The 144,179-nt window shown below is 41.9% G+C and overlaps 3 protein-coding genes across 4 annotated transcripts in view; 1 reads left to right on the top strand and 2 right to left on the bottom strand.

The window, feature by feature from the left end:
* The window catches only part of CIB2 (calcium and integrin binding family member 2), a 118,711-nt gene extending 93,252 nt beyond the window's left edge, over window positions 1-25,459 (bottom strand). Inside the window, exon 1 of the mRNA XM_032763080.2 lies at window positions 25,082-25,459. Within this exon, the coding sequence (XP_032618971.1) occupies window positions 25,082-25,132 (51 nt within the window). The 5' untranslated portion in view covers window positions 25,133-25,459. The remainder of the gene's footprint in view (window positions 1-25,081) is intronic.
* A 19,856-nt stretch (window positions 25,460-45,315) lies between these two features.
* Window positions 45,316-67,363, top strand: IDH3A (isocitrate dehydrogenase (NAD(+)) 3 catalytic subunit alpha). Of its 2 annotated transcripts, none has more exons than XM_032763102.2 (11): window positions 45,316-45,420; window positions 48,895-48,933; window positions 51,117-51,200; window positions 54,493-54,607; window positions 56,535-56,722; window positions 56,992-57,125; window positions 58,703-58,805; window positions 58,884-58,948; window positions 61,950-62,034; window positions 62,707-62,859; window positions 65,658-67,363. In XM_032763102.2, exons 1-11 carry the CDS (start codon window positions 45,394-45,396, stop codon window positions 65,739-65,741), a joined length of 1,077 nt encoding a protein of 358 aa, XP_032618993.1. In that variant the 5' UTR covers window positions 45,316-45,393; the 3' UTR covers window positions 65,742-67,363. The 2 variants fall into 2 exon arrangements, with proteins under 2 accessions (XP_032618993.1, XP_032618992.1); XM_032763101.2 differs by having other exon boundaries at window positions 48,895-48,957.
* Window positions 67,364-68,372: 1,009 nt separating this feature from the next.
* On the bottom strand, window positions 68,373-142,485 carry ACSBG1 (acyl-CoA synthetase bubblegum family member 1). Its single transcript, XM_075069062.1, is given in 14 exon segments — window positions 68,373-69,676; window positions 73,828-74,074; window positions 75,613-75,752; window positions 81,487-81,704; window positions 84,221-84,454; window positions 88,324-88,505; window positions 93,675-93,824; window positions 96,907-96,987; window positions 100,550-100,670; window positions 102,211-102,299; window positions 104,506-104,723; window positions 122,219-122,301; window positions 127,081-127,173; window positions 142,238-142,485. Coding segments are annotated over 14 exon segments (2,079 nt in total). The 5' UTR covers window positions 142,384-142,485; the 3' UTR covers window positions 68,373-69,599.
* Between the last annotated feature and the right edge of the window lie 1,694 nt (window positions 142,486-144,179).

The following is a 144,179-nucleotide window of genomic DNA, read 5'->3' as shown; positions in this document are numbered from 1 at the left end:
AATTTGTTCAGTTCATGATTTTTAGTGTCTAGCAAAGTTGTGAATTTAAGCTTCCAGGCTCATTCTTTGAAGGTGTACAGGTTTCCTTTGAGGATGAGGACTGAAAGGTCAGATATAGAGTGATCACTTTGTGAAAAGTGTTCACCCACAAGTGATAAGATATATTTTTGTCTTTTATCATTTTTCTTTGTAAATTCATTCAAGAGTGATTGTCTTGTTTCACCCACATAGTTGTTGTTGGGGCATTTAGTGCATTGGAAGAAGTACACCACGTTGTTAGCTGTTTGGCTGCATGTGTTCCCTCTGTGTGCCATCCCGGTTCTGTGCAAGTAGCTGGCACAGCGGACCTTGAGCAAACTGCCCAATGACCACAAGATTTGCTAAGGTATGAAGGCACTTGGTCAGGTTTATTGTCAATGAAGCACAGTCCTAGCTCCCCAGATCAATGCCTTCAGTTAGACTAGCACATGTATGCCTGTGACAATGGATACAGTTTAGTGAATGGCTGGACTTTCCATTCCCCCATCTGCTGGCCAAAGACACTCCCTCTGTGATACCTCTTTATACACCAATACGAACAAGTTAAGTATTGCCCCTCTGACAGGGCTAGGTGCCACCCTCTGATGGGGCTAGGTGCCACCATCCTTCTGGAATGTGTTTGTGTGTATTCTTGTGCCTAGCACTACTTAGGAATGTGTGTTTCTGCAATATCAGCCCTGTTCTTGCCATGTCCTGTGAGCATGCCCTGCCTCTAGTCACAGACTGACTTTGCTTTATATTAGCAAAGCTTTGACCACTATTTTAGCTCAGGCCTCATACTAGGCCTCTGATACAAGGGCTTCTGTTTCAGGCCCTCTTCCTACTACACACCACATTTTGTGATAGGCATGGGTAGACTCATGGATCTTGAAAGGTGTGGTGTAGGGGGTATTGTATCATCATAGCAGTGGAGATATGGCTACAGGTTTTGCATCTGGCACCAGATTCTGACAGAAGAACAGTTTCAGTTTGTGGGTCCTGGTCTATGGGGAGTTTGCTTCTAGAGATGAGCCTGGAGAGGTTGGGGGAATTATTTGAAGACCAGAAGAGGGGGTTCAGGAAAGATATCTTTTAGGATGTGGTCCCCATCAAGTATGGGTTGTAATTGTTTGATGATATCCCATATAGGTTCCAGGTGACAACAAGAGGTGTGTAATTGGAGGGGGATTTATTTTTGTATTGAAGAAGGTTCTCTCAGGGTATTTGCATGGCCCGTTCTATGATGCGGTGACCTACTTCTCTGATGGAGTATCCTTGTTGGGTGAAGGTGTTTTTAAGTGAATTAAGGTGTATATTCCAGATCTTCTCATCGAGCATATTTTGTGGTACTTGAGTGCCTTGCTGTAGAGAACAGATTTCTTGGTGTGTTTGGGGTGGTTACTGGATCTGTGAAGGAAGGTGTGGTGATCCGTGGGTTTCTTATATATAGTTGTCTGTAGGGTTCCATTACTGAAGCTGATTGTGGAGTCCAGGAAGTTAATGCTAATGTGAGAATGTTCTAGAGAAATTTTAATGGACGGGTGGTGGTTGTTGAAGTTATGGTGGAAATGTATGAAGGAGTTTAGGTTGTCTGTCTAGAGGATGAAAATGCCATCAGTGTAACCATCAGGAATTAAGGCCTGCAGCAGGACTAGTCTCGAGGCAACCTCATCAGTACAGCTGCCATTAGTACAGATGGCAGCAGCAGTTTGATTAGCCACACGCCTTGATTGGATGCTGAGGCCAGCAGGGTGGCTCTTAAACCAGCAAGAGCAGCAGCTTGCTATCTTCTCAACACTTATGCCCACCACTGTACCTGCTTCTGTGCTACCCTGCTCCTGCCTTGCACCTAGTCTTGCCTTGGTCCTGTCCCTACTGTGAGCCCTTCCTTGCCTAATACCTTCCTTGCTCCACTTGCTGACCTCAGGTTTTGACTCCTGGCTCCTGACTCCAGACTCTGGCTTTGCCCAGTTGCAAAGTATAGATAAGATTAAAACTACCCCAAAGTTTAGATATGTTGATAGCTGCAGTTTTGGTTTGTTCCATCGTAGAAACTTCCTGAATGTTTGCATCCTCTTTATATAGGCACTTTACATAACACACTGTCTATAAACTTATTTCAGGACTGCATGTTCAAATATCAGCCCAATGTCTAAAAAGTGTTTTGCATTTGAGAAGATTGGCTGATCCCACCTGGCATATAGTAAATAATTTTATTGAATTTTGTAGTGGCTGGAACTCTGGCAATTTAATTCCAATTTAATTAAGACTTTTGGCCGGGATAAACGTGGAGGTGAATCATCTAATTTTCATCTGGCAATTTCATTCATACAGAAAATTATATAACGAGAAAGAATAAGTAGTAAACTAGCACATTATATTACCTCCTTCATAGTGGAGGGTGAATGGGGCTGGGAGAGACACGGGTTTAGTAGTCTATGTATTAGATTGGCAGTACCCAGCCTCCCTCAAAGTTGAAGTTCAAATCGCAATAGAATCACCCCATCTTTCCAAGAGATAGAATATTTACTACCATGTACATTACTGCACTTGGGTCTTTCTGATCAGACCCTTACCAGCCATGCACCTGTCTGTGCTGCATGGGTATTGAAGCTCTGATGGCATTTTTCATAAAAGCAGGGGCCAGATCCTCAACTGGTCTAAATGCCCATAATAAACCAAGTTATAACAATTTGCACAAACTGAAAATTTGCCCTGAAGAGTTTATTCCCCATGACCCCAGCCAAAATATTCCCTTCCTTTTTGATCCCTACTGCTATACAGATGGCTGAACTACCTTCATCCCACTAGAAGTGCTCTGTGTGTGTGAAAGTTTCTGGAACCAAGCTCCTGCTCTCCAAGTAGGAAATGCACAATGTTGCATGCTTTAGCCACTGAGAGGATGTCTCCTCCTTTTATGTAGGCCTAACGTTCAATTCAAACTGTCCCAATGCCCTTAAAAATAAAAGTTAATTAGATGTCTGCTGAAGGGTCATTGATGTCCTTAGAAGTCCTGCAACCAAAGGTGCACATTATCTACTAATGCACCTTCACCATTAAAATTTCTTTTTTCTGTATATCTGACTGGAGCAGTGAATATAATGAGCTTCTTTTGGTCATAAACCAACCAAATTCCAATTAACTTTTCAGAAGTCTCCTTCCTCCATACCCCATCACCTTTACCCTGAACCTAGGCCTAAACGTCCAGAGTCTGAGTTTGTTCAAATATGCTCAATCTGAAATTTGTTCCAAGTAGTGTATTGTGTTGCCTTAATTAGCAAGAGTGAAGTGCTGGCCTTTCAGCATAGGCAATCAATTAAGTTTAACCCTAATTTGGATGACTTTTGAAAGAGGTTTTTTTTTCGGGGGGTGGCGGGGGGAATAAGAGAAAAGGGGGAGGGGTTCTCTTCCATTCTCATGGGAGGATTAATAACCATCTTGTGCTTTCAGGGATAAATTCCAGCCACCCCTTCCTGGGTGCACAAGGTTGGGACAAGGTCGCAGGAGGAAGTTGAATTTCAGCAGAGCAATAGTCCTGGGGTCAGAGCAGTGCCTTTTCCTGCCCCTATGAAAAATCTCTCTAGATTTAGCCAAAATCTAAGCCACAGAAAATCATCATTTGTGCATATGCACAAGTTTGTGGTACAATTTGATCTCCTACTAGGCTGTATTGTACATGTTCTCAGACCTTAATGAGCATCCCACAGCCCTTCAAAGTGAACACTGAATTCTAAATGCTAAGAACACTGGCAAAAGGGTGCCTGCTCCTACTTTCCTCACCAAAATGCCCTTTGGCCTAGGAAAAAGTGCATAGACTGACAGCCAGGCAGCCAGGAGCTCCAATCCCACTATACAACCCTTACTATTGGGCAGGGCTTCATTTCCCTATGCCAGAGGTTCTCAAACTGTGGTCCACAGACCACCAGTGGTCCATGAGCTCCATTCAGGTGGTCCACGGATAGTTCCCTCTAAGGTGTGCAGGCAGGCATGGCTTCACTAATTAGATACCTGAACCCTGGAGAAGATACATATGTAAGGTGAAGTGGTGGTCGGGGCGGGGAGTAGTGTGGTGAGAAGAAAGAGTGGGGAGCATTTGGCATGTGCAGGGCTGCAGCGGCCAGAGAAAGAGGTGACTTTCCCCAGCTCCAGTATTGCAGCTGCCAGGGAGAGATGGCCCTCATTCCCAGCCCCAGCTCGGGGACTGCTGTGGCGGGGGAGAGACCCCCTGTGACAATGCAGTTCTGGCGGGACCCAACTGAGAATGCCAATTCAGGACCAATTGCTTAAACAGGGCAGTTACAGCCCGAGGCTGGGGTTTTCCATCTCTAAGGCAAACCAAACCAGCCAGCCAAAGAGGACTTCGGTCTCACTCTACTGGCTAACCACAAGTCACACAAGCAATTCCCTTAGACACGCCAGTTTCCCATCATCACCTACACCCACAATAAAGGAAAGGTTCTCTCGATCCCAAAAAAATCAAGCCCCAGACCCAGGTCAATATACAAATTAGATCTTACCCACAAATCACACTGTTGCCAATCCTTCAGAATCTAAAATCTAAAGGTTTATTCACAAAAGGAAAAAGATTTAGATGGAGAGCTAGAATTGGTTAGATGGAATCAACTACATACAATAATGGCAAAGTTCTTGGTTCAGGCTTGTAGCAGTGATAGAATAGAATAAATTGCAGGTTCAAATCAAGTCTCTGGAGTACACCCACAGCTGGGATGGGTCATTCAGCCCTTTGTTCAGAGTTTCAGTCTGTAGCAAAGTCCCTCCAGAGGTAAGAAGCAGGATTGACGACATGATGGAGATGAGGCATCAGCCTTTTATAGTCTTTTCCAGGTGTAAGAACACTTCTTTGTTCTTACTGTGGAAAATTACAGCAAAATGGAGTCTGGAGTCACATGGGCAAGTCCCTGCATACTTTGCTGAGTTACAAGGTGTATCTGCCTTCTCTCAATGGGTCAATTGTGTAGCTGATGGTCCTTAATAGGCCATCATGCAGGCTAGGCAAAACTAACACCCACTTGTCTGGGATGTTTCCCAGAAGCATAGCATAAGTTTGAAATACAGACAATATAGAGCCAATATTCATAACTTGAACTACAAAATGATACATACACATAGACAGCATAATCATAACCAGCAACCCATAACCTGGTCTTAGACACCTTATATGACCCCTTTACATAAGATTTGGTGTCACTACAAGACCTTGGTTGCAACCATGTTCTATATGGTCCCATCTTATATCAATGTCACCCCACCCCCAACCCTCCTTCCCAGTCCCAGCTCGGTGGCTCCCAAGGCAGGGTAAAGGGTCACATCCCTCACATTAGGAAAGTAAGGCTACTGATATTAAAATATGAGTTGTGTGCTTTTATTTGTAGGACAAAAAAAGTTAAAGGTTTTTTTTTTAAATTATAGTGCTTTTATCCAAAGCGTTTGTACCATTAGCTAACTATATTGTAAAGCAACATTTAGAAAGATTATTAATTTGTCTGCTGAGACCCTCAGCAATTTTCAAGTGGTCCGTGAAAAAAAAGTTTGAGAACCACTGCACAATGAGGGAACCAAGTATCATTTTCACGATTTTATAGATTAGCTATGGCAAAGCCAGGATTAGAAACAAGATCTCCAATATAAGACACCAAACTCTCATTCATTAAGCCAGTGATTCTCAACCAGGGGTATGAGTACCCCCAGGGGTACGCACAAGTCTTCCAGGGGATACATCACCTCATCTAGATATTTGCCTTGTTTTACAACAGGTTACAGAAAAAGCACTAGTGAAGTCAGTACAAACTAAAATTTCATATATCCAATGACTTGTTTATACTGCTCTATAGACTACACATTGAAATCCAAGTACAATATTTACATTCCAATTGATTTTATAATTATATCATAAAAATGAGAAAGTAAGCCATTTTTTAGTAATAGTGTGGCTGTGACACTTTTCCATTTTTATACCTGATTTTGTAAACAAATAGTTTAAGTGAGCTGAAACTTAGGTGTATGCAAGACAAACCAGACTCCTGAATGAGGTACAGTGGGTCTGGAAAGGTTGTGAGCCACTGCATTAAGCCACACCGCTTCTCACAAAGAATACGCCAAATCTATAGGCTTGGATATGCTTTCAGTAAAATTGGGCTACTTTGGCATACTTACCTTATGATACCTACAGATTAAAAAAAAAATACCCAAGAGTCATAACTTTAGTCCCTTGCTCTAAATGCTGGAAAATACTTTTCTTGTGGAACTATAAATAGAACTCAGGAGTTCTAAATTTCAGTCCCCTGGTCTCATCATTATAACATACTCCCCTCCTAGAGCAAGACAGAAAACCCAGGAATTCTGACACCCAGAGTTCTATTAATGTCTAATAAATAAATGCACTTGGCAGAATTTTGGGGGCTTTTTAAAAAAGGAAAAATGTTAAAACAGACTAAAAAATTGCTTCATTTACTGTCCAAGCTCAGTATTGAGCACTTTATCCAGCTCCCTTTCAAACTAAAGGAACAGTTCCAACTATCTTTAATGATGCAGGATAAAGCCCTGGCTAAAGCTGGGGTTCTGTGGCAAAAATAGTATGTGTACAAGAGGGCTGAATTATGGTTGCATGGATAACCATAATTTAGTATTTCCTAACTTTTGAGTGCTTCACTTTGCATTCTTAATGTTCTCAGTGAAAGGGCTGGTCTACACTTTTGGCACCAGTTTTGCTGAATTGTTTTTGAACAGATTTTGTTAATAAACTCTATAGATCAGACCTAAATGTTTATAATTTAATACATATTTACACCTAGCAAAGTGGGTATATGATGTCACCATTCTAATCTGGTAGCAGCTGGCCCTCGGTTTGCATAGGAGCACTATGAACAACTATGCCAGGGCCAGTGGAGAAACAGGCCCATTAAACCTCCCCTTAAAGTGAATAGGGACACTTCCATTGACTTCAGTGGGAGCAGGGTTGAGACTTGACTCCAATCCAAGCTGGAAAATAGGATAGTTCAAAAACTTGGACATAAATTCTTGGTTCTAGCATTAAAAGAAGTTTGAAATAATGAAGATTTCTGTCTAGACACCAAGAATAAAACTAATACAGATAAGTGTTCAATATATATCTTAGCTGTTTACAGCACAAGTACAGTTAGCAGATTCACACAAGACCTTTGGCTGATGTGCAGTTTCAAAGCTTGAACTGCATATATAGGGTTTAATCCTGCTATCAGTGAGTGTAGACTAGCGCCTTCTTGCTCACTGTACAAATTAGCCGGAGACCTCTTATTTTGCAACCCAGTGTGCTTTTATTTCCCTGTGTTGATTCCTACCACCATCTATATACAAGTCAACTGCAGTTCGGTAGCCAGCCAGGGGACAGCTAGTGCCTGTTGCTAGCCAGGAGCAACAGTTCCTTACCCTGCTCTTTCTCTCCCCACCTTCACTTCCTTACTGTCAGCCTATAGGCCTTCCTCTCAGCAGGCTCACAGGTGATTGCTCCATACCCTGCCAACTCCAATCAGTTCCCCTGTATGGGAGCTGCACTAGCAGGTTCTGAGCTAATGGGCTGGTTCAGTGCCTCTTAGCCCAGCACCCTGTTACACATCCTCCCTCTTAAGAACAGCACCCCCAGGGCCACCTTTGGCCCCTCAACCCTTCCACCATTCCCCCAAAGGAGGCTCTTTTGGGGAGACCTCCCCACTGGGTTGCTCCCAGCCAGTGGCCAAGATGGTTTTTCCATCCCTCCCCCACAGAAGGAGCATTTCTCCAGGAGTGGTGCGCCCCCCCCGCAATCTCTGCCTCCACCCACAGGTCATCACACCAATTGCAGGGTGGAAGGCCCCTTATCTCCATCTCCCCCTGTGCATCTGGCTGGGATTCAGGGTTTCTTTCAACTTCTAGCACTATCTCCTGCACCTCAGTTTCCCCCAGCTCTCCTTGCGGTTCAGGCTCCTCTCACCAGGGCAGGGCTTTCTGCACCTCAGTTTCCCCCATTTGTCCCAGTACATCTGGGGTTTCTTCCAAAGACAGCAGGGCCAGGGGGTGTTCCCCCACACCCCTTTCTTCTCCAGGTCCATCATCCCCTGCTGTCCTTTCTCTAGCCCCTTGTGTCAGGGCAGACCACACTGCCTACATTCTCCACTATGTGTAGACGAGCGGGCTCACCCCTGCAGCACCTCCTGCTAGTGACTTCCAGGAGTTAGCTCTGGAGCACCTTCTGCAGGCCAGTGATCAGCCTGTCCTCTGGCCCCCATGTCCCTTCCTGGACCCCAGTGCCCCTTTAACTGGGGTGCTGCCCCCAGTACAATCTGGGTCTTCCCTCCCTGTCAAACCCTCAACCCACTATCCCCACTTTGCCTCAGTTTTGGCTACCGCCCAGTCTCCATCTAGCCCCCATTCACTTGGGCAGACTGCAGTATCAGCCACTCGTCAAAATGAAAGGGGTCTGGACTAGCTGCCTTTACCCATCCTCAGGCTGCCCCTCTGCAAGCCCAATACCTAGGTGGGCCTAGAACTAGGCCCTGCAGCCTGGGGAGTTGCTGGCTTAGGGCTTCCCAGCTCTACCTCACTCTAAGTCCCCTGGGTGAGCTCCCTAACAGCCAAGCCTGTCTCCCTCTCCAATCAGAGAGAGGGCTCTCTCTTCCTTCTTACAAGGCCCTGTTGCTCAGTTTTGGGCGTGGCTCCAGCTGGAGCCACTTCCCCCAGTCATCTATTGGGTTTCCAGGAAGTGGGCGGGCAAAGCTAAAGGATCCTCCCCCAGCCTAAGGGGAGGACCCACAGGACCACAGAAGCCCACTGATTACTGGGGACAACTAATACAAGAACAGGGACGGGAGTGTGGTCAGAGGGTCATAAGAAGGGAGCCTGACGGGGACACCGAGCAGAGAACCCTGGACAGCGCCCACTGCTCCTCGAAGGCGTCAAGGGAGCCAGTGGACGCCGCCCAGAGGAATTCCGCCCGGATACGTGAACGGACCATGGACCGGAAACAAGCCCCACTTCCCCCAGTCAGCCAGGGTTTTACCATGCCCAGCCCCAGCGCTATGCAAGGCTTTTCCAACCCCTTCCAGGTTGGAGTGGGTAGTCACCCCACTACAGTGAGGTAAATGAAAGTTTTGCCATTAACTTTAATGTGACCACAAGCAGATTTACTGGGCCCGATACTCTAGTACCCTTTTTGTACTTATTTACAGTGCTCTCATGCAAAGTGAGTGTAAAACATCACCAAGTGAGAATGGCACAGTTTTACCTCCACTTTACACAGGTTTAAATATCTACATAAGTGACAAGGCAGTGGTGAAGCAGGGCCAGAGTCTCTCTAGATTTGCCAGAGCTAGCAGAGGCCTTAATGAACTCTCGTTGTGCCATGCTCTGTATACAGATTTTTAGGGACTATTCATGAGCTATCCAGCACACTATATGGCCAGAGAAGTGCCCTTCACAGGATACATCTTGCGCGTTTTAGGACAGAGCCTTGAATCTCTATGATAAAGAGCCATTAGTCCAGCTTTACAGAAGTTTTCCAAGGAGTCATGAAACAGACAATTTGAAGGGAAAGCAAAAAGGCCAAGCTAAGGAACAGACATGCTTTTAGGGTACTTTCAACACAAGGGTCTCCCTTACTGACACTCTTTCTGGAGTTAAGGTGTCTTGACAGGTCATGAGCTATTCACTGAGAGAACAAGAGTCTGCACATTACCTCCATATGGTCCACAAGTGCACTCCTTTAACTTTTGTAATTAGGCCTTGTAAATTGTAGATCTTTCCAGCATAGCTTCTCAGAGCATGTGACTAGGTGAAATTAAATGTAAATGCCTCCTGCTAGCAGACCTGGTCACCTTTTGGGCCGAGTCTTTGCAGAGTGGGGTCCTCCCTCTCTCATGCAGGCGAGCCGTGCTCGCCTTATTGCTGAGGAGGGGGAACCTCCGCGACCTATGGAATTGGCGTCCTGTCTCACTCCTCAGCACGGACTACAAAATCGCTAGCTTCTGGCATTTTTTCCTCCAGTCCTTAAATTAACAGCATTTTGTTTAAATGCAGCTATAATCTGGATTAGGGTGCTACTGTGTGGATACAGATGTTAACTGAGAATCCTGAGAGATGGAAGACTCTATGCTCAGGAGAGGAACAGGGAGCAGGTGAGCTGAACTGGTCAAGTTTGTAAGGGCCCTATGATATAAAGGATAAGGCACTGAGTTAGCAAATCAGGTTTGGCTCTGCTACTGACTGGGTATGTGACCTTGGGCAAGTCATTCAGCCTTGCTTAGAATATGAGATTAATTGTCTCTACCCAACTTTAGAAAGTGCTTTGATAGACACACAATACACTATAGAGGCTGCTATATGTGTTAATATAATAAGGGGAGAGAAGGGGCTTTTTGTGTCCATGAATGTGCCACAGCTGGTGGATGAGGATTTATGCTAACACAGTGATAGACCTTAGGGGTACTGAGATGCAATGATCCACTGGCGTGATTGCAGATAGTTTCTCTCCCAGTCCAGGAAGTCAGGGGTAGTCAACAGGCAGACTGCAGGCCAAATCCGGACCACCAGAAGCTTTTGAACAGACCAAGAAATCTTTTTACTTATTATTATAATTTTTTAATATTATTTTCTCTGGAGTCTGGACCTTGAACAAGAAATTTGGACTTTGATAAAAAATAATTGATTACCCTTGCTGTAAGACCTTGTTGTAAACTATTATTTGCATCTTTGCAAATTTTCAATAGCATTAACAGTTAGGGAGATAGATAATTGTGCTGCAAATGCTGATACTTACTTTTACAAAAATATCAAATGTACATTCAGAGCATAGCAATAATAGATGGCCCCACAGTACATAGGATGCAATTCCCTCAATGGAATCTGCTGGTGTCGCCAGCCACAGAAGGGCAGCCTGCAGTTTATGAATGGCAGCAGCGGAGCCCACTGAGTGACTTACAACCAATCATTCAGCAAAGAGTCCTGTGGCACCTTATAGACTAACAGAAGTTTTGGAGCATGAGCTTTCGTGGGTGAATATCCACTTCATCGGATGCATGTAGTCTATATGCATCCGACAAAATGGGTATTCACTCACAAAAGCTCATTCTCCAAAACTTCTGTTAGTCTATAAGGTGCCACAGGACTCTTTGCTGCTTTTACAGATCCAGACTAACAAACACAGCTACCTCTCTGATACCAACCAATCATTCACTAATTTTGGGGGCAAATATTTTCATGTTGGGCTATGGAAAGCAAGACGGGGACGCAGGAAGACTGACAAAGGAATTCAAAGATGATGATGCTCTGAGACTAAAGCTTCAGGTTTGTGAGGTTATCGCAATGCACATTTATCACATCAATTATTTAAGGGTAAATAAACCTGTAAGACTACAAGTGTATAATTCTGCTCTTTATATTGCACATGCTTCATAGAGAGTATATTTATTATGAATAGGGGTGCCAATTTTCTAATGGCACAAAACAGAACACCCTAGCCCTGCCCCTTCTCCAAGGCCCCGCCCCCTTCCCCACCATTTCCCAGAAGCCCTACCCCCTACTCACTACATTCCCCCTCCTTTGGTGGCTCGCTCTCCCCCACCCTCACTGGACTAGGGCACAGGCTTGGGGTGTGGGAGGGAGCTCCAGGCTAGAAGGTGGGGCCAAGGAATTTGGAGTGTGAGAGAGGGCTGCATGTTGAGGCAGGGGGCTGGAGTGCAGGAGGGGGTGAGGGATCTGGGATGGGACGGGGAATGAGGGTTCAGGGTGTGGGAGGGGGTTCTAGGCTGGGGCAGGGAGGTTGGGTGCAGGGAGGGTGAGGGCTCTGGGCTGGGGGTAAAGGTTCTGGGCTGGGGATGAAGAATTTGGGGTGCAGGAGGGGGCTCCAGGTTTAGGGGGGCTCAGGGCTGTTACAGGGGGTTGGGGTTCAGGGGTGTGTGAGGGCTGTGGGCTGGGGGTACAGTATCTGGGGTGGGGCTGGGGATGAGGGGTTTGAGATGCAGAAAGGGGCTCCAGTTTTGGGGGGAGGCTCAGGGCTGGGGTGCAGGAGGTGAGGGCTCTGGGTTGGGGGCAGGCTCTGGATGAGGCTGGGGATGAGGGCTTTGGGGTGCAGGAGAGGGATCCAGGTTTAGGGGGGCTCAGGGATGGGGTAGGGGGTCGGGGTGCAGGAGTGGGTATGGGTTCTGGGCTGGGGGTATAGCCTCCGGAGTGGGGCCAGTGATGAGGGCTTTGGGGTGCAGGAGAGGGATCCAGGTTTAGGGGGGCTCAGGGATGGGGTAGGGGGTCGGGGTGCAGGAGTGGGTATGGGTTCTGGGCTGGGGGTATAGCCTCCGGAGTGGGGCCAGTGATGAGGGCTTTGGGGTGCAGGAGGGGGCTCTGGGTTTGGTGGGGCTCAGGGATGGGGAAGGGGCTTACCTCAGGTGGCTGCCAGTCAGCGGCACAGCGGGGTTAAGGCAGGCTGCTTGCCTGTCCTGACACGTTGCACGTGCCCCAGAAGCGGCCTGTAGGTCTGACACTAGTAAGCAGGCAAGACAGAAGGCTCCATGCACTGCTCTCACCCGCCACCAGCACCATCCCCCCAGCTCCCATTGGCCTGGGGAGTATGGAACCAGTGCTCGGGGAGGGGGCAGTGTGCGGAGCCCCTTGGCCCCCCTTCCTAGAAGCTGGACCTGCTGGCCACTTCTGGGACGCAGAGTGGTGCCAGGACAGATAGGGTCTAGCCTGCCTTAACGGTGCTGACCGGAGCTACCAGGATCCCTTAAGACCAGGTGTTCTGGTTGAAAACTGGACATCTGGTCACCCTAGTTATGAACTGGCAGCAGCTTCATTAGAGGATTCTAAGAATGATGAAATAACCAGGCAAATATTATGGTAGAAAATGTGCATGCTTTTAATTCATTAAGTGAGCTACAATTGCATTCAATGGATCAACTCCAAATGAATCGTAACTTCCACACAGTGTGGTTCTGGAGTGATTACTATCATTTAAAAGATAATATGTAGGGGAAAGATTTATTATATAGTAGTAGAAGGCAGAATGGCCTAGCAAGTAGGGATCAAGAATAGGAGTTAGGACATTCGGATTCTAGTCTTTGCTGCGCTACTTAAGCTGCTGGGACTTTGGGCAAGTCACTTTGGCTGAGATCCTCAAAGGTAGATAGGTGCCTGACTCCCATTGAAATCAATGGAAATTAAGCAACTAAATGCCTTTGAGGATCTGGGCCTCTGTCTCTGCTCTCCCACTCTCAGTGTGTCTGGTTGTTGGGGCTGACCACAAGTTACTTTGGGCTGTTGTTTCAGAATGGTTTTGGGGGGAGCTAATAGTGAACTAGCTTTGATCGGCTGGGCTGGCTTGAAGCCACTGGACTGAATAAACAAGTGAAGTGATAAGCGAGGCCAAAGACCATGAAGTGTGGGAACAGAAAACAGCAGTGTTTCCTGCCAGAGCCTGCTTGTGGGTGAATACCACCCCCCCCGCCCCCGCCCCCGCCACCTTAGAAGGAGGTGATGATTAAAAATGGCTAGGTGAATTGCTTTAGATGAACAGTCTCACCTGTGGACCCTGGCCTTGTGGGTCCCCAGGAATTCCCCACACTGGAGCAGCCCCTGCTACAAGCCCTCAAGGACAAGGCTAGAGGGTCTGGGACTGTCTGTAGCAGAAGAGGTGCAAGCATTGATGCTTGCTTGCTTGCTGGAAAGCACTTATTTAGTAACACGTGAAGGCTGGAAAGGTTATTATACTTTGGCAATAAAGCTGGTTATACTTATGCACCTGGTGTGGCTTCATTGAGTGTATCCAAGTTCCTCCCCACCCGCCCTTTGGCTCGACACTGGTTTATTTAGATTATAAACTCTCAGGAAGAGACAGTCCCTGCTCCAATGTGTTTCTATCACAATGGGACCTCAAAGTGCTACTATAATACAACTAATAATCATGTATGCAGGACCTGAAGAAGAGCTCTCTGTGTCTCAAAAGCTTCTCTCTCTCACCAGCGGAAGTTGGTCCAGTAAAAGATACTACCTCACTCACCTTGACTAATAATCATGCAAAATGGTCATATCAATCCAATTATTCCAGAAGAGGATGACAAACTGAGGCAAAAAGTAACAAGAACCTGATCCTTACCTACTGAAACCAAAGGGGAGTTTTGCCACTGATTTTAATGTGAACAGGGTCAGGCCCCTAAAAGTTAAATATATATTTTATCTAAATTCCAAAAGCAGCCTCCAGAAACAAGAAATATTTGATGCAGCAACACTTGCATCTGTTTTAACTTTTTTTAAAAAGATTTATTCCAGAGGTTTTACTTTGGAAAATTCCTAATTATTTTTCACAGTATGTCAAAATTTATATTGTACTGCCCGGAGGCAAAGAAGATTTTGCCAACACACAATCAGGGAATCACATAATGAATTAACCAGAGTCTGCCCAAAGTGAGTGCGTACAGGAGTTCTTGCCACTTTAAACATATATCATCTCCAAATAGTATCCCCATTTCCACCACTGTCCGTTAGTGATTTTTTTCATAACTATAATAATTCAGTCATTTTTCTTGGGATTCCAGTAGGTTTTTAAGATTTGATCATCAAATGTTCTACAAATGTAATCGGTTACTGTACAGATGAAAATATGTCCCTAGGACTATCGCTGAGCTGTTGTGAGATTGAAATTTATTTGATCATTCTAAATCAATATGGCCCAGGTTTGTACGATATTCAAGCACTTGAAAACCTACTTTCACATTCATGGTCCCATTGAAGTCAACTGGGTTACTCACAGGTTTAAAGTTATGTACATACTTAAGTACCTTGCTGAACTGTGGTCTGTATTTGCAAACAAATTTAAAAAACTGACCAACAAAATGCCAGCTAGGTCTATATTGATGACAGTAGCTATTAAGTGAGCATTTGATTCATCTCAGAAAAACACACACACTAAGAATGTGCAACGCAGGCTTTAACATCTAGATTACCTAAATCTGTAGCAAGATAATTTACAGTAGTAAAGCCAAAACTGCTTTTTATTCATTGGTTTTTGGTAAAGTTTTGCCTTTAAAATCTGCTGTTAGAATGTCACATAAGAACACTTAAGATCTTGATGTTGTTATTTTGAATGACCACAGCTGCAATTTGATGGACAGTAAAAGTAATTTAGTGTGGTATATGTTCATTGGCAATATGAAATGTGAAATCAGGACCTTGGTTTGCCTCCTATGAGTCTCATTGAAGTCAATGACTCTATTTACGGTGACCGGGTGTCTGGTGTTCCGGTTGAAAAGGGACCCTGGCGGCCCCAATCAGTACTGCCGACTGGGCCATTAAAAGTCAGGTCTGGCTCCTAAGCGGGGGGGCCACTGGGTGCTGGGGAGTGGTGCCTGCAGATGAGAGCAGTACACGCTGCAGAGCTTCCTCCCTTTCTCCCCCACCGAGGAGCCAGACCTGCTGGACAGTTCTGGGGCACAGCACAGAGCCAGGACAGGCAGGCAGCCTGCTTTAGCCCCACTGCACCACTGACCAGGAGCCATCCAAGGTAAGCCCAAACCCCTGCCCCAGCCCTGAACCCCCCCTCAACCCACAGCCCCATCCTGTACCTCAAATTCCTCATCCCCAGCCCCACCCTAGAGCCCACACCCCCAGCCCAGAGCCCATACCCCCTCCTGCACTCCAAATCCCTCACCTCTCTCACACTCCAACCCCCTGCATCAACCCGCAGCCCCCTCCTACATTCTAAATCCTTCCGCCCCACCCCCAAGCACCCCAAACCCCTCATCCCCAGCTCCACTCCAGAGTTAGTACCCCCAGCCAGGGCCCTCACCCCCTCCCACACCCCAACTTCCTAGCCCAGTCCCAAGCCCTCTCCCGTACCCTGAATCACTCATTTCTGGCCCCACCTCAGAGCCCTCACCCTCTCCCTCACCCCAACATCCTGCCCCAGCCCAGTTAAAGTGAGTGAGGGTAGGGAAAGAGCGAGCCACCAAAGGAGTGGGAATGTAGTGAGTGGAGGGCAGGATCTCAGGGAAGGGGTGGGGCATGGGTGGGACCTCACGGAACAGGCAGGGCTAGAGTGTTTGGTTTTGTGCTAACAGAAAGTTGGCAACCCTAGAGGCTATTCACGTGTGTAACATCAGGGCCCAAGGACCGAACTGTGATCCCCTTTCTCATGTTGGATAGTAGTTTCCATTATGGATAGTTCCACTGATTTCAACAGGACTGCTTGTGGAGTAAAGAACCACCTAATGTGAGTGATGGTAGCACTATCTAGCCCCCCATGATTAGATTTTATTTTCTTTATGTACCCTACTTATGATTGGGTTAAGCAGAGTTTTTAAAAACCATTAAATGTAACTTCCTGACCTGTTTTTACTTTATAAATGGTGTTTCTTGGTAGGCCATGAAAGTAATTTGTTTCAGATCAGTACTTCACTCATATCAATTGATCTTTTAACCCTGTAGTGATCAGTGTTTTTACAAAAGAGGGCATGTGGGATGTGAAATAGTCTGAGCTAAAAGCTAACATTAGCCAATGGCTCAGCTGTTTGTTGTTATTATTACTATTTAGCATATACAGTAAAAGTTGTTTTATCTGGCACTTCACCAGCCGGAAAGCTTGATAAACTGTCATTTCTGATCTTCACTGAGATTCCAGTTTATAGTCCAGTTGGCATAGGGCCTGCAGGCAGTTAGGGCACACGAGGGGGAGCAGGGCATGGGCTCTGGGAGGGAGATTGGGTGTGAGGGGGGCTCAGGGCAGGGGGTTGGGGCATGGGAGGGAGTGCAGGGTGCTGGATCTGGGTGCTGCTCACCTAAGACGGCTCTCCGCAAGCGGCAACCTGTTCAGGCTGCTCCTAGGTGGAGGCACAGCAAGCAGCTCTGTATGCTATCCCTGCCCCGCCCCAGGCACTAGCTCTGCAGTTTCCACTGGTTGGGAACCATGACCAATGGAAGCTGCAGGGGAGGCACCTGTGGGCAGAGACAGCGTGCAAAGCCACTTAGCTGTGCCTCCACCTAGGAGCAGCCAGGGCTGGTCGCCAATTGTGGTGAGCTGCCTGAGGTGAGTACCCCCCAGGTTCAGCACCCCACTCCCCCTGCCGTGCCCCAACTCACTGCCCCGAGCCCCCTCCCACACCCAAACTCCCCCCCAGAGCCCATGCCCCTCCCGATCCTGCGGCGCGGATGGGGCCTGCTAATGGTGGCTGCGGCGATGTTGGGGCTATGCTGAGCATGGGATGTGATGGCTGAGGAGCCAGCCCCATCACTCCTCCAGCCGCGCCTGCTGCCCCCACCCATGGCTCCTCCGGTCGTGCTACTCTCAGCACTGGCCCGGCAGGTGCCGCTTTTGGAAAACGTGCTGAGGGGAAGTGGCTGCTTCCCCTGCACCCCACTAGGTATGCTACTGGCTCCAGCGGCGATTTAAAGGGCCTGGGGCTCTGGCCACCACTGCCACTACTGCAGCAGCGGCCGGAGCCCCAAGTCCTTTTAAATCACCAGCCCGGGGGCAGCTGCTCTTTTTGCCCCCCCCCCCCACGCCACGTTGGCAGCCTGGGGGGAGCAAAAGGGGCAGCAACGATAAAGTGCTGCTGTGACGGCACTTTAAGCAGGGTCCTTATGCCGCGGCAGTGCTTTAAAGTAAGGCGGGAGGGGCTGGTACTGGTGCCACTTTTTACCAGTATGCCGTGCTGGTCCATACCACCTTACTTTCACCCCTGTCAAAAGCTAACAGTTGTTCCCTGCCATATGTGTAATGAGTTGGAAGTTGCAGCTTAGTTCTTAGCAAGCAGGAACCCACATTCAGAGGTGAAAGTAAGCCGATATGCCCCGGTATGGCGTAGCAGCAAGAGCTGGTGCACCATACCAGGTAAGATCGGCTTTCCCCGGCAGCAATTTAAAGGGCCTGGGGCTCCCAGCAGTGGCTGGAGCTCTGGGCCCTTTAAATTGCCACCAGATCCCTGCTGCCGGAGCCCTGGGGAAGCAGTGGCAGGGCTCGGGCGGTGATTTAAAGAGCCCGTGGTGCCTGCCGCAGCTACCACCCTGGGCCCTTTAAATTGTCCGCGGAGCCCTTGGGTATCGGCGGTGGGGCTCCGGTGGCTATTTAAAGGATCCAGGGCTGTAGCAGCTGCTACCGCCCCAGCCCTTAAAATAGCCACCAGAGACTCACCGCTGCCTCCCCAGGGCTACGACAGCAGGGCTCCGAGGATGATTTAAAGGATCCAGGGCTCTGGTAGCCGCTACTGCCCCAGGCCCTTTAAACCATCCCCAGAGCCTGCCAGAGCCCTGGAGTAGCGGTGGCGTGGCTCTGGTGGCAATTTAAAGGGCCAGGGGCTCGACCGCCAGTACTGCCCCAGGCCCTTTAACTTGCCGTCGGAGCACCACTGCCGCTTCCCCAGGGCTCCGGCAGCAGGGCTCTGGGGGTGATTTAAAGGGCCCGGGGTGGTAACGGCAGCCGGAGTCCCAGACCCTTTAAATCACCGCCTGTGCCACTGGCTGCCGCTGCTACCCCAGGGCTCTGGCAAAGTAGCTTGGGTGGCAATTTAAAGGGCTTGGGGCTCCCATTGCTGCTACCGTCTGGGGCCCTTTAAATCGCCACTCGAGCCCTGCTGCTGGAGCCTTGGGATAGCGGGGGCAGGGCTCTGGTGGTGATTTAAAGGGCCAGGGGCTCCCAGCTGCCGCTAGTGCAGCAGAGCCCCAGGCCCTTTAAAGCTCCACCAGAGGCCGGGGCCCCCTCCGATGATGATTTAAAGTGCCCAGGACTCCACTGTGGTGATAGCAGCTGAAGCCTTGGGCCCTTTAAATCACCCATGGGGCTCCCAGCCCTCTCTGCAGCTAGTAGCTCTGGGGGTGATTTAAAGGGCCTGGGCTCCCAGTTGCTGCTACCACAGCCCCAGCCCTGGGCCCTTTAAATCCTGATTTAAAGCACCCAGGAATTTAAAGGGCCCGCCTCTTCTGGTTGAGGCTCTGCCCCTTCTAAGGATTCCAGAGTTCCAGTAAATCCTTAAAATTACTTTCACCCCTGCCCACATCACAGTTGGAACTTGGAAGTGTCAGCTTCGAGGCCAATGACACAAGACAGAACCATCCTCCCACCGTTGCTGTGATCCCCCAAACTGAGGGCTGACACAGATTAGCTGTATTGTGAAAGGAACCTTACAATGGTGTTGCCTGAGCTTGACATGCTCAGTGCATAGACATAAGACTTTGATTGCCAGGTTGTCTATGTGGCAGCTTTCACAAGCATAATCTTGACTAAGGCTCCAGTTCAGGAAAACACTTAAATATATACTTACCTTTTGTAGTAAGAGGAGGCCCTGAGACATAAACATTGGTATCAGAGGCCTGGTATGAGGCCTAAGGCCTGAACTAAAGTAATGGTCAAGACTTTGCTAACATAAAGCAAAGTGGAGCTGTGAGCCAGAGGCAGGCCCTGCTCACAGACACTGGCAAGGGAAGGGCTGATGCAAGAAGACACGTACCTAAAAGGTACTGAACACTAGATATCAGAACATTCACATACTTGCACATTCCACACAGATAACAAGGAACAGACTGATCCATCCCAATGACAGGGGCAAAAGGGTAATATGATGGATAGAGTTGTTTTGTTCAAACCAACATGTACAAGGTGAGAGCCGGCACCTTACTACGTAGAGGGGTTGTACCTTGCTATGTAGAGGGGTTGCACCTCAGGTATGTCAGGAGTGATGCATAATTTGTTTGTACCTGTGTTTAAGAATACATCCTGGGGCGGTGTCTTTGTCCGGCCTAGGAGCAGTGGAAAGTCCTGCCACTGACTGAGCCGGGTCCATTGCCAAGAGGCACTTTCTCGTAGTATGCCTGAGTTGCTAAGAAAACCTACAGGGAACTGCCATTGTGTCGAGATCGCAATAAACCTAGCAGACGTGACTTTGCACCTTACTAGAGTCTGTGGTCGTTGGGGGTTCTCGTCGGGTCTGCTGCATCAGCTATCTGCAGAGCTGGGGCAGCACACGGGGCGAGCACACGCACGCAGCCCAGTGATACAACAAGGAGACAGCAGAGCACCACACCGGTAGCATCTGACAGTACCTATGACAACACCTTTTAGAGAGAGAGAGAAAGAGAGTGTGTGTGTGTGTGTGTGTAGTCTCCAGTGAAGACACCGGGACTCCTCACATGCTTATTTTAGGGTGTCTTTACACATACAGTTATTCTGGAATAGCTATTCTAGAATGACTCCATGTGTGGACACTCTTATTCCAGTATAAGAGTGCCCTTTTCCAAATTATCAGTGAAAGTGGAAGTGTTCTGGAATAGCTATTCTGCTTTAAATTCAAACCCTACCATATTCTGGAAGAGCTTGCGTGTGTAGACAACTGCCCACAAATGATCTGAATGAAATCATGGGGGCACCCACAAAGTCATGTTAGGTACATACTACTCAGTGAGACTACGGGTGACAAAATCTGGCCCTTAGACACAGAGAATGGGATTTTCAAAGCCACCAGGGGTTTCATTTGAATGGAAATTGAGTGTTCACTGCCCCTTAGGAAGCTTTTAAAAGCTCAATCTTAAAATACACTTTGTTAGAGAAATGTTTCTTTTCTATTGACTAATGTTTACTCTTTTCTCCTTGAGACCTTACTTCTATTTTGCATTTGTAAGTTAAAATAATTTCACCAACCTGAGCATAGGGCAATGGCAGTAGAAAGCAGAAAGCCCTGGCAGGATTCACTTTCCCATTAGTATATAGTTTTTAACAGACATGAAGTTCTGCTGGGAAACCAATCTGTGCAAAAGCCCATTTCCTTTAAATTTCCAAAGCTTTTCAATGTGCTTATGATAATTTAAAGAGCTATCAACTGGTGCACTACACTAAGGGAATAAAGGCTGGCAAATGATAGGAGAAGGTATTAGGAGATTTGTAGCTTTGTAGAATTGTGATGGTTGCCTCCATCTTTCACTAAAATAAGAGATGGGGAGGGTTTAAATATGATCAAGTCTCACTACATAGCTCTCTTACAGTTTCAGTCAAATATTCATCTTCAGACTTATAAAAACCTTTCCTTAAAACACATTATATAGTGTAATGACACAAGGATCATCTTTTGAATGATTGAACCCAAAATCTCTGGATCTAAAAGCAAGAGCTAAATGACCAACTCCTTAAGCCAATATGGTATAGCTCTATTGAAGTAACATGTATAAAAACGCAATACCTCAGTTGCCAAGGAGTCATTCAGATGCCACTGTGATGAGTGTGGTACAAATGCCTAGATCAGGGGTTGGCAACCTTTCAGAAGTGCTGTGCCGAGTCTTCATTTATTCACTCTAATTTAAGGTTTCATGTGCCAGTAATATATTTTAATATTTTTACAAGGTCTCTTTCTATAAATCTATACTATATAACCAAACTATTGTTGTATATAAAGTAAATAAGTTTTTTAAAATGTTTAAGAAGCTTCATTTAAAATTAAATTAAAATTCAGAGCTCCCCGGACTGGTGGCCAGGCCCAGGCAGTGTGAGTGCCAATGAAAATCAGCTTGCCATAGCTTGCCTACCTCCTGGCCTAGATAGATAGAGGAGGGGAAAAAGGCTACCCAATTCCAATTACCAAAAGTGCAAAAGAAGAATTGATCAAGCTGCAAGGTCCATTTTAAATGTTTTTACAACATTTAATGAGTAATGTTTTTAATCCACAATCCTGATGTTGCTGAAGTGAGTTTTCTCTTTTATAAAGACCATCTGTGAGTTACATGCACACAGGTGCATATCTAATCTATACACTCCATATACTGTAAGGAACTGGTCCTTTAGCTCAAATGGTTGAGGCTCTTCTATTTAGATCTGGAACTCCTAGGCTCAATGGATTTGGCATCCTAGCTCTCTTAGGCCCCTTTGAAATTCCCACCCACTGTTTCCAAAGAATGGGAAGTCCATATTTTAAAAAGCTGTGGGCCCAGTACTCCATGCTCCCCTTCCTCCAGCACAACAGAGACATCTTTGAAGAATTTCAGTGGTGGAAGGGGGGCAGGTGGGTCAGCAGGTCTCCAGCCTAGTCTCCACCTCCCCAAATCTACCAAGCATAGCATGTAAGTTACTGCAGCCATGGGGCCACTGCCAAGTACATGACAGAAAAACAGCATAACTTACTGCATACTCTTGGTCACATCTTGCCCCACTTATGCTGATGTAAATCTTCAGCTTCAATGGAATTACTCTGGAGTATGCAGGGAGTTATGCGGCTTCTTCCTCTTCCCTGTGGAACACTCCACATGACTCCTGTGGTTCAAGGGGAAGAGTGGGAGAACACAATGCAGTGTGGAGGAAAGAATTCTCTGTGTGGATGCCCTAGGGCTATAGTGGTTCTCTCAAATTCCATACAGATCTAGAGGATCCAAACACTGATCCCCTGAATCTGCCCTCAGAGAAGAATGGAAAGGAAGCTCTGAGGTGGGTATCATAGAAGTCCTTCTTCCACAGATGGGAATAACCAGCACAGGGAATTTGGCTTTTCGCTTGAGTAACCTGGAAGCTGCAATTACTTTACCCAAGTTGGGATATTCAAAGAAAAAGGCTTAAACTCCATCCTTAGGCTAAATCTTGTTTGCCTTACTCATGCAGGTAGCCCTGCTACCCTCAATGAGTCAAACAGGATAGGGTCTCCTGCTCCTTCACTCATGCTCCCAGCAATGTGCAATAACTGATACTCCAGAGAAGGCAAATAAGCAACAAAACACTTTGCCTACCTATCTGCACAGTATATATGAATATACATGCGCGACTCATGAGACGCCTGATGGTCTCGGACACTATCCGGTGGTCTAGAGACATTTACATCGAACACATCACCGGCCACCGCCAATACCAGGAGTGAGCCGATGTGGCTCCACGCACCCACGGGGGGGAGGGGGAAACCCTTACAACCCCCCTACCAAACCATATCCCCTGAGTCCTGAACTTACCAATCTGGATCCCACCACGTGAGGGTCACCCTGTCCCCATTACCCGGCCCGCTTACTCATACCCATGACTGTGTGTAGCCCACTCTATGAGCGATGTACCCTCACTGCCCCCCTACTATATCTTGACCCCAACCACCATATACCCCGCATTGGGGACATTACAGGCTGTGTGTACTATATGCTGAACCGTAACCAGTTGCCAGCGTCCCCCCATGCTCTGTATGTTCCCCCCGATGACCAACGACTGACACATCAAACTCTTTGTATCACCTTTCTTTAATATTTTCTAATAAACATTTAATTCCTTCCTGACCCATGAGGTGATTAGCTGATGTCCTGAAGCATGAGATTCAAGTGCCCTGTTCTTAACATGCATAAAAACAAATGTTATTACTGGTCATAAAATTATCCAGCCCTTTTAAAGATCCAGTGACTTTAATTAATTTTATGACCTCCTGCAGAAGAGAAATTCCATAGGCTAACTCAACCCATTGTGCCTAGCTACTGCAAGAGTCTGAGATAAATTTCCCGATGTTATGAAAGGTATGGGCTGCAAACTCTAGATGAAGTGTAATGAATTAAGGATGGCATTTCAGCTCTAACATTTGCCAGCTTGTGCCAAGATGTTAATGTTAATTACATTCAGGTCTTGTTTTGTTTTACTGCAGCTGGGTCTCTGCTCTGTGTTCACTTTTATTGGTAGTAGGAATACAGACATTAGGTGTTTTACAGATCTCTGATTTCCCTCTCTGAAGCATGTTGAGCATTGCTATAAACATAGCCTTGGTTAAGCTTGCTCAGGCCACAGAATATACTGCAATGACCGATGGCAGGTTGGGGTGAGATCAGCAACTAAGTGAGGTTAAATGAACCTTCCCTGCATGCTGCTTGTGATCACTATATGAACATGACAAAGCACACGTCTGTGACACTATAAAAGGGAGGAATCCAGTTAGGATATTGGATCAGTGTGTGAATGCATTTATTCTCATATTGTATTATGAAACTATCCTGTTTTCATCATGGGAGAGCTGTTTTAAGGTGAGAAGTAACAAGCAAAGTATAGAAGAGCATTGCCATTTGCCTACTTCAGTATTTGTTAAATATTAAGACATCTGAGAATGTCCCCATCTGGGGTTGTTCTAAATGAATCTAGTTTCTGAAATTATGCATTCCATTTTAAAGCCTGATCCAAAGCTCACTGAGGCTAGTGAAAAGACTATTTATTGACTTTAGATCAGATCCTGGGTCAGGAGAGAAGCTGAATGTTGCAATGTTATAAACCCTTTGTGGAAGAAAACAGAGCAGCCAGGCCTCTATACCTCTCAGGATGGTTATACAGCTCCCCCTTTTCTCTGCTTTCTCCTATTTTACATTCTGTCATCTTTTATTCTCTTGGATTTGTGCAAGATGCCAGTTAGTGTGGGCAGCTCCCCACTCTGCTTCAGGCATCTCTGCAGTGTCTGAGATGTTGTGAATGGAGATAGGGAAAGACTGTAGTGGGCAGAGAAAAATGCAACTGAGGTGACATGCTGTATTCAAAAAACTGTCATTTCTGGAGAGTGCTGCTCCCAAAATGCAGATCTCTCTCTGTCAAGGGGAGAAGGAATATCTCCACCCAGAAGTGTGAGCAAACCTAGGGCAACCATATCTAACGGATTAAAACTGAAACACCTTTCTAGCTCTTCAAAGAGCAGTGAGTGCAGTACATAGTTGTTAGGAGACATGAAACTGACCAGTATTAATTTCCTTGCCACTGAAGGAATCAGGGACCTAAAGTGCAAGTGTATCTGATACAATCTCTTCTTTAAAACATGCTCAATACAAGGATCACTCTAAAACCTCCCATTTATCACTGTGGTCACAAACTTCAATCTCTGTTTCCTGGCCTTTCATGTCTGGGATTTGATTCCCCTCCCCGGTGGAGGGGGAAGAGCTCTTTTTGCACAGGGATAGGGAACTAGATTTATATGCACGTGGAAACCCCCACTAATTGTCTAATTAACAGGTATAAGAGGTGAGGGAGAGTGACAGTAAAGGATAAACATGTCCCTACAAGCTAAGTTGGATCATACATCAAAAACCAGAGCAGCACATTCAGATCACCACCTTCTCCTTAATGCAGAATTACGAATCTTACCTGATAGGCATCTAGCTGTTCATCAGTAAATATCGTTTGCTTATTACCCATCTTAAATGAGGAATTCTTCCTTTGTGCAAATGCATCACATAAGAAGTTGCAAGAGTCCTCAGTACTGTAGGCATTTAGAGCATATACACTTCGTGATCGCGCTGAAGAAATCCCCAAGCCTGCATTGAACTGCACTTGCCTGCACCTGTCCGGCTAGCAAGAAGCAATGAAGTCGTTTCTGAGAACCTTGGCAAAGGCTGGTTTTTGATGTGCTAGGAGGGAGAAGGTTAAAATCCCAGGCAGGTGTCACCTAGAAATGGTGATGCCATCGTCCTTTCCCCTGTGTTTTCCTCGAGCACAATACAGGGCTTGTGTGGCGTGAAAACTGATGAGGAGCATCCAGTGTCGGAAGGAAACCAGCTCTCTGCTGCCCCGGTCTCTGTCTCTCCGCGGCACTCCCTCTCTGTAACTTCCCGCTGTAAGAGTAGCTCTGCACCACTAGGTGTCGCTCGATAACTTATTTATATGCCGCAGGAGGCCAGCAAGAGACGCTGGCTGGGTCGCTCCAGTCCATCAGGGACAGGACCCAAGTGTGGATTTTTATTGCCGGGAAATGCTGCCATGCGCTGGGTTCAGCTAAAAGTCAAGGGAAATACAGGAACAAGGTGTAATGAGGGGCTGCAGGCAATATGCTCAGTGTGCTAAGAATAACTGGAGGTAAAGAAAAAAAAAACCTTTTGGCCATCTTACTGTAAGTGAAATGGGCTTCTGGGCAAACTACAATTAGCTTGTCTGAGACTGCAGCTGAAAAGTGACCCCCCTGGCCACTCCAGCAGAATGGGATCCACTCTCCCCCCTTCCCCGGACACAAACTCTCTGTTAGAGACCATAATCCAGCCTGCTTCAGAACTATCTTAATAACTGAATGAAGGCTGCATACAGACAATGTGGGTGAGGCAATATTTTTTATTGGACCAACTCCCGTTGGTGAGAGGGACACGCTTGACAGTTTCTTCCTGAAGAAGAGCTCCGTGTAAGCTGGAAAGCGTGTCTCTCTCACCGACAGAAGTTAGTCCAATGAAAAATATTACATCTAATATCCTGGGATCTACACAGCTACAGGCGCACTGCATACAATAATGTATATACACAGGCAGCAATGTCTAGTGGTTAGAACAAGGCACCAGGACTGACCCTAGACCAAATGGTGCCCCCTCCATTTGTTAAACTTTTGGATACCTTACTTTTGTTGCATTTGTAGCCCATTTCATGACTTTGATGCACAATTTGCATGCATGATTTATCCCTGTCATATAAGATGATAAATTTGCACACAAATCGTGCATCAAAGTCATAAAACAAAAACAGCACTCCAACCCCAATGCCCCAAAAGCCTGGCACCTCAGGCAGTTGCAGGGCCAGATTTAGGGGCAAGTGATCGAGGCAAGGGACTAAGGGAACCAAGGTATCTGAAGTCAGATTTTCCCCCCAATTAGGGTACAAATCCCAGTCTATCCCTGGTTCAGGGTGTGACCAGTGGCACATCATCTATGCTGATAGGACATTTGGCAGGCAGGAAAGCTATCAGGGCTGCTCTAATCTATTCTGGAAGGGGACGGCATTGCAAAGTATGTTGCATCCTCTACAGTCTCTGAGTCAGGCTCAGTACAAGCACAGCACAGAGAAAATCAAGGCTTTGGTAGCTAGAAAAGAGAATGTCTCGGTCTGGTGGCCTTATGTGAAATACTGTAAATCGGTGATCACTCCCTAATGGACACTGGTTCATAGAAAAAAGGCATCACAACCACTGGCAATGATAGCAGAAGCCAAGGACTGAATTCATTATGGAGATTGAACCCTTTTCTCATCCTTGCAGATGTTCCCTCCAGATCATGGTTGAAATACACTGGTTAGGCCGGGGTGGGCAAACTTTTTGGCCCGAGGGCCACATCTGGGAATAGAAATTGTATGGTGGGCCATGAATGCTCACAAAATTGGGGTTGGAGTGTTGGAGGGAGTGAGGGCCCTAGTTGGGGGAGAGGGCTCTGAGGTGGGGCCAGAAATTAGGAGTTCAGGGCACGGGAGGAGGCTCCAGGCTGGGTGGGAGTTTTGCAGGGGGAGGAGGGGAAGGCTCTGGCTGGGGTAGGGCTGGGAATAAGAAGTTTGGGGAATAGGCAGGTGCTCTGGGCTGGGACTGAGGGGTTAGGACGGTGGGAGAGGGATCAGGGTTGGGGCAGGGAGTTGGGGTGTGGGGAGAGGCTCAGGAGTGCAGTCTCTGGGTGGTGCTTACATCAAGCAGCTCCTGGAAGCAGCAACATGTCACTTTTCCAGTGCCTACAGAGCCACGACCAGGTGGCTATGCGCGCTGCCCCAGCTGCAGGCACCACCCCCGCAGCTTCCGTTGGTGGCAGTTCCCAGCCAAAAGAAGTTGCAGGGATGGCACGTGGGGCAGAGGAAGTGTGCAGAGCGGAGCCTTCTGGCTGTCCCTACACGTATGAGCCAGAAGGGGGCTATGCCACTGCTTCTGGGAGCTGTGTGGAGTACCCCCCGACCCTGCTCCCCGGCTGAAATGCCAGAGTGAGACAAGCCCCAGATCCTGCTCCCCAGTGGGAGCTCGAGGGCTGGCTTAAAATGGCTGGTGGACTGGATCCGACCCGGAGGCCATAGTTTGCCCAGCCCTAGGTTAGGCAGTGGGGAGCAGCTTGCACAGATACTTCTTTTACTGCATTTATTTTACTGGTTAATTTAAAACCTCAGTTTCCAAGACTATTAATCCAGCACCTTTACCCAGCACTGAAATTCACTAAACTATATTTAACAGATGGCAGTGACAGCACATTGCATATCATGAGGTCTGACTTCATGGGTCCAATATTAACAATGTTCCTGACCCGGACCCCTCCTAGGGCTCTTCCCCTCCCTGTAGAGACCTATTTACCCAGGCCTGATATCTGGGCTGGGTGCTGGAAATAAGATTTGCCTGGGTATATAGCAACTGGAAACGGGAAACAATCTATAATAGTAGCATTAAAATTAAATTATCAAATCTGTAGTAAACAAGCTCTGGGAGTTCCTGAACCATATGATGTTCCAAGGCAGACAATTCAGATCATGATGAGTAGGAACGCAAGACTAGATTCACTGGAATACAGTATCAGTCTATTACGGTGCTCTAAAGGTACAAGACAGTATAACATTTTTACAAGTTAATGGTTTGAGTTTAGCAGATGGCAATGCATTTGCCAAAAGTTATTAATGAGAACCAAACAATGGTGGTAGACATCTGAATTTTAATACTGAAAACATAGCAGTCTAATGATCAAACAATATATAGTTAAGTTGTTTGAAAATATTAAAGGAAAAAGCTAAAATAACATGACCTGTTCCCTGACCTAATGTAAGTGCTGAGTTAAGTGCTGCTGAGATCTGGCATGTGATAAAGATCCACTAGAAAATCAGAGGGTTGAACCTGCTGCACCTGGCATAGGGCAAAACTGACCTTTATTGTTCTGACTGAAAATTATTTTTATTTCTTCAATGTGCAATGAGATCAAGTCCTCCTTCTGTCCCCCCGAAATCACCAGTATCAACAAGGAATGGCAAGAAAAAGATTCTAAAATACACTGTTGGGGTGGCCCAGCTTTAACCCACATCAGTAAACTGAAGATGTGGGTGTCAGCATTTCTGAAAAACAGGCCCTAAGAGACTCTAGCTACCTCAAGTTGGGCATCCAAAAATTAAGGCACTCAAATTTAGTGGATACTTCTGAAAATCTGAGTCTTAATTTAATCTGAATCTCCATACCTCAGGTTTCCCCTTCTATAATATGGGAAAAATGATACTTACCCAGCTTATAAAGATCTTTGAGAACTATGGATGAAAGTGCTAAGTATCTCCAAGTATACCTGTTAACCTCACATCTAAACTTCCTGGTTGAAGTATTAGCAAGAATAATGTCTGTTAATCAGACAGTGTTTTATGGAGGCTCGGAAGAATTTGTTAGAAGGTGCAACTTGCCAAATGATAATGTCTATTCTCCACATGGTCTCATTCAAAGGTCTGTATTATGCTCGTAAACTAGTACTAGTGGGCATTTCTCACATATATTTGGAAAAGCTGTAAAACTGGCTCTGGTTGAGAATTATATTTTGAGGATAAATAGAAACCAATATAGCCAACTCTGAGCTTCTATAACAGTTTGTGAAAGGAGTTCCAGGAGAGGAAGTAACTAGGAGGACAGCCATTTTGGATTTGATTCTGACCAACGGGGGGGAATTGGTAGCAAATCTGAAGGTGGAAGACAATTTGGGTGAAGTGATCATAAAATGTTAGATTTCATGATTCTGAGGAAGGGAAGGAGTGAGAGAAGCAGAATAAGGAAAATGGATTTCAAAAAGTCAGACTAACAAACTCAAAGAGCTGGCAGGTAAGATCCCATGGGAAGAAAATTTAAGGGAACAAGGAATTCAGGAGAGCTGGCAGTCTCTTAATAAGACAATATTAAAGGCATAACTGCAAACTATCCTGATGCGAAGGAAAAATAGGACAAATAGTAAGAGGCCGATACGGCTCCATCAGGAGCTCTTTTATAACCTGAAAGTCAAAAGGGAATCCTACAAAAAAATAGAAACAAAGACAAATTACCAAGGAAGAGTACAAAAGAATAGCACAAGAGTGTAGGAACAAAATCAGAATGGCTAAGGCACAAAATGAGTTACACCGAGCAAGGGACATAAGAGGCAGTTAAGAGGATCTTTAAATACATTAGGGGAAGAGAAAAACAAAGGAAAGTGTAGGTCCTCTACTTGGCAGGGAAAGAGAGCCAATAACTGATGACATCAAGAAAGCTGAGGTGTTTAATGCCTATGTTCTTATGTTCTTATTTTGCTTCAGCTTTTACTAACAACATTAACAGTGACTAGATACTCAACACAATGAATATCAACAACAAGGGGGAAGGAATTCAAGCCAAAATAGGGAAAGAACAGGTTAAAGACTATTTAGATAACTTAGATGTACTTGAGTTGGCAGCGCCTGATCAAATTCATCCTAGAGTACGTCCTTAATTAGCTAAAAACAATCTCAGAACCACTAGCAGTTATCTTTGAGAACTCCTGGAAGGAGGATGAGGCCCCAGAAAGCTGGAAAAGAGCAAACATAATACCTATCTTTAAAAAGGATTGGAAAGAGGACCCTCAGAATTATAGACCAGTCATCTTAACTTCAATACCTGGAAAGATACTAGGACAAATTATTAATCAATTTGTAGGCATCTGGAGTAGAATAGAGCTACAAAGAATAGCCAGTATGGATCTGTCAAGAACAAATCATGTCAAACTGACCTAATTTCCTTTCTTCACAGGGTTACTGGCCTAATGAATAGGGAGGAAGCAGTAAATGTTATATATCTTGTTTTTGACAGTCCCACATGGCATTCTCATAAGCAAACCATGGAAATGTGGTCTAGATGAAATTACTGTAAGGTGGGTGCACAACTTATTGAAAGATAATACTTAAAAAGTAGTTATCAATGGTTCAGTGTTAAACAGGGAGGATAGATCTAGTGTGGTCCTGTCCTGGCTCTAGTACTATTCAATATTTTCATTAATGACTTGGATAATGGAGTGGAGAGTAGGCGTATAAAATCTGCAGATGACACCAACCAGGAAGGGCTTTGGAGGACAGGATTAGAATTCAAAACAACATTGAGAAATTGGAGAATTGGTCTGAACTCAGCAAGATGAAATTCAATAAAGACAAGTGCAAAGTACTTCACTTAGGAAGGAAAAATCAAATGTACAACTAGAAAATGGGAAATTAATGGCTAGGTGGTGGTACTGCTGAAAATGATCTGGGGATTATAGTGGATCACAAAGGGAATATAAATCAACCATGTGATACAGCTAATTCGCGTAAGATGCGACAGACCTGGGGAATTGCAGATCAGTCAGTTTAACTTCAGTACCTGGAGAGATAATGGAGAAAATAATCAATCAATCATTTTCCAAACACTTTTAGAAGGTAATAAGGTGATAAATAACAGTCAGCATGGATTTGTCAAGAACCAATCATGTCAAACCAACTTAATAGCTTTCTCTGACAGGATAATAAGCTTTGTGGTTGGGAGAAAGCCATAGATGTGGTATGTCTTGACTTTAGTAAGGCTTTTGATACTGTCTCCTATGATCTTCTCGTAAACAAACTAGGGAAATACAGCTTAGATGGTGCTACTATAAAGTGGATGCACAACTGATTGGAAAACCATTTCCAGAGAGTAGTTATCAGTGGTTCATAGCCAAGCTGGAATGGCATATTGAGTGGGGTCCCGCAGGGATTGGTCCAGGTCTAGTTCTGTGCAATATCTTAAATGATTTAGATAATGACATAGAGAGTAAACTCATAAAGTTTGCAGATGATACCAAACTGGGGGGGGTTGTAAGTGCTTTGGAGGATAGAATTAAAATTCACCATGATCTGGACAAACTGAAGAAATTGTCTGAAGTAAACAGGAAGAAATTCAATAAGGACAAATGCAAAGTACTCCACTTAGGAAGGATCGATTGCACACATTCAAAATGGGAAATGACTGCCTAGGAAGGAGTATTGCAGAAAGGGATCTGAGAGTTATAGTGGATCACAAGCTAAATGAGAGTCAACAGTGTAACACTGTTGCAAAAAAAGTGAACATAATTCTGGAATGTAATAGCAGGAGTGTTGTAAGCAAGACACAAGGAGTAAGTCTTCCACTTTTCTCAGCTGGAATATTGTGTCCAGTTCTGGGCACCACAGTTCAGGAAAGGTGTGAACAAATTGGAGAAAGTCCAGAGAAGAGCAACAAAAATGATTAAAGATCTAAAAAACATGACCAATGAGGAAAGGTTAAAAAAACAGTATGTTTAGTTTTGAGAAAAGAAGACTGAGGGGGAACTTTATAACAGCCCTTAACATATCTGAAGACTGTTATCAAGAGGACGATCAATTGTTCTCTATGTCCACTGAAAGTAGGACAAGAAGGAATGGGCTTAATCTGCAGCAAGGGAGATTTAGGTTAGATAATAGGAAAAACGTTGTAACCAGAAGAGTAGTTAAACTCTGGAACAGGCTTCCAAGGGAGGCTGTGGAATCTCCAGCTTTGGAAGTTTTTAAAAACAGGTTGGATAAACTTTTGTCAGAAATGCTCTAGATTTACTTGGTACTGTCACATCACAAGGGCTGAACTTGGTGACTTCTTGAAATCCCTTCCTATGTTTCTGATTATATGATCAAGGGCTTTTTAGCTGGGAAAAGGAACTAGTCAAGGCTGCCTTATCTCCTCTGCTATCTACAGTAGTTTAATTATTATTTCTTGATTTTTAAATAGCACATTTTGTAATTTTCATAGTGCTCTATGGAATGACATATTAAGTATTGGTACATAAATGGATCACTTTATCCACTAAAGAAATGCATCCATCTCTAAGATGTAACATAGCAGCTTTTATACTATCAGCAACACTGACACAGCAGCTATAGAGACAGCAAATAAAGAAGACCACTGCATCTAGTTAAAGCAAAGGAATTTATGCTAGAACACAGGCAGAATGTAACAACCCAGGTTGGCATTTCTTCAGGACACTAGGTCTGAGATGCTAGTGTTACAAAAAGTGCAATGAGATCCTAAATGGCCAAGACCTTGCTTGGATGTACAATTCAGAAGACAGCAGTCATTAGCAGCAAAAGGCCCCCTTGGAGGATTTATTTTTTCTGAGGGTTTTCTGTAGCCCCATCACCATGGTAATTATGTGCTTTGGGAAACTGGTCCAATCTGGGCTCACCAAAAAGAGTGTGACCCATTGAATCAACACCATCACTTTTTGAAGTACTCTGTTCGGTTCCCATTTATATACTAAATAGCCTGAGCCTTCTTAACCGGTAAGATCTAGCAAGACAGCAACCTGAGACATGATGATTATGCCTAATTAGGGGCTTACCCCTTAAAATAAAACAATGTATCCAAGATTAATAATGGAACAAATTGACACAAATTGGAATTCCATTATGAAAAATATATATATTTGTAGCCAAGCTGATTGAGTTATTTGCTGCAATATATCCAGCAAATCCTAGCCCTTTTTGAAGAGATTTTGATTTTTACCAATTTGTTCTCATACAGATTGTGCTACTTTTGCACTGCAAGTTTAAAACCTTAATTACCAGAACTTTATGATTTCTGTGTGGGTTCGAGGTTACAAAGATATATGCTATAACTACAGTCTTTGGGTCAGTACGTACAGCAGCCAATGATGGCCATTTAAGTTGGGAACTAAGGTCCCAGTCCAGCAGATACTTATGCATATGCTTAACTTAGTATAAATTGTCTTATTGACTACAGAGGGACTATACTCACATGCTTAAAACTGAAGAATGTTTTAAAGCTATCCTAAATACATGAGATCCTGTATCACTGAAATGGATGGGAGTTTGCTATTGATTTCAGTGGCAGCAGGGTAGCTAGCATTGAGATGGCTTGTGTTAGACAGCAATCCTCAAACAAGATATGTATTTCAAGCTGTCTGCCTATGCAGAAGATCAGACTAGATTTAAAGGACCAATTCCATCCCCAGTGCAACTACAAGGAAGTAACTGGAATTACACCAGGGACAGTGTCTTTTAATCTTGTGATTACTTGGGCTGAGAGGATTGTTATAGTTAAAATAGTGGCGTCCTCATTTGCTCACTTCTTACCTGCCTTAATATTCCTGATTCCTGTTTTTAAAAGCTTAGTACAATTAGCAGCTACAGTAAACATTATCATCAGAAGAAGGAAACCACAGGAGATATTTACTGTTCCAATTCCTCCCCAGCATAGGGGCAACGTTAGTACATAGCCAAATGACTGATAAATGATCTAGGAGGCTACTGAGGACTTTGCAGCCAGAACATGGAAATAAGATGTGAGGTGTTCCATTTGTCTGTGGGTTTAAGGAGAGAAAGGGCCTAATCCTGCTCCCCTTGAGGTCAACGGGAGTGCTTGCCTTTGACTCCAGTGGGATCAGCATAAAATTATAATGGAAGTTTGAGAATCCTAGCAAAAAAACAATGACATGGATTCTCATTCTCCATTGTGCAGAATAGTGTGCATATAATCCACTGGTCAGTGTGTGTTACCTGTCCCCCTCTGTGCCCAGTGCCTCATAGAGGGTGTGTCATGTAACACACACTGACCAGTGGTTTCAGTGTAGCAGCCGTGTCAGTTTGTATCCGCAAAAAAAACAGGAGTACTTGTGGCACCTTAGAGACTTACCTATGGCATTCAAATACAGTGCACCAGAATAGGTAGCAAAAGGTCACACAGGGCTTTTTTGCCGTAGACAGGTTCCCCTTAGTGGTAGCTCTTTAGCTCAAGCTGTAGCAATTCATCCTTTTAGCTCCAGAGGTCACTGGTTGAATCCCTGATGCATCAGACAAGATAGTAGCAGGAATGTAAGTGGGAGCTTGTCCAGTATTTGAACTGCTCTGGACCTCAGGTGCTTGGGAAACGCTTCCTCAGACCCGAGTAAGTATGAAGCTCACTGGTCAATGTGGTTTAGGTATCATATCCCCTGTTGATTATTCAGAGAGGGGGAAGGGTAACACATACTGACCAGTGGATTACATATACAGAGCAGCTTCCTATTCTACACAACAGGCATATTCCTATCTGCTACTGTGCAGCACTTAATGCTTGTGTACATGTCAGGTGATACAGACCCTTTGGAGGTCATGCACTCCCATTCCAGTTTCCATAATAAAGTAAAATATTAGCTGGGATGAAAGGACTCCAAGGGAAGCTAGGCCCCAGGAGAATTCCCTGCAAACCCAAAGAAACTTGATAGAGAACACCTGAATCCCTTGGTCTACAGTGCACTGTAACAAAGGGCTTCCAAGGGGATGGCAGGCTCTAAGGAATGGGCTAACTCTCTGTATTTTTGCAGAAAGTTTTTGGAGACCTGCTAATCAAATTTCTCACTCTAGGTTGCTTTGTTTGAGAAGCCAGTCTAGAGGTATGCTTTGTTTGAGCTTATCTCAGTCTAATAAATGAGGCGTTTCAGTGGGGTATAGCAGTGTATACATGGGTGATTACTGTGCAGCAAGCTGGTGTGCTCTAGATTCACACCCTGGCTTCTGTCAACAAGAACTAAGTCAATGCCACTGGACTCACTGAGGCAGGGCCTAAAAGAATTTCAGTAAATTTTAGAAACATATCTTGACTTTCTAGGACTATTCACAATGAATAGTAAACCCCGGATATTCCCAGTGCGCTGATTTAGAAAAAGGGATATGAACTTGTCTTCTAAGGGTACAAAGAATGTGGTTCTTTAATCAAGAACACAGCTGGCAAAAGGGGTGCAATTCTATTGACTTCAGTGCAGTTGCCCCACATAAACCAGGCCTGAATTTGGTCCTTAGGTGAAGGATGTTCCAATAATTCTCTGCCTTCAAATGAAATGTGTCTTGGGGTTAATTCATGAAAGCTAGAGAAATTGTATCTCTGGGGCTTCTTTCCACAGTCTGAAGAGTCTCTTCATGTATGCAATAATAATAATGATAATAGGTAGATAATTATTTAAACAAAAGAATACACAAGCCACAGAAGCAGTGAAGTCCTATTGTATTAGCCATCTCTTCTCAAGTATCCTATTGTATAACACTGCCACCTGTTTCATCATTGCATAGTTTTCTTGCTACATTAACTGGGTAGGTTTTACAGACTTTGGCATAAGGTACAAACTTCTTATCACTCCCTCTGTTTGTATGTACCTAAGAGGGCTTTAACTGGTCATTTGGACTATTATGCAACATTTATCTCTATTTGTAATATGAGATACTACATGAAATCAACACATTTTTATGTACATATGGCTAAGGCCGTATAGTGTTATCAATACATGTCTTTCATCACACACTTTATTTCAGTTTAGTATCTTTAAAATATTTGCCAAGTAAATTGCCTTTAAACTATCTAGCAAGGTAAAGTTTATCAACTACAATCAAACTTGGAAAGTGCCATCAGCAAACATAACTGAAAAGAATGGTACATAGAATAATCAACTTACAAACATTTATACTGCAGAGCATAGAGCATTAGTCATCTGTTTTAAAAGTTTCACTCATTTATTCAGAGAGCAGAAAATATACTACTTGTCTACACATATACCGTGCATAGCAGATAACTAAAGTTAATAGCAAGTAATTAATGTTCTTTGATTGTACAGTGCCTACCACAACAGAGTCCCACACCATGATCAGTGCTCCTAGATGCTACCACAATATAATTAATACATAATAGTAAAATAATTTAAGCAAGCAGTTACAAATAACCTAGAATTTGAAAATTACTCATCCAAACTATTCATTAACACTAACAAATTTTGATGACAGTTGCAAAAGTTAGGATCTGTTTGTGATTGATTTGCAAATCCAACAAATTCTGGCAAACCTCGACGCTGTTCAGTCTTACTCAGAGTGGAGTATGATGTGTTACATTATAGTAGGTCTTTTAACAGCCTGTATCTCTTATAAGACAATACCATGCTGGGGTGCACTGGCTTGTACGTACTGGAGAGAACACACTAAGCAGTGCCTTTTGCTACACCTTTTGAAAAGGCATAGCCATTCACAATTTGAGTTAATTACATATTGCAGCATGCACCCCTGGCTAGTGGTAAAACTTAAGGTTGTTTTTCATAGTCTAAGGCCTTGTCTTCACTAGGGGAAAAATATGTTTTTTAAATTGAACTAGCTAATGTGGTAAAATCCTAGCGAGGACAAGACAGTTTGTAGTTTCCACACAAATAAGCAGGTCAACCATAGGCTCCCTCATAGTCTTTATAACTTGATCTACTACTAACTTGTCTAAACAAACCGCCAGATTTTGCCATGTGTTAGCTAATTCAAGGTAAGATCACATCTTTGTTCTTAGTGAAAATGCACTCTTCAGCTTTAACTCCTTAAAACCACGTGCATAGTATAACATGGTCCCTTCTATTACACTATATTAACATAAATGTGAAGGTTACAACAACTTTTCTGTCCTCAGTTTTCTCACAAGCTTAGTTTTATCATGCAATTTCCCCTGACAAACATATAAAACAAAGAAAGAAAAATAGGGCTTCCTTTTCATGGTAAGAGATACCATCAGATACCGTGATTGGATAATCTCATTCTCCCTCCCCTGGCAACAGAAATCAGTAGAAGTGTCAGAGGAGCAGGCAAAGTCAAATCCAGGTGCATCTAAGCTATGTTGTTAAATGTGAAAACATCAGAACCTGAGGTACAATAGGATATAGGGCCATTAGACTCACTATTCCATGAATTTCTCTCCCATCCTTCTCTTCCTTGCAGAATTAGCTCTTCCATGTAAGGTTTCATCCTGCTGACAAATTCTGTTGGGTGGCCCCACAAAAGAACAGTTTTCATTCAGAGAGACTTTTTGTATATTTATCCTGTCCCTACTTTACCACAGGAGAAACAGATCACAGACAAGTTTGATATTCTTAGACAGACTCATGACATTGGGGTGATAACATGAAATATTGCATTTCAGTTAGGGATGACTGTCCATCAACTCACTGTCCACTAGCACAATTTATAGGGCACCTAGAAGCTCTGAAATATATACAGTACAGTCTGGCAATGATTACTGGATTTAAGAACAAAATTACACTTCTCATACTATAAAGCAGGGGTTCTCAGACTTTATTGCACTGTGATTCCCTTCTGACAACAAAAATTACTACACAACCCCAGGCTGGGGGACTGAAGCCTGAGCTCACCCTAGTTCCCTCCATCCTGGTGGGAGAGGGGCAAAGCCAAAGCCCCACCGCCCTGGGTGGAAGGTCCAAAGCTGAAGCCCGAGGACTTCAGCCCCAGGCAGCATGTAACCTAAGCCCCACTACCCAGGGCTGAATCCCTTGGGCTTCTGCCTCAGGCAGCAGGACTCAGGCTTCAGCCCTGAGCCGCAGCAAGTCTCAGCCAGCCTTGGCGACCCCATTAAAATGGGGTCCCGACCCACAGTTTGAGAACTGCTGCTGTAAAGGACTCTACTAGTAAGAATGCATGAACAAGAAAATTCTGTGGAGACAAAACAAGATCTAGTGGATGCACTGAAGAAAAAGTGCTCTCTCTTTTTAAAAAGCTGAAAAGGAGCAGATGGCATTTTACTATATATTAGTGCACAGTAAGGAGAAGGAATAAAAGGAGAGATAGGAGTGAGCTTTGTCTAGTGGTTACAATAAGACTGGAGTGGAGGCAGGGACTCCCAATAGACTTCTTCTATTACAGCACTCCAATCTTACTCCAATCTATTAAACCACTCCAATCTTACTAAAGTCATACTGACTTACTGAAGTCAATGGGAGCTACTTGTATCCTGTGGCAGGAGAGAATAGGGTCCTTAGGTTCTACATTGGGGAAATTTAGTTAACTTCTTTAGGCCTTAGTTTAACTAGTTGTCTCTTCTCTGTGCTGCTATTTGCCTATTAGTAATTTGGGAATAATAATATTTATCTCCCACAAACAGCTGTTGTGGGGCTTAATTCATTAAAGTTTATGAAGTGCTTGGGAGTGTCCCAGAAGGTGCTACAGAATGGCAAAGCATTATTATTATTGTACAATTATACATCAAAGTTTGCTTGCATCTATTAAATTATATCATACAGTAGTTTAGAAATGGGGTGTGCACAATCAGAAACATCATCATCAAGGGTCTTTCAGTCTTCTAGGATCTAGGCAGCAAAGCAGACTTTTATGATTGCATCACAGAGTTGAGGAGTGATTTCCTTGGAACAAACTGAAAGAAAGGACAGTAAAATTTGTGAGCAGAAACAGAGGATAAATGAAACAAGTATCTTCCCAGCAACCATTTAAAATGAGATGCAGAGACACATTTATGCTGCAAATGGCACACAAAAAACAGGCTTTAAACACACATGATCCCAGAATACAAACTCAAAAATATGTAAAATAAATGTTAAAATATCAAGAAATGCTTCACAGAACTGAATCCTGGTTAAAGGTACAGATGGAGAATCTGAAAGAAAAAAATCTTGCACTGACATGGTCTTTTGGTTTTGAAAATCCTCGGGACATGGTCCTTATATTCCTAGCGTAAATAACTGATGAATGAGACTAGGAAAGGTATTATCATAAGCAATGCAAAAATCGTAACTTCTAAAACAAAGACATAAGATAACTGACTGAATCCACAAAAGAAACTGAAGAGAATATGCATCATCTCACTCTGCCCTATGTTGATACAGGCAATAGCTATACATGCTGCTCCCATGCTGCCATTACAATGTGCTTCAACGTTGATTGGAGAAACCATGTCTAAGGGTGAAAGGCTAATTTGAGCTCCATGACCATTCAGATACTTGATCTTTCTAATGATACTGCTACCAAAGGTTAAAATTGTGATGGCTATGTCTGAAATGTGGAGACCTTTCCATTGGCAATTGGACTGCAACCTTCAAATTCATTTCACACAGGCAGGGTGCTTACCAAACAGCCGTCACACGAGAACAAACTTTCAGTAACTACTGATCTAGACTGCATTTAAACCAGCTATCTGCAGGAGAAAGACCCTGTGCCATTACCAATCCCCTGAGCCCTGCTTAAATCAAAAAGAAAGAAGCCAAATTTCAGAAGTTTAAACCCAGAAAACTCTCCTGAATTATGTAAAAGTGTTTTACCACGGTAGCGCTTAACATACCTATATAAGGAGATCCAGGTTTCCCCACTCCCCACCAATGATACAAAAGTAATGAAACTTTATTATACTATTGGATGATTGGAAAATTGTGTGGCTGTAAGATTTCTGTGATGGTTTTCCCCTTTTTATTATTAATAATTATTTATGTAAAAACCCCTCTGTTTTCACATAACATTAGATATGGCAAACTGACATTGTGATTGAAATTTAGAAATTCACTGAAAGTAATCCGCAAAAGAATTTTATAGGAATAGTATGATGCCTCTTTACATGTACTAGGGAACAGGACAAAAAAGATCCTAATTCACCAAAATCAGGGTGTGACATTCCCCAGGATGCAATCTGAACTGCTTGTGTCCACTGAGCTCTCCAACCTGTGATGCCTTTTACACTGCTCTGCTGGTGAACAGCAACCCCTCCAGGCTCTGCTCACACACAGCCAGTAGCAAGTGAAATCACTCCCAGCTGAACACATGAATGCTATGCCCAGCCATCCATAAATTACATACAAAGTTACTCCTGCATTTCCTCAGTCCCAGCCTTGTCCCCCAGAAATGTGCGCTTTGTACTGTCCAGCACACTACTGAACAATACAAGCTCATAATAAGTCTGTCATTTCAACAAAGGAAAATGATTATACGCACCAGCTTTGTTGACCTGAATAGATTCCCAAACACTTCAACCAAAACAATATTATATTTTTATTTAGCTATTATCTAATATTTTTATTAGATAAAACAATAAAACAAGTTTATTAGACAGAGAAAGAGATTCTAGTGATTACAAGTGATAAGGCATAAAAGTTAGCATTGGTTACAAAAGAAATAAAAGGATAAACACGCAAACTAATTCCCAAATTTAACCATGGCTAATAGGTTTAAAGGCAAAAAAGGAGGTTTTTTGCACTAAAAGCTTGCAGCATCTGTACTGGCTGGAAGATCTTCAGGCAAGGACCACTCCCTAAGTTCAATGATGCTTCTTTTGTCTTTCAAGCAATCTCGCTGCCGTGAGAAGAGATGGAGGGGAAGAGGTGAGGATTACCTGCCACCTGAGTGCAAAGTCTCCCATATACATGAGGTTTGAAGCATTTTTGAGATTAAGTGTAAATTCTTTGTTATACCTTCCATCTTTCTCCTGTCCTCCCCCCTCAACTGGTGGATGACCAGTTAAACGGGTAATGGCTCTCTAACACCTTGCTGGCATGCTAGTGCATCTTTGTCTCTAAGAAAATGGTTTATCGGCATTACCCAGAATTACAACATATTTCAGTAATAATCATATAGCAAAAATCACATAATTTGACATACAGTGATGTTATACACATTTCAGCAGGATAATAATATTCAACAGATAATGAGTTTTCAAATACCACTTCACAATGCATACTTTGTACACAATATATCATAACTATATAAAAATGGTGAACATAGAGTACAGAGTGTTGTACAAGGATGTAGCCTACCAAGAAACAGCAGCTTGTGAGGAAAAATCCAAATGTACCAAATTTTTCATATGTGACCAGTTCATTGTTCTGCCAGTGGGAGGCCTTCCAATGATTTCAGTCAGACTAGGATCTGACCCACAGTCTGAATTTAAGTTAGCAGTAAGCAGCTACCATAGTGAAAAAGAATATATTATGGATTCAGAACTGAAACCACTGGCCAAATATTTATTCACAATTTTAGAAATTATCATGGATTATAAGGCCATAAGGAGCCATGATGATCTAGTCTGAGCTCCTATATAACAGAGGCCATAGAATTTCACTCAGTAATTCTTGTATTAAATATCTAGAAACATCTTGCTTCTCTCAGTATTCACACTCCTGACTGGTCTCTTTGTCTGCTCCTTCCATTCTCTACAAAGGGTTTTATTTAGTTGCTGTGTTCCATATCTGGAACTGTCACTGACCCAAACACCTTCCTTTACCTCCTTGCAATCCTTCTATAAAATTCACTTCTCTTGTAAAGCCTTCTTATGTTAATCTACTTGTTAATGTCTCCTTGTTTTGTTTCCCTCCTTCCTTGTCTTTTACAAGGTTTATAAAACACTATGTACACTTTAAGGTGCACAACAGAGACTGGGAATGGTTGGATCATTACACTAATTGAATCTATTTCCCTATATTAAGTTTTCCTCACACCTTGTATGGGTCATCTCAATTATCACTTCAAAAGTTTTTTTTTCTCCTGCTGATGATAGCTCATCTCAATTGATTAAACTCTTCCTGTTGGTATGCATACTTCCACCTTTTCATGTTCTCTGTATGTATAAATATCTCTTGTCTGTGTTCCATTCTATGCATCCGAAGAAGTGAGCTGTAGCTCACGAAAGCTCATGCTGAAATAAATTTGTTAGTTTCTAAGGTGCCACAAGTACTCCTGTTCTTTTTGCGGATACAAACTAACACGGCTATTACTCTGAAACGTATAAATGATAAATTAATGAGTGATTTAAAGTGTGCAAACAAAATAAGCTAGGCAACCTCCCACTAGGAAGATTTCAGGCTGAATCTGCTGTAGAAAATGCTTCATTGCTACAGAATGTGCTACATAGGGGGTATAAGATCCCAGGCTTCAACCTGCTTGGTGGCCATATATAGCAACTAATTTTCCAGTGCATATGGCGCTGTGTACTCTATATATTGGAGGACAGAATCAAGTCCTTACCGGGTGTCGCATACAAAAAAACTAATGGTTATGAAAAGGAAGTCGAGCTACATTGTTGTTCTCCTTATATGGATAGAAAATATTTACTATGTAAACTCTACTGCAGTTTCAATTATTTGGAACTTCTATATTGGCCTTATATGCTAAACAGATATCAGAGTAAGTAGAATGGTAGATTTTGTGCCAAGCTTTTTGTCTTTTACAGTAATTCTCATCTGGCCTAATAAAATTCACTACATTATCTTGTGCTTTGACTGCACTTAATTAAGCCTAATTCAACCATAATATTTAATGTAAAATGTAACATTGTTTTGTCCCTGGGGCCAAACACTGTCTTGTGCAAAATATCCTTTAAAAAATTACAGATAAAGTCAATGGTTGCCCAAAGCAGACTGAATTTGTTATAATCATAAGTTCCCCACCTAATAATGCCCTGAATGCAATGGTCATTAGAAGAAACTATAGCTGTCTCTCCACTGGGATTTTTTTTTCCAGGGAACCTCCTACCACTGTTGCACAGTACTGCCATCGGCATAGCTGCACCAATGCTAGCAACTGCGGGAGTGCAAGGGCAGACCAGCCGCTGGAGCTTTTACCACCATGTTGTTTAGCCTTGTTCACAGCAGATATGTTGTTCTACCCTAGAACCCCTGTTGCTGATGCCACTGCAGAACTATGTGAGCTCCCCAAGCCTGCCAACATAATAAGGCCTTCTGGCCAATTCTGCTCCCAGTAAAATGCATCATTGTAAAAAAATAAATAAATAAATAATAATAAAAAATAATTGGATGCTCACAGAAGATAATAAAATGAACATGTAAAAGCCTGTTTTGTTAGCAGGAAACTATTTGGATCCCCACTGCTGCTCTGCACCTGAGAGAAAGTAGCAACTGGCTTGCTTTCCCCATGAAGGCAGGTGAAATCATAATTATATGTTGGAAGACAGAATTCCTGTGTTTTTTCTGTTCATTCACACTCATAAATAGCCCTACTTCTTGCAGGTAACAGCAAATTTAGGACAGAACTTTAAGGCTGACTCCTTAAGCATATGTAGGATGGGATGAGGGGAAAAAAAGAATTAAAGACGCTAATATAGTCTTGCCAAGCCCAAGCATTCAAAAACCATGAATCGGGCCCCAAACGTATCATGAGATTGTAAAAAAACAACACATTTTAGGTTCTTTTTGTGTGCATTCTGGTTTTTGAGCATTTAGGATGCATTCCTATGTTTTCAGGCTTCTCTCTCAACCTTTGGGGCTAAATACATTTTAAATTAAATGAAGGCTGAAATTTTCACAGAGTCACATGACTCCAGGAGCTTGGTGCTTTGAGAAAATAACCAAATATCATGTAGTCTTGATAAAATTCCAAGCGGTGTGAACACTCTTTGATCAAGGCCTGATTGTGTTAGGCATTGTAAGAAATGTCCCCCAGCCCAAATAGCTTACAGGTGCGAAGGGACTGTGAGTTGGTTGTAGAATCTTGCCATGGGCACAGATCCTGGTCTCATCCTGGTCCTCACACCAACCCAGGGCCTCTTCAGCAGCTGTTCATGTTCCAACTGGTGGATCCCAGGCTCAGTTCTTTGCCAGGCGTCATTGTAGGGTGGTCCACGCAGGGGCTCCTAATCATTATATGTTGTCAGTACTGTACCACCCCATTTTTCCTGCTGGCTGGCAGGAAAGCTAACTCCCTACAAGCAGCTGAATCAGCCCAATACAGTGATTCCTTCAACAACAGCAAGGCAGAAGGCGGAATCCCCATGCCTACCTCCCCACTGTTGGAAAAAAACATGTCATGAGACTAATTTCACAATTTCCATGCAGTCTGTCAAATGGTTATTTAAACATAGCCTTACGCATGGATAAACCCTAGCTCAGGGCCTTTCACAGGGACCGTGTGGAAGGCTGGGCAGTGCTGCCATCCAGTATGGCCAACAACCACATTTAAAAAACCACAAGTTAGGCCCTTAAGTGTCTTAAAACTTATGAGGTTTAAAAAATACATTTGGATTGTTTTTATGCGCTGTTTTTATGTGGGACCCTGCAGGACTTGTGCTTTCAAACCTTTCTCACACCCAGGAAGGCTTGAAACTCACTTTTTTGTTGTTTTAAATGAAAGCTGAGCTTCTGCGGTAAGGAGCTGAGTCCAAGAGACAAACTCCAGCTGTTGTGAGGCTTGCACTAAGTCACAGCAAATCCCTGAGCCTGGCCCTGGTCTCTCACAGCCCATAGCAGCCCAGCAGGGCCTGGGCCCGCTCCGTGCCCGTGGCGGGGTGGGCTCACGGGGCAAAGGCTCTCTGACTGCAGCTGCACCTTGCGCGGGGCTGAGCACATCTTAACAACACTGTGCGGAGCCCCCGCGGCGGTTGCCGCTGGCTCGGGCCGCCATTCTCTGGGCCGCTGACGGTCTCCTGCCCACCCTGCGGGAACCGGCTAGTTCTGCTGCGGGAGAACAGCCTGCGCTCCCACCACTGCCTCCCGGGCCCTGCGCTCTAAGCCCCCGCCGCACTCTGGGCACCTCGTCCTGCCTGGGGAGAACTGATGCCCTGGGTCAGGCGAGACAGACCCAGCAACCCTGCCCCGAAGCGCTCTCTCTCTGCACTGTGCTGGCTGACAGGCCAGGGGCCTTAGGGGGCGGGAACACCGAACCCCCCCGCCCCTCGCTCTGCGAGAGGCGTTGGTTTGTGGGGTCTCAGGCTGCGTCACTAGCTCTACTCCGGCATCATCCATTGTCTGAGTGACAGCCTCGCTCTGGGGCGGGTGGCGTTGCGCTGGGCGGGTCAATTGGCGGTGGGTGGGCGTGTCCTCCGTGGCGGGGGCGGTGCTATTGCACGTGCAGGTTCCGGCCCCTGAGCAGCGGGAGCGAGCGGAGAGGGGCTGGGTTTGTCAGCGCAGCCGGAGAGCGGAGCAGGGGTCACCATGGCCGCCACCGCATGGATGCCCACGGTAAGCGGGTCCCCCGTGCTTGCCCTCGCCGCTAGGGGGGCCGTGATCCCGGCGAGGAGGGGAGTGACCCCGGCCCTACTGCGTCCCGATGCTCCCCTGGCTGCTGCCGGGCGCGGGGGCCTTGTCCGGATGTCGGGGGCGCGGCCCAGTGCTCGCGCTGCGCTGCTCCTCGGCCCGCTGTCCCCAAATCTCCGCGGTTGGGGGAACGGGGCCCCAGGCCTGCTAGTGCCCTTGAGTCCCTGGTGCAGGGAGCTGGGAAGCCGCAGGCCCGGCGGGTGGGAGCGGGAAACGGGCCTGGCTCGGCTTTCGCGGGGGGTGTGCGCGGTTCTGAGGGGTCAAACGCCGCGGTCCTTGGTTCAGTCCAGGCAGAGCCTGTTTAGTGCCCTTGAATCCCCTTGCCGCATCTCTGGGTGGAGGGAGCTAGGATGGTGGTGACCTTTCCACCCTGCACTGTAACTCGACAGAGGGAGCCAGACAACCGCCCCGGCTACCTACTTCCCCGCAACTGCAGATCTTTACAAGAAGACGTTGGATATTTTATTTCATAATTAGTTTAGTACTGGGAAGAACACTCTTACCTGCCTATTGAGCTGGACTTGCTTTCCTTTCGCCTCCTGATTGTATCTTACAGTACTTACTTTTGTAAAAGCCGTTTGTTCTCAAGTTAGTAATGACATTGTATTTCCCATTCTTTATCCATTACAGGCCAAGGTCCTCTTCCCTATTGTTTGTGACCATTAGCCAATGGTTTTCTGAGAGGCTGCTACACTTGGACAGTGTGGGGCTTCTGAAGCATGGCAGTGTTGTCCATGAACACACACTTGGTTCTTGCCAAGGTTAAATGTTTTTAGGGCTGCTGTACCTAGGAAAATTGCACTGTTAGTATATGGGGAATCTTCAGCTGATATTTTAGCTATCTGATTCTTGTAAATTTGCATACGTTGATGTTTGCAGGTAACAGAGCAGTAAAATCCTTATTCTTCAAACTAGCAGCAATGCAAATAGAGTTCATCTTACCTCTGATGTGCCTCATATTTTAGCAGTAAAACGGGAGATAATTAACTTTTTCTGAAGTTCAGTAATGTGCATTTTTAATGCATTTACTGCTACTTGTGTTTTTTGAATAAGCTACTAACAACTTGCTCCCATATACTCCTTTTATTTAATATTTTAACGTTAGACTAAAAATGGATTCTAGTGATAGGATCACTTTCATAATGCATTAATGTTATCTCTTTTTCATTCTGGAGTCTGGAAAAAAACAAGCTTATTAATACTTCATATTTATATTCTAACTTGGAGTCCTCTGCACTCATGTCCACCAACACTTTGTTTTTTGAAAATTGTAGTTATTCTGGAAGCTGTTCTGCAGAAACGGTTAATTGTGTTGTATAAACAAGAGTAAAATTCCTCTGATCTTCTTGAAAGATGCCCAGCCCATACTTAATAGCATCCACTTACTGAAAAGTATTGCTCACTATGTTGTGGACAGTATTTTCCAGCAAACAAACTTTTACTATCAGACCTGCATTCAACATAGCATAGGCCGGATCATTGAAAAATTCAACCTCTTTGTGTCCTGTGTTAAATTTTTACGAATTTGAACAAAAACAGTTCTAATTCATTGAAACATAATTAAGGCCATAACGGAGCAATCTGATCATCTAGTCAAAGGTCCTGTTTAACACAGGCTATAGAATTTCACTATGTGAATCCTCTGTCAAGCTCATAAGTTCCAGTAAGCGCAGGTCTGATTCCCAGTCCCCTGCTCCAACCGCTATACTACACTAGCTGTCTATAATAGAGTCCTGTCTATAATTTTCACTTGTCTCCAGAGTTATCCTTTGGTACCACAGGCAAGAACTATGCCATGAAGACACCCGGGTGTTTATGTAGCTAAACCAGTTCACCTTTTCTGTTGTGCCTGCTTCTCTCTCAAGTGTGCAGCTTGTTATGATATGCAGCACTTGCTTGCTGTTATTACATTGTACATTTCATGTTCAGTTACAGGTCAGAATGAATTACCTTTTCTACAACATTCATTACAATATCCTAGATGAGAACTACATCATTTCTAATCATTTTGCTTACACTCTGTAGTCCTTGTCATACAGTTATGTTTTTAATGCCAACTCAGCATAAGTGTCAAAGACCTATGGTGGGAGGTTACAGTAGTAAGTTTCAGGTGATATATGTCTGACTGTCTTTTATCCAGTCCTTCCAACTGATACTTATATCAGTATGACACGATGTATCTATATTTTAGTCTGCGAATATACTACTTTTTACAATAAATTAGTTCTCTTTCAAACAAAAAACGTCTCTTTAGTATACACCCTTCTTAAGAATTGTCTAAGTATCATTGCGTCAGCTACTTTACTAATAATATCGCCACATTTAAAATGGACTTGTAGTTAAAATTTCACCATATGCATGACTGCAGTCCAGGTATGAAAATGCCAAGAGGGCATTTACAGAAGTGCTTACCGTTGGCCTGACTTTGCTCCCATTGAAATCAGTGGTAAAACTTCCATGGGCTTCAGTGGTAGTAAGGCCAATGCCGAGTGCTTTTGAAAATCCTATCCCAGGTATTTAAGTGCCATCAAGGCTGCTACTAATCAAATCTTGCAGCAAAATCCTTGGTTTACATTTTCAATACTTGTAAAGACAGTGTTTTCATATTTCATGACTTGTTCTGTTTGTCACAAATTTCGCTGTAAGTTTGATTGCAGCTTTGTATCAGCTCTCCACTTGAAGGGATATCTTCAGCTTATTGTCTTACTATGTCCTTGTACTCTCCCATCTGTTATCTCTTTGGGGCAGGGATCATCTTTTTATTCTGTCTGTGCAGTGCGTAGCACAACAGGGTCTTGGTACTTAACTAGAGCTATTAGGTGCTACAGCCATACACATTAAAAAAAAATTAGTCATTATCCATGTAACTAAAATTATTGCATCTTTTGGTCCAATGTGTAATATCTAAGTGTATTCCCTTCATTTCCATGGCTTTCGTGGACTGTGCCTCTACAAATTTTTGTTCTTATAATAAACCACAATTTATTGGATACAAGGACAAACATTTAATGGAGGCTCTAAAGTTCTCTTATTTTAGATTTAGAAATCCACATAGTGTTTGTGGTGGAGTTTACTCTTTTCCTAACATTCAGTCAATATATTACAAGCTCATTGTCAAAATTCATAAAGAATGGAAGAAATATTTGTTGGTAGCAGAGTGTACGTTTAAAACTCTTGAAAATATAAGAGAAAATAATTAAAATGCAAACTGAAAGTTTTGGTCGTCTGAAGAAAATATATTTACATACTAAATGTATGACAACTAATGTTAGCAAAGACACTCCTAGTTTAAAATATGAACTGAAATAAGTGTACTATAAAATGCAAACCTGCTGCAGTGTTATAAATTAATATTGTCTTGCTTTCTGTTCACACACTAAAATATCTTTGTTTTTACAGGTGTCTCGGTTGCTAGGAGTTTTCAAAAACCAAAAACAGGTGACCAGATGTTTTAGTAGTGCTGTGAGTATAATAGTATTTTTTTTTCTTTTGAGAAGTTTCTCAATAAAAGTACTGGGCAACTTTCTGAATAAGATAGGGTTGCTATATTACCTTTCCACACATTTTTAAACATAAGCTGCAAGTACAATGGCCATATGCTCTTATGCCATGTTGGATTTCTGTTAACTAACTTTAACACCAATATCTTTTGATAGTTTCGCATTCAAAAGAATCATATATTCTTAGACTAATAATTTGAATGACCTCTTATGAAAAATGATAGCAATTGCACAGAAAATTCACATCATTTGATCACATTAATAGGATAGCGATGGCTTAGAAATCAACCTTTCTGAAACTTTTACAGAAACTTCAATGGCAATGTTGTTGAGAAGCTTCCAAGCATCTTTTTATTTTGCAAACTTGTCTATAAGCAGTAGACTTACTTGCTGTTTAGCAAACGTCTTGTAGCTTCATTCAAATCTATACCTATGAAGTCTTTAAAGAATTCTGTAAACACTTTTATACCAGTATTAATATTGACATTTAAAAACTGCTGCTTTTAGAATATCTAGAGATCTGCCCTTTTGAAGTCCCTCTGTAATGCTACATTTGAGTTTACAATGTGATTGTGTGATTTTTCTCCTGAGCTTGTTTTTGTAAGTGATTTGATTATATTTGGGTTTCTTACCCTCTGTGTGTACGTACAAAATACACATAAACATGCTCTTGAAGCCTCATTGAAAGAGGGTTTTGAAAACTGCTCTGACTGATGTATGTATCAATGCAATGCCTACTCTTTTATGGGTGGTGTGAATTTCAGGAGAGACTCTGGCTTTTAATGCTATCATTATAGATCTCCACTGTGCGTTATAAAACATCTGGGAAAAAGAGAAACCAAGAAGTTGCCCATGGCTTGTATATTAGTGAAAGAATTAAGAATGGGTGTTGCACTTCAGGCTCTATGTACACTAAAGTTGGCATTTCAGACTTAATGCAAGATCTTACATCCTTCTTTTGACTGTACTACAGCCACACATTGCTATGTAACCAGTTATATCAATGGGGGAGAAAGAAAACACAAGCATAACAGCCGAGCAGTCAGCCGAAGTGTCAGAGGGCATGGCAATTCTTGAAGGCATTCAAATAACTGTGTATCTAACATAACTGATGAGCCTTATAAATAGCAGTCCTCACATCCCCATTAGTTTGTTTCCTTTTTCTGAATCTCCACTTTCTCTTTTCTTTATAGTTAACCTCAATGACTGTTTGTTTCATTCAAAAGATATTCAGATACTCACCATTTCAATGTATATTTTGTATCTTCTGTGACCAACTGGGAAACACCTTTTGTGTTTTCACAGCTGATCCTAATCAGGACTCTTTCAGATAACATTGTATCTGGGGCTGCTTTTATTGATATTAAAAGACTCCTATGAAGGTTGGTCTGAAAACTAAATGCCTATTTCTAAGATTCAAAAAGAATGGTAAAAGTAAACCCAGAGTAGCAGTTCTTAGATCTTTAAACCAAGTTTGATTATTTGCTTCCCTAGATTAATGATGAGTCCAAGCTGTGCAGTCAGTTTCCTCTGCTTCAGGGATGATGTCAGAAAAAAAGTGCTGGGGACACTCAGCAGAAATTATGGTGGAAAAATAACTTCATTTTGCTAAAAATAAGTTCCAGAAAGGAGATCACTTAAGAGAGCTAAATAAGTGAAGCTTTTTTAAAATCAATGTTGAACTTCACAAAATTAGGAAAATAACCTTCAAACAAAATCTTCTTTAGGAATAGCTTAGCATGACTGGAGCCTGTTGTAGTGCAGGACATAACTGGACAATGCTATCTCCTGTACAAAGTGCCAGGAAGAAATAAAATACCTGTATTGTACTGGAGAGAATTGTGAATAGGAAGGCTGCTTTTCCATTAGGTTAACCACCTTTGTATTTCAGAAAGACTGAGGCACCAGGTGGATTATTTGGAACACTGTGCAAGATGTTTGTCTGGGAAACAGATTTCCTGCTTGCACTCCTCTTTAGTGCAGTGCCATCTTTTAAAGTGACTTTGGCAATTGAGTGATTGTTCTCTGTTCTAGCAACTAGCTTGATTTTCACCAAAAACACTTGTAAATGCTCTGATGAATGCAATGTTCCTTAGGTGTGCTATCTGACTTCTTGCATAGGTACAGACAGTAACTTTAATCCCAGGGGATGGCATAGGACCGGAGATTTCTGCTGCTGTTATGAAGATTTTTGATGCTGCTAAAGTAAGCAATTTATTTGCCTTGTTAATCATGTACATTACAACTTGAGGTGAGTTGAATACTACTACTTCAGCTTACCATATCATGTATAGAGATTTTACTTGTGACTCCTGTTTAAGTTTGTGGGGGTTCCACTTTGGAATTTTTCACCAAATAGTCAGGTGTCTGGGTTGCATCTCTAGTCAAAAAGAGAAAAATTACTGAAGCTTCATATATAACATAACAGAGTGGTTAGGTTGCAGTATCAAGACGGAGCCTGTACCTCTTGGGAAAGGAATAGGAAGCTCACGGCAAATACTGTGTTTTTAATTCTTAGAAATATAAGCTACAGTATTTCGTGTGAAATAATTATCTAATGAGTAAATATGCAGCTACTGATAGAAAGGTGTTTTTTTTGTCCACTTTGATTTGTGGATACAGATAAAAGAAGAGCGTATGTTAAAAAGATTGACTTGTTCTTAGCAGTGTATCTGAAATTAATCCACTATTGCTTTAAACGAGGACTGTCGATTTAATTGCAGTTAATTCACCCGATTAACTCAAAAAAATTAATCATGATTAATCGCACTGTTAATAGAATACCAACTGAAATATATTACATATTTTAGATATATTTGAAAATGTAGAAAAAATCCATTTCAGTTACACCACAGAATACAAAGTGTACAGGAATCACTTTATATTTTTATTACAAATATTTGCACTGTAAAAATAGTTTTTTCAATTCACCTCATACAAGTACTGTAGTGTAATCTCTTTATCAGGAAACTGCAACTTTCAAATGTAGGGTTTTTTTGTTTTGTTTTTTGAGTGCAGTTATTTAACAATGTAAAACTTCAGAGCGTACAAGTCCACTCAGTCCTTCTTCTTGTTCAGTCAATTGGTAAGAGAAATCAGTTTGTTTATATTTACAAGAGATAATGCTCCCACTTCTTAATTACAGTGTCACCTGAAAGTGAGAACAGGCATTCGCATGGCACTGTTGTAGCTGGCGTCGCAAGATATTTATGTGGCAGATGCGCTAAAAAATCATATACCTCTTCATGCTTCAGCCATCCTTTCAGAGGACATGCTTCCATGCTGATGAAGCTTGTTTAAAAAAAAGTGTTAATTAAATTTGTGACTGAACTCCTTGAGGGAGTATTGTATGTCTTCTGCTCTGATTTACCCACATTCTGCCATATATTTCATGTTATAGCAGTCTCGTATGACGACCCAGCACATGTTCATTTTAAGAACACTTTCACTGCAAATTTGACAAAATGCAAAGATAGCAATGTGAAACTTCTAACGATAGCTACAGCACTTGACCCAAGATTTAAGAATCCGAAGTGCCTTCCAAAATCTGAGAGGGATGAGGTGTGGCGCATGCTTTCAGAAGTCTTAAAAGAGCAAACACTCTGATGCAGAAACTACAGAACCCAAACCACCAAAAAACAAAATAAACCTTCTGCTGGTGGCATCCGACTGGTGAGGATGATGATGAACATGAGTTGGTCTACACTGCTGTGGATGGTTATCAAGCAGAACACGTCGTCAGCATGGATGTATGTCCCCTGAAATGATGGTTGAAGCATGAAGGCACGTATGAATCTTTAGTGCACATGGCATGTAAATATCTTGCGACACTAGCTACAACAGTACCATGCAAATGCCTGTTCTCACTTTCAGATGACATGGTAAACAAGAAGCAGGCAGCATTTTCTTCTGCAAATGTAAATAAACTTGTCTGAGCAAACTGGCTGAACAAGTAGTAGTACTGATTGGACTTGTAGGCGCTAAAGTTTGACATTGTTTTATTTTTGAATACAGGATTTTTTTTGTACATAATTTTACATTTAAGTTCAACTTTCATGATAAAGAGATTGCACTACAATACTTGTATTAGGTGAATTGAAAAATGATTTTTTTTACAGTGCAAATATTTGTAATAAAAAATAGTGAGCACTGTACACTTTGTATTCTGTGTTGTGATTGAAATCAATATATTTGAAAATGTAGAAAACATCTAAAAATATTTAAATGGTATTCTATTATTGTTTAACAGTGCAATATATTGAGATTAATTGCTTGACAGCCCTACTTTAAACCTATTTATCTTCTCAATATGGAAACCTAACATGTCCAAAGATTTCTCTGCATATGTACTATATCACTTACTCAGAATTTGAGAGACGATGCATATAAAATCAAAATGTACCTCTTCTGAAATAATCTTGGTAAGTTAAAATGGTTCTTTACCATTCAGGGCTTTGGAGCTGTGCTCTGGTTCTGCTCCAGCTCCAGGCAAAAACCTGCAGCTCCACATTCCAGCTCTGGTCTCTGCTCCAAAGCCCTGCCACCATTGGTACCAAAAAGGAATTTATCCTTCAAATTCTGCTTCCGACTACAAGATATCTAACAGTGGAAAAGGCTTAGATTAACTATTCTTGATTATATGGGGTATAACTTCATATTAAAGAGCTCACATGTAGTTCAGTTTTGAGAGGCAGGGAATAGACTTAAATACAACAGTGATAAGATTTTATATAACACCAGAGAGAGATCGAAAGGGAATGTCTAGTTTGGATTACTCCTGATAGGAAATCAGCTGATTCAAGATTAAAAAAGCATGTTAACATAAACTGGAAATTCTCTAATTTGTTCAGTTTCAAAGGTGGTGGTGGTTTAATGAGCATAGCATATAGTTATATTGTTCATCTATGACAGCATAATTGTATCTTTCCTTTATACTCCTTCCTTAAAAAAATAACCTGTGGTAACCTTTCATAATAGGGAGATTCCCTAGGTAAATGAAAATTAAGACAGTACTGATGAGTGGGACTGACTGGAACATTCACAGCATTCTATTTAGACATGCAGCACAGTCAGGTCTGTTCCTCTCTGTTAGGAACTTTTGATGATCTTATTTAATTACTAAGTTTAATTTTAAAAGTCTTTTTAAATTCATTTTGTATTTCTTGAAAATATCTAACATGAGAGAGATCACCATACTAAAAACACAAGCTGAAAGTGTAGCTAGCATGGTGGAAGTAGTTCTAATGATATAAGTCTGGAAAAATATTATAGTAGGCATCTCATAGTGCCTTCAGTAGTTAGTGACAGTGGGACTCTCCTTTAAAGAGTTAGCCCATGCTTGTCAGCTCAGAGAGAAATTACTTTGGGAGGTCTGAGTAAAATCCCTTCAGCATTTCTTTTTGTAAAAAATTAGATATATATAATATGCATACACACACACACACACACACTTACAAAATTCCTAATGCAGAAGATAATGTGGAACAAATGTGTTTAGGTTCCTATTCAGTGGGAAGAGAGAAATGTTACAGCTATCCAGGGACCGGGAGGAAAGTGGATGATTCCTCTAGATGCTAAAGAATCCATGGATAAAAACAAGATGGGACTGAAAGGTACTGCAGGGTTTAATGTTGAGCTATTAAAAGCAACCGTTGCTTGTACTGTGGGGAGGGTGTTCTTGGAAGTATGTGTGGCAATGTAAAAGACAAAGTACTCTACACCATAATAGAATGGTTAATTCTAGGGTACACATTGCATGATAGCAGTCATTTGAAACTTCAAAGCATGACCTATATTTCAACTTTTAGTGCAGCTTTCTCATTTAATGAGTGAACATACCTACACATTAGCCAATTCTGGCTAGGAAAATATCCTCTAAGTTTCCCTGTGTGAAACCCACCCACACCATTTCATAAATGGCATTGCATTTCAGTAAATTAACATAGCAATTGGGATGTGTTGAAGAGCTGACTCACCAATGGCATTACCCTTCATGACTGGGCATAGTGTACCAGGCTTTCTTCCTCTAGTGCTCCCTGCCAACAGCTGCTCCAACTCTAGTGGTCTGCCGCTTCTCATGACTTAATCCTCTGACCAGGTCACTTATAGTCCCCCTTCCAGAGTAACAGTCCAACAAACGAAAGTCCAGTGTCCTTACATCAGGTCTTTCTCCCCCCAACTCTGGGCCCTGAAGTCCTTACACTCATCTCAGAATTTCAGAAGTCCATATTCCCTTGTAAGGGGGCTTCACACCACCTTCCCTGGCAGGGGAACCCAGGCCCTCATGCACCTTTAGGTTCCAGCTCAGGGACTGTTTAGTGAGCAGGCAAGGTCTGTCAATTCTGACCTACCCCCTGCCACCACTCTGGGTTTCCTTCTGCCTCATCCTATCAACAGCTTCTTCCTAGGCCCTTTGGGTACCTGTATTTGGCTCAGGTGCCACAACTTTTCCATCTCCCTAAGCTACATGACCTCACAAGGTGCACCTTTTTTTTTTTTCTTTTAAGGGCCATGGCTTGGCGTCCCCCAACAAATCTCAACTGAAAAAATTAAATGCAAGCCAACTTTTGCCCTCCTCAAGCTTGACCTTTTTATTCAGTTTTCCCTGTACTCCATTCCCCAGTTAAATGCCTCCCAGGGCTCTGTTCCAGGAAATCTAGACCCTGCCCTTTTATCAGAGTTGCTCCACCATGTCTCTGTGTCCTTTGCCAGATCTTCTTAGGAGAGGATCCCAAGACCTTCTCTCCCCCAGGTCTCCTCTTCCCTCTACTGCCCTGAAGTTCTTCCCTGGACCAGCAGGCCTCTCTAAGTTCTTCCCTTTTCTTCCTGTAGCCCTCGTCTGTTCTGAGCTTCCTCTTTATAGTAACAATCCAGCTCTTTCCCATCTGGGACTCATCTTTAATTGAACCTGACCCACCCTGCAGGTGCATTAATTAAACTCTTTTTAGTTAATGCTTTTAGTCTCAGTGGGGGTATCCCCCCTCACAGGGTGACATTTTGTGAAAGCCCAAATGAAGATGCATGCCACATGTCAGTCAGAGCTCTGTGGAGGCTCAAAAGCTTGTCTGTCTCACCAACAGAAGTCTTCAGTCTTTAGTGTCAGACTTTTCATGGGTTCACTGGAGGACTATTAGAGATGGGAATATTAGTATTAACAGAACCCTGAACTGGAGCCTATATCTAAAACAGCACAAACCAGTTCCCCTGCTGCTGAAATACTTCCTAGCCAGAACATGATTCCTGTTGTTCTCATTGAGTAATACCTTACTCCCCAAGTAGTCCTATTGAATTCAGTGAGAATGCTGGTGGTGTAATTGCTACTCAGCATGAATAGAGGGGGTCACAAACTGGCTCTTAAAAAGCAGAATCACTTCACTCTTTAATGGTCTTCAGCCTTTCAGCTCCAGTCAACACAAGACCCTAACAAGGAAAGCCAGGTCTTCCATGAGACTGTGCCTAGATCTCTCTCTGATGGTTGTAGGGAATTTAAACTCTAGATTGGTGCTTTTCTATCTCACTCATTCCTGTTGTGTATTATAGGACCTTTAAAAACGCCAATAGCTGCTGGGCACCCTTCGATGAATCTGCTGCTGCGTAAAACCTTTGATCTTTATGCAAATGTTCGTCCCTGTGTTTCAATTGAAGGATACAAAACCCCTTACACAGATGTAAATATTGTCACAATTCGAGAGAACACAGAAGGAGAATACAGTGGAATTGAGCACGTGGTATGTTATTGGGAAACAGTTCATTTTCTGGCAGGGTTTTCTTTCGTCTGCGAATTGCAACCTTGTATGGCAAAATTAGGGAGGTATTTTTTTTTTTAAATTAACTTTTCTGATTCAGAATTTATTTTTTAATGTGAAATACCTTGTGTACAGTACTCTGCAGATACTTGCCCATCAGAATTATGATGCTGTTCCAAATCTTCACACTATCAACTCCTGCTTTATAAATCAGCTTAAGTTTTTACTTGTGATGACTGTCTGTTTTTCAGATTGTTGATGGTGTTGTACAGAGTATCAAACTCATCACAGAAGAAGCAAGCAAACGTATTGCTGAATTTGCTTTCGAGTATTCCAGAAACAATCATAGAAGCCATGTTACTGCAGTGCATAAAGCAAACATTATGTATGTTGACATCATAAACTAACACACTCTTACGAATGGATTTTAAAAACTATGGATTTTGAGCTTTTAAAGATGCAAAGTAACGTGTGAAATCTCCCTCAGATGTGTAACACCCATTAATGCTAGTGGGGAAAAACATAAGCAACATGGGGAAAATTGACCCAGTGTTGATGGGACTGCATTAGTTACATATTCGAATCACTGATAAGTTAGTATGCTCTTTCTCTGAGTGCTGTTACCTACTTTAATAGTAAATGTAAGAATAAAAACACTAAAAGTGAAACTTGCACATATAGGCCTGGTCTACACTTAAAAATTAATTCAACCTAGCTATGTTGCTCATGGCTGTGAAAAATTTTGCACCCTGTGCAATGTAGTTAGGCCAGCCTAACCTCCAGTAGAGGCATGGCTAAGTTCACAGAAGAATTTTTCCATTGTCTTAGCTATGGCCTCTTGGAAAGGTGGATTACCTGCAGCAATGGAAAAACCCTTTCCGTAGGAAGCATCTGGGCTACGGTGGCTCTGCTACAGTGCTGTAGCTGTGCTGATGTAGACGGTGACTTTCACCCAAGGATTTCAAAGCACTTCACAATAAGCCTCAGAACTGAGTCACAATACGTATAGAATGATATAACACTTGTTTGCCTATTTGTTGTACGCTCAGGCTTTAATTACAAAAGTGTCACTTTTTTGTTTGCTTTAGTAGTGCATACCAGAGGTGGATATTAAAGTGTTTTGACCAAAAAACACGTACTTAGTGAAAAATGTGCTTGTTGGGAGGAGGTACTTTTCCAGATCTAATTTCTGGTTTACTGTCAGTCTCACTTCTGTCTTCAGTGCAACTGACAAGTGCAGTTCAACTCACTGAGGTGTCAGTTCAGATCAGTTTTGACAACCTAGCTCTCATTCTGTATGGTAAACATTTTTGAGAAGTTTGATGTATATATTAAAACAAACCTTTGCTTCCAAACTGTCAAAGATAAGGACAAAGACTTTGCTCTGAACATATAGCAAATTGTAAGAATGTTTCTAATGCAATGAAATCAGAAAAGATAACATGTGAAGTAATTTTTTGATCTATTGCTAAATTAGACTGTTAGGGCCAGATCTTGGCTTGTGGTGACTCTGGTTTGAGTCATGACATAAAACAGCCTTATAGCTGCTTTAACCAGGCGTCTAGGAATCCCCAAGTGGCGTAAGGCTGGTGGAGCCAACTCTGTGCCATCCTTTTCATACATGCACTTGCCCTCCCACATAGGGGTAGTGTTGGGTGCAGGAGTGGGCCATGGTCAAACATGCTTCTCTCTGGCTATTTCCAGCCCCCTAGGGGGCCATTACAGGCCAGCCCAAATTAGAAACTGTCCTCATTTGCTCAACAGTTGAACCAGCTCTTGGCTGACCCTACAAACAAGGAAGTGAAAAGCCATCTTTGGGTTCCCTAGTGAGAATCTGGCCTATATTTTTCTATTTATTCCTTGTTTCCAGAGGTACATCCATACTTACCTTGATGCAGTTGTTTTTTAAAACTTGTTTACTCAGCTATGCTCTATAACATTCTTCTCTTTGTCTAATTGCAGGCGAATGTCCGATGGGCTTTTTCTGAGAAAATGCAGGGAAGCTGCAGAAAACTATAAAGATATTAAATTTAATGAAATGTACCTTGATACTGTGTGTCTGAACGTGAGTACCTAATCCATTATATCCAACTTTTTATAGTTACAATACATGACCTTAAAATTAAAACAATTTTCTTCCTAGATGGTACAGGATCCATCACAATTTGATGTGCTTGTTATGCCAAACCTGTATGGTGACATTCTGAGGTAAGCCGAAGTGAACTGGTTATAATGTAACTCTTAAAATACCATCACTTTCAAGATTACCATTCAGATTAAATGTTAGGCAGTTGGGTGTCTGTTTTCAGCATCCAGAAGGTTAAAACATAACCCTTTCAGATTCTCAGTATCCTAGAAAGAAAAGCTGCAATTGAGAACCAACACAGAATAACTTAGTATCGAGGGAGCTGTATGATGAGGCTGTGCTTTATGGCATAGGAAGGGATGGTGTTTGTCTATATATTGTGTAAATGTGATTCAGATATAAAATGGAAGGATGTGTGTGAAATGAATGTCTGTTTAAATATTCACTAAGGTTCCTTCCTTCAGTTACTGTTTTCTCAGACAACTTCATTTTTGAGGAATGTTGACACTAACATTCTGCCATCAAAACAATTAATTTGACTTGTGAAATCAACTGCCAGACCTATTTGCCATAAAACACTTACTTAATTGAATCTGAGGCTGTTCTTATCACCTAGCAAAAACTAGTGACTTTTAATCTGAATTTTTAAATGTGTGTGCATATAACTATTTAAGAATTTGGTCCTTGCTTCTCTTGTATCATCCAGGAAATCTTATAATGTTGTTTATCTTACTTTTTGAGAGTTTGACGTGAATCAAAATATCTCTCTGCAGTTCTGGGTGTTAGAATGTGTTTTTAATATATGTGATCGTAATACAAACAAATAACTGCAGTCACCTCAGAACCAGAATGGTGGCGGAGAGGCAGGGAACCCACTCCAGTCACAGCCCTCAGTGCACTCTCCTGCCCCAAAAGCCTTGGAAAAGAGAGAGGTTTACTACAGAATAGCTTACTTCCAGATGTGGGTGGAATATGTATTCACATGTGCATACACTTCAGAACTATAGATTTTCTAGACAACTGACATACAGTAAAGTGAAAAACACTGAATGTAGGATTTAAGCGCCTTACCAATCATTAGATAAGATAAATAAATGAAAATTATTTAAAGTATTTTACACGCACAGATATGTTTTTAAAATAAACTGCTAGGATTGCAGTGATTTCTCAGCCTGTTGCTATTTGAATTGCATGTGGCTTCATAGCCTTGTATTGGTTCTCTTCTAAGGGTTAAGAAATGAATCTCCTGGGTCCAGATTCACACAAGTGTTTAGGCTCCTAACTGCCATTGAAATCAGTGGAAGTCAGAAGCCTATATATCGTTGTGGTTCTTGGCCATGATGTCTTGATTGTGGGATGGCAGTTGCCTCAGGGAGAACAGAAATACCCACACAGGTGTCAGTAGCCAGATTTCTCAGAATTGGTATGAGGTGTTAACTAAGGTTCCCTCAATGGATCCTAGTACTGCTCTGGTGGTAATTTTGTTTTAGCTGTGTAGGTGTAATTAAGGAATTAATTCAATGTGTTTGTTACAGGCATTTTTGCATTTTAAATAGGTTAAATTCTTTTTGTGGCTCTTGGCGTCCCCCTGCAACGACGAAGTGGCTTTTGGCTGTTGCAGTTGAGTAAAGCTGGTGTAAATACCATTGTGAACTAATTCATTGTAGAATCCATCTTTCATGTTCTGTACAGATAGTAAGGAAAAGACCACTTAGCTCAACAAGCAGCTCTCCTTTAGGTACCTAGAAGCACACCATTTTTCCTTTCCTACGGTATTCCCTAATCACCTTCTGGTTGAACAGCATATAGAGCTCAAACTAATACTACGTGCTTCAACGGCTGGTAGTATTTTCTCTGTAGTCGCTGTTGAAAGTTTCTGCCTGATAGCTCTGCTTACTTTCCTGAGGTTTAGCTGGCATCCTAGTTTGATTCTCCTCAACATTGTTGCTTATGTTCTTTTTACTTAGTATAGATTTTACCATCAATTTGAGGTCTAATGAAAGTTCCTTAAAACGTTTTACATTTGTGCTCAGTTTTGATCAAGCAGGGTTTCTTCACAAAGGTAGGTGGCTCCACCACACTCACTTCCCTGTAAACTGGTTCTCTGCTCCTATGGCTTTTTGAAAGTGCTGTATGACATAGTGCCCAAAATGTTCTATCCTCTGAGTAGATATTGGATGACATTCCCTACCTTGAAGTGTGTAATACCTAAAGTGACAAATGAAGGATGGAGGAGGGGGATACAACATACAAGCAAAGCTAGTCCCTTTATTTTAAATTTAAAAAACTGTTATATAGACTATTCCCCACTTCCTGATCGTTTAGCACTTATTGGGTGGCTGATTTCTTGTAGGCATTGGTACAGAAGTGGATTTTGAATCGTTTTCTAAATATCAACATTTGACAATGCTGCTTTAATGTCTTCCCCTTTCAGGATTGTGTTTTATGGGCACTTGTTGGCTTAGCCCTTGCTCATATTGTTCTTGGAGGAAACCCCTCTAAAACCAGACTTTTTTGTGTTGCTTTCTTTAATTCTTTCACAGATCATATAGGCTGTTTGGTAATGAAGGAACAAAGCAATCTTGCGTCGTTTAACACCTGTTTCCTTCAGTTTTGCATAACAGTTGTTAGTAATTCAGATTTCTTGTGAGCAAAGTTCTGGCATCTTTATAGGCAGCTCTTATAAGGAATTTCTCTAATTTCTTGGGGAAAAATGTTGGATTATACATTGAAAGACTTCCAAATAATTACATAAAACCCATCAACTGATATTTCTTTGAATTTTTGAGATTTGTAATGGTATCGTGGAGGGGGGTTAAGTTTGTAGTATTTTCCACCTTGCTGTATTGTTTTGGTAAGCTCTGTCCTGGAATTTGAAGTTCCCCTGTCATTTTCCTCATTAAACTGTTTTTGTTGGTCCTGCTTGTTTTCAAACATGCCACTGTAGTATAGCTAACTTATTACGTGTCCTTTTTGCCACAGGGTTAAACAGATCAACCACTGGCTGTGTTGGCAGCCAAACTTTGTTTTATTAATATGGAATAAACTATTAAAATAATCTCTGTAACCTTGTTGGTAGGAGGTTGTACCTTTGTAATTTACATGAAGAATTTTTTCTTCCAGTGACTTGTGTGCTGGATTGATTGGGGGCCTTGGAGTAACACCAAGCGGGAACATTGGAGCTAATGGAATCGCAATCTTTGAATCTGTAAGATCTCTTTTGCAAGAGGGAATTTTATTAACTAACTTTGCCTAGAAACCTAAAACTACAGGATAATCCTGTAGCCATTACAGAAATACATTCTCTGCAAAATGTCCGACTGCTTTAATCGTGAAGCTTACTTACATTCTGAATGAAAAGAAATGTTACTTTTAAAATGATTAGTTATTTCGATTGGCTTTTAACAATCAAGGAAATAATGCAGTCAGTGCAGTGTTTTAAACCAAGATTTCAAATACAATAGTTTTACAGGAATTGTAATATATTTATTCACCTACTTTAGAAAGACTCTTGAATAATTTTTAGTTTTCAGGGACATCACCTTGTAGGATATCCATGCCCTCTGGATTTTTAGGGGAAAGACTTTTGAAGAGTACGAAGGAGTTAGGTGTCCAGTTCCCAGTGCAAGCAAATGGGAACTGGATACCTAATTCCCCTTTCTTTGTCTTTGAAACCCCCCCCCCCCCCATCTTAATCTATTATGGTTTTATATTCTGATTGGATGAATACGCTTTGTTCAGAAGAATTACATTTGAAGTAACTTACAATATTAACTCAGATTAATTTTTCAATTGTCTAAATTACTTTAGACAACAAAACAAACACTAAACACTTGATGTATCAGCTTCATAATACAGCTAATTTCATTTTTATCTGTAGGTTCATGGAACAGCACCAGACATTGCAGGAAAAGACTTAGCAAATCCAACTGCCCTTCTTCTGAGTGCTGTGATGATGCTGCGTCATATGGGACTGCATGAATATGCCACAAAAATCGAGACTGCATGTTTTGAAACAATTAAAGCTAGAAAGGTATTCTCAGGGTTTACAGACAAAGTATTGACCTTATCACTTTTCCTGTCTCTACAATAATTAATATAGAACACCAAAGCCTAAACTACAGATTTATGAGGCTGATGCAGAGGCTCACTGTCTCAGCAGGAGTGAGCACACTGCCTTGGGAAACGCTGGGGGACTTGTAGATTCAGCTGTCTGAAAAGAGCACTTGCACTCCCCAAAAAGGTGCAGTGTCTCTCCACCCTCATGTTGGGACAGACTCAGCTTATGAAGTCCTAGAACTGAGATTGGGCCTGGCCCCTGTAAGCACAACGGAGGAGTCGGCTTTAGTTGGCCCCTATGGAATCTAAATTATAAAATACAGATTCTTTCTGTGTGTATATTCGGTGCTCAAGAAGGTAAAGGAATCGATTTTTTTCCTGTCTCTGGTTGTCTCGAGTGTTGTCTGTATGTCTTATATAGGCATCATCACGCAACTTTCCCAAAGCATTTCATTAATGACCTATACCACCTTTGTTCCCATTCTGGACTCAGGTATTTTCTGAACTTCTTTCCTGCAACCTCATTGACTTGGTAGGGTTACTTAGGTGTAAATGAGGCCAGAATTTGACACACAAGCTAGATTTTGCTCAATTGTGTCCGTGGCTTGTCTTATGCAGTCAGTGCAGGGGTGGGCAAACTTTTTGGCCAGAGGGCTGCATCACGTTTCATAAATTGTATGGAGGACTGGTTAGGGGAGGGGGTTATGGCCTGGCCCCCAACTCCTATCTGCCCCCCCACCCCGGGACTCCTGCCCCATCTAACCCTTCTGTTCCCTGACGGCCCCTCTGGGACCCCTGCTGCATCCACACGTCCCTGTCCCCTGACTGCCCCCTGCCACCCCATCCAACCCCCCTTCTCCTGACTCCCCCCCCAGGACCCCTGCCCTCATTCAACCCCCTGTTCCCCCTGACCGCCCCGTCCCATCCACACACCTGACCACCACTTCACACTCCCCTGCCCTCTATCCAACCCTTCCCCCACCCGCTTCGTGCCCCCTTAGCACGCTGCCTGGAGCACCGGTGGCTGGTGGCACTACGGCGGCGCTACAGCCACACCACCTGGCTGGAGCCAGGCCATGCCACTGCTTCTGCCTCCACACAGCACAGAGCACCGGATCAGGCCTGGCTCTGCATCTGCGCTGCCCCAGGAGTTTACAGCCCCGCCCCCACAGAGCACAACTGCAGGGCGAGCTGAGGCTGTGGGGGAGGGGGAACAGGAGGGGAGGGACTGGGGGTGAGCCTGCCACGCCAGGAGCTTAGGGGCTAGGCAGGACGAGCTGGGCCATGGGCCGTAGTTTGCCTACCTCTGAGTTAGTGTCTAAGATTTGGAGACCATCAAATTGATTTTCACTTGAAACTTGAGTAAAATTTGAATTCATGTTTCCAGAAGTTGAGCCTTACCAACTCTTTTCACTGCCATCTTGGCTTTCATCTTTTTAAAATGCAGGTAGGTGGAATCTAAAGATTGTGCTTAAAAAAAAAAAGGAACATTACTTAGCCACGCTGGTGAAATTTCGTTGGTCCAGGAGCATAGGAGGATGTTTTGTAATTCCTCATAAGTGGATTTTTATGCAAATATTGAACAGGATAAAATGAAAAGATGTTTATTTTATAAGCCTATTTGTGGTGGCTGCCATACTGTACATAGGAGACACTTACAAATCCTATTTAAATTACAAGTAAATATAAAATGCTTCTGAAAAGCACGAGATCTACTGTCTGGAGTGGAAGTCCTTTATCTGTAAATCAGCAACACAGTGGTTGATAGAACAAGCATTAGTTTGCTAATGGCTCACTATGTGATGGCTATATATGCTCACAATGGAGAGAACTCAGCTTTCGCTTAGAAATTGTGCAGTGCAGTGAAAATGACAAAACCCTAAAATTATAAATTGTCCTCTCTTGTGCCTGCAGGTCCCTCCATACACACTTCTTTAGGATCTTGCTGTATATGTCCGAGACCATTAGTCTCTGTCGTGCAAATTGCCCCATTATTGTGCCTTACCAAAGGGACCAGGCAATGCCATTATCCCACATTTGCCCACCATTGTATCTAGTCAGCACCTTTTCCCATCATTTAACTTTTTGCATTCTTCCCCTTCCCAATTAAAGATCTTACTCCTTGTAAGCTGGCGTGCTTTCCCTCCAAATTCGCCTCTGAGGGAGGCCACATCTCCATGCAGTCTGGTCTGCTAGAGTACTCTCGAAAACAAGGAACAGGGGAATTAATGGTACTCAGTGGGCCCCAGCCTTCAAGCAGGGCAGGGCCACAAGCAGTCTGGGCTCTGGTTTGCAGTCAGGCAGAGCTGTAGCACCAAGCACAGTCTATGGGGCTCAGACCGAGGCGAGCACTAGACATAGTCTGTGGGCCTCAAGTGAGAACCAAGCACACTAATCATAGAACCATAGAGTTAGAAGGAATGGCAAGGGTCATCTAGTCTAACCCCCTGCCAAGGTGCAGGATTTGTTGTGTTTAAACCATCCATGACAGATGGCTGTCCAGCATAATGCTGCTGCTAAAGTCTTAACATGTGCTAACCTACTACTATGATGAAAACCTGCTGTTTGAATTTGCCTTCTGTCCATGCTGCAGTTTGCAAGCTCATTTCTGTTAAAATTGTTGTATTACAGAGAACCTCAGACAGTTAACATTGTTCCCTTGCATGCATAGTATCTCATACTCTGTTCAGAATGTAAAATTAATTTAGAAGCTGCAATAGTCAGATTACATTTTTTTTTTAATTAAAATGTCTATTTTTTTTTCTCTCTCAGGTCCTAACAAAAGATTTGGGAGGTAATGCTAAGTGTTCAGACTATACAGCAGAGATCTGTCGCAGAGTACAGGATATTGACTAAGGTTTCCTCATATCACTAATGTTGCAGTCACTCCAAATGGACACATTACAAATATATTATATAGTCATCTGCAATTCATATACATTTGGTTTGCCTATCTCAAGAGAGCAAACTTTTTAGATGGGGCCATTTTGTTAATAAATTTAGCCCAAATGGATACAAATAACTCTTGTGCCTGCTTTCAGTGGACTTTTTACAACTGGTTTGTTTTATTTATTACTTATCTCTGGTGAAATTTTTTTGTATAAGTGGATTCCTTTATTGTATCACTTGCAGTTGTTTACCATTTTACATTTCAATTAAGTGGTTTTTACTTCTCAAAAGACTTGCTGTAAATATCAAGATGACTGAATTAGCATGATTATAAAAGCACCTTTAAAGAAAGCTTAAAATCTATTTTATTGGTCTTAGAATGGAACAAAATAGGCTTTTCGGCCTTAAAATAGCACAAGATGACACTTTGTAAACAAACAGGTATGAAACCTAGGAATGTTGTATCAAAAGCAATGAAAAGACACTTTCAGGTGCTCTGAGGTTCCAAGAAAAACAAAGTTCTCTCAATGCATGAATAAAGACCTAAAACTCTACAGGTATTTAATGTTAAAATATTTTTCTATCTAAAAATCAAGACATCAAAACAGGTGTGAGAAATAATACTAGTAAAGTAAAATCATATGAAGCTATGTATCCAAATATTCTTGTAAGGTGGCTCTGAGAGGAAGACTTTTATTTATTTTATTATAGAGCTGTTCTAATGAATAGATGATAAAATTCCTTGACTTCCACTCTATAGTGTGAGGGGGAAATATAAATTTTCTGTAGCTTTGTACTACTGTTTTTCTGTTGTACTTTGTTTTGAGATGTTTAAATGTACTGATTAGTAACTTTCTCAGATTCTGAATGTAACTGACTAGATAACAAGGGATTGCTATAGAGCTTGAAACTGGGTATTATCTAGTACAGTGATCTATAATTTTGGCTCTGATTTAATATTTCTGGAACCTATAATCTATCTTCACTGTATGGATATGAGGTTTCCAGGCTTTTGCTCACTAAGCCTAGCAAAGACCATGAAGTTAAGTCCCCTTCACATCTCCATATGGTGATATCATGGCCACACATAACAGATACTGACCTAAATAGTTCCATCCCTACAACCTTTAACATACTATAAATCAAATTTCCGGGCTATGGTTCTGGTCTGTGCTCCAACTGTAGCCATCTTAATTCTATCTATAGGTCCCATGCCACTAATTAAATTTATTTCCTCATTCAGTCTGGTGGTTTCCAAAGCAAAACTGAGTGATGCAAAGTCACTTAATTTTGCCTTGCAAAATAAGCATCCCAACTTTTGTTATACCTCTGCTACCCTATGGCAGGGATAGGGACAAAGATTTTTTTATTTTTTCCCTTGTGAATTAATAACTGCTTCTAGTGATAAAGGTAATTTTTCTTCTCTTGCCTGTATCACAGGACAAACTCGAACTCTTGGGAGCAGAGGTTGAGTGTGATTTGAATGTGCATAATGTGGTTGCTGCTCCCTTGATTTATTTGTATTATGCTAATTAAGCAACTGAGTTACTGTTACGCACAAAGTGAGAAAATAAAGACTTCCCAAAGTCCTACTATTTGTTGTTTTTTATAAGTCTAGGCTGCTGACTTGTTTAATACTTTGAGTACATTACTGAAAATCACATGTTACAGCAAGTAGGTTGTAAGAAAACATGCTCACCTGCACCTCCTCTGTTCATACATCTTTTTGCAAACATCAGTTAAGGACAAACTTTTTGTAGGACTTTGAGTTGCTTCAGCTGGTGCTATCTTCTTCCATTTGATAAGGACTAGATATCAAAATCAGGCTCTTTAAGCAATTTGGTTTGGTGGGGAGGAGGAGTTGTACCACAGAGGTTTGTAAAGGTACAATATGTAAATAAGTTTTCAAACTCTTAACAAGCACGTGTTTAAAACAAACGTTGTTGTTGGGACATAGTAGCCAAACACACACACCTCAAAATCCTATTTGTAGGCATTTGTGAAGTGCTGCAAATAGATGAAAACTTCAAGATGCCTGGTATTCCAGTTAGTTTTCTGGCCTATCAGCTCAGAATTGATTGATTTAAATCACTGATTTTAATTGTTTTGCCTTAGTATTTCAGTTATTTTTCTAAAGAAAGGATGATTCTTGTTGGTAAGCATTAAAACATTGACTGATTCTCAAATAGAACCTTTTACTTTAAACTTCCTGCTTCTTTTTGCTAAGCAGGAGGATACACTAGCTGTACACTTAAGCAGTTGCATTGTTTAATCAGATTCTTAAATTTGTACTTGCAATTTGTGTCAGAATTTATTTAGATGGAAATTAAAATTCAATTAAATTCACAAATAGCATTTTAATTTTTTTATTAAACTACCTTGTGATAGGTGCAAACTTTTTTCTTGTCAAAACATATTTTGCATTTAAAATAAACTGATTTATTAAACAAAGGAAGTATCTGTAATTAATGAATTAAACTGATTGTTTCTAGTCACTATGGGCATCAAGATTTTAGTATTAGCAGAGCTCATCCTCTTACACCTAGTTTTTAGTCAGACTGGAAAAGGAAAACAAGTTTTTTGTTTTGTTTTGTCCCCCCCTCCCCCCAACTTCCAATTAGTTTCTTAACTTTGAATGAATTAGCCATTAAACTGAACTAGCTGAATAAACAGAAATGCAGAAAATATTCCCTCTACACCTGCAGAAAAGACTACTGTCAAAATCTGGTTGAGCATTTTAACAAACTAGTTCCAAGTACATTAAAAGAAATTCCCACCAATTCAATGCTTTGATTGTCTTTTAAAACTCAATAGCAAGTGTACTGCTTTGTTTTTAATTTAAATGATTAATAGATGTGTTTAGGCTTTAGAGGCTGTCAATCTCAAATTTAATTTTAAATAGTTTTTTAATAAACCATTTAATTTTTTTTTAAAAAATCATTACTTTTATCCACTCTGATTCAGGTCCCCTGCGTTGAGTGAGACAATCTTTGCCCTGGTCTTGGTTTTGATCCTGGGCTGTTATTTCTGATCATGCCCACCAACTGTCATCACTTGACTCTGGGAAATGCTAAACAAAAGTGTCTTTCAGCATGAACCAAAGATTGAAAAAATCTTCAATTTTTTTTTTTTTTTTTTTGGATGGTCAATTCAGAACCCACTTGACAAACTACAAGGCTGGAAAGAGGAATTAATAAAGCCACAATGTGTAGCATTTCTTTTGGTACAAGACTATTTAGATGCTCCTCACTGAAAACATTCTAGAACGGTTGATCTTTTAATTTCAGTTAGGGCTCAATGGCCATTGATACTATGAGGATGTAGCAGTTTCATTAAGCAGTGCCAGTTGATTAGTTACATCTACCAAATGTTTAAACTATAATCAGTTTAGCCTATTACAGAACTATAAAAACTGTAAGGAAATATCAATTAGGGTGTTGATTAGTCTTCTCTTATTCTTTTACCCAACCTATAAGAATGTGAGCTACATCTTTACCATAAACAGTTATATCCACATGAATATGTCATTAAGTTTAACTCATTTAAGACCCAAAGTAAAATATTCACAATGACAGGGCTGTAGGAATACTTATCTGTATCAAGAAATTTTATTACTTTGCAGGCAGAATTACAACTAGATCTTTATATGGATGTTTCTCTTCTAATGCCTGTTGCATAGGGTGCAAAACAAACGGTAGGAGTGCTAGCCTAGAAAAGTAAATCCTCAAATGCATTTGTTGGGAGCTGTTTCCTGCAACACAGAGTTGGTGAATTTGTTTTGCTTCTTGGGAAACTTGCAGACAATACTTGGCATGAAGTCTAGTTTTATTCTTTGTAAAATGAATTAATTTCATCTTTGTATTTTTCAAGCACAGCTGGTCGTTTTAATTTCATGGTAGGACCTAAAACAAAAAACATACCACCAAAAAACAAAAAAACCAAAGTTGATTACAAGAGAAGAGAGAAATCACAGCAAAGTTTCCTAGCTGGAGGATTAATGAGTCCTAGTACATCATTCCTCCAAAGGGACTGACTAGTAGATGTGCCTGTAGCTTCAATGGCTGATCTCTCATAGGAACTGTAGAATAGCTGGGGCAGAAACAGAAAAGTTCAGTCCAAATGACTTGTAGACAAAGCAATGTCAGGCTTCATGAGCAGAGGTAACAAAGTAGCTACTGCCCAGTTTAGTAATACTTCAAGAGGACTAATTGAGCTTTCTCCCTTTATGTCCTCAGTTAAAGAACCCTCTCTTATGGCCGGCCTACACTACTGCTTATGTCAATCTAATTTGTGTTGCTCAGGGGTCTGAAATCCCCCTGAGCGATGCAAGTTACAGCAACCTAAGTGCTGTTCGCACCAGCGCTATGTCAGCAGAGATGCTCTCCCACTGACATAGCTTCTGCCTCTTGGGGAGATGGATAATTATGTCGATGGGAGAGAACTCTCGTCGGCATAGAGCATCTTCACCAGACGCACTACAGCAGTGCAATTGCACCAATGTAGCACTGCTGGTGTAGACTTGCCCTTAGAAATGTTGTATCTACTTATTACAAGAGCCCTGGACTTGACATAACCTGCAGCCATCTGTGCACTTAGCCAACATGGGCTGGAAGTGAGGACACCACATAGCGAGAGAGACTTTGGCCTTGCTTCGGCAGATAAAAACATCTGCACAGTTGCAGTGCTACTAAAGGATAGCTGACCTTGGTCTGCGTGCCTGTCTGCAAGGTTTTTTTGCTATAGTTGCTTTGCTGATAAGAAAAAATTGAGAGTTCTTTGCTGTTGCAAGGAAACGGTCAGCATATTGGGGATTATTTTGAGTTATGCTTTGTTTTGAATTACACGTAAGAGTTTAGTTAGTGTGTGTACTTTGGAGAAGTTCTCCTGAGAAGATTTCTATAAGCTTGCAGTCCGACAGCTACCTCCCCAGCGCCTAGGAGGAAGGCTAGCCACCAGAAACCTGCTGCTGTACAGTGGATACCACCTCAGGTTTTGGGTAACTATATTTTGGAGGTGATCTAGGTTATTTCTATTTTAGGTGTGTGCTTTGTACTCAATAAAAACAAGGATTTTGGGGTGGAAGCATTTGTGTGTGTGTACCAATCATTTATCAGAGGGAGGTGCTATCCCCCCACCACTGATTTGTCTCCTGACACCACCTAGAAAACAGATTAGTTTGGGTTCAAATAACCCCAAGTAACATACAGGGTCTTCTCAAAAACTGCATCTTGCTTTGGGTGAAGTTTTGTTTTTTTTGTTAACTTTTCTCTCTAGCCCCTTCCCTCCCATCTCATGTGCTATGCATTAAAGACAAAATCATAATACTGAAAGGAGCAAGGAATGTAGTAACTCAGCATTACTGTAGTCAGGGCTCAAATGGGTGCTGGCAGATATAGGGTTACTCCATTCATGGGGCTATAGGGGATAGCTGAGTCAGAATGGGTGGAGAGAAGAAACTGAGTATGCCCTCAGCTACGCTGGTCAGGAGGGTGGAAGGACGCAGATGCAGCCATAGCAGATACTGCTATGAAAAAAGGATCCAATCTTACACGCATGGGATACATGCTAAGATTACAATTGGTGTAGATAATCATTGATATAAGTACAGAGCCTTAAAGGAGAAGCTTAATTTGAACCTGAGACAGAATGAGTCAAGAAACTATTGGAGGGATTTAAGTCAGTGGGATGAGATGTAGTGGACAGGGAAGGTAACTATAGCTACAGTGTGAATGGATTTGAATGGAAAAAAATTACTCATCAGGGCTGTAGAAGTGGATGCATTATTCCCCAAACAGCTGTCTCAACTTGCAGTAGGCCCTACTAGACGGGCCCCACAATTCATTTATGCCCAAGACACTTCATTTAAAAAAAATCAGCTTCTTGGAAAAAGTCATATCTATCTACTTTGTAAACGTGAACTCCATTCCTAGGAAGGGCATCCCATTGTTATAACACTATCTGGTTAGAGGAAGGACGACATGCTGTCTGCAGTACTAAAGAAATAGAATGTAATGGATACCACACTGCTATTTTTCTGACATCTGAGTTCAGCCACAAACTAGAATATGGAATTTTGCTGTTCTTAAATAATGTTGTGGGTGAAGGAATCAAGGCCTCAAACTTTTCATCCATCAGCACAGTTCAAATTCACTTGATCAGACTCACTCTGGTATTGGACAACTGGCACTTGACTTTGGCACTTTTGAAACTGTTACCCCTAGACAGTATCCAAGATGCTGCTCAAGGCAAAGTTTATTACCTGGAAGAAATTAACACTGACAAAAACAAGCCCCCCACATGTATATTAGCCCATCGCCTTTGACATGTTCCCTTTCTTCCTTTACTAGATGTTCTGTGTATTTGGCAACAATGTAGGCTCTGGTTGGGAGGGGGAGAGCGAGGGCATGGCAAGCTCAGGGGAAGGGGTGGAGTGGGGGGATGGCCTGGGGCAGAGCAGGGGGTTGAGTACTGAGCTCTCCCCAATACACTGGAAAGTTCGCACCTATAGCTCCAGCCCCAGAGTCGGTGCCTATGCAAGGAGCTGCATATTAAGTTACGAAGAGCCACATGCGGTTCTGGAGCCATAGGTTGCCCCCACTGTTTTAACAAACACTTCCTTTTTTAATAAATTTTAGTTTAGTTAATAAGGATTGGCTGTAAGTGTGTATTTGGGGAAGATCTGGGATATTCATTAACCTAGGAGGTAATGTGTCTGATTTTTTGGGATTGATAGAACTTTCTTATACGATTAATAAGATTTTCAGTAATCCCCATCATATTTGACTTAGGTATCTCAGTGGAGGCCGCAGGCTGGGTTACTTTAAGGCAGTGTTTCCCAAATTTCGGACGCTGCTTGTGTAGGGAGAGCCCCTGTCAGGCCAGGCCGATTTGTTTACCTGCCTCATCCGCAGGTCTGGTCGATCCCGGCTCCCACTGGCTGCGGTTCGTTGCTCCAGGCCAATGGGAGCAGCTGGAAGCGGCGCAGGCCGAGGGACCTATCGGCCGCCACTTCCAGCAGTGAACCGTGGGCCTGGAGCAGCGAACCGTGGCCAATGGGAGCGGGGATCGGCCGGACCTGCGGACGTGACAGATAAACCAACCGGCCTGGCCCGCCAGGGGCTTTCCCTACACAAGCAGTGTCCCAAGTTTGGGAAACACTGCTTTAAGGGAACTGTGTTGTTGTTTTCTGGGTAACCAGTGAGGTATTAAAGAAGCTGTTTTGTGCTGGCTTGGTAAATCTAAGTTTTGGAATATCCACCAGCTTTGGGGATTGCCTGCCCCAATCTTTGCAGTTTGCCCGAATTGTGCAACCTCAGTGTGGCTTCCCTGGGATCCCGGTCACACAATACATCTTTAAATACTTACAGGAGTCCGCATAAATATTCTGTATTTCATTAGTTAGAAGTTAAAGTTGGTGAAGCAAGAAACTAGAACATCTTTCACCAACAGATCTTTAATTATTGCTCATAATTTTCCCTTCCCACAAAAGACAGGCCCTGGCTGCCAAATGACCTTGATTTCCTGGTTAATTTTTATGCAAGGTTTACAATAAGATTTTGTGTTCTCTGATTAAACTGACTTCATTTGACCTTCTTCTAAAAAGAGAAAAAGCTGTGGACATAATTAATGATTATTAAATAGTTTGGCATATAGATTATATATTTTTTTTTGTATTTTTGGTTCTTTGGCACTAAAATTGTAGGACTTGTTGAATTTCTTAATTTAAAAAAACTGAACAAGCATAACTTACTAGTATGTTATATGAAGGTTTTTATGAAGCTCCCACATTTCACCAACCATAGTTTAAATTTCAAGTTGTAATATGAATTGATTTTATCTTGGAGTGGTTGAGATCCCTAAGATTGTATCAATATCATTATTCTGTACTCTGACAGTGTGAATTGTTATCAGATAATTGCCACTTGTTTGGGAAGAGCTATATAACTCCCAGCTCCACCATTCCTGAGAAATAGTCATCCCAAACTTACAGTACTCAACACCCCTCCTGTATTCACTAAGTATCTCAGGATAGATTAGTATGCAGAGGTCTTACCAAATTCTCCACCAGAAATGGAGAAATCTCTTTCCAGGACTGTCCATTTCTGAATATGCTGAACACTGGCAGTGGACTTCATGTTGACTCTGTTGATTCCTTCTTGAATGGCCTGGTAAACAGCCTGATCTCTGGTTGCCACAATCTCTGACACTGTAGTGGCTTTGCTGCCAATTTTCTGGCAGAATTCTCTGGCTTGCTCAGTCAGATTGTCAGTAGGATCGGACGTATCTGGATCCAGCGTACTCTACAATATAAAGTGACAGAGTTTCAGTATTAATGGCTTGCTCCTCTAGGGCACTAAGTGTCCTCAATCCCTGCTCAAATCAGCAGGATTTGAGGGCAGCTCAGAATATCAAAACTTAAGTGAAACAGTCCAAACTGCAGTCCTAAGTCTACAACATGGGATCATTTGTAGACTGTTGCTAGATAAGATATTTTGACAATGTGGCCACATAATGCGAACATGCTGGCTAATATGTGATCGTCATGTACATGACGTGATCACATTTGAAACATGTCAAAATATTTAACATAGAAAAATCTCTGTATATACTCTGAATAAGTTACCACTGTGGGTATGTCTACACTGCATTAAAAGTCCCAGCCTGGGTCACCTGACTCAGGCTTGCAGGGCTCAGGCTGCAGGGCTATGAAACTTCAGTCTAGACATCTGGGCTTGGGCTGGAGTCCAGCTTTGACACCCTGTGAGGGAGAGGGAGTTGCATGCCCTGGGCTTCAGCCCAAGCCCAAACCTATTTTTAAACCCTGCAGCCCAAGGCCTGCTGCCCAGGTCAGCTGATCTAAGCTCTCAGACTGGGTGCTGTGGGGCTTTTATCACACTGTAGACATATCCTGTGTTTTTCCAAATCAATTGCATTGTTATGTCAAGAAATGTATTCAAGACGCTATTTACAAAAATGGATTACTGAAAATTGTATAATTCTGTTTGATCTCTCGAGACAGGGCTGCTGTTTAAAATTAGAAAAAAAATTTTTTTATACTTGATGGTGGGGAGGAATCAGTGATAGAGATAATAAATGTAAAGAGTGACTAATGCTGGGACACCTGAGACAAGAAATTTTACATAATAATATACAGGGCCCTTGTTTTCATTCTGTTACTATATTTGCATTTTAACAAAGGATGATCTTTCAGCTGGGCTTGATCCTATAGCTCAGCTATTCATAATCTTGTTCCTAAATTCATTCTTAGATTTCTTCCCAAAAGGAACAAAAAGGTGGAAAATAGGGTCTGTTAGAAAGCAAACCATTCTCTGTCTTCAGCATAAATTGTAATGAGCAAACATGGCCAAAAAAGCCTCTTGTGTAAGTAGCTATGAAACTGTGTTGCCTTTTGTTTTGTATGTATTGAGACTTTAAACTTCTAAGGACTCTGCCTGTTCAGAGTGACAACAGCCAGTATGGAGAAGGCAAATGCTGTACTCTCTCATGGAGACTTCACTTCTGCTCTTTCAGGTTTTTCTTAATGAAAGTGAATTTGAATTTTAGACTGAAAGTAAGTCTTGTTTATGGAAGAATATTAGAAATGAATGTGAAGTATTTCTTCTGCTATACAGCATAAGGGCTAAATCCTGCTTGCTCACAGCAAATCTACCCATGTCAGTAAAGCCAGCACACTTAGCTCTGTAATTTGAACATTTTTCCCAATGTGGAAACCCCCGCGCTCCACACACACACACACACACACACACACACACGGTTTTATATCTCAGGAGTTTAGTGGGGTGTGATTTTGTCGAAATCAATAGTAAAAGTAGCTTACCTTTAAGGTCAGTAATATTGATAAGAACTTCTTTTGATCTCCAATCAACATAGCATTGCTAATAATGGGCAGTTCCTTTTTGACCTCATCTTCAATTGGGATTGGAGGCACATTTTCACCTCCAGCTGTAATAATTAACTCTAGGCATGAAAAGAAACTTATTAGTTGAATTCAAATAATTTCCTCACAGCTGTCTAAGTGGTGGGCCAAACCATTTATCACATTCCTGCTAATAGAAGATACCAGGAATATCAATAGCTTTTAAAGAGAACAAAACTTGTTTAGATGTGAAAATTAACCTTCCTGAAAGACAGATATATCCTTTGCAATACCTCTAGAGGGCTCTCTGGCTCTCTTTCTCTCTCTCTCTAATAAACACAAACACACACTATTGTGTATACAAAGCAAAACCCTTTATATCAGACTGCAGATAACCTAAACTCTTGATTAACACCTCGAGAGTAATAATTAATCTCCAGTTACAGATAACCTGGGATTTTCAGCAGTTAGGCTCCCTTCAGTGCTATCTGGCATTCATTCTCTTTGTGCTCTAGTGTTGGTGAGCTGCGAAAAGAAAGCCCTTTTACAACTGGCACCATAATAAAAAACAACCTTAAAACCACCAAGAGGGGGCAGGCCAACACAAGCAAGCACATGGAGAGGGATCTTCAGAAGAAGCAGATTGTACAGAACAGCCAGGGAATAACTGAGGCAGTCTAGAGTATGGCTGGATGAATAATGGATTTCTTGGTTGCAACCAATTAAATAAATAATAGTTAATAATTGTTTAGGGTCAAATGAACAACTAATTTTTTTGAAATTTTCAATGAATCAAGATGTCAAAATGAAATTCCATTCTGAACATTTCATTTCTTTCAAAATCAAAATGACTTGTTTTGTTTTTGACCATTTAAAAATGTTTTTAATTAGTTTTATTTGAAAAACAAAGGACATTTTAACATGAAGAGTCATTTCAAATTAAAAAAAAAAAAAAAGATTTAAAACAGTCTGTGACCTGGCCAGAAAGGGTTAAGTAGCTTGAAGGCTAAATGACCCGGGGTCAACCTTTAGAGACATGTTAGATAGGCTAGAATTTTGAAATGCAAACCTGTATTGTTCGAAAATTAGAGGTGATACTAATTGTATGTGTTTACTTATATCTTGTTAGATGTTAGCCATGTAAACAGACAGTTCTGTCTATCACTATAGCTAAAATGTCTCTTGAAAGTTTGTGGTAAAATGTATATGAGCTGTTTAATGGATAAATTACCTTATGTTAATCCATGTAGTTGATTATGTGATCTTTGGGAAACAGAAGGTTACATAAAAAGCCTATTGTTCACCCAGGATTGTATGGTGAAGAAGCTGCTAGAAAACGGTTTAAAAGACTCTTGGTACCTGATCCTTTCATCTCAAATCTGCTTGATGCTTTATTCAGGGGAAGCTTGAGTCATAAGACTGAGATCTCCAGTCCTTCTGGATCACCCTAAATATGAACATTGGACTATGCCTATAGACTAATTCTGAAAAAACTCTCTGCAACTACAAAGCTCACCATCTCTAATATGAATCTGATCTCAGAACTGTACTCATGTCTGTATGTATACTGATCTTTTAACTAATATTCTCTCTCTTTTATTTTTAAATAAATTTTAATTTAGTTAATAAGAATTGGCTGTAAACATGTATTTGGATAAGATCTGAAATATTTCTTAACCTGGGAGGTAATGTATCTGATCCTTTGGGATTGGTAGAACTTTCTTATATGATGAATAAGATTTTCAGTAATCTTCGTCACTTGGGTGTCTGGGTGGAGGCCTAAGGCTGAGTTGCTTTAAGGTAACTGTGTTTTGGCTTCTGGGTAACCACTAAGATATTATAGAAACTATTTGAGGCTAGTTTGGTGGATCTAAGTACTGGAATGACCACCAGCTTTGGGATTGTCTGCTCCATTCTTTACAGTTTGCCCTAAATAAGTAACCTCCATGTGGATCCCCTGGGATCCCAGTCATATAGTTTATAAAATGTTTGGATTTTTTCAGAATGTGGGGGTGCGGGAGTTTGACCAAAACAATTTGTCAAATTTGACAAAATTCACAGAATGTTTGTGTTGCAAATCTGTATTCTTCATAGAAAACAAAGTTTTGACTGAAAAATTGCACCCAGCTCTAGTCCAGAGGACCAGCTCTAGTCCAGAGCAGGGGCGGCTCCAGGCCCCAGGACGCCAAGCGTGTGCTTGGGGCGGCATGCCACAGGGAGCACTTTGCCAGTTGCTGGGAGGACGGCAGGCAGGCTTCCTTTGGCGGCATGTCTGCGGAGGGTCCTCTGGTCCCAGGGCTCCGGTGGACCTCCCGCAGGCGTGTCTGCGGAGGGTCCACTGGTCCCGCCGCTCCACCGAAGCCGCGGGACCAGCGGACCCTCCGCAGGCACACCTGCATGAGGTCCACTGGAGCCGCGGGACCAGCGACCAGCAGAGCACCCCCCAGGGCATGATGCCGTGCTTGGGGCAGCGAAATTTCTAGAGCCACCCCTGGTCCAGAGAAGGGTGGTGCCTGCCTTCAGAGTATGTCTAAAAATAATTTTAAAAATACCAAACAAGCGCAACATTCTTGTGCTATTTTGCTGATTCCTCTTGATAAGGAAGGAGCGTACATTTTTATTTGAATGTCTGTCCATTAAAGTAAAATTCTTTGACTATTACAATTCTTAATACATTGCACCATCCCGTAGAAAACTACGAGTGCTCCACTGCATTAAACTTGTGTCCTCTACCTGTACCTAAAATAAATTATGTTCTTTTAAATATATTAAGAAATAATGTACTCAGTACAGAACAGTGCAGACAAATGGACTTCTGTGTACTATTGTAACTGAAAGTCATACATTAAGGGACCTGACCACAGAAACACTTATATGTAAGTACTCAGCTTTGCTTATATACTTCCATTTAAGTCAATGGTACTATTGCTGCATGTGAAGGTAAGCAACTATAAGTATTTGCTGAATCAGTTTCTTAGTTGCCAGTAACATATTCAGTATGAACTAAATGAACGAGGAGTACTTGTCACACCTTAGAGACTAACAAATTTCTTTGAGCATAAGCTTTCATGGGCTAAACCCCACTTCATCGGATGCTTAACTAAGAGGCTTCTTGTCTGTATTTTAATTTGGTTCCTTACCAAAATCTGTGATATTGAATACAATAAGATGATAGACACTTGACTAACTGTTTCAGTGGAATTATGTTTTTCTAGTATCAGAGAGGTAGCCGTGTTAGTCTGGATCTGTAAAAGCAGCAAAGAATCCTGTGGCACCTTATAGACTAACACACGTTTTGGAGCATGAGCTTTCGTGGGTGAATACCCCCTTCATTGGATGCATGTAGTGGAATTTCCAGAGGCAGGTATATATATTATATATATATATATATATATATATACACACACATATATATATATTACCTGCCCCTGGAAATTTCCACTACATGCATCTGACGAAGTGGGTATTCACCCACGAAAGCTCATGCTCCAAAACGTGTGTTAGTCTATAAGGTGCCACAGGACTCTTTGCTGCTTTTATGTTTTTCTAGATGATCAGAATTTGCATATTGAGTAGATATTAAGTGTGGCATACAGATGAGTCTAAGAAAGAAACAGAGGAAATGAGATGGAAAACTGATGCATCTTATTTCTTACAAGAAACACTAGGTTGTCTGACTTGTGTGCTGCGTTATAGTAAAACTACCATTTGGCAGTGAGTTGTGAGGCAGGGAGAAAGTAGAATAGAGAGGAGAAAGAGGTTACCTCTGATGTTCAGTGTTTACTTTTAAACCAACTTATTACTCCTTACACATCCTCTCTGAGATATCCGGTACTTCATGGATCAGCATTTCTTTCAAACTCCCTAACCGCGATAATCTGTTGTCTTAGTGTTTTAATACTCTGTGATACAAAAATAGTTAAGCTTTATTAAGTTTTTTAAAAACTTGAATGGGGGAAAGCTTAACAAAGGCAGCACAATTCAATAGCTTTTCCCATTTGTTACTGAGCTTTTTTCAATTCAGTGGCACTTGAGGGAACTCAGGGGAAATTGTTACTCACAGGTTTGGGTCCTAACTTCACTAGTGTTCAGCAACAGCTTTGGAGACTATAGGATCTATGATATACTTTCCCTGCCCATATGTATTTTATATACAATAGCTGTCGACTAAATTCACATAAATTGGCACAGTCAATACTGCACAATTATTTTCCTGGATAATATGATGTGTGTACAGAAATATTTTATGAAGTACAATTTATATTTCTAGGATGAGAGATTACATTATGCTTTATCATATCTTAAATGTATGACTACCCTTCCACAAATCAGATGTTGATCTAAACTTTAGAGATTTCCATATCCTCCTCAACTTTTCACTCAACTTTTCTAAACCCACAAGAGTGCCTGTAATTTTATGACTGCTTCTGCACCACCCGCAATGAGGTTTCATTAAGGGGGTTGTCTTAACTAGCTGTCTCTGACATGTGACTATTCACATTTTAAGAGCCATGCTGGCTCAGAGATATCACAAAATAGCATAATTTGTCCCTCTCATCCTTGATGCATTGAAAGTCCTGTCAGAACTCATGAGAACTGAAGACACCAGCCAGGCCTGCTGAGATGGATTTCAGCAAATGGAGGAGATCTGTTTCAGGCTCAAGGAGAGATGGGGGGTGGGGGGATTTATCTGAACTTCCAACATATTTTAAATGGTTTAGACTTGGGTTTGAAGTTTGCATGGAAATTCAGGCAGTATTTATTTTATCCAAACTGGCTCACTTAGCCTTAATTTATCTTTAATTTACAGTATTTATTTATTTTTTAAATGGCACTCCCATCACTGAAGGTATAAGTGCAATGCAAACATTAAGATAATTGAACTGAGCCACTTTGTTAAAGAATAATAACGGGGGAAAGGAAAAGGCAGAGAATTAAGGGAGACCAAAATGATCACATTCAGTGCAGACTAATTATAGCATTTAATAAAGCCCACCAGGACTGACTGCACATGATAATGTTATCCTGTTACAAATTCACCAGCAAGTACAGCTACTTCCCTCATGATTCATCTTTTCTTCTGGGGTTACAGTTACTTATTACACAAGATAGTTTAGGAAGCATCTGAACTGTGAAAAAATATCACCCATCTGAGTACGTATCTTGGAAGAGAGCATCCAGGCAAACAAATTACCAAAACCTTCCCATGGCAACATTTCAAGCAAAATACTGTCACGAGACCCAACTATTCTTCTTTGTTTTAACTTATCCTTCTACCCTCAAAAATTAGAAGGGTATTGTTCAAATGGTCTGGAAATGCAGAGCTTACAGCCATCTCAGATGTCCAGCTCCCACATGGCAGTAAGAGTACAATGAGTTTTCCTGTTTCATTAGGCACCCTCTTCTAGCATGTAGCCCCATGATTCATAACTTAATACAAAACATAGTGATTGTCTAACATTATTGTCTGAATATTTTGATCAGTAAGTAAGGCGAAGGACTTAGCAAGATTCAAATCGGGATTGAACATTTACATGGATAACAAAATATCCAGAATTATTGTTAATGCTAACAAAATGAATATTGGAAGGGAGATGAAACTTCATGTTGCAATGATTACGCCAATCTCTAAGGATGAGACCTTCCTGGGAGCAGATTCTCTCATATCTACTTTTTGTGAGGTTTCCTCTGAAGCACTTGGTGCTGGAGTTGGACACACTCAGCCAGGTGGACCACAAGCCTGATCCAATAAGGCATTCCTATGTGCTTATCTGTTGTATGACTGAACAACACTGAATAGTTACTTTAAAATGTTGGGAGGAGACTGCTTTTTACCTTTAATTCTTCCAGTAACATAGAGGAAGCCGTCCTTGTCTAATCTTCCCAAGTCTCCAGAATGCAACCACCCATCATCATCAATGGCTTCTTTTGTTTTATCCTCCATATTTAAATAACCCATGAAAACATTTCTTCCCCAGAAACAAATTTCTCCATTGCCATCTGCATCCTCATTCACCAGTTTTACTTTGCAGCCAGGAACTGCTTTGCCACAGCTAGAAGGGAACAAGAAAAAAAAGATTCATACGGAATGCTAGAAAAGCCAGATAAAATATAGAGCGAACCTTTACAATAGCTCATCTCTAAGACCTTGAGAAGGTATAAACAAAGACACTCATCATTGTTAGAAAGTTATGGGCCAGAATCTCAGCTGATGTAAAGCAGCAGTGTAAGTGGAGTTCTGCACATTTACATCAGCTGAGGATTTTGCCCTGTGTTGCTACTTAAGTGGACTTTTTGTTTCTTTTGGATGATTAAAACACTTCTCTGTTTGAAATTTCACATTTGCACATTATTCCCTCCTAAATAGGCCAGCCCTTTGGTTTAATAGTTGTGCTCTGCACAGCATGCAAGAGACTGGGTTTGATTGACACCCTGGGCCAAAGTGCAGTGGAAGCAACATGCTCAGCTTCTGGCATGAAGTCTGTCTTGAGCTGGAACACAGAGCCTTGAAGATGGGGAAGTAAAGGAAAGAACAAAGAGAACCTACATCTCCCAAGTCTCTGTCCAGCACTATATCCACTAGACAACACCGCTTCTCAAGTGCAAGGCTTAATGGACACTGTATCAAGGCGAATCTAAATTTTACAGCAAAGCAACCTGGAAATACTGTAGCAGCTTTTCATACATTAAAAATAGAGCATTTTACTGAACTGCATATATATTTGATATTCAGTTCATTCTGTCTTTTCCCAATTTTCTGTTTTCAATTTGTTGCAGATTTTTGTAGTAAAAATGCATAAATATGTGGCAGAAACTGACAAGGGTGAAACTAGAAGTTTTAGCAGCTGGGTCCAGTGCAATAAGGGCTTTTGCCACCTAAGTAGATGTGGAAGGCAACTTGGGACTGTGGGATAAGAGCACATTGACATTTCTGTCAAAATGATCAGCAATGAAACAGTTAACAGTCTCAATGTTGGAATTGTGCCTCTTTAAATTAATCAGTAGGAGAGTGAGAATTAATACTCTGGAGAAACTACAGACTGCTTGATAGTTGTGTGGATATACATTAGCCAGAGATATAAATAATTACGAATGCAGACTGAGTATCAGCTCCAGATTTTTTCAGAATTTGCTGATGAACTACATTGTTGCACACAACTTGACTGCACTCATCTCTTCCTGACAGAGGCTAAAGAACATTTCTGGTTTGGAATCTGGTATCTGCTAGTAATTTATATTTCAAAAGCCTGATTCTGCATTCACTGTACACTCAAGTTCTCTTGGGCAACAAAAATGTATAGCAGTGCTGCATTTGGACTGAAACTTTCCTAAAGTCTGATATCCATATGCTAGTGAACATCATATCAGACAGAATATCCAGAATATCACCCCACATTCATTCTAATCTTTCATTTACATTTAGGATAATTGGTTGGTAAAATAAGGTTCTAGGAAGGCACCTAGTTCACTAATCACTCAGCAGCATAAATCACGCAGGCCTGAATTCCACAATCTCGCGTGAAATCTGATCAATCAGGCTTTGCATAGCTGCCCTGTTCAGGAAGTGGAGGAAAAATGCAGCCGGATCCAGGCCAGTCTCACCCTTTTCTCTGCCTATATGAGGTTCCTGGCCAACTGAACCTGGGAAGAAAGACCCAGTAGCTTCTTCCACTGTCCAGCCCAACACTCTTTTCTGTATCAACATATTCAGGGCTGGTCTGCTCACGTCCTGGGCCTGCAGCCCCTATGCAATCATTCTACTCAGGTTCCTCAAAGGTTGGGCAAGGGTTTGGAGTGAAGGACGAGTACCACCTATCAAATTTTTGTAAAGCTAGTACAGCAAACCATGTGTTAGCCTTTTAATAATGGGACTGTGTTAACTTCACAGATGTGTTATTGGGTCTCAACAGTTAAAATTACAGCAATTATAATCATACATGTAACAGAATGATTCAAATCTGCATTAATGCAGGGCTTCTGCAGCATGCAGAGCCTTCTGCCAAGGGGTGAATATCATCCATATAGGGTTAAATCTAAGCAGCTTGAAGATTAATAATCATCCACCTGATGTTACTGCTTTAAACAAGGTTTTCATATTAATATTTATATGAAAGCTAGATAAAATCAATACTGTCTTTGCAAAGTTATTACAGACAGGTAATCTCATAGTCTGGGTGCACACAGCATTCTGGTTTTTACAAAGAACTCAACAAAGCTGAATGCTGAGGAAGAATCAAGAGCCCTGGTTTAAGCCAGGAGGACACTTGCTAGCCTTATAAAGAGTGTTTCATAGGATGTGGTTTTTATTAGACTGTATTTATTTACACTGTGTATTTATTTACACTGAAATACACAGATTTTGACTCTAAAAGAGAAGACAAAGACTTGGCAAATTCACAGAATAATGTGTAACTCTGTACCATAACTTAATTACTCAGAAACTGCCATAAAAACAAGGAAGTGAAAGAGGGAGTGGGAAAGAAAAACAGTGGGAACAGGAGGGATCGTGGGCATTCTCATGTTGATGGTATTGTTTGGTTTCTGCCTGTAAAAGGTTCTGTAAAATTACCTGCAATGTCTGTAAACATATGGCCCAGACATGCAGTGCGGGCCTGTGGTCTCGCTCATCCCATACGCCTGGTACAAGGGGATGTTCAGACTCAAGAAGAAATCCAGAGTTTCTGTAGTGAGAGGAGCAGCACCAGAGAAATGCTTCTGACAGTTGGAAAATCCCAGAGCACTGCGGATTTTTGCAAGTACTAAGTAGTCTGCTAATCTTGTTTGAAAGGGCTTCAAGTCACTGCTGAGTGGAAAACACACAGAGAAAGACAGGGGAATTCAGAGGAAATGTAAATAATTTCCAAAACAAACCAACTTTGTGTTTCAATTACATGTTCATCATTTGGTTTTGGATGTCTAGGCACATTATTTCCCATTTGTATCATTTACAGGATGTCCTTCCCTGAATACTAACTCCAAATACCAGGGATGTTCCAATTTTGCAGGTTCATGAAGGACTGATGAAATGCATTGTGGAGATCACTATTTTCACTATTCCTTGATTCTTTACCATTTAAATATGTGCTAATTCCACCAAAATCTATGATCATTAAGATAACAAGAGCCTCATTGTCTGGGAAATTTGAGAAACCTATCTGGGAAACTGAAAAGTCATACAAGTAATCAGTACAGATATGCAATGCTTTTTGTAATCTCTATGGGCATGCGTACATTGCAAAGAAAAACCTGCAGCTGGCCCATGCCATTCAACTCAGGCTCGTGGGGCTCAGGCTGAGGGGCTGTTTCATTGCTGTGTTGACTCTGGCTGGAGCCTAAGTTCTGCAACCTTCCCACCCCTTAATTCTAGAGCCCGGGCCCTAGACCCGAAGTCTACACAGTAATGAAACAGTCCCACAGCTGAGCCCCATGAGCCCAAGTTGGCTGGCATGGGCCAGCTGCGAGTTTTTCTTTGCTGTGTAGACATACCCTATAGGATCTTCTCCTCTGCTGTACATAAATTCATAACCAAGTGCTATCGTGCCTCAGGCCTCTATAAAACTGTTTCTTTTTGATGGGGGAGTGGAGTGATTAATCCTCAGGGCTCTGTAGATAACATAAAAACCTAGGAACAGCCATACTGGGTCAGACTTATGCCAAAAGCAGACTCCCTCAGGGAACTGATGGGCAGGATCCGCTGGGAGGCTAATATAAGGGGGAAAGGAGTCCAGGAGAGCTGGCTGTATTTTAAAGAAGCCTTATTGAGGGTGCAGAACAAACTATCCCGATGTGCAGAAAGAATAGCAGATATGGCAGGTAAGCAGCTTAGCTTAACAGAGAAATCTTCAAAGTGTTTAAAAACAAAAAGGAAGCATAGAAGAAGTGGAAACTTGGACAGATGACTAGGGAGGAGTATAAAAATACATGCAGGGGTGTAATCAGGAAGGCCAAAGCACAATTGGATTTGCAGCTAGCAAGGGATGTGAAAGGTAACAAGAAGGGTTTCCACAAGTCTGTTAGCAACAAAGCAGGGGAGGGATAGCTCAGTGGTTTGCACATTGGCCTGCTAATCCTAAAATTGTGAGCTCAATCCTTGAGTGGGCCACTAAGGGCTCTGGGGCAAAATCAGTACTTAGTGCTGCCTAGTGAAGGCAGGGGGCTGGACTCCATGACCTCTCAGGGTCCCTGCCAGTTCTATGAGATAGGTGTATATCTCCATGTATTAATATAAGGTCAGGGAAAGTATGGGATCCTTACTGAACGGGGGAGGCAAACTAGTGACAGATGATGTGGAAAAAGCTGAAGTACTCAATGCTTTTTTTTGCCTCAGTTTTAGTTTCAGACAAGGTCAGTGCCCAGACTGCTGCACTGGGCAGCACAGTATTGGGAGGAGGTAAGCAGCCCTCAATGGTGAAAGAACAGGTTAAGGACTATTTAGAAAAGCTGGATATGCACAAGTCCATGGGGCCAGATCCAATGCATCCAATGGTGCTGAGGGAGTTGGCTGATGTCATTGCAGAGCCATTGGCCATTACCTTTGAAAACTTGTGGCGAGCGGGGGAGGTCCCAGACAATTGGAAAAAGGCAAATATAGTGCCCATCTTTGAAAAAAGGAAAAAGGAGAATCCAGGAAACTACAGACCGGTCAGCCTCACCTCAGTCCCTGGAAAAATCATGGAGCAAGTCCTCAAGGAATCCATTTTGAAGCACCTGGAGGAGAGGAAGGTGGTCAGGTAGAGTCAACATGGATTCACCAAGGCCAAGTCATGCCTGGTCAACTTGATTTGCCTTCTATGATGAGATAACTGGCTCTGTGCATATGGAGAAAGTGGTGGATGTGATATATCTTGATTTTAGCAAAGCTATTGATAAGGTCTCCCACAGTATTCTTGACAGCAAGTTAAAAAAGTATGGATTAGATTAATGGACTATAAGGTGGATAGAAAGCTGGCTAGATCGTCAGGCTCAATGGATAGTGATCAAGGGCTCAAAGTCTAGTTGGCAGCCGGTATCAAGTGGAGTGCCCCAGTGGTCTGTCCTGGGGCCAGTTTTGTTCAACATCTTCATAAATGATCTGGATGATGGGATGGATTGCACCCTCAACAAGTTTGCAGATTACGCTAAGATGGGAGGAGAGGTAGATATGCTGGAGGGTAGAGATAGGGTCCAGAGTGAACTACACTAATTGGAGGATTGGGTCAAAAGAAATCTGATGAAGTTCAACAAAGACAAGTACAGAGTTCTGCACTTAGGACAGAAGAATGCACTGCTACAGACTGGGGACCAACTTGCTAAGCAGCAGTTCTGCAGAAAAGGACCTGGGGTTTACAGTAGACGAGAAGCTGGATATGACTCAACAGTGTGCATTTGTTGTCTAGAAGGCTAATGGCATATTAGGCTGCGTAAGTAGAAGCATTGCCAGCAGATCGAGGGAAGTGATTATTCCCTTCTATTCGACACTGGTGAGGCCACATCTGGAGTATTGCATCCAGTTCTGGGCCCCCTACTACAGAAAGGATGTGGATAAATTGGAGAGAGTCCAGAGGAGGGCAATAAAAATGATTAGGGGGCTGGGGCACATGACTTATGAGGAGAGGGTGAGGGAACTGGGCTTATTTAGTCTGCAGCCGAGAACAGTGATGGGGGATTTGACAGCAACCGTCAACTACCTGAAGGGGGGGTTCCAAAGAGGATGGAGCTTGGCTGTTTTCAGTGGTGGCAGATGACAGAACAAGGAGCAATGGTCTCAAGTTGCAGTGAGGGAGGTCTAGGCTGGATATTAGGAAAAACTATTTCACTAGGAGGGTGGTGAAGCACTAGAATGGGTAACCTAGGGAGGTGGAATCTCCCATCTTTAGAGGTTTTTAAGGCCTGGCTTGACAAAGCCCTGGCTGGGATGATTTAGTTGGGGTTGGTCCTGCTTTGAGCAGGGGGTTGGACTAGATGACTTCCTGAGGTCTCTTCTGACCCTAGTCTTCTATGAGTCTATGATTACATCAAGCCCAGTATCCTGTCTTCCAGAGGCAATGAACAGAACAGGCAATCATCAAGTGATTCATCACCTGTCATCTACTCCCAGCTTCTGGCAAACAAAGGCTAGAGACACCCAGAGCATAGTGTTGCATACCTGACCATTTTGGCCAATGACCATTGATAGACTTATCCTCCATAAACTTATCTAATATTTTTTTTAACTGCATTATAGTTTTGGCCTTCAAAACATCACCTGGCAATGAGTTTTACGACCCTGGAAAATCAGAGAAAATGCATTGATACTCTGGGAATGGATGCCAAAGCCTGAAACTTGCAACAAAGGTGGAGAAAATATCCAGTGGAAAACTATAGTAAAGCCCAGAGCAGAACCTTGGTTGCAAGACATGGGATAGTTTGTGCCAGACACAAAACCTATCTTTAAAAATCCAGTCAAAACTAGATACCCCGGCAGACACTGAATCCAAGATCAGTTTTACAAGATGCTATTGAACATCTTTTCTCCCCACTGATTTCTACCAAAATATGAAACTACAGTGCTGAATGCAAATTACCAGGCAAAATATCTGTGCTAGTGAGAACAGAAAGGTAACCCCCCTAAAGTCAGTGGGGCTACTTGGGGATAATTGAGGGCAGATAAGGTTCTTTAGGCATCGCTAAAGTAGTATTTGTTACTAATTATACCTTCCTGAGCAGCTTAGGTTCCTCTCTAAGCTAATGGACATGGCCCATGATAGCACTTTCTTTTTCATAAATCCCGACTGAGCAAACGTGTCCTTTAATTTCTCCATGATTTTCTCCCATACTCGTGGAACTCCCATATGAGATGTTGGCTGTGCTTCTTTCAGTGTATTGACCAAGCTGCCCTGTTAAAATAAGAGAATATATTGCAAAGGTCAGGATTGGTGTTATGGAGGTTTTTTTGTTCCTAATGGATTAAGTATTGCAGCACTTATATGTATAATATCATTGAAGTCAGAGCCTATTATTTCAGCTAGATCCCCAGGTGAGCTAGACCAGTGCTTGATACAACTGTGTCTGTGCTGGGTGTGTAAGGGAGTGCGCACAGTTGGCTTTACTCCTCCTTTCTATCCCCTCTGATCCTGCCTATCTGAAACACTGCTTACACTCCCTCCTGTGCCAGGGAAATCTTCAAGATGCTGCCTTAAAAAGGGCTCAGGTTCTGGCCATGTTATTTTTTCATTTTATAATGTAATGAACTAACTTTGTGTATAGAGAGGGTAAGAGACCCACTATGACTATCAGTTATAGGAACTCTTCTTTAGCTAAAGGAGGGATGGATAGCTCAGTGGTTTGAGCATTGGCCTGCTAAACCCAGTTGTGAATTCAGTCCTTGAGGGGGCCACCTAGGGATCTGGGGCAAAATCAGTACTTGGTCCTGCTAGTGAAGGCAGGGGGTTGGACTCAATGATCTTTCAGGGTCCTTTCCAGTTCTATGGAAAGGTATATCTCCATATATTATATTATAAAGTGATAGATACCTGTGATTTTGGAGCTGACGGACCAGAGTTCTAGTCATGGCTCAGGGTTAGGGTAAAATGGGGCCTTAGGCCACTGGAGTATTGGGCCTACATCTCCCATTGAATTCACTTTTCCAGAATGGTTACACAAAACTTGCAATTATCTTGTGCATCTGTTATACCAATAAAAACTAGCAAGATCTTGAAGGGGACAAGACATTTGTCACATTTATTGTAAATACCATAATAAAATAAAAGATAACAGCAAACAATGTTAGTTTGTGTATACTATATTACGCTATGAATATATATAGTATAATATTATCCATCTCACACAATCCTTCATAAAGTTCTGTATGTAGATATTATAGTTACGCCTTAAAAGTTGCGTTGGGCCAGAACCATGGCCAGGTCACTCTGTACACAAGAGTGAGCCGCCAGTCCGGCTCAGGTGCACCTGATTGCTCCTGGGGCTGGCATGCAGAACACAGACTCAACAGTCCTCAGTCTTAGAGTCCAGCCTTATATAGGGCATTCTGCTGTTTTTAATAATCAGCAGGTGCCTGGCTCCAATGTTGCAGCCAGCAATTGTTACCCAAGTCTCTATCTCACCTTCTTTTTTACAGGTTTTTAGTTTGGTATTTCAAACTATTAGGTCTTGCTGTGTCTGCTGCCTTTTGGGTTTGGATTGATCACCCGGTCAATTGCAGGCGTGACCTTTCAGCCTTGAAACTGGCTTTGATCTTTCCTCTGTTTGTGTCTTTTGTCATTATCTTTTTAGGGTGGGATGCTTTTACTTTATGTTATCACTAGTTGTCTATGGTCTTTCAGCCACGGTAGTTGAACTTCACCTCATCCCAGGAAGGTGTGGGCTGCGAGGTATTTATCATCCATAACATGCCTCATTCACACCATCTAAACAACTAACTCTAAATTACAGCGAGTTTGTCAAAAATGAAGGTTTGAGGAAGGCTTTACCAAAATGGAGTGAGTGTTTTAAAATGGGCGTTTGAATTATAGATATGCGAAACAGGTGAACAGACGTTACAAATGCAGGCAAGATGTAGTGAATGCCGTGAACAGAAAGTCACAATTAAGTAAAGTGAAAAATTAAAAACAATTTTCATTTTAATCAGTTACATACGACATTCCTTAAACACCAAATTGATCTCATTAATGCTTCTGCATGGTAGAAAAAAATTAACAATAAATGTAAATGTAAAGCACTCCAAGGTCTGATAAGCATCTCGCTCAAAGCAAAGTAACCTTGTCTCCCCACTTAATTCCAGTCCAGAGGTTCATATATTGAGCAGTTTGGCGAACTGAGCGGGACAGTAACTGAACTTATAATCCTGGTTAGGTTTCTGCTGGTTGCAATACCCGCGCTCTGCTGCATGTGTTGCACATCCAGGTATATCTTTCACATATAAGTACAGATGGTTATATTATTTTTGTTTTATTTTATAGCAATTTAAGCAGCCAACGTCGCGGTTATTTAATAAACTCTGACTCTGTGTGATATAATACAATGCTATTATTAGAACAGACAAAGAAAGTCCTGTGGCTAACCTTATAGACTAACAGACATTTTGGAGCACAAGCTTTCGTGGGTGAAAACTCACTTCATCAGATGCATGTAATCTGTTTAGATATATCACTACCTCTAATAACATGTAGATTGTCACCCATCTATAAAACCTGTGTAGAGCAAATGAACTGCCAGGAATATAATGAATGGTGGCTGTCTGTTTTTCCCCTGGCTGCACTGTGAGCACTACAATTCTTGCCTTACATATGCAATTGGTATTGCTGATACGATTAACCTCACCAGAGGGCTCATGGACTGAACAGACAAGGGAACTGAACTACGCCTTCATAGAATCATAGAATTATAGGACTGGAAGGGACCTTTATAGGTCATATAGTCCAGTCCCCTGCACTGAGGCAGGACTAACTATTATCTAGACCATTCCTGACAGGTGTTTGTCTAACCTGTTTTTAAAAACCTCCAATGACAGAGATTCTACAAACTCCCTAGGTAATTTGTTCCTGTGCTTAACTATCCTGAAGATTAGGAAGTTTTTCTTAATATTTAATCTAAATCTCCCTTGCTGCAATTTAAGCACATTCCTTTTTATCCTGTCCTCAGTGGTTAAGAACAAGTTATCACCCTTCTTTTTATAACAATCTTTTATGTACATGAAGACTGTTATGTCTCCCCTGTCTTCTCTTTTCCAGACTAAACAAACCCAATTTTTTCACTCTCTCCTCGTTGGTCAGATTTTCTAGACTTTTAATCATTTTTGTTATTCTCCTCTGAACTTTCTCCAGTTTGTCCTCATCTTTCGCACAGTGTGGTGCCCAGAACTGGTCACAATACTGCAGTCGAGGCCTTATCAGTGCTGAGTAGAGTAGAAGAATTACTTTTCGTGTCTTGCTTACAACATTCTTGCTAGTACATCCCGGAGTGGTATTTGCTTTTTTTGCAACAGTATTACATTGCTGACTCATATTTAGTTTGTGATCCACTATAACCACCAGATCCTTTTCTGCAATATTTCTTCCCAGGCAGTCATTTCTCATTTTGATTATTCACTCCTAAGTGTACTACTTTGCATTTGTCCTCATTGAATTTCACCTATTTATTTTAGACCATTTCCCCATTTCACTCCTAAAGATGGCCCTTCCCAGTCAGGCTTGAGGTAAACTGGGAGACCCATGAAGGGAAGCTTGCACTGTCCCTGCTCTTGCTGCTGTCCCATAGGCGCCAACTCTGTGGATGCTGCACGGCTGGAGCACCCACACGGAAAAACTATGGCTGCTGAGCACCAACCGGCAGCCCCCCGTCAGCTCCCCTCAATCCTCCCAGTGCCTTCTGCCAGGTGGGCAAGCCCCACAGATTGGCGCTTCCCACTCCCTCCCTACACATCCCGCCTAACGCAATCAGTTGTTTTGCAGTGTGCAGGAGGCTGGGGGGAAGGAGTGAGGATGTGGCACGCTCAAGGGAGGGGGAAGAAGTAGGCGGGAAGAGGAGGTGGTGGAGTGGGTGCCAGAAGAGGTGGGACGGGGTGGGGATAGGACCTGGGGCAGAGCTGGGGGTCCAGCATGCCCCAACACTTTGAAAAGTTGGTGCCTGTGTGTTGCCCAGCTATCGGTAAAGAGGACTCCAGTGTCCAGGAAGGTCAGTCTGTCACCTTTCATCAGCAAAGCATTTCTAGGATGCAATTTGAAACAAAATAGCAATAAATACTATAGAACAGTGAGTTCACATGATAGAAAGGGTAATTTACCTACACAAAGTCATTCAGCATCACCAATGGTATTCAGCATCAGGAATACTAGCCATGGTGTATAGGTTCAGGGAGGCTGACCTAGGTGCAGAAGGCAATGTTGGGCAAGTGCTTGTGGAAAAAGAGTACAAAGAGGCTTGACAAGATATTTTCTAGTTATGTAGCTGCATTATCTGCTTAGCATCCAAAAATCCCTCAACACAGTTATGTTCACACTTCAGTTCAGGGTTGGGATGAAGGGGATGAATGTTTGACCCAGCACAGATTTAGAATAAGGGCAGAGGGAAACGTCTTTTGACTAAAGAAGGCAGCAGCACAGTTACAGGCAAAGGATGTTTTCCACTGTGTTGATCAGCATAAAAATAGCCTGCTTGTGCACAGTAGCCAGAAATAGTCTGACAGCAAAATAGAAACTATACCAGATTCCTTTGAGACAGAAGAACACAGGATTTGCCATACCAGATCAGAGCTTTGGTCCACCATGTCCAGTGTATCTTACTTCCAGATATTGCTCTGCCTACTCCCTGCTTTAGGATGAATTGCTCTCAGTATCAGTTCCTGTGCTCCATCAAGAGCAGAAGCTGCAGTTCCAGCCAGGTCCTTTTATGGGCTACACAAGTGTTCATGCAAGTTCCTTAATCCTTTCCCGCACTGCATAGTCATGTAAGGGCCAACCACATTCTAGCCCATGGTGAGCAGACTTTTGTGTAAAGTCCTTTTTCACTGGACTTTTTGCCTCTCTCTGGCACTAGAGAATTGGCTGTTTGCAGCAACATAGACTCAGATTTTGTGAATAAGAGGGCTGTAGAATATACAAAACTTTTGCTATTCTTTACTAAATTAGGAGGAACCAAAATGAATGTAACTTGGAAAGGTAATAATGTTACAGATAAAGGGCCAAGTTTAATAAAACGTTGCAAAAGCTTCTAATATCAGGCTGCTGTGACATTGGCTGGCTAAAGTGTATGATTCTTCTGAAGATGATCTTGAGAGGTCATTTGAAGATATTTGTGGTAATAGCATTTTATCACACAATCAACTGCATGAACCCAAAAATGTCACTTATAAATTCAGCTATGAGAAGAGCTTGTAGTTTTTCAGAAATATATAGTTTGGATATAGTTTCTTTTGCTATTGCATCCTTAAAACAGAGTGCCACAGTTCTTGGAGACTCCACCATGATCCCATTTCTTTCTAAAGCACAGAAATAAACACCCTCATGCTTTGAGAATCTTTATTATAAAGCTGTGTCTGGAGTACATACATTGTCATGACTCAGCATGGCTCCTTTTGGCTTCCCAGTTGTTCCAGAAGTGTATACTAGCACACAGCATTGGTTTGGCTTTTGAGAGCTAATAATGTCATCGAGTGTAGCATCTGGTATCTCATTTCCCAACTCCATAAATTCTTGCATCTACAAAATGAAATGGGGAAAAAACAATTGAAGGAGTCAGCTAATAGCAAGTGTGGAAATTGCAACATTTTAAGAGTCTGGAAAAAGGACAGAAAAATTAAGATTGGCCTGGTTCTTCTGACCTTTCTTAGGTAAAACTCCCATTCAGGTAAACTGGAATTTCGCCTGTTTGAGGGGTCTAAGCCCAATAAAAGACCATAGTTTTGATCTGTATGTCACACAGTCCCTTCTCTACTAGTTATCCCAAAAGTTTTTGAATCAGCACCACTAACATACAGCTATTAGAAGCAGTGAAGTTTTATTAATTCTTTTGGTGACTACTTAGAGAATAACATTCCTATTCACTTTTCTAGTCAAGTGGGCTGAAAATGTGATTCAGACCTCACATTAGAAATGGTTTTGATTCATAAATAAAGTAAATTGCATCACAGCTTATAATTAAAACACCAAGTAAACTGTCCAATTTTGTTGGGTTTCCAATAGATTATTTCTTGTCTATTCTATATGTAAAGCACTCTGAGATTCTACAATGAAAGGCTCTATGTAAATGCCAAGTATTCTTATTATTTAAATGTGTGAATAATGGCCTTAGTTCTCCACTGCCTAGGGAAGATGAGCAGATTCAGGAAGCTGGCTGAAGCTCTCTGATTCAGGGCTGTCCAGTCCCTGAACCAGGGAAAACATGAAGGATTCCAGTCTAACTTATGCTGCAAGCATATGGTCCCTTTGTGCAACCCAAAATTGCCTTAGCAGAATGGAGAATCTGGGCCAATATGTTCTGTTGATTACTATCAGATATGTCTAGGTAGAATGCATTTATATGGGTCTGAAAGTAACATGAACACATTAAGACCCCATTATTTCCATGTTAATAGGTGATAGAGTGAGGTAATCACAGCATGTGGGAAAGAGAACCAAAAAGGGTTGTTTTCCCACTGAGACTGGATTATTCATATAATGTTTACACAGCTCTATATGAACAGTGACTGAGGGCAGCACCCCAGTTCTATACCTGGCAAGGAATCTCCCCACTACTGTCTTTGGGCCAAATCTTGGATAGTGCACCAAGCCTGTAATCAGCAACTGGGCTTTAAGGTGGCGGTGGCAAGGGAGAGTTTACATAGTTGAGAAGAATGGATCCTTTCCCTCAGGATGCACTCTGTGATCAATACTTCAGCATTTAACCTGCAGTATTCTTCATGGTAGAGAAGCTGCTCCTCCATGGGAGAGTCTGTCTTGGGATTCCTTTTTAATCACTGACATACCAGTCATGCTCCAAACCCCCACCTATAAAAGCATGCAGGAGCCCACCACAGAGCACAGTTTCATGCATATAAGGGTGTGGACCCCTTCATGGTTTCCTCACATCCTGCTCCTTCCCACATAGTGAACTGTATCAATTCCACTGGCAACTGGCAATGGTGCAGGCTCAGGATTTATTTCTATATGGCCTGACTCTTCATGCTTTGTATTCTTGACCTTCCTCTCTTTCATACCACAAGGCATTAATCTCAGTGCGCCTGTTGCCTAGGCTTTGTTTACTTGAACTGCACCTGCACTAGGATAGTGTTTCCATTCCACAGAGACTGAAGGGTAAAGTCTGCCGTAGCTGCAGCAACTGTTCATTACTGTACAATTATCTCCACTATCAATATATTACACAAAAACCTTTTCCTGTCATCCTGTGTTTTATGTGACTAGATTTGTATCAAAGCTAATAAACAACCATCTCTACCAGTGGTGATTCGATCTCTGAGTGTCTCTGTATGGAATACAGACATGGCAACTGCCAATTCTTATCATCACAACTGATGTAAAAATTATCCTCTCGCTGAAAAAAGGTGGCAGATCTGTCACTAGATCAGCAGCATTTTCAGTTACATTTTGTCCTCCACTATTAGAAAATATAAACCATGTCATTTATCTCTTTCAAAGTTCTGAGACACTTGGAACTCAGTGTGAGTTAATCTCCACTGTTTACTGTTATTTAATAACAAATGTATATGATTAAATAAGATCTTCTTTACACTGCAAAATTAATTTTTCTGATTATTGAACTGCATTTTGTATAGCACACTCTTGATATCTATGTGCCTTTGTATAGTTATGAAAATCAATACAGAGAGAAGGAACAATGTTGGCATAGATATGTTAAACATTTTCTCCTCACTTCTGTTACTAGTAAAATACTTTCCGTTTTGATACTGAACCCTTAAGAGATTTGTTTTCTATTCACTCTCTACTAAGTGCTGTGTATTCTTTCTGCAATTCATTCAGTGTGGGCAATGAAACTAAACAGGGGATTTCCACTGTTAATTCACAGTCAGTTCCAAGCATAATGAGGATTAGACATTTCACATTAGAAAATTGTCTTCAGTGACATTTTAAAAATAAATAATGAAAATTCTTCTACACAAATTAGGTTTTGTAAAACCCTATTTTTAAACCTAAATTTGGGGCCTATAGCTGACAGTGAGTCTGATCCTTAATCTTCTCCCAAATCTTGCTGTCTAAGTACTGCATGGGCTAAGGAAGACCCTGAATACACTAGACCAAGTGTTTTATTATTTGCATATGTAATAGTTGCTTGTATTCAACAGTTGCTTGTGGATAGAAATATTTGCTACAAATACAAAGATTAGCAGAATAGGAGGTTCTATAGGACAACAAAATATTGACAATGGATTGTGAGAGCACAAGGATTTTCTAGTTCCCCAATCCAGCATAACAGACCACAATTCACTAGAGCTGGGCAGACAATGTATTAACAATACAACAACAACAACAAAAGATCTGCAAGTATAGTCTCACCAGAAGTCTGGTAAATATTATGTCAACCCAATCTAGTAACTGAAACAATAACACATGACCAAGCCAGCCAACCACTGCAACTCTAATTTTGAATATCAACTATGAAACAAGCTGCAGAGTAAATGAAATTAATGAAAAATTACACTCCAGTATTTTGAAGAGCAGACACATATGAAAACATTGTGATCCTCTGGCAAACATTCCACAGACAGAAAAGAAGGTGAAATACATCAAATGACTGAATTGTTACACTGCTCTAAAATTCACATACCGTATATAAATTGGGATGTCTCTCTGGCAAAGAGTCATTGTATAGCACAACTGCTTTCAAGCAGGGTAGATGACTCCAGATCTGTTGGGGTTTTAAAAAACAACAGCATATAATTTATGATTCACTTGTTTCTGATTTAATTAAAAGTGTCTATCAAAAGATTCCAAAAATTGAATTAGACTGATATCCACAAAAACCCTCAAATCCACCACAAATAATACTCCTCCCTAAAGCTACTCAGACCCAGTTCATCCCAACACCCCTGGGGAAACACACAGGCCTTGCAGCATGCTCTGGAGGAGACTGTACCCATGCTATGTTGGGCCAAGGTGCTCCAACTAAGGTCCCCCCTGAGTTGAGGACCTTAATTTAAAATGACCTGCCACCAGCCTCTTTGCATTTCAACCAGTGAGAGTAATGCTTTTAGGGTGAGATGTGAGCAGATTACAGCTGCTCTGGTTATCACATGAAGACAGAGATGGTCTCTAAAGTAGCCAAGCCTTGGTTAAGTTTTTTATAATGTTCTGCCTCATTTTAAACATATATAATTTTAAAAAATAACAGCAATTTGGCAATTTCAAAGAAATAGAAAAAAATTGAAAGAGCGCTATTGTATCTGAATACTTGGTTGGTGTGTTTAGCCTGTAAAAATGTTAGGTTCACCACTAGATGCCAGTGCTGCTGCTTTTACTTCCCATGCTGTAGTTTTGCCTGTCCTTGCCAGAAGCATTTAATTGCATCATGGTGCACTGCCAGCCAAAGTTGCACCTACATTATTGATCTGAACTATGGATAGCTGAACTGGTGAAATTGTACCTGTGTGAATAGCAATGGTTAGTGTGTGACGGGTTGGATCACAAAAACCCCCTTGGGGCTTCCAACTGATGTGCCAAGACTACTTCATTCCTTTCTCAAGAAGCTGACCAAATGCTTTACTAAGGCTACTTAGAAATCAAGCAAGTACACAGCCAATATTCATAACTTCGAACACAAAAATGACACATACCTACAAATAGGGATGAATAGATTCAGTAGATCATAACCTTTGCAGAGATATGTTACATAGCATATGTAGCATAAAACATATTCCAGTTATGTCATATATACATTCATAAGCATATTTCCATAAAGCCTTATGGGATGCAACATCACACCCTCCTCCTGAAGTTACTGCCAGAGACTTGGACACTGACCCTGGCGGACGCAGTACATGCAAAATCCCTGTTTGTCTTTGGTCACACTCCCTTTTAGTACCTTTAAACCATATGATGTCATACTCATCAGAAGTATGTTTGACAAGACCCAGGGATATGTTATCTCTGGTCAGGCAGAGTATCTTGGAGTATCCAGAAAAGAGGCGAACTCCATCAGAGGCAGAGCAGTCAACATACTTTTCATTTTCAGCAAGGGGACTTCAGGGACACCTCTCCTCCTCCATTCCCAAGAGCCTCCTCGAGCACATCACCGAAAGAAACACCTGACCTAATGCTGTTCTTCACTTGGGCTCAATCCAAAGCCCACTGAAGTCAGTGGAAAGATCACATTGTCTTCCTGGGTCACTGGATCAGGCCCCACAGGGAGAAGCAGAATGGTTCCATTTGTAGCCTCCAATGAGTTTTGCCAAAATTGTGACACGTTCATTTTAAATAAAGAGCTTCCCACTCTGTCCATGTGTTTATATCATGTTAGTCACCATGATATTGGATTGAGACAGGTATGAACTGCAGTAGTTAACATTATGAGCAGGAAGAGATGCTGTTCTGAAGAGGGAAGATTCAGTCTCTAAACACCAGTATCTTGAATAATTGACTGGAAGTCTGTTATAAAATGGATGCACTTAAAATTTTCCTCCAGTATGATAATCCCTTCTTTTACCAATATTTCATTTGCTCATTGGAGACCAACTGGGTTTACCACAGAGTTCAATGGAAACTGAAACTGGCTCAGTCTAAATGGAATAAATTCACTGGGGGGACTGAATGAAAGCCCTGGTCTGTTTCATTGCTCTGCAATGTGCAAGTTGTAATTTCACTTACAGTGAGGTAAATCTCCAATGATAGCGAAGTTGTGTTGGGAAATAGTAACTTCTCTGTAAGAAGTCACCATTGTGATGCCTGAAATCCAGATCCAAATAACATGAAATGCGTCAGCCCATAAAAGGTCACCCTGTTAATCAGAACTCAGTATTATTACACTAGTTAACAGGGCCGGCTCTAGGCCAGCCCAGCAAGCAGGTGCTTGGGGTGGCCAACGGAGGGGGCGGCATCTCCGGCTCTTCAGCAGCGGGTCCCTCACTCCTTCTGGGAGCAAAGGACCAGTCACCGAATTGCCGCCAAAGACTCAACCAGCGGTGGTAGCGCGGCAGATAGCGCCTTTTTTTTTTCTTCTTTTTGCTGTTTGGGGCGGCAAAAATCCTGGAGCCAGCCCTGCTAGTTAATCCTATAGTGAAACCATTATTGCAATGAATTTTTGCCATTCTAATCACTTGCATTGAAGCAGACTGTGATATTCCACTAAGAATTAAGATATGATGCTCATCATCAGAAAATGGCTTGTCAGATAACACTGTAATAAACTGGCTAGTGTGCTATCTACTGCATAGAATGAGAACTGGTCAGTTGCATGTCAGAGGCACTGTATTTTTTTAATAGCTATGGAAATTATCCTTTAGCCAGGGCCGGCTCTAGGTTTTTTTCCACACCAAGCAAAAAAAATTTTGGCTGCCACTCCCCCCTCCCCCGCCCTGGGTTCTCTCTCCCGCTCCCCACACCTCCTGCCACCCTAGCCCTGGGCTCCCCCCACCAGTGCTGACTGCGCCTGCTCCCCCCTTGCCTCCAGCCAGTCAAGGTGGCAGAGTCGAGGTAAGCAGTGGGGCTTCCGGGCCGCGCCTCAGCCCAGGGTCCCACCAGCCAGGGCTCCCGCCTCTCAGACCGGCTTGGACCCAGGAGAGCAGAGTTGAGGGACCACCCCAGCAGGGGGTTGAGGAGCCAGGGCAGGGCAGCCCCAGAGGGAGCGGAGCCCCGGAGAGCATGACGCAGGCCCCACATGGCAGCGCCCCACCCTCGATGGCCCCAATGCTGCTGCTGCTTCTGGTCACCCTGCTGCAGTACCTGGGCAGCTTGGGCAGCTTTGCCCAGCCCCGGCTGCGGTGCTAGGGGGCGGCCGCCCTGCGGCACCTGCAGGCTGCTCCATGTGCCCAGTGGGATGGCCCCCAGCCTGAGTGTCCCCCGCTCAGAGCCTCCCCGGTCCAGCCAGGAGGTGCAGCACTGCTCCCCCGCGGTGTGAACTGCAGCTGCACCAAGGTGCTCCCCACGCACAAGGCGCTGCTGCTGCCAGGGCCAGATCTAGGCTTTTGGGATCGGAAGCAAAAAAAAAGATGGCCAGAATGCCACCCTTGAACATGTGCCGCCCCAAGCACGTGCTTGGTTTGCTGGTGCCTAGAGCTGGCTCAGCCTTTAGCTCAAATATCTCAAGTGGCAGAGGCCTGTGATTTCAGGACAAAAAAAAAAAATTAGTTCTGTCCCTAGTTTTGTGAGACGTTCCAAATGACCATTATACAACTAAAATATTTGATATTTGGCCTTTCACAGCATCATGAGCAGTGGAATTATACCTCAGAAGTTACAAAAGCAACCCTCCATACCTGCATTATCTTGTCCAATTGTTTTTGATTTTCTACCACAATGATATTGGCTTTGCAGTCATAAGCAATGTAGTGGCAGGCCTCGGGAGAGCTGGTTGTATAGATGCCTGTGACAATTCCTCTGTTAACAAAAAAAAGGTGAACTTGATGGACAAGCAAAAAAACACAGAGCATGATACACTTTCCCCTTCATACTACAGTTCAGAGGTGCCAACTTCCCTAGTTCTTGGAGGTGTTTGATCCCCTTTTTGCCCCAGACCCTGCCCCCACTCCACCCTTCCCCAAAACTCTCTTTCCTACCTCACCTCTTCCCGCCCCCACTCTGCTCCTGCTCCTCTCCTTCCCCCAGCACCTCCTGCACACCACTGAACAGCTGATACTGGTGGGCAGGATGTGCTGGAGGAGGAGTGGGAGGAGCTGATCAGTGGGACTCACCAGGGGATAGGAGGGTTGTGGGGGAGGGAGAGGAGCTGATTGTTGAGGCCTGCCAGTGGGCAGGAGGGCTGGGAGGAGAGGGGAAGGAACTGATACACCAGGCTGCCGGTGCGTGCTGAGCACCCACTATTTTTTTTCTATGGGTGCTTCAGTCCTGGAGCATCACTGGAGTTGGCACCTTTGCTACAGTTGTTCAAAAGGGAAGAAGAATTTAAGATTGGATGAAACCCAGTGGAGTGCATAGTGGGATGGGTACACACAGTGTGCAGCATAGATGTGGCTGTCAGGCTTGCCCCAGGTATTCTGCACAGCTAACAGTAACAGACACAAGAAAAGAGCTCAGCCCATAGTCTGAAAAACAGCACCATTATGTGGTGGTGTGACTATCAAAGCACCCAAGGCCTCGTCTACACTAGTGAAATTCATAATGGATGCAATAATAGTGGAGGCTGTAGCATAGGACTCAGCACTTTTGCCTAGAGTAGGCTTAGACCATGCAGTGGAAAAATGCGTAAGTCCTCTTTACAGGACATCCCCCACTATTTCTGCCACTGACGGAGCTGCACTGATGGTGAATTACCAGTTTGAATTTTGCTGGTGTAGGTGCAACTTCAGAGAGACCAAATTGAGAATGTGATTATTGGAATTAGACAGACAGACACTGTGACAGACAGAATTTGGCTGGTTAGTGCTTCGCTTGTCACTTCATCAGTGCTGTATTCTGCACTGGAATCAGGCCAGGAATCAGTTCATGGGCAGGCTCAGCCGCATTAACAGGAAATTGGTGGGCTTTGATCCATATCACTCAAGGAACAGAGATAAGAGACAATACAGTATATTGTGTGTCTAATGCAGTTTGGGCTTTAGCAAAGGGGCTCATTTTGTGATGTTTTGGATTGCTTTACTTTAGATACAGGGAAAGTAACAGGTCCCCATCATGTGACTGAACATACTTATGAGATGGTAATATTTGCAAATGAAACAATACTACCCGTCATAGCTTACTGGGTCTTTAACTCACCCCTTGAGGCACTGTGAGACACAATTGCTCTAATATGTTTAGTGGCTAAAAGAGAAAAGAGGTAGTTTATTTGGAGTGTAAGAAGAGCATGAAATGTGGTTTCTCTCCTCCCCTTTTCTACAGGAGGGGATGGTCAGACTCCACAGAACCAAATGCTACACTGGAAAACATTCATTACTAGACCTAGCACTAATCCCAAACTTACCCAGCAAAAATAGCCCCAACAGCTGAAATGAACCATTCTGGAGAGTTAAATCCAAGTATTGCTACGCTGTGGAATCGTTCAAGACCAAGCTTAAAACAAAAGAGCAAACACTGAGATATGTAATGCAGGCATATTAGAGAGAAAGATGTAGTGAACACAAAAAATAGATCTGGAGCTCTTCATTATTTATGCATTTAAAAAATGGACCCATGCATAGCTCTAGGCATTTGTGCAAAATGTATTAACAGACCATATACACAACACAAATGGAACTACTGTCTGCAATTAACACTCCCTAAGTTCATGCAAACATAAGACTCTCCTATCCCTCACACCTAAATTCCCAGCCCAGCCCAGTCCCTCAAAGAAGGTCTGAAAAACAGAAGGGCTTTGCAACAAATGTTAGACTTATCCCATACTCAGAATCTTTACTAAATACTTTTCACCCTGCCAGGTTAGTTTTGTTTAGTTACACTTAGGACCAGATTGTGGACTTAGTACATAGCCTGGAATGAGGAGTGTTGCATAGCTGTATGGCCCTGGGTCAGCTCTGTGAAGGATTAAACTTCAAGTTCCCTGGAGAACAGGGAGAAATACGCATGCTACTCTATCCCTTCAGAACGTTTTCCCTGCATGCCCAGCCCTCTCTGTGGGCTTGTGCAAGGTGGGCCATGAATCAGCCCCCTCTGTGACCCTCTATGTCAGTGTTTCCCAAACCTGGGACGCCACTTGTGTAGGGAAAGCCCCTGCTGGGGTGGGCCAAGCCAGTTTGTTTACCTGCCACGTCCACAGGTCCGGCCGATCACGGCTCCCCCTGGCTGCGGTTCGCTGCTCCGGGCTGCTCTATGTAATTTGCAGCCCCAAGGAGTTAGTCCCCATTCTCAGGAGCACCAGGTCTGAGACTGAGTCATTTCCCTACCTTGGGCCATACATGAGGAGAAGGCTCTGTGTGCCCTCCCTCCTGTGGCCATGAGGGAACAGAGAACAACCTAGGGTGTTCATGTAGCGCTGCTTTGTTACTGTCTATAGTGACAGATGCCACCAGTGCCAACTTTTGTTGGCATTATTTTCTTTTGAACTCTTTCTGAAAAATATGCACTAGTTTCTAAAACATAATGAAATCTAACTTACTTGACATTTTACCATCCAAAGATAATCTAAAGGCCATGCCAACAATCTGCGTCACAGGCTCTAAAAAGACAGTCACTCAAGACACCTGTATTGCACCTCTGTGACTACCACCCTTGTCTCCGTGATTGCAACTGCTTTCACAAGCAGAGTCTCACCTATTGATTTTGCCACTGTTTCTGCCAACACCTTTGCAAGCACAGGCATCAGTGCCATCTGCTACCATTGAAAATATTAGTATTTGTCTAGTATACAACTAAAATAATATAATAAATATAACTATAACAATATAATGTATTAAATAGAAATATTTACTAATCTGTCTCTCATTGCCTTGGTCAATCATAAAAAAGAAAATTGCTAGGCAATTCAGAAATTTATGAGACACAACTTGTTGGGGTCATCAAATATACTGCACTTAAAAGGAAGGTAAATCCCATGAGGCATTCCAGGATGACACTGATCCTCTACTATGGATTGAGATGGTCTCATTAATATTTGAATGGTACAGTTACTAGAGATTTACCACATATACTCGTTTATAAGTCGAATATTTTTGCTAAAAAAGTGACGCATCAAAGAGCAGGGATCGGCTTATAAACAGGTCTACACCAAAATTTGATGATTTAAAACTCTATGAAATCACTGAATTGAGTATCTAATACACTGTCATTTTGTTTTCCTGGAGCATCTGCAGGCATGGAGCTCCTCAGCTCCCTCTGGCCGCAGTTCACCATTCCCAGCCAATGGGAGCTGCGGGAAGCAGTGGCACTTCCCGCATGTCCCATTGGCTGAGAGCAGCAAACTGCCACTGGGAGCCGAGGGGCTCCATGCCTGTGAACGCTCCAGGTAAACAAAATATCCAGGCATGCTAGCAGCTTACCCTAATGGGCCAGAAGCCAAAGTTTGCCAACCCCTGAAATATAGGGTCAACTTATGGAAGGGTCATACAGTTTTTGCTATTTTTACTTATCCATCTTGGGGGGTCAGCTTATAAATGAATGGGCTAATGAACGAATATATACGGTACTTGTTCAAGCAGTCACACGTGATTGCTACTCTTCATAAGGACTGCAAACCCACAGGAACGTTTTCATGCTATGATATGTAATAAAAAAACCTGTATAACAAGTCTGAGTTTGGATTGTTGTTTTTTTAAACACTTACCTTCAAAAAACTTTTGGCTGCTTTCAAGGAAAGATTGTAATACTCTGCAAATGTGATTTTTGCCCATTCTCCATTCTTTTTGCTGGCCATAGCATTGAGAGGCCCATATTTATCCACAGTCTCTTTGAACATCTGATGAACTGTTATTGGAGTTTGTGAACATGAGTGATCTATTCTGAGCTTGACCACACTATCAGCAAATGTAGTCCATAAAGGTTCTGAAAGGCAAGTTATTATCAAGATAGTAGATAAGTGAAAGAATAGTGTGTGATCATGTAATTAAAGACTTTTATTATAAAGCATATGCACAAAGGATCAAATTAAGGTTGCATGGGCAACCTTAATTCCGGCATTTCTAAACTTCTGCATACTTGACTTTGCAATCTTAAAGTTCTTTTAACATAGGGTATTTTTTTAAAAGTATAATTTCCTAATTTTTTTGAAAACTTAAAAATTGGAATAAAAGGTCATAATGTAGAACCATATTCACCCTCCACATGATTCATCATCAGAGCTGCAATCTTTAGAGCCAAAGCATAGTCCATTATGACATTCGCTAATGGAGTAACTGGTAGCAGTAGATGGCTGTACGTGGACATGAAATTAGAAGGGGATGGACACACACTTTGGATTTAACTACACAGGATTCAGTCAAAGCTTTTAGACAAGTCACGTAACTCGCAAATTTAAGTCACACAGTAGGTTTACAGACATAAGTGCAGGCTGGATTAGAATGGTCCACAATGCTAGGATCTCTCAGAACTCAGTTCTATTTAAATTAATGGGAAAAGGACTGAGGACTACTGTGGACATTAATGGTATAAATAAATATATAGAGCTATACCTATCTCACAGAACTGGCAAGGACCCTGAAAGGTCATTGAGTCCAGCCCCCTGCCTTCTCTAGCAGGACCAAGTACTGATTTTTGCCCCAGCTCACAGCTGTGAGTGCCTACCTCAGGGCAGAGTGTCAGAAAACAGGACAGACGCCCCAAATTGGTGGTGTATTCTATAATTAGATTTTACCAAGCTAATAACAACTGTGAACTCCTGGATCACTATACCAGTCTTACCATGGAGTCACAGGCAGTCCTCTTAGATGCCCCAGTCTATCTTTCCACTGAGACAGATGGGACTTAGTGATAAATGGTCACTTACACCAAAGATCACATCACATTTAGGTTTCTCCCAGTCCCAAAAGACTAGTCACTTACCCCAGATCAACTAGTACTCTAGATCTTACACCAAAGACAATACAGGTAGCCAATCCCATAAAAAACTACCTAAAGGTTTACTAACTAGGAAAAAGAAATAAGAAAGTTATTTACAGGTTAAAGCAAACATATACACACAAATGAGTTATCTAAATCCTAAGAGTGCCAGAGTTCTAGTGATCTGTCAATTCAAAGTCTCTTTCAAGATGGACCCAAGAGGCAGCCCTGGGGAATCTCTGTTTTCAGTTTGGTGTGTCTAGCCCTGTGAGAGTTCAAACAGCCAAAAAGATGTAAAATTTTCACGTGGCTTTGTTTTATTTCTTTCATCCATCTTCTAAGACACAGGGCACATAGCATTTCCTGACCATTAACCAATCTCTTTTATTGCAATATTCCTTGATGGCCCAACTGATTTTGATAGTCCTTTTGGATGGATAGGGAACAAGTCCCGTGCCTGGGTTCACAAGTTCAGAGCAAACATTCTCAAAGTCATAAAGCAAAACATACATGTTATCTTATAGCATAGAATACTGACATTATATGTGAGATTAATACATGCAGCAATTCACAATCATTTCATAGACTCTAAATACTAAATATATTCTTATGAGATTAATGCCTATTTTGAGCAAAATTAACATACAGGTGAACTGATCTGGTTTCCAGCTATGAGTTTGTTAGGTCTTAGCTAATGCCTACAGTCTGGTTGGCAGGTGGCCTGCCAGCATCACAGCCTCCTCAACAGGAGCTATTTCATGTCGGTTAGAATTGAAGTCAACTCTAAGAGGAAGTATCTGATACTCTTTTTGGTTTTTTATATACTGTCAAACAAGATTCAGAGAATGGAAATCAATCTGCTCTCTTCTTAATACTAGGTTACGTTTGGCACAGGCCAGTAAAAAATAGGTTGAAATTTGGCATAAATTATTATAAATCCTAATACTCTGCCAGCAATTTTTGTTATAAATACTTCATAATAAACAAAATAAGCTCTTTGCACATGCCAGAGCTTTAATGCTTTTGCGGTTTGATTGCTTTGCAAAGAAACAAAGGAGAAAGCAAACCTTAAGCGAGCTTGCATGACTTGTGAAACTTTGAGCTTTTTTTCCACAATACTGCCTCATAACACAATATTAAGCTTCAGGGTCAAAACAATGAATTTATTATCTCATATATCTTGGCATCTGGAAAACTGCCAGAAGGTGGGACAGCCCAGTATATGCACTGACTAAGCAGGGCCTTTCAGTTCCCTGACATCAGGATATATTACCACTCCCATGCTCCAACTGCTGTAATTGAATAATCTATTTTTTATTTTCACATCAAATCTCATGTAGGGTTGCCAAAGAACTGACCTATCCTTTTTATGGGAAAGTCACAGATCTAGCAGTTGATGGGGTCAGGGGAAAGGGAGGCAGAAAAAGATTAAGCTGTGACTGTGTTCTTCCTTAGTTCTTGCACAGTTGTTTCATTCCCAACAATGACTCCGCATATGCCAAATTTGAAGCTGACAAGAATTCTATTTCACAGTCTGGACATGATTGCTTCAGAAATAACATTTGTGTACACAGCCAGATATGTCCAAAAATGGGTGGGAAAGCAATCCACAACAGTGTAAAGATGCCATAAAGCTGGCATAGTTGGTATCCTGAGTTTTCCATAGCATAAGGGGATTTCCCAGGTGCGGTAGAGTCAGCGTGGAAGTCATAGTCTGGGAAAAGAGGATGTGGCCAGAGAACAGCTGCACTCTACTCCTGGGGAAGTTGGGAGCAACTCAGAGCAGTCCTGAGCCCTAGAGCTGTTCTAAATTGTACCACAACCAAACCAGCCTTCAAAATGCCTTAAGATAGGGAAAAATGTGGGACAAAGATCCAGAATGAGGGGCACATAAAATTATTCTTGCAGAAAACTTAAAATGTTGAGGGATTCATCCCTTTAGTGTAAACAGGCTATAACTTCAGTTCCATGATTCTTTAGTTCTGATGTAAATAACTTTCAGCAATAAAAGTGAGGGGACACCAAATAGGTACGCAGCATAGCTAGCTTGGAAACGAAAATGAGCAATGCCTCTTGAAATAAAGTACAACTGATATATATGGATTGAGGAGCCACACAGGTTGCATAAAACCGACTTTGCCCCCTTGGTTCCATGCTGAGCCCAGATTAATCAGACCAGAGGATCCAGCCTAGCTGTAGAGAATTATAAAAATTACAGATAAAGGTAGAAGTAGAGAATAAAGAAAGACTGCAAAGGAAATTAAGTTAATGAGACTTTTCACGTTCACAAGAAGTGAAAGGTCACTGATGGAGGACATGGGGCCTGAAAGAGAAGTCAGCAATCACTGACTGAAAAGTGTTAAACATGGCTAAAAAGTTAGTCATTTGCCATAGTGTTAATTTAATATACTGTTTCTTCTTCTTCCAAGAACAGTGTCTCACTTCTGACACCAGTGTCACCTCCTGCTTGGCAGGAACATATACACCAATATCCAGTTCCCAGGAAGCTACTCTGTCTCAGGAATTGGCTCCAAATCGAGAGTAAAGCAGAATGAAAACTGTCTGTTATCTGCCACAGCTTCTCTCAAAGGACCACTACATAATAAAACAACACAACAATACAGCATTTCTTGATTAGAAATTTGCTCTAATTCTAAGAAAAAAAGCTTGAAAGACTATGTTTAACAGTACCAGCTGGTAATCCCTGCCATAATGTTTAACTAGCATATCCCACATTAATCATAAGGCAGCACCACACAACTGTGTCATTTCAATTTATGTAAGAACATAAGAACAGCAATACAGAGTCAGATCAATGGTCCATCTAACTCAGTATCCTGTCTTATGACAGTGGACAGTGCCAGGTGCTTCAGAGGGAATAAATAGAACAGGCAGCCATCGAGTGATCCATGTCCTGTCATCCACTCCCAGCTTCTGGCAGTCAGAGGCTAGGGACACCCAGAGCATGGGGTTGCATCCCTGACCATCTTGGCTAATAGTTATTGATGGACCTATCCTCCATGACGTTATCCAATTCTTCTTTTAACCCCATTATATGTCTAGCCTTCACAACATCCCTGGCAATGAGTTCCACAGGTTGACTGTACATTGTGTGAAGAAGTACTTCCTTCTGTTTGTTTTAAACCTGCTGCCTCTTAATTTCATTGGGTGACCCCTTTCTCTTGTGTTATGTGAAGAGGTAATAACACTTCCTTATTCACTTTCTCCACATCGTTCACGATTTTGTAGACCTCTATCATATCCCTTCTTAGTTGACTCTTTTCCAAGCTGAAAAGTCCCAATCTTTTTAATCTCTCCTCATACAGTAGCTGTTCCATACCCTTAATTATTTTTCTGCCTTTTCTGTACCTTTTCCAGTTCTAATATATCTTTTTTTTTAGATGGGGTAACTAAAAATCATTGGAGAACTTTAAGAGCTGGTTAGACAAACACCTGTCAGGAATGGTCTAGACAATACTTAGTCCTGCCATAAGTGCAGAGGACTGGACTAGATGACTTCTTGAGGTCCCTTCCAGTCCTATGATTCTATGAAAAGAGAACACTGTATTCAAGGTATGGGAGTGCCATGGATTTGTATAGTGGCATTATGATATTTTCTGTTTTATCATCTATCCCTTTCCTAATGGTTCCTAACATTCCGTTAGAGTTTTTGGATTGTTGCACCACATTAAGTGGATGTTTTCAGAGAACTATCGACAAAAACAATAACAGAGGAGGAGAAGGACCTCGGAGTATTGGTTGATCACAGGATGACTATGTGCTGCCAATGTGATATGGCCATGGAAAAAGCTAATGCGGTCTTGGGATGCATCAGGTGAGGTATTTCCAGTAGAGACAAGGAGGTGTTATACAAGGCATTGGTGAGACCTCATTTGGAATAGTGTGTGCAGTTCTGGTCTCCCATGTTTAAGAAGGATGAATTCAAACTGGAACAGGTACAGAGAAGGGCTACCAGGATGATCTGAGGAATGGAAAACCAGTGTTATGAAAGGAGACTCAAAGAGCCTGGCTTTTTTAGCCTAACCAAAAGAAGGCTGAGGGGAGATATGATTGCTCTTTATAAATATATCAGAGGAATAAATACCACAGAGGGAGAGGAATTATTTAAGCTCAGTACCAATGTGCACACAAGAACAAATGGATATAAACTGGCCATCAGGAAATTTAGACTTGAAATTAGATGAAGGTTTCTAACCATCAGAGGAGTGAAGTTCTGGAACAGCCTTCCAAGGGGAGCAGTGGGGAAAAAAAAGACATATCTGGCTTCAAGACTAAGCTTGATAAGTTTATGGAGGGGATGATATGATGGGATAGCCTAATTTTGGCAATTAATTGGTCTTTGACTATTAGCGGTAAATATGCCCAATAGCCTGTGATGGGATGTTAGATGGGGTGGGATCTGAGGTACTACAGAGAATTCTTTCCTGGGTGTCTGGCTGGCGAGTCTTGCCCATGTTAGCTGATTGCCATATTTGGGATCGGGAAGGAATTTTCCTCCAGGGCAGATTGGCAGAGGCCCTGAGGGTTTTTCGCCTTCCTCCGCAGCATGGGGCACGGGTGACTTGCTGGAGGATTTTCTGCACCTTGATATCTTTAAATCACAATTTGAGGACTTCAATAACTCAGACATAGGTTAGGGGTTTGATACAGGAGTGGGTGGATGATATTTTGTGGCCTGCGTTGTGCAGGAGGTCAGACTAGATGACCATAATGTTCCCTTCTGACCTTAAAGTCTATGATTCTGTGACTCTAAGATCTCTTTCTTGAGTGGTAACAGATAGTTTAGAGCCCATCATTTTGTATGTATAGTTGGGATTATGTTTTCCAATGTGCATTACTTTGCATTTATCAACATTGAATTCCATCTGCCATTTTGTTGCCCAGTCACTGTTTTGTGAGATTCCTTTGTAACTCTTTGCAGTCTGCTTTGGATTTAACTATCTTGAGTAATTTTGTATCGTCTGCACATTTTGCCACTTTTTTGTTTGCCCCTTTTTCCAGATCATTTATGAATATGTTGAATAGCACTGGTCCCAGTACAGGTCTCTGGGGGACACCGCTATTTACCTCTCTCCATTTTGAAAACTTACCATTTATTCCTACTCTTTGTTTCCTTTTAACCTGTTACTAAGGTATGAGAGTATCTTCCCTCTTAACACAAAACTTCTTACTTTACTTAAGAGCCTTTGGCAAAGGACCTTGTCAAAGGCCTTCTGAAAATCCAAGTACGCTATTTCCATTGGATCATCCTTCACCACATGTTTGTTGACCCCCTCAAAGAATTCTAATGGATTGGTTAGGCATGATTTCCCTTTACAAAAGCCATGCTGACTCTTCCCCAACAAATTGTGTTTATCTGTGTGTCTGATAATTCTTTACTATAGTTTTAACCAATTTGCCTGGTTCTGAAATTAGGTTTACCGTAATTGAGAGGATCATCTCTGGAGCCTTTTTTAAAAATTGGTATCACATTAGCTATCCACCAGTTATGTGGTACAGAGTCTGATTTAAATGATAGGTTAAATACTACATACCACAGCTAGGAGTTCTGCAATTTTATATTTGAGTTCCTTCAGAACTCTTGAGTGAATACTATCTGGTCTTCGTGACTTATCACTGTTTAATTTATCAATTTATTCCAAAGCTGCCTCTACTGACACCTCAGTCTAGGACAGTTCCTCAGATTTGTCATCTAAAGAGAATGGCTCAGGTGTGGGAATCTCCCTTATATTATGTGCAGTGAAGACCAATGCAAATAATTCATTTAGCTTCTCTGCAATGGCCTAATCTTCCTTGGATGCTCCTTTAGCACATTGATCATCCAGTAGTCCCACTGATTATTTGGCAGACTTCCTGGCTCTGATGTACGTTAAAAAAATTGCTGTTAGTTTTTGAGCCTTTAGCTAGATGCTCTTCAAATTCTTTTTTGGCCTGCCTAATTATACTTTTACACTTGACTTGCCAAAGTTTATGCACCTTGCTATTTTCTTCTGTAGGATTTAACTTCCAGTTTTTAAATGATGCCTTTTTGTCTCTAACCACTTATTTTGCTTTGTTATTTAATGATGGTGGCACTTTTTTGTCCTCTTACTATGTTTTTTAAATTTGGGGTATACATTTAAATTGAGTCTCTACAATGGTGTTTTTAAAAAGTTTCCATGCAGCTTGCAGGCATTTCACTTTTGGGACTGTACCTTTTAATTTCTGTTTAACTAGCTTCCTCGTTTTTGTGTAATTCCACTTTCTGAAGTTAAATTCTACTATAGTGGGCTTCTTTGATGTCCCTCCTATCCATAAAGATGTTAAATTTAATTATATTATGGTCATTATTACCAAGTGGTTCAGCTATATTCACCTCTTGAACCAGATCCTGTGCTCCACTTAGGACTAAATAAAGAATTGCCTCTCCCCTTGTGGGTTCCAAGACTAGCTACTCCAAGAAGCAGTCATTTATGGTGTCAAGAAACTTCATCTATGCATCCCATCCTGAGGTGACATGTATCCATTCAATATGGGGATTGTTGAAATCCCCAGTTATTATTGAGTTTTTTATTTTTATAGCCTCTCCAATCTCCTAGAACATTTCACAATTGCCATCACCATCCTGGTCAGGTGGTGGGTGTATATTCCTACTTCTATATTCTTATTATTCAAGCATGAGAATTTCTATCCAGAGAGATTTAATGGTACCATTTGATTCATCGAAGATTTTTATTCTATTTGATTCTATGCTTTCTTTCACATATAGTGCCACTCCCCCCACCAGCATGACCTACTCTGTCATTGCTATATATTTTGTACCCTGGTATTACCATGTTCCATTGCTTATCATTTCACCAAGTTTCTGTGGTGCCTATTATATTAATATCCTCACTCATTTTACTGTTTCCTTGTCTCGCTCTCTCTGTCTTATGTCCTTAGCTAACTATTACATGGTACTAAGCTCTAACAAAGGGAGCTCATATGTCTAGTTTTTAGAGTAGGAGAAGGACATCTGAGTTCTATTCCTAGTTCTGTCACAGACACACTGTATGACCTTGAGTAAGTTGTTTAACCTCTATGTGCCTTAATTTCCCCGTCTGTAAACTGAGAATAATAATCCTTATACCTCAGAGATGTTGAGATGTAATTAATTAAAGCTTGTAATGTGCTTTGAGATCACTGGGTAAAAGGCACCAGAAAAACTGAAATTAGTAATCAAAATGAAAATTGATGTCAAAAATTTCAACTGTAATGAAAAATGGAAAATCAAGGTGAATAATGACCAATATTATCCCCAAGGATACACCTACCACAGGCTACAATAAAATAAAAATTATGAATATATCATCTAGTGGTTATAGTGTTTCTGGACTCATAGGTTCTCTTTCAGCTCTGCCAACTAACTCACTATGAGACCTTGGGTTTAACCTCTTTGTGGTTTGGTATATCTGTAGAATGAAGATAATATTATTTGCCTACCTCAAAAATGCTTTGACATCTTCAAAGCATGGATGCACAACAGAAGTACAAAATATCATAAGGTTGTCTCTTAGAGCGCAGAAAAGTTTGTCTTCAATTATTTATTTACATTTTGTGCTGTCACTTTTGCAAAGTCTATTGTTGCCTGAGACATAATTGTGAATCTGTGCACTGGCAATGTTTATTTTCTGTCTGATGTAGTAAGTTAGTGCAAAAAACAATGCATACTATCTGCTGTACAAATATCAACAGAATAGGAAGTGTAATTCAAAGAGAAGACTGGAAATTCAAATTAACTTTACTTTGAATAAACAACAAGACTCCCATAGATTTGTGCCCCCATGCTTCACTTGGGACGCTTTTTCCAGAGATGGCTCTGACACAGCTCTATGAAGCAATGTTCCGAAGACTAATACAAGAGCAGAAGGAAGTAGGAGATAGAGAGTCACTCATAGCATAACAATTCCAATGTCCCCTGTTCAATTCTGACAAACTCTTCTTAGAGCATCCAGCAATATTAGACATTTTATGGGTATTCATTACAAAACCAAGTATTTAAAAATTGGGTAGGGAGTCCTCCATTATAGCTTGCTGTAGAAGTGCCATAATCTGGCAAAAGCGACAGAGAGTCCTGTGGCACTTATAGACTAACAGAAGTATTGGAGCATACACTTTTATGGGTGAATACGCACTTCGTCAGATGCATGTGGTGGAAATTTCCAGAGACAGGTATAAATATGCAGGAAAGATCAGTCTAGAGATAATGAGGTTAGTTCAGTCAGGGAGGATGAGGCCCTCTTCTAGCAGTTGAGGTGTGAACACCAAGGGAGGAGAAACTGCTTTTGTAGTTGGCTAGCCATTCACAGTCTTTGTTAAATCCTGAGCTGATGGTGTCAAATTTGGCAGAATGAACTGAAGTTTCAGCAGGTTTCTCTCTTTGAAGTCTGTCCTGAAGTTTTTTTGCTGCAGGATGGCTACCTTTAAATCTGCTCTTGTGTGTCCAGGGAGATTGAAGAAGTTCGTTCTCCTACAGGTTTTTGTATATTGGCATTCCTAATATCTGACTTGTGTGCATTTATCCTTTTACATAGGATTGTCCAGTTTGGCCGATGTACATAGCAAAGGGGCATTGTTGGCACATGATGGCAGATATTACATAGGTGGATGTGCAGGTGAATGGACCGGTGATGTTGTGGCTTATCTGGTTAGGTCCTGTGATGATGTCGCTGGTGTAAATATATGGACAGAGTTGGCATCGAGGATTGTTGCATGGATTGGTTCCTGAGTTAGAGTTACTATGGTGTGGTGGGTGGTTGCTGGTGAGAATATGCTTAAGGTTGGTGGGTTGTCTGTGGGCGAGGACTGGCCTGCCTCCCAAGGCCTGTGAAAGAGAGGAATCATTGTCCAGGATGGGTTGTAGATCGCTGATGATGCGTTGGAGAGGTTTAAGCTGAGGACTGTAGGTGATGGCCAGTGGAGTTCTGTTGGTTTCTTTCTTAGGCTTGTCTTGCAGCAGAAGGCTTCTGGGTACATGTCTGGCTTGTTTGATTTGTTTCCTTATTTCCTTGTGTGGGTATCATAGTTTTGAGAATGCTTGGTGAAGACCTTGCAGCTGTTGGTCTCTGTCTGAGGGGTTAAAGCAAACGCGGTTATACCTCAGCACTTGGCTGTAGATGATAGATCATGTTGTGTGTCTGGGATGGAAGCTGGAGGCATGACAGTAGGCATAGCGGTCGGTGGGTTTTCGGTATGGGGTGGTGTTAACATGGCCTATGCTACATTGATGACATCTTCATCATCTGGACCCATGGGAAGGAGACTAGAAGAATTCCACCACAATTTCAACAGCTTCCACCCCACCATCAACCTCAGCCTGGACCAATCTACACGGGAAGTCCACTTCCTAGACATCATGGTACAAATAAGTGATGGTTATGTTAATGCCACCCTATTCCTGGAGTCCTGGAGTCACTAAATAATAAAATGGTGTCAATCATTGCTGATACCTGCTAAAGATTAAGCATAATTTGCAGAATGCGTAAACTGTTAGTCAAGTATCAGAGACGTAGCCGTGTTGGACATTCTAAATCAATAGATGCTCTTGTACTATATACTTGAACCATCAGGAGAACACTGAAAGATACAACCTCATGTTTATGTTGACAAGATGCAAGACTCAGGGTTTCTTCTCCACCAGTCATAATCTTTATTGTCAGTCTAATTCATTTCTCCTATCTGTTGGAGTTGGCCACTTAGGAAGTTGTTGATTATGCAGTTATGGGTCTCCCACTGCTACATATCACTAGCATATAGGAGAAAGAACAATTATACTGTGTTTTGGTTTTCAAGCAGGTGAAGAAGAACTGGATTTTTGGAGCAGATTGATTCCTTGTTGGAAACAAAATTAGGCAATACAGAGCCAGAATATGTTTTTTCTAATCTATTGTATTCACAGAGATAGCACATCTTTAAGGGAAGAGAACATGTCAGCAACACTTCTAGATCTGTGTCTCAAAAGAATAATCCAAATTTCTACTCACTCCAGACATGGTAAGTAGCTCAACAGTTCTCCAAAAACAAGTGTTAAATGTCACATTACTCTCTTTATTATCCACACCAACTAAAATGTACTTCAGAACATTACCAGGACTCATTTTGCTTTTACTCGTACAAGTTTTACACTGGCTTTGGTGGGGTCACTTCTGATTCACACCAGCATAACTGAGAACAGACTCAGGCTCACTGAGATTAAGCTGAGTCACTGCAGTGCTATGACATATTCTAAGGACCCAGGGACTGGAAACCAAGTCTGCAGAGCCTGGGGTAGCTAATATTTCCACAGTGCCACCAAGAGGCCATGGTCAGGAGAATAGGTGCTGCAGGAAATACCACCTATGAGACCCAGAGTGACTGTATCCTGCTGCCTTCTGATTGGCCAAGTACCTCTACTTAACCCCAGGAGTTGCCCCAGGAAGTTGTCTGGATAATCACACAGACCTTGGCCTGTTGCAACACCAGACCTTGCCTTGTCTCCTGATCTCTGACTCTAGCCTGACTTCAACCCTGATTCCTGCCTTTTGACTCTAACCTGATACTACCTCTGATCTCCAGCCATAGGTGACTGGTAACTGCTGATTGGGGACGGGGGACACAATGGCAGAACATCTCTCCCCTTGCCGCCAGAGCCACAGTCAGCTTCCTGGTGACTGCCAAGTAGGGTGACCCGATGAGATGAAGAAAATATCGGGACACATGGGAGGCGTGTCCGCCAGGAGAGCAAAAACAAACAAACAAACAAACAAACAAACAAACAAAACAGTGCTGCTGGTGGAGTGAAATATCGGGACAACCACCCAAATATCAGGATGATACTGATTTTATCGGGACATCTGGTCACCCTACTGCCAAGGTACCCTCCAGCAACACCCTCTTGACTCTGGCACCCCCATGACCACATCATCTTTGGTGGTTGCCTGCCCTTAAGACCAGCCCTGCCAAGGTTGGCCTTAGGGAAAATGGCACCCTGGGCGAAGTTGTATTTTGACACCCTGGCCCCCACTGCCTCCCCCAGTCCCCCAACCATCCCCCCTCATAGTCCTTGGCCCTTGCTGCCTCCCCTGGCCCCTTACCCATCCCCCAATCATCCCTGGCCCCAACATTCCCTCCCTGGGCTCCCTACCCAACTCCCCATTGCTCCAGCCCCTGCTGCCTCTCCTAGACCCCCACCCATTGCCCCTGGCCCCTGCTACTTCCCTGGGCTCCCCTCCACCCCTAGCTTCCCCGGGCCCTGCTGCCAACCCGCTCCCATTGCCTCAAGTGACTCCCTGAGCTCCCTTCTGTGCACCCATAGCAGGCTAGTCCAGACACATACTCAAGCAAGTAACTGTAGCTGCAGGCTTCCCTGTGCCCTCTCTGGCAGAGAGCTGTGCTGTCAGTCCGGTCTTGCTTCCCTGCTCTGGGCAACAACTAGTAGGACTCAGCAGGAGCGCTCACGGCTGGTGCCTTTCCCAGGCATGTCCCTTTAGCATTGCTCAGCCCAACTCCCATCCTGGCAGAAATCTGGGGTGGCATGTGACCTGATGTGTTGCCTATGCCAGTCTCTGACCCAGGCCTCTGATCCTAACTCTTGTTTATGGGACCTGACCTTGCAATTCCTCCAGCTCTGGCCTGGTGATGCCTGTCTTTGGTGGGTAGGCCTGAGCCATTTGTGACCATTAGACTGCCTACATCTCGGTCCCTTACACGTGTATACAGGATAGCTATATGAACTTGAATACCCTTTCAGTGTCTGTAATGTGACTGCCTGTAGAAAAAGAAAAACTGAAAATAGTTCTGCATGCTGGAAATAAACCAAAGGATTCTAAAGGGGCTGATTTTATTCCATTTCCTAGATGGCTTTGTAAGAGCAGCAGCAAATGAAAACAACTTTTCTGCTCTCAAATAGCAGAGGCACATGGTGACATAGAAAGAGCCTGGGAAAGAACTACTGGCTAAAGGCTGAATGTGATGATTATTCATTTTCAGAAAAGCAAAGTAAGTACCACACATAGCTGAAAAACTACTATGCATAGTCTGAAGATCAAATTGAATTAGATGTATAGACAGCTGATGAACTCAGAGCACTAACTGAAACCAATCTGGACCTAAAAAACGACGCTTTCATATTGTTGTTTTTTAAATGCACCATGACATAGCAAATTGTATATGTAGATACATTGAGCCCATCAGCAAAGTAAATGACCTTTTCATCTCATAGGGGTTAACACAACTAAGTGCAGCCTAAAATTCCTTGGTGCAGCATATGGAAAGGTTTTTGTGCCCTCTTCTTGCAGCTCTGATTGCTCCTACCCCCTTTGGCACTTTTCTGTGTCACTTTTTCCCTATTGAAGCATGACACTGATTAAGATTACTTGTTTGGATTCTGGGCACTGCTGGCTCAATCATTCACTGCATATTAGAGCTTGTCAGAATTATTTTTTCCCCTATAGGAAGGATTTTTCCCCCCCAAAAAATTTGAAAACCAAAATATTTTGATTCAGATATGCCACTGTGGTGCCTTTTAGAAACTGTAGTTTGGATGCCTCATGCCCCCTCCCCTGCCCCATTCTCCTCTGTGGGTTGAGCTCCCTGGTTGGATTAAATTTCCTGGGCTGTACCCTGGTCTCTCCCTCTGATGGGGAGGCAGTGCTTCATGAAAGCCTGATCCTAGAGGCGAATGGGAGACATAAGGCAAATGAACTGCAGCTCTCAAGGTACCACAGTGGCAGATCCATTTACAAATATTTCCGTTTTCAGGCAGTTGGTTTTTCAACAAAAACAATAATAATTTCCCATGTAAAGCAGATGCTTTTTATGAAAAATGCAGTTTAGCTCAAAACCCAGTTCTCCAGTGAAAAACAGTTTCAATAAAACAAATTTGAACAGCCCTCTAAATTATGTATTTTCTGACCACAAATACTAGATCCCCCTGCGCATGCCTTTAAGATTAAAAGCACTGCATATATAATAGTACTTTATACATTTATATAGGTATGGAAAGATTCAATTTTTATCTGTACAGTTAACAAACATCATTTCACTGTACACACACAAACCAATGACAAAATATTTCCATCAATGATCACTGAAATGTACAGACAGGCAAAGTAAGAAATTATGCTTGAGAACATATCAGAGTCTAATTTAAGGCTATTTACTTTGTCTATTTTGACATGTGATGTTCACAATTTATATTGTAATGGTTATAAATCTTTAACTTTTTGAATCGCAACATCTGTCATTAAATAATTGTCTGATTCTTTCGCCGCCTTAGTTCCTGCAACTATGAAAATTTAAAAATAGAAAAAATGCTTAAAAATAAACATTGATATTTCTATTGAAATTACAGTATAACATCAGAGATAGGAACTGACTGGTCAACCACACACCTTATTTGGAAGTGGCAAAGACAGAAAAAGCAAATACAGGACAGTACTGTCTTAAACATAAACTACTAAAAAAATAAAGGGAAAGCAGAATTTTTCTTCTGCATAGGAAAGTTTCAGAGCTGTATTTAGTCAGTGTTCAGTTGTAAACTTTTGAAAGAACAACCATAACGTTTTGTTCAGAGTTATGAACAACCTCCATTCCCAAGGTTCTACTGAATAAAAGAATAAAAATCTAATTCTGTCAAGCCTATATTTACAGCAGCTTTAATCCAAGGATCTCAGAGCATGTTACAAGCTTTAATTAAGTTGGACTGACACACTTGGGGAGTAAGAATTATCCCCGTTTTATGGTAAGGGAAACTGAGGCCCGAGAGAGCAGTAAGAACAGGATCAGGCCGTTAAAGTCAACACATGTTTTGGCATTGACTTGAATAGGAGCAGTATCTGGTCCAGAGGGACTGGCTCAGCTTCAAACAGGAAATCTGTGATGGAGCTGGCATTAGAACTGAATTATTGTTACTCCCAGAACTGAGACTTAACCAAGAGACCATCCATTCTCCTTTAATATGGTTTGATCAACAAAATCATAAAACCCACTATAACAAAGCATGAGGCGTAACAAGCTGACAAAGTGTTACTTCCCTGGTTGAAATTTCTCTTAAGACCTTTTTACTAACTGTGGCCCTCATGAAAGAATACTCTGTTCTGTACTTACCAGCCCTTATCCTTCCCTCAAGTTGCTGCTTATCTCTGTACCACTCCTTTTAGCCCCTACTGTTATCTTATCAATCCTCTATTTATAAGCCTGTACCCTGGAAAATGAAAACAGAGGTTTTTCTAGCCTCCAAAAGAAAATATATTTAACAAACAGCAGACATCATTTTCAATTAGGCTAAAAGTAGTAAAATATTTCAGCATGTGAAACTCCGTTATATCTATTTCTGTGGGGGAAAATGCAGCATTAGCAAATTATAATAGAATGCATTGTTCACTAACTGCAGTGAACTACTACTAAGGCAAAGGTTGTCTGTAAGCATTGAAATAAAGAAATCCCTTACAGAATGCCTCATTTGGACTCTGCCATTAAGTAGCCCAGAGGTTTTCAAACTTTTTGTATTGGTGACTCCTTTTACTCAGTAAGCCTCTGTGTGTGACACTTCCCCCCTTATAAATTAAAAATGGGGAGAGGGTAATTTAATTTAATTTAATTTCATAGGGGTTTGGGGCTATCAGCCCCACAGACTGACAGCTCGCAACCCCACTGTAACCACCTTGCAATCCCCTGAGGGGTCACGACCTCCACTTTGAGAATCTCTGTAGCCCTACGAAAAAAGGGAAATTGGGAAGGGATGCAAATAAGTTAACAACAAATCTAATAATATTATATTAGTCAAGTTGGATGGCTTCTTACAATTAAGACAAATTTTAACTGGATCTTGGTCCCACTCTGAAGTAAATCAGTAGTAACTCCACTAATGTCAATTATGTTGCACCAATGTAAAACTGGCATTCATGAGAGGATAATCAGGCCAATTATGTTAGAACTGGACCCCATTCTCATTCCACTTACATACATTTTAAGCCAGTAAGCAACTCTCACTGACTTCAGTGGAGTTACTTGGATTTACATCAGTTCAGAGGATATCAAAATCTGGGCCTGGCCCCAAACCCTGTGGGATTGGGAAGACAAGATGGAATGGATCTGCTGGCTCAGCAATAAAAAATGAATCCATCTTTTAATCAGCAGTTTTATCCCTCAAGGTTATAGTTCTGAACTTTCAGTGTCCACTGATTACAACAAGAGAAAAACTCACTAAAGGGTTCTACTAAAAAACAAACAGGATTCCCTCCTACTCTCTAGGTATACAACCTAGTCCTAGACTGTAACAACCTAGTCCTAGACTGAGTGTGGTGCTCTCCCTTCTTAAAGGCTTTCTTCTCTTAACATGTGACTGTTATTATAGTTTTTTCCTATAGAACTTCTGAGAACATTCTTGAGCATTCAGTCCCCAACCTTGCCTTGTGACTTAGCACTTGTACTTGTGTACCATCTCAAAGCACGAAGTTTGTTATCTGTCAAACAGAAAGTTAACATGGACTCTGGACACTGCTACAGGTTCATTGACACAAATAGAAGAACAAAGCTAATAAAAACTTACACAAGGCCCTGATTCAGCAAGGTATTTGGATAACTTGTGCTTAAAGTCAGGAGCATGCCAAGTACATGGCTAAAGCAGAGCCTTAGTAATGATCTATACATGTAATGTGTCCCAAAAGGTCCCATCAAATACTTCTGAACTCTGAACATTGGACAGTTAGGGACCACATTTGACTATTCTTGTTTGTAATTGGCTTTACAGAATGAATCTGCCAGCTGTCCATACCTTTGTTAAATAAAAAGCCTTTTGTGTGAGCTTAGAATGGCTTTTCTGTAGCTAAAAGTCTGCATATAAGATTCCTGTGGAACATTGTCATTTCTTCATCTTACAGCCTAGTGTCATTGCCTCACACACACAGTTCTATAAGGGTTCCTATTATTTCAAAACTTGTGAACAGGCTGCCGTGGTAAAGCTAACAGGGGACCCCGTGAGATTCTGCCTACAATTAGATTAGTTTTTTCACTATTATATAGTAATTCTCTCAAAGCCAGATGAAGGCCACTCTAGAGCCTGGTGAAATTGGTCTGGTCACATAGGTTTACACAAACCTCCAAGCAGTTTTGGGTCACCCTGATTTACCGCAGTTCAAGTTTTATTTTCATTCTTCATCACTCCCCACAACCCTATCAGCCATGCACCTCACACCCAGCCTGAAACTTTATTCAATACAATTTGCAAGGATATACAAAGGCCAAATGAACACACTAGTAGGAAACGACTACAAAAGGATCCCTCAATCAGACCTTAAATATGGAGCAGCTACCACTACCCATAATATGCTACTAAAGGAAATTTCTTTCTCAATTCAAGTTTCTTTCCCTATTTAATAAATCATGCAGAATATCATGACTTCCCCAGTCCCTACTATCACTGGAACAACTGAAACAAGCTGTAATGACCCAAGTTTTCAAACAAATATCCTTTATTTGCTTACCTGGGGGTTCTTTGCCTTTATCTTGGATCTTCTCAGAATAAGTCAGTGATTCTTTTGAGATGTTCTGTTGATCTGTCAGTGTTCTAAGACAGAAGATACAGTTATAAAAAAGTTATCTATAGGGTACATTTAAAAATCACCTAATAAATACTACATACAACAAAATGGAGAGATTACATGGCTCCTGGGAATGGAGAGCCTTTTCACTTCTTGGTCACAGGTTCTAATATGACCATATTAGTGACTAAAAGCATTTCCTATCTGATGGCTGATATTCTCATTTCACATGATGTAGATTATGAAATCTCAGTCCAAATCTACTGAATAAAGTTAATATCACCAAATACATCATCACACTGGCACTAATTGACCTGTTGTTGGCAGTCACGGACATGAATTGTATGAGTATAAATTGTGAGCATGTTGGCGATACAGTATATGGAGGATTTCACTGCTGATATCCGTACTATACCTGTTAAAGGGATTAGAAACAAGGGGAAGAGACTCTTAGTTCCAAGTTCTATTAATCTAGCACCTGTTACAAGCAATAAAAAAAACTTTGTCAAAGCAACAGAATCTTTATCACAAGGATGAAATTCACCCCTCCACAGAAGTTTGTTGCAGGGTTGCAAACAACGTATACTCATCTTTGCACACATGTAAAACACAATGGCCACCAGAACAAAAACCAACTGGCTATTTCAAGTATTTAGGGTTCATTTGAGCCTTTAACACTCTGCTCCAGAGGCACTGTGACTGACTCAGGCACAATGAGACTGATCCTCCATTGCCTCACACTTGGGTAGTCCATGATGCTTGTGCCAGGTGGATGCACGATGCTATAGAACCAGAATTCTCCCTTCATTACCCCAGTGATAGCATTGTAAATGAGTGGAGGCTTTGAATTTGGGAGCTTTTTATGCCCACATTGCACAGGTGTAAATGATGGCACAAGCTGCAAGGCACTGGAGAATCAAGCCCATTGCATCACACTTGGAGATGTTGCAGGATCTGCTCTCCTATCTGCCTAGCCTGATCTGCTGGCTGGCATAGTTGGTATAGTGCACTATTTTGTAAAAACTGATGTCAGCAACAATGCTCATATTTTATACATTAAAAAAACAAAACAAAACAGACAATCCAAATTGGGAGCATAAAGCTTTCGTGTCCAGTGATTCATGAACATCACTAAAATGGTTTCAGAAACATTGGAATAATGCCAGTAAGTATTACTTTTCTCCTAATGCCACATATTCCAGGCAGCAGTGCAGGATTCCCATCTCTTTCTCATCACTGAGAAAGAGCTTATGTAGTAGCTAAACCTCAGCAGCCTGCAGGGTCTCCATAAGCAAAACTCTGAATGGTCAATGCGTGGAGCCTTTCTCAAATGCAGCCACCAGCAGTTTTTCACAGTAACAGATTCCTTGGTGGTGATTTGCAGAGGCAAAGCAGAGGCAGGGCCGGCTCCAGGTTTTCTGCTGCCCCAAGCGGCAAAAATAAAATAAAATAAAATAAACCCCGCAGCAGTGTGATTGTGCCGCTCCACTCTTTGGAAGCAATTCAGCAGCAGGTCCTTTGCTCTGAGAGGGACTGAGGGACCCACTGCCGAACTGCTTCTTTAGCAGTGGCTCCTCCTCCAAGGCCACCCACAGGGGTTGGGCCCTGCCGCCCTCTGGAGCCACAAACGCTGGAGAAGCAGGGAGCTGGTGTGAATTCTTCATCTTCCTGGGGACAGTGGAGCTCAGGCTTCAGGTTTCAGCTCTGTGGTGGCACGCTCCAGCTGCCAAGCCCCAGCCACATGGTGGCAGGTATCACCATTCTGGCCCTGGGCTCACCCCTCCCAGCATTGCTTCTGGTCCCATTGTCTCTTTCAGCCATGGGACCCCATGATCCGATTGTGGCTTCAGACTCCAGCAGGGCTGCCCAGAGAAGGGGGGGGGACAAGTGGGGCAATTTGCCCTAGGCCCCGGGCCCCACAGGGGCCCCGCGAGCCCTGGCCAGGCGGCGGTCCGGGTCTTCAGCGGCATTTTGGCAGTGGGGGACCCTTCAGTGCTGCTGGAAATGCGGAGTGACTGAAGGGCCCCCTGCCACTGAAATGCCGCTGAAGACCTGGACTGCCGCCAGGTAAGTACAAGTGCCACAGCTCCCCAGCTTTGCCCCAGGCCCCCTCAATCCTCTGGGTGGCTCTGGACTCCAGACCCCAACCATAAGTCCCAACCCTCGGCTCACCACCCCACCCCATCGCTCCTAGCCCCCGCTGCCTCTTCCAGCCCCTCACTGATTCTCCCATGACCCTGCTGCCTCCCTACCCACCTCCCCAGCTCCACCCAGGGCTTAATTTGTCCCCAAGCTTGATGGGGCTGAGTAAGTCTGCTCGTGAAAATTGATATTTGTATGTTTGTTAATATCTCTCTTCACAGCAGACTTAGTAGGTAGCTGAGAGGCTATGAAAAGTGATATTAAAAAACATACATATATCACTTTTCACAGCAGCAGACTTACCAGCTAGCAAGTTAAAACAAGCAACCAAAAAAGCTAAAGAAACAAGAACAACAACAAAAGACAAGAATGTGCAAAGCACCTTGTGTTTCTATTCGTTTTAGGTCCAGTGAAGACTAAAGACAACTGTATATTATTTTTATTATTGAGTCTGCAAAAAAATATCCTACATAAATAAATTATAATGATTTGGACATGTATATGTATGTATATTTGTTTTTCCTAAAGTTAATTAAGAATTTTAGGAAAAATTGTCAGAGCTGCCACCAGCAAGAGTTGGTGGCTCCACTTTGAGGCCCCCAAAAAATCTGTTGTGAGAACCCCTGCTTTAGAAGTGACTGACTGCACAATGCAATACATTACAGAAATTTTTTTAATAGCTTTGTGGTATTTCCAATTTTATTAATATTTCAAATTCTAAACTGAACCGTGTTACTAAGAATCTCTTAACCCTACTCCATTCTCACTCTCTAGACAGATCCACTAGGAGAGCACTGAAGGAAACACACGGGCTAGTGTTTTAGAGGAGTAGCAAAAACCCATTCCTCTGTATTCACACATCCACATCCATGAGCCCTGAAAGCAGTATGCACTGTACAGGCTTAGCTCCTCCTTCCACCACTGCAGGAGCACAGGAAGTGCTTTCCACCCCACATGACATTATAATTTTGTTTTAAAAGTCAAATGAACAAAAACAAAACAAAAAAGCCCACCAACAATTCATGAGTGAATTTCAGATACCCTTGTCATGTAGCACCGAGCCAGTGTTCAGTCCTACTGTTCACTGCCTATCTCAGTGACTAATATCGTTTATGTTGATAACATACTTTATAGTACAATGAACAACCATATGATAAATAGTAATAATGATTTCCAAGATTATCATTCACAAGGAGTTAGCATTTAAATACTTCAACCAGGATGGGCCTCACTGTACAAACATATAAGTGAAAGTTCCTATCTTGGAGTTTATCATTTAAAAGACAAGCTATAACATGTGGATGAGACAAAGAAGCGGACCAAGATGTGATGTGAGAGACAGGTTAAGAAATATCATAGAATGTGTCCAATTCTTTGCCTGTCAGTAGTAGTGATCACAGCTCACTTCCTCCTTAGCCATTATCAGTTTGCAGTTTTCTATATGTACAGAGCAAAGGTGAGTTTTAAGGAGGGACTTTGAGAATAAGGAAGTGGCTTTATTAATTGTTTATTGACTGGGAGTTTTTCTCCCACTCTTAAAGAGCAACATGTGAGAAAGCATGAGAGGACTTGTCTGAGAAGCGTGGGTATCATCAGCTGCACAAGGTGGGAGATGCTATGATAAGGTCAGATATGTATGATGGGACTAGAGTGTGGAAGGCTTTGAAAGTAGAGATAACAGGTCATATTCGATGAAGTGGAAGAGGGGGAGTCCATGGAGGGACTTAAAGAAAGAGGGGAGGAGGTTACATATATAGTTGGGTGAAGAAAGGTACTTCCATTTCGTGGATGATTTGAATATTTAGAAAGTTGGTTTTATCCTGGTAAAGAAGAAAAACCAAAAGTTTCAAAAATTTTCCCAAAAAGAAATGGAACCCCTGCTCTGCAGTCTGCATCGTGGGCTGCTTCAGTGTCTAAGACCCTGGAAGCCCAAGTTGACGAGGTGCTGGGCTGGCAGGAAACCAGGCAGGTTTTACATCAGAACCATGTCTGGATTCTGTAGTAACTCTGTCAAAATAGAACTGTCTTCACAAAATATTTTTGTTTCAATGAACCGGCAAATCCCAACAAAAAATATTTTGTCATAATTTTTCCAGCCAACTCTAGTTACATAAACAGAGTGATGGACCAGGAAGATGACTACAGCAATTTAAACATATGTATTTAAAAACTAAGAATAAGGAATAAACTATTTTTAAAATATGTATATTACTATAATTTCAAAACAGCTAAAATATATTGCTGATATAGTTCTTTTGTTCGCACATTTTAACAAAATATTTTAAGTTTTAAAATGTTGCTCAATAAAATTTCTTTTATATTTCAATATATTTTGAATATTAAGATCTTTTAAACCATATTTATTTTACATCAAGAAACAAAATTTAAACAAATGAAAAGTAAGTCTTAGTAAAAAGGTAATTGAATGTTACAAATGTTCCTCATTATTGCATAAACCAATACCAAAAAACATTCAGAAAACATAATCTGAATAGCAGGATGTCAGAAATACCAGGCTAAAAGGAAATTAGATTAAGAATCAAGAATCAGGTGTTCATTAGAAATAGAAGAGCGGTTGTAATGTATCTCCTAGGTCTGTACATCTTGTAGTTTACTCCAGACCTCCAAACCAAATGTGAAAAATGATCCTCTTTGTAAATTACCTTCTTAGTATATTTATTCCTTTCGGCTGCAACGTGTTCAAAATGATATTTCGAACATTCACAATTCCAGCAAGTAGAAGTCTTTTCCGGAACCTAAGATTAATGTCAAAGCAATGGATATTAGAATGGCAATAGCTTTTGGGGGGCTGGAACCACAGATGCTAGGTAGCACTGCAGATTTCATCTATAGAATTTGGATACCCAAATCATTGTCTCATCTGTGGACCCCTAAGTAATTAAACACCTACCTTGTTCCAAGAGCTTCGGGATGTAGGTGATAAACAATGACTTTCTGCTTAACTTTGTGTCAAAATAGTATTTTGTACCTATTCAATGCCTCATTTCAACTTCTGTTTCAATTCTATTTACGATTCATAACAACCATCATTCTCAGGGATCTTAAGTGTGGGAAGTCCTTTTTTGGGGCAGGTCACTTTTTGTTCCTGCCTGTTTAATACAAGACACTGTCCAGATTTACAGTATTTTCTCTAGATGATTCTTATTATACTAGAAGTGTCAATCAACAACTATTGTCCAGATCCTTGGACCGGCTCCTCCATTACCTCAGCATGCAAACCTGCCTTGTCTTTGTGGTGAGCTACATCCATCTAAAGGACAGAGTGGTGCTAAGTTAAGTAGCTCAATGAACTTAACCCAGTTGCTCTCCCTTTTTGGATAGTCCTAATTTGAGTGTTTTTCTATTCTGAAAAATGCAGTTGTAAAAATGGCATTCTCCTATTCAAAAACATCTGGTGTGTTTTCAGTGTCATAGTTGCTGACTTTAGAATAGAGACATGGTTACTGCTGTTATTTCTTTTAACCATGCCTAACATTATTAAGCGCTTGTCTTCACTATAGAGTTAACTCAAGTGTTGTTTCTTACTCAAGTCCTGTCCACAAACAAAAATCCTTAATCTGCATGTGCTGGCACTTTTACCTTGAGCTGGCAGGTCCATGGTAGGGTTTAGGCTAAAGATTGAGTAGCACTTATCGGTTGTTAACACAACCACTGTGTTGCTCAAGTGTTACTGCAGCATGGCTGCTCTCACCTGACCTAGCTCAAAAAAAAAAAGAGATAACTTGAGTTAACTCTTCAGTAGAGACAACCCTTCTTTCTTGTGCCTAACCCACAGAATAATTTACAAAGTTCTAATTAGTTAGTGACACTTGCGCAAACCCTGTGCAAATTCAGGGAGGACAATGGATTGCACAAGTGTAACTGATAGCTCAAACAGTCCTTTAGAACTTTTGGTACTGATGGTGATGGGCAAGAAGGAAAGTATGCAGCATGAGTTTGGAGGGCTAGCAATTTTCAGAAAGGTGATTTAAAAAAAAACACACCTCATAAACTGAGCACATTTGGCGGACTCAACTGGAATATGTAAAACCTTGCAGTACTGTTTTTAGAGTCACTTCAGACTAGAACAGCACTTTAATGAGTCTGATGAAGTTCCAAATCACTCCATCAGTTCTACTGTATGATCATGTTGATTGGCTGAATTATATGCATCAGAAGGTCAGGATTAGTTTCTACTACTATAATACCAGTACTAAGGGTCTGATTACAAGCCCATTGAAGTCACTAATGAAGTGAAGACTCCCATTGATTTAAAAGGGCTTTGGTTCAAGCCTTTGGTTCCCATAGATTCTGGATTTCTTTCCTATCTTGTGTTTTTGATTTCTAAGTAATTCTCTTTTCTTCCAATCAAAATAAAACCGATCTCTAAAGCAGTCAGGTCATATGTTCTCTTCTAACATTCCCCTTATAGAAAAGTTCTATAGTGTATAGGGATCAAAATTAAAACATATCTATGCACATAAATCTAAGAACTAATCACAAATAGATTTTGAAACATTCATTTAGATATGAGGTTTTATAGAGATTCCATCTTTTAAAAAAAAATGCATAGCAGAATGTCCTAGAGAATTATTTTGAGTTTTGATCTGAGCAAACACATTATAAATAATTGTACATTTCTAAGTTCAACCTGCTTTCTGATTTTGACTTATTCTTGTGTACTGCAGTTCCCAATATCTGTGCATAATAAGCACAAGATAAAAAGTACTGAACTGGTGAGACAGCGTAGAGGAACCCAATCCTGAATTAAAAAGAGCATTGCTGCTGCGTGCCAGTTATTACAAGACCTCAAAAAGGAGTGGGTTGCTAAGCACCTTGGTTTGCATGTTGAGTATTGCACTTTAGCCTCGTAGCCTGCCACCATTCCTGTTCTCTTCCCATATCCTCATATTTATATAACTTTGCAAGAGCTATACCAATTTATACCAGCTGAAGATTTGGCCCTATACATCTAATGTTACAAATTAAACAACCATGACATGCAACTTTCTATAAACTGTCAAGAATATATGTGTGTTTACATGTGCTAAATACCTAATTGTATTAAACATTATGTTAATGTAAAACTGACAGTGTCGTAGTTACCTAAAGTTTCATGATATTTAATTGTTAACTCCTTATATATACACCCCAATACAATACTGGCCACTATTGGTCAAATTCACCACCCTTCACACAAAGACCAAGTAAATAGATTTTGTATGAGAACTCTGCAGGAGTTTGGGGATTTAATCTATCCCCTCAAACCATTAGTATTCTGAGCCATACATTGATCAAGTGGTCCTTATCTTGGGTCATAGACAATGCTAGCCTCTACACCAGCTGATTTGGACCCAGCATGAAGTGCCTCACATCCCCAGCATTTAGGTGATATAGAGGCTTCCCTCCCCAGCATAGCTTCTCCACTCACACCTCCTGATGTCTGCATACTGCCCACAGTTCAGACGGCATTGATCCTGTCTTACTTAGCTGTACTAAGTTGATATATTGCATACATATGTTATTGGAGAAAGAGATATTATAATGTCTTATTTTAATAGTCCCCACTGTGTATGAAACAAGCAGAGTTGAGGCTACATGGTCAACCATAACATTTGCATTTCCTAACTGCTGAGTTCTAACTAGAGGAACTTTATCCTTGCATTAGTGTGGGGATGTTTTTGTTGTTTGTTTTGTATTAAATTACATTACCCTGAAGATGGGTTAAGATGGAATGTGCGAGCTTCTAGTGTGAGGTCTCTCAGTCTCCCAGTTCACAAATTTCTTCTATCACTCACATATTTCTTCTAGAAGTAATTCCGTTTGCTCCTCCTGGGGGACAGCTGCTTCTCCACTCAGAAAGATTTGCTTGTGTTTTGCTCACATCAGGTTCCACAGTGCAGCAGCTCTTTCATTTACTCAGCAGCACTTGCTGCTAGCTCATTTACTGTCTCACTCTACAATCTGCTTTCCTAAAGGCAGTAAGCTTTTGACTACTGATTGCTATATACTGTTAACAGTAGGTGTATCTCCTCTGCACTAATCACTCCCCTCCCTTATCGTACCTGAATTATTGTGCAATGTCTAGCTGTTTGTCTTTAGTAATTTAGGATTGGATCCTGCAAACTTCTACTTATGCAAACAGTTTTGTCATATGTGCATTCCTGTTGCCTTCAGTGGGGCTCCCTGCATGAGTGAACATGTGCATATAACTTGCCTAGTAATGAATGAAACTAAATTAGAAAATATGCCATTTTTATCCACTACAGAACTTTTTGATCAAACATGGCTTTCCTATCCCACTGCTTTCTTCTCTTAAGGACAATTTGAAATATTAAGTCTCTCAAATTGTTCAGAAACCACAATGATTTAAGAGACCAATACTAGAATACATGAAAAAGATTCTCCCATGAACCCAATTTCCCTGGCCGATGTGTCTTAATACAGCAAAAAATCAATTGTTAAGAAAATATCATTTGACATCAGTTAAGCTCCTAGTACATATGTTCCCCAACATTTATTGTCTATGTCTTTTCCACTATCCACAGTCCAATAGATTCAGGTAGAATATCTGGGGCCAAACCTGCAAGGTCTGTAGTGCCTCCCACCAGATAGGGATGAGCAAATAATTGATTTTTTGATTCGGTGGTTGAACAGAAAAATGTAAAAGAATAAATATTTTAGTTAGTTTCAAACCAAAACTGGATTTAAAAAAAATATTTTTGTAGAAACAAAAAAAAATACTAATTTGGGTCAAACAAAATATTCTAAATATTGATTTGAATCAACATTGTCAAAGCAGTTTATTTAGAAAAATTTTGGAAACAACCTTTTGACATTTCTGAAATTTTTCTTCCCAGTTTTTTTCAGCCAAAAATATTTGCCAAATTTGACCCAAAATGCAGATAAGTTTCAATGCCCCCCAAAATGCATGTAATAAGGCAGGCCTGCCTGAAGTGCCCTCTTGTGGCAGAACAAGGGACAGCATTAGTTCCCTTTTCTTCAGAGTCCCTAGTAACTCCACAACAGCTCCCTTGCCTCAGTACTTCCCCTATTTGGGACTAGTTTATTACTAAAAGTCCCACACATAGTCCATAGTCTCACAAAACTAAGTGACTGGGCAACAAAATGGCAAATGAAATTTAATGTGGATAAATGTAAAGTAATGCACATTGGAAAAAATAACCCCGATTATACATACAATATGATGGGGGCTAATTTAGCTACAACGAGTCAGGAAAAAGATCTTGGCGTCATCGTGGATAGTTCTCTGAAGATGTCCACACAGTGCGCAGAGGCGGTCAAAAAAGCAAACAGGATGTTAGGAATCATTAAAAAGGGGATAGAGAATAAGACTGAGAATATATTATTGCCTTACATAAATCCATGGTACGCCCACATCTCGAATACTGTGTACAGTGGATTGTGGTCTCCTCACCTCAAAAAAAGATATTCTAGCACTAGAAAAGGTTCGAAAAGGCAACTAAATGATTGGGGTTTGAGAGGGTCCCATATGAGGAAAGATTAAGAGGCTAGGCCTCTTCAGCTTGGAAAAGAGGAGACTAAAGGGGGATATGATAGAGGTATATAAAATCATGAGTGATGTGGGAAAGTGGATAAGGAAAGTTATTTACTATTTCCCATATACAAGAACTAGGGTCACCAAATGAAATTAATAGGCAGCAGGTTTAAAACAAATAAAAGGAAGTTCTTCTTCACACAGCGCACAGTCAGCTTGTGGAACTCCATACCTGAGGAGGTTGTGAAGGCTGGGACTATAACAATGTTAAAAGGAACTGGATAAATTCATGGTGGCTAAGTTCATAAATGGCTATTAGCCAGGAAGGGTAAAGAATTGTGTCCCTGGCCTCTGTTCATCAGAGGATGGAGATGGATGGCAGGAGAAAGATCACTTGATCTTTGCCTGTTAGCTTCACTCCCTCTGGGGCACCTGGCATTGGCCACTGTCGATAGACAGATACTGGGCTAGATGGACCTTTGGTCTGACCCGGTACGGCCGTTCTTATGTTCTTATTTCTCACACCCAGTTTATGCAGTCCGTAAAATCCCACAATCTTTACACTATTTTCAAAGAAAGGGCTGGCTTCAGAAAAAATGGCATCCTGGGTGATCTTGCATTTTGGTGTATCAGCCACCTCTGCCTCCCTAGAGTCCTCACCCAGCTCACTCCCATAGCCCCTAACCCCCACTACCTCCCCAGATTCCCCACCCACCCTGCCCCTGTTGCCTCCCTAGGCTCCCCACTCATCCTCTCCATCCATCCCCCCATTGCCTTCAACCCCTGCTGCCTCCTCCAGTCCCACACCAATTGTCCCTGGACCTGCTGCCTCCCCTGGCCCGCCCACCCATTCCACACATCATCCCTGCTCCCCACTCATCCCCCCTGGCCCAAGATGCCTCCCTGGATCCGAGTGCTTAATTTGTAATGCAAGAGGTGCCAGGATTCAAGCAAGAGATCCCGAGGCTCGAGAAGTTCCTCTGGCCGCTGAGTGATGTGTAACTGACACGGCACGCCCAGAGGTGCTGGGGCTAACTGCCAAGCATAGAGATGCCAGGGCTCAGCCCTGGCAAGCCCTGGAATAAATTAAGCTCTGTGGGCTCTCCACCCATCCCCCACTCACCCCACTGCCTTCTCAGGCTCCCCAACCCTCTACTGCCCCCAGGCCTCACTGCTTCCTTTGCCCCATTGCCCTAAGCTCTCTTCCACAGTCTTGCAACTGAAGTCCACCCCAATCTTGCCCCTGGACCATGGCACTCCATGACCATGGTGCCAAGGACAGTCACCCACTTGTGAAGCCAGCCCTGGACAAAGCATCTAGCATGCTCCAGCATCCTCCACCACAGGTGGGCTCTTCTTCAGTCCTCTCCTATCTTTCAGCCAGGACCACGAGTGCTGAAACAATTTTTATAAGTGGGATACTGAAAGCCATTAAACCAAACAGTAAACTCTGTATATAATGGAACCACTTCAAGCCAGGGAGTGCAGCAGCACCCCTCGCACCCTTAGTTCCAGGACCTATGACCAGGACAGCCACCTCAGCCCTTCGAGATGTATTGCAACTCTGCTTTTCTCAGCAGGAACCACCACAGCCTCTCTTCTGGAGCTTATCCTCACCAGGGGAGCATCCCTCACCCTTCCTGGCCTTCAGCTCTCCCGCATGGAGACATCAGTGGCAGGGGTGGCTCTAGGGATTTTGCCCCCAAGCACGGCAGGCAGGCGTGCCTGCGGGAGGTCCGAAGCCGTGGGACCAGCGGACCCTCCGCAGGCACGTCTGCGGGAGGTCCGCCAAAGCCACGGGACCAGAGGAGCCTCCGCAGGCAAGCCGCTGAAGGCAGCCTGCCTGCCGACCTTGCGGTGACCGGCAGAGCGCCCCCCGTGGCTTGCCGCCCCAAGCACATGCTTGGCATGCTGGGGCCTGGAGCTGCTCCTGATCAGTGGATAAATCCCTTCACTGTTCTCTCTGACATCAGCCTTCTCTGGCCCTCAGCTTTGGCTCTCCAGCTTAGACGTCAGCAGGCAACTTCCTCTGCTGCTCTCTGGCCTTCAGCCATCTCCAGCCCCGGTTGGCCAGCCTCTGGTTAAGAGGTACCAGCCAGCAAACCCCTCTGCTGCTCTTCTACCTTCAGCTTTCCCCCAGGAGCCTCCTGCAGCTTCTTTTTATAGTCTCCCGGCTCTCACTTGCCAATCTCTCACCCCCATGAAGCTCTCACCTGCTCTTCTCCAGACTGAACCCTCTACTGTCTCAGTCTTTCCCCATTTTTATGGCTCAGATGCTATCCCTTGAAACCCAACTGGGAAGCAGCTGATGAGTCAAAAGGCCAGTTCCACCCTGTAACAATGCATTTTTCGGTGAATTTACTATTCACCAAACATTCTCAACTGCCACTGAGGCAGGATTGAACCCTTAGATACATTAAATAAATACGCAAACATGTTGGAGTCTTTTAGATAATATTAAGGGTTCAATTGTGCCCATCCCTATGAAGGTACAAGTAGTGCAAGGTGCAATTCCAGGAGGAAATGTGGCTAAATCATCTTGAATTCTTCTTGGTAATTCCTGTTGTAATGTTAGCCCCTCCTGCAAGGACTGTGGTTTAAAGACCACAAGTTTTCCATAAGAATTCTAAACACTCAAGACAGCAGAGTCACCCTAGCTTTACATTAATGTGAGATGAGAATATGACACTGAGGCTGCCAAGTTGTATAACCTCTTATTTATGTCTCATCACTGGATATATAGAAATCTGTGACTCCACGTCACTAAAATGGGTTATGGTACCAGAGAATACACTCTCAGGACGTGGAGAGCTGTGACTGCACCCACTTGTGCCAATGACTGAACTCAGTGGACATAATGTTGTGATGGGTTCAGTCACAGAGATCCCCTTGGAACTGTCACCTGATGTGCTGAGATCACCCCGAGCCCGTTTTCCTTGCTAGCCTGGGACTTCAGAACCCTGCCTTGTTGAATCAAACATGCTAGCCTGCTGCAACACAGACCCATGTCTGGTCCACGCCCGCAAAGCTGTAGGCTTTAAATGAAAACAGCTCAGCAGCTCACCTAGCTCCAGCACACGGATGTCCAGTTCCCAATGGGATCCAAACCCCAAATAAATCCATTTTACTCTGTATAAAGCTTATTCAGAATAAACTCATAAATTGTCCACCCTCTATAACACTGATAGAGAGATATGCACAGCTGTTTGCTCCCCCAGGTATTAATCACTTACTCTGGGTTCATTAATAAACAAAAGTGATTTTATTAAGTATAAAATGTAGGATTTAAGTGGTTTCAAGTAATAAACAGACAGAACAAAGTAAGTTGCCAAGCAAAATAAACCAAAAACACTCAAGTCTAAGCCAAATACATTAGGAAACTAATTACAGATATCTCACCCTCAGAAATGTTCCAATAAGCTTCTTTCACAGACTAAACTCCTTCCTAGTCTGGGCCCAATCCTTTCCCCTGGTACAGTCCTTGTTATTTCCAGCAGACATTTTAGGTGGAAAGCAGGGGTGTTCTCATGATTGGCAGCCACATCTGTCCTGCTTCACTCCTTTTTTATAGCTTTGGCACAAGGTGGGAATCTTTTGTCTCTCTGGGTCCCCACCCCTGCTTTTAAATGGAAGAGTTCTAGATTTATGATGGATTCCAGGATCAGGTGACATGATCACATATCCTGTGAGACCCCAGCTTCCATTCTTCCTGGACTGGCCCACGCGTACACAGGAAGGTTTGTAAGTAAACAGAGCCATTTACAATCTATTGTCCTAGTCAATGGGAGCCATCAAGATTCTAAACCACCATTAATAGCTCACCCTTCGATAATTACAATAGGACCTCAGAGTTAGGACTTCATATTTTTAGCTTCAGATACAAGAATGATACGTACATACAAACATATTCAGTAGGTTATAACCTTTGTTATGATACCTTACAAGAGACCTTCTGTATAAAGCATATTCCAGTTACATCATATTCACATTCATAAGCGTATTTCTATAAAACATATGGAGTGCAACATCAAAATGTAATGGAGGAAACCCACATATTGGCCACAAGATAAATAAATGATAAGAAATCCAGGCTAGATTCTACGGAGGAGACAGAGTTATACTAAATAGGCTTCTCGCACATTTGCACGAGTCCAAAGAGCCACCCCTACTAATCCTAACTGCCAACAGGCTCAGCTGATTTACAAGCTAGGAGGAGGAGTATTTACCACTGACTGTGCAAACTTGTTTTTCATAAATACTGAACCAAACTTTCTCAAACTACTAATGTAATGTAAAAGCCACATTAAGCTTAAAGAACAAAATACAATTAAAAAAGATTACTGCCTACTAAAGTTCACAGGTAGCTGATAGTTTTTATAAAAGGGTGGCTGCTAATCATAGGCACAGTTTGACTTCTATATTTGAGGGGGAGGCAGGAGCCACTGCTCCCCAGCCACCCCCCTCTGAAGGCAGTGCTGCCGCCAGCAGAAATTCAGAGCTGGGCGGCTAGAAAGTGGTGACTGCTGGCTGGGGTGTTCATGTGTTTGTGGCATGGGAGGATTATATTTTGAAGCCCACTCCCACCCAGTCCCGGATTGATTCTTGAATTTTTATCTTGCTCCTGCAATTATGGCAGCGGGTCCTGCAAGATCCATGGGATCCCAGTCCCACTGCAGGGCTCTACCTCACATTAGGAATTACAGGTGCATAGAAAATGGGTTTTTTTTAAATCTGAACTGTAAACTATTGAAAAAAATCATTGTATATAGTTGGGGGGGACAACACCTCTACATACTCTCCAAATCTACACTCCTGCTGCCAACAATAGCCTTTCCTGAAGTGGAAATGGCTATCTTGACTTGCAAGAAAAGGACCAAAATCTCTTTTGTAGTGACTAAATATAATCAAGAATCAGTTGACTTTTTTCATTTTAGTTTGGTAAACAGATAAATTTAGCATATGATTAAAAACTATATGAGAGCATGGAGAAGTAGGAATAATATATCAAGCTTTTTAGTCAAAAAAGGCTTTACTCAGCAGATACAGTGTATGACACAACCCTAGAATGATCTTGGAATAGACTAGCTTGCTTCTTTCTGACCTATACAGCAGAAATCCAGCTCTCCATTGGAAACTTTCTAGTAACCACTTCTGTATGCCATTTGTAGAGAGTACAATGAGGCTGAGTTGGATAGAATTCATTCTACTTTTTCTCTCTTCCCCATCCTTGTTCAGGTAACTCCAGTCCAGCTTCCAGACTCAAAAACATGTCACAGAATGTATTTTTCCCTCCATAAATTCTGCACTTTTTCATCTTCCTTAATATCAGAGTTCTGGTTCTAGATATCATATCAGCCTAGAACCCTGTGTCCAGCATACACATGGCTATGTATATAATTTAGCTGCCCAAACTCAAGCCCATGTATATGGATTTGATCGGATCAAAAGCACTATGCCAGTTTATTTATAAACACCACCACAGAAGCATATCTATCTCAAGTATTTCAAATGACTATCTCCAGTCCTTGAAACTCCAGTGTCACCAATACCCTTTTAACAGAAAATCAGCATAGACCAAGCAAAACTTCCCTTTGCCAAAATGAAAACAAAATTTGAGAGGGTTGAACTGCCCACACAAAGTCCAAGGGTAATATAAAAAGTCACAGATCAGCATCTTTTTCTCTTGATCCATCTCCTTTAATATACATCTATTGACCAATGTGAAAAAAATCTCTTTGCATATGTATCAATATCCCTGACATCTGTTGAGTAAAAGTATGCAAAGACTGAACAAGTCTTTATCTATAATTTGCAAAAAGCACAGATTTTATGAGTAATCTATAGTATGGCTATTTACACAAGTCACAAACCTCTTATTTTTATTTTTTGACAAAATATAAATTAAGAGAGAAATTCCTGTTTTAGCTACATTAAGATTCAAGAAGACAATCCAATTGAAGGCCCATGAATAGGTTATCAATATTACTCGTCAGTGCAAAAGGTTAATGTATAGTTTGCCCTTAAGAGAATGTATAATATTTTCTGAATACATATTATCCTTGATACAAGAAGGCATTAGCCTGAAAATGGTCCATATTAACAAAATTACCTTTGATGGTAAAGTAAATCTACCTGGCCACATGAGCACATAAATTATCATCTAGAGTTTTACACTTATGTTTAGTGGATGGCAGAGGAAATATAAAGTCCAATTTCATTTTTATAGGAAAGGTGAGGCTGTTGTTATAATAAAATGTTGTGGAATTCATATTTGTGGTGTTTTCATCACTTTATTTTAAGCCTGTAGTGGTTACAGTAATGGACTTTACAGAAAATAATAGCAAAATAAATAATTAGTACAGTAATAATATGAACACTATGTTAAGAAAATGTCTTCAGTGTGGTTTGTGCTTATATTACATACCTCCCAACCTTTCCAACAGATAAGCAGGATTTGGTCACTGTCAGTCCCTGTGGGCCCATCTGCACTGCAGCCCCTGGCTCCAGTGCCTCTTTTACCATGTCCGTGCCACACTCAGCCTCCACTTTCCAGCCCACGCAGGTGCAATGTCACTTCCCATCTCTGAGCTCCCTGCAACCATTGAACATGCCCAGGAGCAGCTGAAACCACTGCCCTCTCTAGCTCTGCCTCTGCCAATGATACCATCATATGTACGGCTGTGGGTGCCACTGAATGCAGGAAAGGATCTACTTCAACTAGGACATGGGGTTTAGTGGGTCAAAGTGGGACAGTCCCATGGAACCCAGGACTGTTGGGAGGCATGCCATTATTAATTACTAATAATTATTACACATACTTCCAGAGAGTCTGGAGAAAGAGAGAGAGATATGTATTCCAGAAGAGCCTCATTACAGTAATAGTAACAGTAGTAATTATTCCCTTCTGCTCTGACCAGACAGGAAAAGAGGTAATGACTAATAATAGTTGGAATAGTCCATTGTCTTTAGTGGGATGCAACAAACTTCTAGTAAATGTCACTCATTTCACAATCTTCTCTTAAATTAAGTTTCAAATTTCCCCATGAAATCATAGTAACAAGTCAAAAAACAGAGACTGGTGAACTAAAATTAATAAACCTGACATAAAATTCTTAGGATGCCCTTGCTGTCTTTTCTTATATGCAATTTTCCCATCCAAGAGATGGATCAGTCTGTCTGCTCCTGTTCTACTGCAGGCAGAGATCTTGGTGCCAGTGTACTAAAAGTCACTAAAATCCCATTACTTGTGATCAATTTGCAAGAGTTGGCAATGCTGCCTTCCCCTGGCTGCTCGGAGGGGACTCCCCTTACCCGCCTCCACCCCCATGGTATGGGAGCTGGCATCCAATCCCCTCTATTTCTCACTTCATCATTCTCTGCACCACAACTTCTCAGCTTCCCTCCTGCCTCACATCCCCCTGCATCATGTTGCTGCAACCCCTAAATCTGCCTCCTGCTCCCCCTACTGATCCCTTCCCCTCAATCTCTTCATTTACCTTTCAGGGGCTCTGTGCCTCCTCAGAGTCCATATCCCATCTAACCCCCTAAACTGTACAGTGACAGCCATTTTGCCTGTAAGCATAGCTTCAATCTCATTGAAAACAGGGAGAGCTGACAGACAGCTTTATTAAGGGCAGCCTCACTTCTACAAGCTGATAAACTGCAGGGGAATGGTGGCAATCTTGCTGGCTTCAGCCCCATTGACAGTAAGGAGATGGTAGCCATTTTGAATACATGAAAATTCATGAGTTAGCAACCTTTCCTCATGTTTTCACATGAAAAAATCACCCCAAAATTGCTAGAGTTGTGACAAAAATCACAAGAGCTGGCAATACTGCATCCTGTTAGTCACACATCATAACACTCTCAGAGAATCATATATTCACCCATATCCCCATCCACTCTGTAGACACTCACAGAGGCCCCAGTTCAGCAAAGCACTTAAACATACACTTAAATTTAAGTATGTACTTATGTCCCATTGACTATAATGTTAAACTTGAACTTAACTGCATTGCTGAATACAGAACAAAATCCAAAATCAGGGCTCATTCATCTAAACAGGCAAGATGGGAAAGGTCTAGTTTAAGTTTATCCACAGTCACAGTCTGGATATTTCCAAAAGTCCACATTCAAACCAGAAAAGTATAGGAAATGTAATATGTCTACCCCAATAAATATGGACTTCTCATAGAGTGGAATAGGAGGGATTCAGAATATTCCCAGCTGCTATTATATAAATCAAAGATACATGAAAATGGTACAGGTGCCCAGTTAAGGTTTTCTGGACTGTCTTAATTGTGTATTTCCTATTTCCAGAAACTTGGGAGTTGAGTTTAACCTCATTAAATGGTCAAAAAGTCAGAAGATTTTCAGTGCAGGGCTCTAATAAAGATTCTTTTACCAAATTAATTATACAAACTTATTTCCATTTTACTGAAATTTTTGATCTGGGAATTTCACATAGAATTATATACCTTTGTCTAGCAGTTAGCTATGAATTTCTGCAGCTGACTATCTGAATCATAATTGAATTTTTAGAACTGTTAGACTAAACTATTGATTGTGGGGAAGATTTTTGTTTTGTTTTGTTTTTTACAATGCAATGTACTGAGTTGCTTTCCATTGCCAGAAGTCGGCACCTGATGACAGGGTATGGATCACTCAACAATTGACCTGTTCTGTTCATTCTTTCTGAAGCATCTGGCATTGAAGACAGGATATTGGGCTAGCCAGACCACTGGTCTCACACAGGATGACCATTCTTATGTTTTTATGCACTGAGTTATATTTCCTGGATTTTGTGCCATTCATTTGGTACATTTGTAATAGACCTGAACCTATAGTTTATCTTGAATCCCAAGTCCTCTGCATCTTGATGGAACATGGGTAAATATTTTGAATGTAGTAAAGATAGCCTTTTTGCAAAATGTCTTTAAAATCTTATTTCATGTTAAACATTAAATGCATTGCACCAACAAGTTGGCTAATAAGAAGCATATTGAGAATGTTGTGGCTGGATAGTGATTTCATCCACCCTTGAGACTAAGTCCCTCATGTGATACGTCTAATGCCAGCTTGGAATATTTAAGTCCATTGATAGGTTCCTAACCTGAATTTCCTTCAAATTATATTTAATCAAGTGCTTGTTGCCATGGCAGATTGGTGTGAAATTCTGTCCCTATTAAGTCAATGCCAAAACTTTCATGGACTTCAACAGAACCAGGATTCTACCCTACTCACTTATATACAAATTTAAAAACACAAGTTACATTAAGTTACCACAGAAGGTACTCCGATATCAAGTGTGAAATAGAGAGAACCACTACTTCTGCCTCTAGAAATATTAGCAGTCATGTATTCTAGATGAAAAAGAAACAAGAACTTAAGGGGTGGGAGGAAAAATAAATCTTAAAAGGGAAATACAAATGGATCTTATTTAAACAAAGTTTTAAGGTGCTGATAATGATTTGTCAATGCTTAGTGTGAGTCTAGAATAAGGTGTCTATCAGGAACCAAGCTTTCTCATGTACTGGAAAAATCAAGACAATTAATTTCAAGATTCTGAAATTAATTGATATTGGCTGTTGCTCACCCTGAGCAGGCTGCCAGTACAACTAGTACTATTTGCCTCGCTTCACATACATGTATGCTGAAGGAGAAAAAAAATCACATTACGCTGAGAGTGACTGCTGCCCTAAGGTTGAAGTAACTTTTAAGCCATTTTTCAACTCAATACTCTCTTTTTTTTAGAAATGTTTTGAGTTTTTGTAGAACTACAAATCTTCACTTCAGTATTCAGATCACTGCTTTCCCCCAATCACTGCTGCACCCATTTCTGGATTTAACAGTTTCTGTCTTATGCAGTGAACACTATGCCACTGGACACAGGTGTTAAAATAAAAAAGCCAGAGACTGTGCAAACTGACCATTTTTGTAAATAAATTCACAATACACACTACAAAGGGACATTCTGCGTTACTTCCAAAACAGAATTGGTAAAATTTTGACAACTATGATACTGTGGATAGGACATAGTCTGAACTGAATAAGGCTAGTAGCAATAAAATTCAGACAGTCTATGGATTAGCAAAGGAGATTGTCAATTCAGAATCATTGGCACAGTTTTCTTGTTTTCTAGTTTCAACAAAGGACTTTTGTCATTCTGCATTAAATAGTAAAGTTAGCATTGAGTGAATATGGTTCTCATTGACTTTCGCAGGAGCAGAATCAGGTCCTTAGTTTTAAATTTTGTGAACTAAAGATATTGTTTGTTAGTATAGATTCTCAAGTTACTTTACCTGGTTTCGTGGCTTTCTGCAATTTCATTTTCATCTTGCAATTTTTTCTTAAGGGTCTCTTCGCTGCCAGCCATTCTGACAAGCTCTCCACAACAAATATGCTAAAAATTTATCTGGATCAGGCATAAATAAGCTACCGAGACCATTTAAGAAATGAACAGTAACACGATACTTGTTCAAATAAAGACGTAATGCAGGAGGAGGAGACTAAAGCTTCATTTCTCTCTGATTTTAACATGCTTGAAATGTTTCAGTGCCTGCCAGTTGCTTACTGTTAAAACTTTTCTTTTTTTATTCAGTTTTCTGTAATTATACATGAGAAGAATTTCAATGAGACCATAGTTCTTTAAGATGCAAATTTTCTCTTTTGCTAGGATATCTAACCAATCAGTTCACAGCTTACAACAACTGAAGCAATTCTTATTCATTCTAGTTTCAAAATAGAGCATCCAAGTAAACTATTTTCTCCAGGAAAATGCAGATTAATTAAATTAGGATATGAGTCTGACTTTCAAGTCAATAAGACATAAGAAACCCTTTCCTGTAAGTTGAAGAGTGCCAACAGCTCCCTTTTACTTCAATTCACAGGACCAGGCCTACCATACATATTGAAAAGGATTCTACTCATCACTAAACTAACAGCCCGCCAGAATTTAAGAAAACTGTGTTTGGCCACTTGGTGAATAAATTTATATTGACCCTTTCCTAAGTTGATATTATCCCCTTTGCTAAAAGTGTATTATTCCTGAAATACATCCCCAGCACATTGACAATGCAGCACAGTATTCAGCAAGTATCATTCTATCAAGTGCCATTTGAAATGGGGGGTGGCGGGAGAGAAAACTTTGGAGGTGGGTCCTAAGATGTCTCATCCTAACCACCCCCAGAAATTTGTTTGAAAACATGTAATAGCACAATATGAAACATTACAAAGGCAAAAAAGTGTACATTTATGGGGCCCAGGATTCAAGAATAAGTATTTTTGTCCAGAGTGATTAAAATCCATCAGTGCCAGAGAACTCTCCCTACTTCTTCCTTCAGTTTGGTGACCGTTTTCAAAAGGGTTCCTGCAGGGCTCTAGAAAGCCCACTTAAGTTTATTACTGGTTTTCCTAAGCATTACAAGGAAAACGTATATAACCCTGGGCTGAAACCTTATGTGTGGATAATTTTTATTGTAGAATGTAACAAAGCAGCAAGCCATTGCAGACTAAGTGGGCCCTTTGCTTTTGATTGTGGGTGTTCAGCTTATTAGAACCCCAGAGTCAAGAGTAATAAATTCCAGACATTTTTTCCACTCTAAGCATAATTTTTTCTTCCTCTTATCACCTAAAATTTCTTATCTTCTATGGCAAGTGAAGGAGTCCAGCTAGCTGGAGGATCACTGGCTTCTATGGGTGGCTGCTGTCTGTAGTTTTGAGTTGTTCAATGACAGGAGTGGACCTCATAGAGGGAGTGTAAGTTCTGATTAGAATGCTCTGAAACTAGTCCTCTGAATGAGTGCTAAATTAAAAAAAAGAAAAGAAAAAGCCACCTCAGAGATCTGGTCTTTAAAATATTTTATTTTCTTCGGGTCAGAGGAATAACAGGGAAAACTTGATAAGTATCCCCAAATTAAAAGGAAAGTACTGTACTTGGGAAGGAAGCTAAGGGCTTAGTGATTGGCGAGGGTGAAAGGAACCACAGACCTGTCAAATACTTGTTCTTTTCCCAAGCTCAAGCCATGAGAAGCACAGTGACAAAGGTAGCTAAACCACTATAGTAGAGAGGATTTGTCTGTTTGTTTATTTGTTTGAGAGGTATTTGGTAGAGAAAACTTGTTTTTCTATGGGAAATATAATTGGACTGTATAGCTTTATAGTAACCTCTTTGCAAATTTCTTGCAGTCTCCAGCTAGAGAGGGACCTATGTTAGAACTGCCAGGCAGCCAGCTGAGGCAGGAA

This window comes from Chelonoidis abingdonii, chromosome 9 (assembly GCF_003597395.2).
Source record: "Chelonoidis abingdonii isolate Lonesome George chromosome 9, CheloAbing_2.0, whole genome shotgun sequence".
Classification (NCBI taxonomy): domain Eukaryota; kingdom Metazoa; phylum Chordata; order Testudines; family Testudinidae; genus Chelonoidis; species Chelonoidis abingdonii.
The sequence above is the reverse complement of the archived record's forward strand: the minus strand, read 5'-3'. Positions and strand labels throughout refer to the sequence as shown.

Excerpts from the sequence above, each read along its gene's own strand:
- IDH3A (XM_032763101.2), top strand. The coding sequence starts at position 45,394 with ATGGCCGCCACCGCATGGATGCCCACG. Across the intron at positions 51,201-54,492 it reads AGATTTTTGATGCTGCTAAA|GTTCCTATTCAGTGGGAAGA; the intron begins GTAAGCAATTTA and ends AAATGTGTTTAG. Across the intron at positions 54,608-56,534 it reads AAACAAGATGGGACTGAAAG|GACCTTTAAAAACGCCAATA; the intron begins GTACTGCAGGGT and ends TGTGTATTATAG.